Source organism: Carassius carassius, chromosome 19, assembly GCF_963082965.1.
Source record: "Carassius carassius chromosome 19, fCarCar2.1, whole genome shotgun sequence".
In the NCBI taxonomy this organism is placed as follows: Eukaryota; Metazoa; Chordata; class Actinopteri; order Cypriniformes; family Cyprinidae; genus Carassius; species Carassius carassius.
The window spans coordinates 21,202,446-21,346,624 of record NC_081773.1 but is presented as its reverse complement, the minus strand read 5'-3'; the positions used below and the strand labels follow the sequence as shown (position 1 = coordinate 21,346,624).

At 37.2% G+C, this 144,179-nt stretch overlaps 7 protein-coding genes across 13 annotated transcripts; 3 read left to right on the top strand and 4 right to left on the bottom strand.

Annotated features, from left to right (window-relative positions):
• Window positions 1–51,225: 51,225 nt before the first annotated feature.
• Window positions 51,226–80,688, top strand: ppp2r3b (protein phosphatase 2, regulatory subunit B'', beta). Of its 3 annotated transcripts, none has more exons than XM_059500285.1 (14): window positions 51,226–51,366; window positions 52,339–52,734; window positions 74,402–74,587; window positions 75,118–75,221; window positions 75,813–75,915; window positions 76,799–76,873; window positions 77,102–77,188; window positions 77,340–77,496; window positions 77,886–77,934; window positions 78,059–78,148; window positions 78,484–78,659; window positions 78,805–78,923; window positions 79,016–79,122; window positions 79,861–80,688. In XM_059500285.1, the coding sequence occupies exons 2-14, from the start codon at window positions 52,381–52,383 to the stop codon at window positions 79,994–79,996; spliced, it is 1,743 nt and encodes a 580-aa protein (XP_059356268.1). In that variant the 5' UTR covers window positions 51,226–51,366; window positions 52,339–52,380; the 3' UTR covers window positions 79,997–80,688. The 3 variants fall into 3 exon arrangements, with proteins under 3 accessions (XP_059356268.1, XP_059356267.1, XP_059356269.1); XM_059500284.1 differs by having other exon boundaries at window positions 74,399–74,587; XM_059500286.1 differs by lacking the exons at window positions 51,226–51,366; window positions 52,339–52,734 and adding an exon at window positions 71,528–71,847 and having other exon boundaries at window positions 74,399–74,587.
• Window positions 80,689–80,756: 68 nt separating this feature from the next.
• Window positions 80,757–105,072, bottom strand: si:ch211-269e2.1 (cohesin subunit SA-2). 2 transcript variants are annotated; one of them, XM_059500283.1, is made up of 32 exons: window positions 104,952–105,072; window positions 103,830–103,915; window positions 103,580–103,664; window positions 103,255–103,419; window positions 103,037–103,133; window positions 102,807–102,883; window positions 102,654–102,725; window positions 101,924–102,128; window positions 101,674–101,825; window positions 101,065–101,138; window positions 100,848–100,971; window positions 100,624–100,719; window positions 99,693–99,772; window positions 99,451–99,558; window positions 99,198–99,315; window positions 98,924–99,041; window positions 98,505–98,614; window positions 98,264–98,356; window positions 98,094–98,180; window positions 96,438–96,638; window positions 96,179–96,255; window positions 94,255–94,342; window positions 94,091–94,171; window positions 92,887–92,979; window positions 91,982–92,159; window positions 86,613–86,752; window positions 84,137–84,238; window positions 82,713–82,867; window positions 82,294–82,422; window positions 82,009–82,202; window positions 81,521–81,578; window positions 80,757–81,436 (listed from the first exon to the last, which is right to left on the bottom strand). In XM_059500283.1, the coding sequence occupies exons 2-32, from the start codon at window positions 103,868–103,870 to the stop codon at window positions 81,310–81,312; spliced, it is 3,525 nt and encodes a 1,174-aa protein (XP_059356266.1). In that variant the 5' UTR covers window positions 103,871–103,915; window positions 104,952–105,072; the 3' UTR covers window positions 80,757–81,309. The 2 variants fall into 2 exon arrangements, with proteins under 2 accessions (XP_059356266.1, XP_059356265.1); XM_059500282.1 differs by lacking the exons at window positions 103,037–103,133; window positions 103,255–103,419; window positions 103,580–103,664; window positions 103,830–103,915; window positions 104,952–105,072 and adding an exon at window positions 102,967–102,994.
• A 203-nt stretch (window positions 105,073–105,275) lies between these two features.
• si:ch211-218d20.15 (uncharacterized) lies at window positions 105,276–109,280 on the bottom strand. Of its 2 annotated transcripts, none has more exons than XM_059500287.1 (8): window positions 108,992–109,280; window positions 108,771–108,888; window positions 108,623–108,687; window positions 108,436–108,503; window positions 108,261–108,363; window positions 106,160–106,278; window positions 105,903–106,048; window positions 105,276–105,825 (listed from the first exon to the last, which is right to left on the bottom strand). In XM_059500287.1, the coding sequence occupies exons 1-8, from the start codon at window positions 109,053–109,055 to the stop codon at window positions 105,720–105,722; spliced, it is 789 nt and encodes a 262-aa protein (XP_059356270.1). In that variant the 5' UTR covers window positions 109,056–109,280; the 3' UTR covers window positions 105,276–105,719. The 2 variants fall into 2 exon arrangements, with proteins under 2 accessions (XP_059356270.1, XP_059356271.1); XM_059500288.1 differs by having other exon boundaries at window positions 108,623–108,683; window positions 108,770–108,888; window positions 108,992–109,279.
• Window positions 109,281–109,845: 565 nt separating this feature from the next.
• Window positions 109,846–123,844, bottom strand: LOC132095369 (mediator of RNA polymerase II transcription subunit 14-like). Of its 2 annotated transcripts, XM_059500278.1 has the most exons (30): window positions 123,666–123,844; window positions 123,191–123,217; window positions 122,647–122,752; window positions 122,385–122,558; window positions 122,172–122,301; window positions 121,923–122,051; window positions 120,934–121,041; window positions 120,551–120,683; window positions 120,314–120,464; window positions 119,756–119,867; window positions 119,072–119,197; window positions 118,912–118,990; window positions 118,677–118,836; window positions 118,398–118,592; window positions 118,022–118,156; window positions 117,851–117,927; window positions 116,748–116,908; window positions 116,515–116,661; window positions 116,024–116,115; window positions 115,766–115,918; window positions 115,319–115,588; window positions 114,870–115,083; window positions 114,368–114,493; window positions 113,115–113,297; window positions 112,050–112,276; window positions 111,759–111,938; window positions 111,402–111,509; window positions 111,076–111,201; window positions 110,655–110,850; window positions 109,846–110,512 (listed from the first exon to the last, which is right to left on the bottom strand). In XM_059500278.1, the coding sequence occupies exons 1-30, from the start codon at window positions 123,833–123,835 to the stop codon at window positions 110,442–110,444; spliced, it is 4,266 nt and encodes a 1,421-aa protein (XP_059356261.1). In that variant the 5' UTR covers window positions 123,836–123,844; the 3' UTR covers window positions 109,846–110,441. The 2 variants fall into 2 exon arrangements, with proteins under 2 accessions (XP_059356261.1, XP_059356262.1); XM_059500279.1 differs by lacking the exon at window positions 114,368–114,493.
• A 328-nt stretch (window positions 123,845–124,172) lies between these two features.
• On the top strand, window positions 124,173–128,127 carry LOC132095371 (growth hormone-regulated TBC protein 1-A-like). 2 transcript variants are annotated; one of them, XM_059500281.1, is made up of 8 exons: window positions 124,173–124,294; window positions 125,613–125,764; window positions 125,846–126,004; window positions 126,107–126,231; window positions 126,508–126,604; window positions 127,321–127,493; window positions 127,646–127,831; window positions 127,914–128,127. In XM_059500281.1, exons 2-8 carry the CDS (start codon window positions 125,674–125,676, stop codon window positions 127,998–128,000), a joined length of 918 nt encoding a protein of 305 aa, XP_059356264.1. In that variant the 5' UTR covers window positions 124,173–124,294; window positions 125,613–125,673; the 3' UTR covers window positions 128,001–128,127. The 2 variants fall into 2 exon arrangements, with proteins under 2 accessions (XP_059356264.1, XP_059356263.1); XM_059500280.1 differs by lacking the exon at window positions 124,173–124,294 and adding an exon at window positions 125,170–125,306.
• A 634-nt stretch (window positions 128,128–128,761) lies between these two features.
• On the bottom strand, window positions 128,762–132,392 carry LOC132095368 (lysosome-associated membrane glycoprotein 1-like). The gene is made up of 6 exons (XM_059500277.1): window positions 132,103–132,392; window positions 131,230–131,435; window positions 130,827–130,949; window positions 130,655–130,721; window positions 130,407–130,571; window positions 128,762–130,071 (listed from the first exon to the last, which is right to left on the bottom strand). Exons 1-6 carry the CDS (start codon window positions 132,161–132,163, stop codon window positions 129,932–129,934), a joined length of 762 nt encoding a protein of 253 aa, XP_059356260.1. The 5' UTR covers window positions 132,164–132,392; the 3' UTR covers window positions 128,762–129,931.
• A 1,942-nt stretch (window positions 132,393–134,334) lies between these two features.
• LOC132094766 (T-cell surface glycoprotein CD3 zeta chain-like) lies at window positions 134,335–143,651 on the top strand. Its single transcript, XM_059499410.1, has 8 exons — window positions 134,335–134,549; window positions 141,169–141,266; window positions 141,362–141,433; window positions 142,171–142,221; window positions 142,467–142,499; window positions 142,866–142,922; window positions 143,076–143,105; window positions 143,284–143,651. Exons 1-8 carry the CDS (start codon window positions 134,492–134,494, stop codon window positions 143,359–143,361), a joined length of 477 nt encoding a protein of 158 aa, XP_059355393.1. The 5' UTR covers window positions 134,335–134,491; the 3' UTR covers window positions 143,362–143,651.
• Window positions 143,652–144,179: the final 528 nt, after the last annotated feature.

The following is a 144,179-nucleotide window of genomic DNA, read 5'->3' as shown; positions in this document are numbered from 1 at the left end:
GCCACGACTTCCCCCTTATATTATATTACTTCATATTTAATAAATAATCTTTCATGGACCAGGGTGGAAAAACTTGTGTGGAAAAATTAGGCAACAAACATTGCAGGGATACCATGAACACTTTTTTATGAAAAAGTCAAATTTATTAATTCAGCTTTGAATATTGGCTTAGCCAAACCTTGTTTGAAGGTTTTCCAAAGGAATGGTTATGTATAAGTATACTTAGCATAAAATAAAGGCGCCTACATAAATTTGTATGTAGCTTATGTGTTCCATCATATTTAATAAAATAACTTGCATGGACCAGGGTGGATCAGCCATGTTCAGCCATGTGAAATTCAGAAAATTCCTTATCTTATGATTCCAATCAAAATTCCAATTCAGCTTCCTGTAGAATATGGCCAATTCATCCATGAAAGGGAGCCAATTCTTTAATTCAGAATTCTGCATAACCCTGTTATCACAGGCAGCCTAATGTAGAACTTCTGACTCATTTTGAAGTGCAAAGCATCTTAAAGGTTGACAGATGGGAAATTCGACTTTGTGTATAATGGCCCACCTGTCTGTCATAACAATAGTGAGGAAAAACAAGACAACAAACAGTGCAGGGAAACTGTGAAACAGCTACATTCACATAACAGCCATGTTAATTAACAAGCCTATCGTAGGTGCTAGATAAACAGAAACAGGTTTGTATCGGGCAATGGGTAGCTATAATGTGTACATGTTATTGCTGATCTCCAGTGCAATGTGTGCAAAAGATATGCCCTCTCCATAGCTCTGTTGCTCTGTTCTGCTGCGCGCACTTGTACCCATGTTCTGATGTGATGAAAATTCATGATGCGTGCATGTTAACTACATTACAGAGTCTCCCGAGTTCCTTGACATGAATAAAAAAAAAGGCTTCATCTTGATGCCTAATTATTTTTGGACTTGACAGCCTTGTAGCGGCCAACGCGTTGTAGGTCACAATGGTTTCATTGGTTTCGTGAAAAGATGCGCAGCGGTAAGCAAACCCATAATTGCCACCCATAATGAGGACTTTCCTGGTACACGATGGCCTATAGAACCTCTAGTGTACACATGCCTCTATGTTTTTCTAAATTCCTAACATTTCTGTGTTGCTTTGAGACGATCAAGCCCCAGCTGTTGTTTGTTGGATGTATCAAAGGGCCATAAAGCCAGAGTTTATATATAGGGCGTTACCAAAAAAAAAAAAAAAAATCCTATCACTTTTGATTATCTCTCTATGTGCGACTGCTCTCTTAGGTTTATGATAATGATGTATAAAAATATTCTCTACCACAGTACCTTCTGAATATAAGCACACGCTATTAACTGATCTGGCAGAGCACAGATTCATGATGAAAATAGATTCTACTGGTGAATGTGGTGGTTTTAATTGTGAATGTTTTTTTTGTTTTTGTTTTTTTTTGACAGAGGCGGAATGCAGAGTTAGGACTATGACGGACGCCTGTGGGCATTCAATCACAGAGGATGAGGTTTCCCAGCACAGCCAGCTCAGCAAGGCCCATGTCAGTCACATGGCTAATGACCGTTTCAGTGACGGCTTCCTATCAACGTAATAAGAAGCACCTGTTAGCGGTGGAACCCAAACTTGGAAATGGGTGTAATCAACCCCGGGGGACTGATTGAATCCTTCCTCCTGACGGTGGAGACGCGCTTCAGCGCAATGCTGCCTCCAACCAGAGCCACTGGAAAAGGATCTTCCCGGATTACTCGAGGACGGGCACGCCGGATGAGCCTTATTGGTTTGTGATTGTTCCACATTAACCCTCTGATTGTTCAAGAAGATATTATTAAAGGCTTCCTGAGAGAAAAATTGCAATGTTAATCATCTCTCTTTCAGCATGACGACTGTAAACGTGACGCAAGGGAAGCCTGCGGAAAGTCTCCGTGGATGCCTCCTGGTCGATTAAGGCCATTGTGTGATTTCATGTCTTCCTAAGCACAATGAGCAATGAGATTAGGTTCAATTTGGACCTGCACTTGGATTTCCCCACCTCCGTCAAGGCCCGAGCCCCCGCCGTGTCAGCCTGGGCCCACTGGGAAATCAGTGATCTCCAGACAGGTCACCACTGGCCCATGTATATATTCATGGGCTTAATCTCGCATCATTTCTATGGCATGAGGAAAAGAAATGCATTCAATTTACACTCTCTCCATTCGCCTCATACAGTACACACAGGGGAGGCATCCATATGTGTGTCTAACATGCTAAGGATTCATTCGGTTAGCGCAAAACGTTTTGCAAGGCAGAATCCAATTCGTGAAATTCAGCCTGTATGCTTTAACTCAGAGCGGAGCCTCAGTGGGAGACTGCTGGTTGGAGTGGAAGGCTTCAAGTTGTCTCCGGCAGATGCTGAGTGTGTATTAAACAGATTAATTATTAAAACATGCTTGACAGATGAAAAGTGGGACCTCGGGCTAAAGAAGGAATGTTTATTCTTCTGCCATATACTGTAGTCATTTGGCTCCCGCTCACAAGTTATTGGGCACCTTGTTGAGGATTTGAGGGCTCGGTGTCATATGTGCGACGCACAAACTGTTTGGGGTTGTCCCGACCGGCACGACTCTGATGGAAAGTATGAGGCCCTTTATGGACCTGATTTACTGATTCAAAGGGTCTGTCTGTGGGTATTGCATCTTGACGTGGTGACGGGATACTACAGTCCTCTTAGGAGCAATGTGTAGATTGTTTAAATTATTTCCACTATAAATCTGTAAATGATTTACATTTATGCATTTAGTAGATGCTTTTATGTGACTTACTTTGCATTTTGCATTGCACATGCATTTTAACTCTTATATTTACTTATATGCATTTTTTTTAATCTAGCCAAAATAGCTATAAGAAGATATTGTGAAGAATGATGAAGAGCAGTTTATGTCCATGGATGGATAGATAGAGACATTTTTCATGAAATAACATCTTTTGTGTTCCAGAGCTGAAAAAGTTATACAGATTTCTATTTTTGATGAACTCCCTTCAAGATGGAAGAGTGTAGTTTTTGAATGAAATATTTTTTTGTTGCTGGTGATCTGCCACACTACTGCAGGAAAATAAGCGGGAACCGGAGGGAAAACAACCTCTTTTGTTGGTCTTCATGATAAATTTTGCATGCATATTAACCAGCAGGGATGGCTGCCAACGTGCTAAACAGTGGTGATTGCGATTTCTGTTTTATAGAGAAAAAGGGGAGATGTGTTGCGAGTGGCTCTCTCTGTTGTGTTTCAAGGCCAAACCGAGCTGCATCTGGCAGCGGGTCTGAATGCCACCTGCTCCAACAAGTCCCTGAGCCTTTCCTCCAAAACATGTGACCATGTAAATTGGGAACAAATTATTCTGTCCGAGAACGGAGCATTTGCTGCAGCAAAAAACGATCAAGAAAGGGCCCTTCTCCTATTAGACAGCGAAGACATGCGGTGGCAGCCACCGGTTACCTGGCCTCCCTGTTGACAGGGCTGTTGCTGATAGCCCCCAGCCCCCCTGGACCCTGGGGAATGGGCCTCAGATGCAGATGATCACTATTAGGAGCCGGACAGGCCTCCCCTCAGAGCGATTAGCATTCCCCTGGCGTGACCTACAGGTGTAGCCCAGATTAAGTGAATAAATTCATCGCCCTGAGGATCACTGGGCCTGACCCCTGCTGCTGGCGCCTGAATAAGAATGTGTTTGGAGCTCGCGGGCACGGAGATGATTGCAAGCTAAACATGGACGGCGACAAAAGAGGGGGAAGGAATGATGTCGATGGTGAAGGTTTATTTGCAAAACAAACTAACTGTTCTATTAGATTTCTCACCCATCCAAGTAAGAATTGACTACATCTTTTATTTTGCCGGTGTGTTTGAGTCTGCATAGGGAAGGGGGGGTTTCGAGTAATTCAGGCTCATGTTTTGTTTCCTGTTATTTAATCTGAAACTAGCTTGTTTTTCTTTCTCCATTGGACTTGCCTGTTCTGTTGACATTTTCCTGTTATTTGTATACTGCAAAGTGGTCCATTTTTCCCCCATCAAAACCGCTTTTCTCAGTATGTGTCAGGATGTCTTTTGAATTTACCTTCAGCTCCTGACAGACTTTAGAACGGGGCGCGTGTACACAGACGAGGGGAAGATTCCTTTGTGCCCTGAGCATTTTCGTGAAGGCAGAGCCTGGCTCAAAGACTGTCAACACAAACACTGCTGGTTTGCTCTCAGTTGCACTCCCTGTAAAGGTTGAGCAGTTGAAACACACATGGGTTAACACCATGCTCATTATGTACTTTTTCATCTCAGTGTTGATCTTATTGAAAGGAAAATAGCCAAGGAAAAGAAACCATCACTGTGTTCCCAAAGCAGTGGTATAGGGTTGATGTGTATCACAATACAGCAGTTCATGGTTTATTAAAGATTTCAATAGCACAGCAAATAACTAATATGCTAACAATGTTCTATATAATTAATATATAATAACAAAAAAGGCTTCATTAATCAAACAGTCCTAAAGAAAAATGTCACTGTTTCCACAAATATATTAATAAATATTCAACATTGATAATATTATCATCTAATCCACATATAAGAATGATTCCTGAAGGATAATGTGGCACTGAAGCCTGGATAAATGGCTCCAATAAACTGTAATAATATTTCACAGTATGATTATTACTGTATTTTTGATAGACTAAATGCTGTCAAACATAAGAGACGACTTATAAGATATTAAACAATCTTACTGACCCCAAACTTTTGAACCACATTTCTCACAAAATACACTAATTTTCCTCTTGCTCTCAGATATTAGACAATCCACATTTTGGCTCTCAACATGCAATGTTGCCTTAATAGAGACCAGAACTGACCTTAGCTATTTACCAAAAGACTTGGTCTGAATTTTCATAGCAATTTGCCAGGGCATACTTTTATTTCTGTGGTCTGTTGAATGCTGTCACTATCAATTACAGTACCCCTGTATTCATTACACCAATAATGAACCCATTTATATAATCTTTTTCCTGCAGTGATTCATATTCTTACATGGACAAAGTGATTGTTAGTGGAAAAATTGTGTTAGGAACCCATATATCCCAAGTCCAGGATTGCCATAGGGGTCGGTTGATGGAACGAACATGGAAAAGAGATATTTAACTCAACAGATATCACTGTGAGTATGGTATACATTTTTTATTTATACTTATTTTTAATGGCAGTACTGACTCTTACTACTCTTTTGCATAGAGGACAGTGATTTGCCTTTGCATCTCAAAGACATCAAACCACTAACCATCTCTGGCACCCCATAGACAGTCTGTGTTTGCGGTTGTTGTTTTTAACTTGTGAGTTGATATCTGTGTGCTCTATGCAGAGCAGATGCAGTGGAGGGAGAGATCTTTCAAACCGCAGCTATGCTCTCGTTGTGTTGCATCATGTAACTGCATATTTTGGTGGAGCAGCTATAAATGAGGGTTAACTGCTGAGTTCACCCCGATCTCCTCTGCACTTTCTCTGGACACCACATGGTGACCACAATTGCAAACTGTGTTGTGAAGTCTATGAAAGGAAGTGGGTTATATTTCGTTCTGTTTTCTTCCTGAACTGTCATATTTTATAATTCAAAAGCCAGAGAGATATCTTTGGCCAGAAGGGTTCCAATTCATGAGTTGAAATTTGAATTGAATTGGCTCTGCCCCACAGGAAGTTGAAAAAGTTGATAGGAAGAGAAATTTGAGTTGTAATTCAGAGACATCCACCACAGGCAATGCATACTGGGAAGTTAAGTGTTCTTCCATCCCGATCCACAACAGTTAATCTATGAAATGTGATGAAATATATTTATCTATCTTGTTTTCATTCATTTTAAATAAATGTTTAAATCATTCCTTTCATCCCATAAGTAATTCCTTGCTTTTATTGTTGTGGTTATGATTATTTTAATTCCTGTTATGTAAAGTGGTTTGAAGTACCATTATGTATGAAATGTGCTATATAAATAAACCTGCCTATCTATCAGTCTGTCTGTAAGGCAACCTGTCAGTCTGTCTGTAAACCTTCATGCATGGCTTTTTACATTTGTGACCCTGGACCACAAAACCAGTCATAAATTAAATTGAGACATATATATCATCTGAAAGGTAAGCTTACCATTGATGTATAGGACAATATTTAGCTGAGATATTTGGCTTAATTTATATTTATATTTGAAAATCTGATGGTAAAAAAAATAATAATAATCTAAATATTGAGAAAACCGCCTTTAAAGTTGTTCAAATGAAGATCTTAGCAATGTATATTACTAATCAAAAATTAAGTTTTGATATATTTACCGTATTTACTAAATATCTTCATGGAACAGGATCTTTACTTAATGTCCTAATGATTTTTGGCATAATAGAAAAATTTATAATTTTGACCCATACAATGTCTTATTGGCTATTGCTAAAAATATTCCTGTGCTATTTATGACTGGTTTTGTGGTCTAGGGTCACATTTCATCTTAAAATTAGTTTTCTAGTTATATGAATTTCTTTGAATGTTTAATTCATCTTAATTCTTCTGTGCATTAATTCCATACATACATTTTCAATTCTAATTCTGCATCCCGTTTGCTACCTTAAGTTTTAAATTCAATTTAGTATTAGAATCATAAATTACTGAGCTTCCAATTCAAAGCCAGAATCTTCCATTTTGCTAGAGTCAGCCAATTCTTTTTACATGCTCTTATCATTAATTGCATTGAGCCTGAGAAATGAGACATTTAAAATATAATTTAACCCATATCATTCTATATTAGCCTGTATTAAGCACCCTCTTATTCCCTGTTGGTTTTTTGGTCTCCGAACAGTAAACTTTGGGTCTTAGACTCGTCTGGTCCGCCTCTTCATATGCAGTATTAATTAAGTAATGATATAGTGGTGTGCTGGATATTATGTCACCAGAGGTGCATTAATTTCAATAGAACGGGGTGGATTAGAGCAGGCCTTGCTGCACGAGGAGAAACTGTTGAGAGCTCAACTGGCCAAAGATGAACATAAGGTCCATTTGCATAAAGGTCAGACCATTTGTGTGTAGGTTTCCCATCCACATTTTACCAACCATCTTCACCAAGTTTTACACACAACTCAAATTACGCAACAAGAACAAACTAGTGGAAGATGAGATATTAAAAAAGATAGAGCCTTATCGTGAGACATATTCCGGACCCTTTATCTGTCTACTTCTTCAGCTCTTGTTGTTATCAAATGATACAGTTGCTCAAGCACAGCGTTTGAATCCTAAGGACCTTAGGGAGCGGATTTGTCTCTCGCAAACCCCCTTCCAAGGGGGATTAAGGGGATTAGACACCAGAAAATGACCAAGCGCAAACTCCCCGAGCAGCCTGGGCCTTCCCAGCACCCCCCGTCCAGGGATGGACCTGAGGCTGGTTTACAAAGTTGCTCTCAAAGGCCCTTCTTATCATGACAAAGGGCCCAACAATTCACCGATCCACCAGAATGGCAGACAATGAACTTGCTGCGGTCCACCCAGCTCATTTTCATCTGAACAAATGGCATTACACTTGGCAATGACATTGTTCTAAATACGAACATGGCGCTCCTCTTTCTTCGCGGAGCTCAAGGTGTCATATTAATTATTTAAATCTGCAGAAAATTTCCAGCTCTATTCCTCCAAGGCCTTACCCAGTGCCAGAAGGTCTGGAATCTGCATTAGTTTTGTTAATTAGAGCTGAAACAAGGCTTTGATCTCAATGAAAATCAGAAAAAAGGAAAACTTCCAGAATGAATTATTTTCTTTCTAACCTATTTTTCTGCAATGATTCTTTTTCCCATTCTCACACATGTTTATTCCTGCTGTGTCAAAGTTTGATTTAGCTGCAGATAATGGCAGACGTAAGGTCAAGGGTTTGCGCAGTTAACCAGCTTCACGAGGTCAGTGATGCATGCGATCACAATACTAGTTGTACTGATTCTGCTAATTGACAACAATAATTATTTTCACAGAAAAAAAACAGTACTTTTACTTCATTTTTAATTAATAGCAATTTTACTTTTTAATGTACACTTGAATCTTGATGTTAATTTAAACCAATTAGTTGAGTCTGTTTTTCCGTATTGCCTTCATACATGTTTTTTGAAGCATCTACGGCCTTGTCGAGCTTCGTTTTCTCAAAACCCCTTACTCCTTTTTCTCAACACAACATACTTTGTTGACTCTCCCTCAGCGAGGGTCAGTTTAATCAACGTGCTTGCTGAAATAAGTGTTTGTCCACTCAGACAGCGTGGCCAATTTGGTCCCGCTTTATCTGCAGCTTAGATGGAGATCAAACTCCATCATCTCCCGCTTTCCCCATTCTGTCTTTCAAATCTCTCTGTTTATGTATACCCCCTCCCTCAGCGGCCCACGTAAAGATTTAACGATGGAAAGTGAAATAATTACACTGGAGCGCAGCTAGCCCATGGCACCAGGGCTTGATGTTGACCCTCCGAGCCCCGGAGTCAGCCCTCTCCCAAAGCTCACGCGAACAGGCGTCAATGAATACAAAGGATTGAGGGGATTAGCCCATAAGACATTTGGTAGGCATTGTTCTCTAGCCGTAAATGAGTTTCGCCAGTCGCATGCAGCACGGGCCAAAGTCGGGAAATCTCGGTGAGGAATTCTTATAATTAACCCTCACTTTTTTTCTCAGAAAGAGAGGGGGAAAAAATGACAGCTTTGGCCTCTGGATCCTGAATCTTGGACATTAGCAATTGAATAGAGAGCTTTCATACTGTATATCATTTTAATCTTTCATGTTTAGATCCACCAGATGGCTTATTATTAGCAGAGCTGAGGAGAAAGAGAGACAAATGGTCTTGTCTTTTTTAGGTAGAGATCAGCAGGAAAATGGCATTCATATAGGCTGAGCATTGGATAATTGTATATGTGGCTGTTCAGAGCTGCATCCAGCCTCTGCCTATAAATCATAAAACTATTAATAACAGACAGATGCAGGTCCAAAGAAATGATGTGCCGTTTGATGAGTAGCAAGACATATGAGTTAGAAAATGGAAGATATATTATCGCCACATAATGTCATATATCTCATCCCAGTTTTGTGAAATCTCATGTAGAAATGGCTTTACTTTTTTCAAGCGTAATCCACGTATATATGAATGTGGAACACGACCATTCGTGCTGCACATTGCACAACGTTTACCTTAACATTAAGATGAAAATATATAACAAAAAAGAATATGCATAATGTACTTATGCATTTATATTTTAGTATTTAAAATGTTTTTCTTGTCATTTGTATTTATATGAATTAGGCCATCCGTAATTTATCATTTTAGTATATTCAGAAGCATTTTATTAAATCAATTTATTGCAAGATACACTGGTGAGCTCCAGATCACTTGGCCAGGTTTGATAATTGAATTTTTCTAAGATCTGGTAATGACATACTTTGGCAGACATGTAATGGTGTGATGTTATTCAGGGTGGTGTGTCTGGGTCTCTCCTCTGTTTTATTTCATCTCTGTGCACTTTGCATTTGGCTGTCCCACTCTCCACCTCTCTGTCGGCCCTCCAAAAGGAAACAATAAGGTTTAATCTCCTCCGCTGACAATGATGCATGGCGGGATGAAAAACACTTTTCAGGTGTTGTCATTAAAAAGCCATTTCTCCATAGCCCTGGTGAAAGAAACCCAAAGAAAGGCCCCAAAGTGTAATGCTTTAATACCCCTCAAGCTTTTCATTGGCATCTGCAGAGAACAAGCTGTCGGGATTGTCTTCTCTTTTTCAATTACCTGATCTTTTCAACTTTTTTCGAAATGAAAAACGCACCCACGGTGGAGCTGTGGTGCAGAATCCCCGTCCCTGTTTCCAACTGTTCTCATTCTGTGTCTGTGTGGTGTGTGTGTATGTTTCATTTAATCAAATTCTTATTGTTTATGAGCTGTTTAGCTAGTGGTTTTGAGCTGCTATAACAGTTTTGTGTTAATTCCGTACTGCTGACGGCAATTCGCTTTGACAATAAACTTGTTAACAGCATCCAAAATTCACACTCTTCAAGCACCAAATGCAAGTAAAAGTGGGTTTGCAAGAGGCCAATAACTTTATTAGGAGCCACAATGTTAATGGGGGAGATAGTGGATGGTTATAACATGGGAAAGAGTCAATTGTAACATGATTTGACCAGTCACAAACACGATAATCCTTATCAATACATGACTGACAGTGTAGTCTCTACACTCAAAAACAAATGGTACAAAAGCTATCACTGGGGCAGGACCCTTTCACAATATATGCAAAATGTACTAAAGGAGGCATATTAGTACCTAAATTACATATTTAAGTGCACCACCCCAATTACAGCTGAGACTATTTTTTTCAGAGTATGTACAGGCATATGAATGGTTTATAGAACCAAAAATATATACATTTTGAAGTAGAAAGCGTTATGTTTTTGTTTTTCTAACACCTCACCCCTTACAACTCATGCAGGTAAAGGTGTAGGTTTTATAAACAGCACTCTTTGGACTAGAAATTAATTTCCACAGGTCAGGGATAAGTTCAAAACAACTTTAATTTGTAGAAAGTAAATGTGAAAAATAACATCAAAATATGAGATACTGTAAATAACTCAGAAAATGTTACTCCCATCCTTATTTTCCCTTGAATAGTTGAAGTCAAACTGTGTTAAAATGATAGTGTGAACTTTGCTGATGTAAGAGACAATTTAAATCAAAAGGATATAAACCATATCTTGAAGAAAACATCTGCCACGTTCCTTGCTTGCACATGTATGCTTAATCATGAGTGATTCAGTTTATCGAAGCTGACTTTGGTCACTTTAATGTCTATTGGTATAGCTGCAATTTTTCAAACTTACTTACATACTTGTGTCATACTGAATTGTTAGAAATGCACTCCAGTGTATTGTATGAACACAAACTATGATGATGAAATATTTTGCAAAAACAAGTGGTTCTGAATGCAGCCCATAAATGGACTACAAACTCAAGAATTCAATGTAACCTGTCAAACCTTTCGAAACGTAAATGAGCTCCTGTGGGCTTCTCACTATTAATTTGTAATCCAATTTAAATCTGCCATTGATTTAATTCCTCGTGCATCGCTGTAAATTAGATGATCAAATCAAGGTTGAGACTTTTAACTCAAGCTGAAAAAGAATAGATATGTATGGTTTGAATTCAAGCTGTTGAAAACCCACTGGAGCCCTGTGCAGTCTTGCATGTCACTTAAGGTGAAACATATGCCTGAATATCTCCTTTAAGACATTTGACACCTGTATCATGGTGAGTGTTTTGATCTGAGGGGGCAGGTGGTTAAGTGCGCAAAACGTAATCCGTGTGAATGGGGCACGCGCTTTGGCAATGAGACGTCGTTTACGAGATCACAGCTCTGCAAATATTTATGTTACACGAGATGAGATTAAAGCAAGCTTCTGTGAGAGTGCATGAACTGCAGTATAGATCAGATGAAGAAATGCCTTGTTCTCTTTGAGCGCATCCATACAAGTTCTTTTATTCTACAAAAGATGCACAGCATTTTGCAAAACAAGTGTGGGTTTACACCCCTGCAGTCTTGCGCCAAAGCAGTTGCATGATGCTTTGGGGCAAACAGTGATACAGAAACCTTTTGATTTAAAAATGAAAAACAAAATGTGTATTAGTGTGTCTGTCTGTTTTTCCCCCTCCCCTTTGTGTGTTTGTTTTGTGTGTGTGTGTGTGTATGGGTAGGTTGACTGCTACTGATACTATATTCTCTCCATTCCTTTCAAAGACAAGAATTTCTTTATTTTTCAAAGCCAGATGCAACCACAAGGGTGCCATGTTTTAACAACTGGTTGAAGTTCAGACTTTCAGACTGATGCACATATCGAAACGCTGATGTGGGGGCGTACAGATGCACGAGACAGATAAGAGACGTGAGGAAGAAAGTACGAGAGCATCTCTCTTCATCTTCCATCTTCCCGGAGTCTTAAACCTTATATACGATCGTTTGAGCTTATTATAGGCGTAATCCTAACTAATGAACATGTGTTTTCATTTAAGCAAGCTTTGTGAGGAACACCTCGGCAAAGTAACGCCTCTGAGTGCGACATCAAATGGCAACACAAATCGCAACTGCACTACTTTCTTTGTAAAGATGATGTTTGTGTTGGTTTAACGCCCCCATGTTGTTGCGACTCCACTTAATTTCCCGCCAAACAAGTCACTTTATTTATAACAGCAAAAGTCTCCAGTGGCTAATTACAGCGTGGCTCCTACAATTAGAGGAGCTGCACCCAAAAAATGAAGTGACGTTTTTCCAGTGCAGTATTTGTATCTCGAAAAGGGCCTGTGTCAGAGTTCTGCTCGTTGCAAGTGTTTGGCCAACAAATCACTGTACACAGCTGCATGAAAGTGAGCAAGGTCGCTTCCTACTGTGCCGTATTAAGAGGATCTGAAGAGTCTGTGAGAGCAGGGCTGGATCATTGCCTCTGTACCAAGCTCCAGCACTTAGTAGATCATTAGCTGGAGTTTTATTGGAAAGTACACACACATGCACACACAACACTACACACACTCAAATGCTCGTTCCTGCTGGGCATTAGAGTAGTCGTGATGTCACCCGCCAGATAGTATAGGTGCAGTTGGGCAGTAACAAACATATATAGGGTATATAATGAAGAAAAGGCATTTGTTAGCATGGCCATTCATCTCAATAGGAAGTATGTGATTATGCTGTTTTGAGACAATAACCTAAACTTGGCATGTGACTAATCACTGTACAACTACAGAAGAAATAACATCATGACAATCCTGACTGGCTGATGGCACCACAACATCATGCACACATCCATACTTGTCACGCTTTCCAAGAACAGGTACTGCACTGATAAAACATCTTCAATCGTATCATGAAAAAAAAGTGAATTAATATTGTTTGCTAAAAAAAAAAGAATTTAGTCAAAATTCATATATTTTTAAATAGCTGTCATTGGCGGTGCTCCTTCCAGGCAGTTTGTGTAATGAAAACATCTACCAGCAGGGGGTATGGAGTGTACAGTAGTAGTTTGACTACATATAGGCCCTGTCCCAAATGGAACACTTCATATGCACTTTCGGTTTTGCGGACTTACAATGGCCTCCGTGCGTGTGTCCGTTAAGTGCATGAGACCGTAGTGTGTCTCATTCATCATTTTAGCATTCAGAAGGGTGCTCGCGAGCTTTGCGCCTTCGATACGCGCTTCTGCCGAGCCCACACTGGGGCGAGCTCCACAGCAGACTTCTACCCGACAGTCAAAGCGGCATTACGTCATGAAGGTGAGGACTCAGAGAAAGACTGTGCGGGTTTAGGGTACCATTTGGGACAGGGCTATTAGTAAGCTATTAGTTTAACTACTTTTCTCACCGACAATGTGGTAGCATTCCTACTTTTCAAATCATGTAGCTTATCAGCAGGGAAACTGTTTTATTGTGTTGATAAACATTACACTTCCCTAACAATATTTCAGCAAATATGTTTTTAAATGTATTCATATTAAAATTTAATCTGGTGAAGTCCAATTTGTTAATCAGTTCCTTTTCAATGAATTGGCCAAATGGCTTGAACTGAACAAAAAGGGTGCTTGACTAAATGCTTATATTTATATATCATCATATATCATATATGTCATCATATATCATCAAAGAATCCTGAAAAAAATATATTAGCAGTATCAACATTGATAATAATAAGAAATGTTTCTTGAGCACCAAATATTAGAACAATTTCAAGCTTTGAATATGTATCATAGTTGACCCTGTACATGAGTATGAACATGCGTGAGAAGTTTGGGGAAAAGTTAGCTCAGAGCCGGGCTATGTGCAGTATGTGTCATTAATGTGCTCCCAGGACGGCAGCCACTCCTAGTCTCTGCTTAATGTGTGACATCACTAACTGGCAGATTCCCACCTCGCTCAGAGTAGCCACCTGGCTGCAGAGAAGCCCAGTCATGTTCCTTCACCCAGAGCTAAACACACGTACACACACACACAGTCATTCGTCTGCCGCAAGAGGAGGGCAGGAAGATTTGGCAGGCCTGTCCGCCTAACGAGGAGGGGCTCTGGGATCAAACATCGGGCCGCTCTGTGTCCCGCCCTGGCCGGGCGTATGTGTCCGTGGCACCCAGACACCCTGCCAGCACAAGGCAATCCATCAGCTCCTCTTAAATTCCTTGCGTCCCGGCCCACAATCATACACCTGCCAAATTGCTCCTTGATATAGCTATTTTGAGAATAGAAATATGACGGCTGAGATATGTTTTCGCTGTCGCCGTGGTAACTGTGTCAGGGATGGTATTTAATTGGCCTGGGTTGTCCATTTCTTCTGCCTGAAAAAGACGAAACGGAATAGCTTGCAGAACCCAAAAGCTTTCCCTGCGGTGATTAAGACGCAGAGTTCGACACATGCGTGAGATGGGTGTTCAGGGTGTCCGAGGCCTTTAGCCCGGCTCCCACACGAGTAAAGCAGGTGCCGAAATCAGCAGCGCTAGATCAACTGACAACTGTTACTTTCCTACGACCCTTTTAGTCTCTGATGAAGACATTGTGTTTTCATCAGCGGCGCCATAAATACGACACCCCTGCACGTGCACAGCCATCAGACGTGAATCTGCCAATCCGTCTCTGTACTGGCCCTAAAACATCCTTTCAAAAACATCCCCGCTGTTGCACTGAATAACAAGCAGGGTGCCGGGGCACATGGGGTTAGACCCTGTGTTTAGGTTATGTCTCATGTGCAACAGAGCTCCTCCATAATTCAGCACTCTGCTCTCTGCCTAGCTTTCTGTTGACAGTGGCGTGATCAAGGCCCATAATCACATCTGACTTAACTGTGCAGAAAGTCCCGTTTGATAGCGCCCCGGATAGGGAGCTCTTGCACAGGAAGTGGGTCAGAGTTCAGCTCCAGTGGCAGGTGTGTGATTTCCCCCCTGAGCGGGACCAGGGGACGACAGCACGGCCCGGTGGGAGCGGCGAGCGCCGAGAGCCACACGGGGTCAGGGGGTGGCCGGCTCAGTGATTGATTGGACATATCAGCGGTAGGGTTATTTTCAGTGCTAATCCCTCCACTCACTACCTGCTGTGGCACCGCATGCCCGCGACTGACTTAAAACAAGTGTAGTGAGCCAGTTATGAGGGATGACATTGAGCTTAAATTAACTGCAGCTGAAGGCCTCCCTCCCACAGCTGAAACACTATCTCTTTCCTAAAGAATGAAAAGAGGTTTAATGCATTCAAAAGCAAATGTATCAGAATGTGCCATTAGAAACATGCTGCTGTTTTTAACGTGTATGGAACTGATGCAATATTCCTACTGTATGACTGTGGCACTATGGCTTTCCATTTAGTTCACTAAATTTACACAGATGCGGCCAGAGATATCCAACAGGAGTCACATTACTGATATGAAAAGGGTTAGATTTAGGTCCCACATATACTGTAAAAAGTGTACATCCAGTCATTTTTTAAAGCTATTAATAATCTATCAATCTTTATATATATCTATATTTTTTATTAATATTATTATTTGAAGATCAATTTACAATAATAATAATGATGATGATAATTCAAATATAATTTGTATGTAATATTACACCATTACAACATCATTTTGAAAATAATATAAGTTTATATATATATATAATATTAATATATAATATAATAATATAAGTATTTTTTTTTATAATTTGATTTACAATAATTTTTCATTCATAATCAATGCTTTTAATTATTTTAATATTTGATTAACATTAATGGGAATTAAATATGATTGTAATATTATAATTTATTCATTAATAATAATATTTATTTATATAGTTTTAGCATTTAAGATTATAAATAAATAAATAATAAACATTATGCCTTTGATTTGAAGAATACCAATACATTTCCATATAATCTTATTTTGATAACTGTTTTTTTTTTTCAGCAGACATATTTATTTAAATCATGGGGAATATCCTTTGGAGCATCAGATTGAGAATATTTTTTATGCTTTTTATACTGATTTGACAAAATAATTGAATAAGTGTTTGAATTTCATTCAGAGCTGTTGCTTTTCAGACTCTTGGTTCAGACACAGGTTCTGTGTAGACACTTCTACTCCAAGCTGTATGAATGTAAGGATGTCATGGCTTGTTGTCTCACTATATCACATGGTTTCATGTCTCGGGGAGAGGAAGGGTTTGACATCACACTTTATAGTGACAGTGCACTTTGTGTCAGCAGGGTTTACAAGGCCACCTCTGCTGACCCAATATGACAAATAAGAGATGATATCTCTGGCAGAGTAGCCATAAAGAGACAACCACACCACTTACTAAAACCGTAAACCCTGTTTCACCTCCAGCCAAGGTTAGCCAAACCAGAATGTCACGTGGCGTTCATATTACGTCTCTAACCCCAGGATCAAAACTCTGATTCTCTCCCTGTCTTTCTCCCGTCTCACCCTCACCCTTTTTCTTTTCTCTCCTCCTCCTCTCCTATTACCTTGTCAGTTGGATGTAAAGTCACCACTGCCTGTAGTTCATGTGTGCCTCAGCAATCGAGGACATATTTTTGCCAGCTGTAGTCACCTGTATCATCGGCCTGTGCCTGTGCCAAAGATATGAACATACTTAAACATGATATATTCCCTGACACAGGATCTAAGCTATTCAAAGTATTATCTCCTGACCAATTACAAAACTGCTGTTATGTCAGACATGATGATTTGATGCAGAAATAGATCATCCAATTTGGTCTCTGTTACATGAGTTAAGAGAAGATTGCTTGTACGATAGTCAAGATTGTAGATTGCATTTATTGACTTGATTAATGAATGCATTTACTGAATTTAAAAACAGCTTGATTAAAATTCAACCCATATCTTGACAAAACTAATTTGAATAGCAAAGTTCAAATATTTATTAATCAATAAACAATAAATTATTTTAAGTAACTTTAAGTAACTAATTTAGGCCCATTTTTGCCAGTTAATTTGCCTGTTTTTGCTCCACCAATGACAAAGAATTCAGAACAAAATAGTTTTTGAGAGAATCATGTGAGTTAATGACTCAATCATAAAAACACTGGGCCTATCCCAGTACTCACACTTCAAGTCTTGACCACATGAGAGAGCATACTGTAATGAGAAAGATATGAAAATGTTTGCACACTCAATCCACAATATATCTAATGCTGCTCTGGAGCTGTATTTGAGACTAAGCCTATCCTATCATTACGTTTAGGAATTCATGTGCCCCGAAATTGCAAGATTTCTATTAGAGCTGTCATGATATTAGATTTTTCATATTATGGTTATTGTGGCCATAAGAATTCACGATGTCGATATATCGTGATATCTGTAGAAACCTTGGGGGTGGAGGGATGGATATCAGTCAAATTATTTCTTACATTGTTTACTTACTTAGTTTTTCTTTTTCACCCAACGAACATAAGGATACTGATAAACACAGGGCATAAGACTCTGGCTTCCTCCATCTTCTTTGCAGCTCCTATGAAATAACAAGAGAGAAAATACTGTGAAGTTCAACAGTATGATGAATAAATATTAATGGTAACAATTTACAATAAGACGTCATTTATTAAATTTAATGTATTAACTAACATGAATGAACAATGAACAATACATTTATTACAGAATTTATTCATCTTTGTTAATGTTAATAAAAATAAAGTAATTCATTGTTCATGTTAGTTCATAGTGCATTCATGTTTACAAACACAACTTTTGATTTTAATAATGCATAAGTAAATGCTGAAATTAACAAGAACTAAGATTAATAAATGCTGTGGAAATATCGTTCATTAATATATGTTATTTATATGTTAACTAATGTAATTAACTAATGTTAACTAATGAACCTTGTTTAAGAATGACCTCAGATGAAGCATTAAGTGCATGGCACTGCGTCCAACTTAACATTTTACAGAGTTTAATGTAGCAATGTGGTCGCTCAGTTTTTCAAGATCGGTTTTAATCGTGTAACTGTTAATAGATTTGAACAAAAATAAAAAGTGTTGCTATACAAAGGTCGTATTTATTGCAAATACCAAGATAAGAAAACGTAAAGTAAAGAAAACATGGTACTTATTAAAATAATCACCCTTTACTTCAATATATGAACACAGAAAACCGCTGTTAACAGGTTAATATAACATTTCCCATTCTATGACTAGTAAAATAACAGCAACTTACTTTGATGAACATGGCTCTCCTCGGATTAGCTGCGAATGCTGCATCTTCTTCTTGTGTGATAGGTGTCAGGGTTAAAGAACAATACAGCCACCTGGGAGCTCAACCAGGTACTGGCGATGGAGTATTTGCATGTGCTGTCATCATAAGAGAACTTTTAATTTTAAATATTGCGGTTATTGCTAATACCAGTATATCTTCACACACTAAATGAACAAGATATCGATAATCGTTGCTTTGAATATCACGGTTATCGTCAATACCGGTATATCACGACACCCCTAATTTCTACAAACATGCCATGTCGTAATTACAGTAATTGCAAGACTCCAACGTCACAAATTCATTGAGGTTTTTATAATGTTGCCACAGAAATGCATATTACTGAGTCCAAGGATGTGAACAGCTCATGTGTAGAACTTCACATGTTGTCATCTTGAAATTAAGTAACTGACCCTTCGCAAAGACCCAGTATGTATTTGTTTGTAAATACATATAGCAGTATATAATTAATATACTGTAATTATAACAGCTGTTCAATGCCTGACATCAACAATGCCTGTTTGGCCAATTCAGTTGTGGTGTACTGTAGCTGGAGACATGGAAGATACTTTAATTGGTATTTAGAGTCAATTGTACCAGGTTTGACAGCAAACCCACAATCTATAAGCATTTACTCATTTTATATACTGGTAAAAATGGCTAGTATATGAAGCTAAATTAAAGTTGTTATTGGTGCAAGAAACCTGAAATAAAACCATAAAATGTGATATAAAGGGTATATGATATCCAATCCAAGCTATTTTTGATATCTATAAATGTTTCTTTCCTTGTTTATCTGTTCATCTGTTTCCATTCCTTAGGGTAGCTGAATGCTAAAATCGATCCTCTCCTGCAGTACTTTGCCATCAATAATACGAGACTGATAATGAAAAGGTCTGGAACCGTGTTCAGATTGCGTGGTATTAGCTGGCCTCTCTCTCATCCTCTCATGGACTCAGCAGCAGTGTCCAGAGAAAGTGAGATAGTGACCTGGCCGAGTGATAATCGATAGTTGCCCGCTCTGTCTGTATTGTGTTTCTGTTCTAGGGTTCTGTTTTAATGTTGCTTTTTTCCCTCTTTGGCCTCATTAAAAGATCTGGTTACTCTCAAACAGCTTTTTAATTTAGCCTAATGATTTTTTGCATAATATAAGAGACATGTAGTAAGCCCCGGGGAGCGGACCCCTATCTTCAAGGTGCCTTTAATCTAAGTGAGCTTTGTGTTTTCACAAATGAGACTTTTTTATTATTTTTATTTAGAACTAACATATGTCATGAAAACAATATGCCATGACATTAAAAGTGACATGAAAACAACACAACATATTAGTGTATATAATATTATGTCGCATTAGTAATTGCAGTTGGCTGCAAGACGTATTTCAACATTGATTATAATGCAATATCTTACACATTGCTTTCCCAATAACAATCAAAGGACAATGATTCCAGCTTAATTTGCAGTTTGGCCATAATAACAAACAATGGAAATTCAGTATTGACCTCATCAATTAGGAAAGAATGTGTGTTTTTCAATTTATTTATTAAGTTGTTTATTTTGTTATAAAGCAAGATATGACCAAAGGAGGTAAAACACTTATATAGCTTTTCTTTTTTTTCTTTTTTTGGTAAATGAATGTGCAATCTAGTGACCACCATGCACTTTTGTTTTCTAAAGAAAAAAAAAACAGCTTGACATGCTACTCTAGTGTTTCATGGGAAAAAGCCATATGAGAAGCAAATGATCTGCGGAAGATGCGTCTCAGTTGCGCTGGCCAAATCCAGGCATGTAAACCGATTGATTTTTCCTCAGACTTTTGAAATAATACTTCTTACAATCATAAAAAAGTATATATCTTTAAGATATCATTATTGTTTTATTTTTGTAAAGTTGGATTCAAAATCCACATTCCCCCTCGATACTGAATGACCATGACGTGTCTGTGTGTGATAGTGACTATTTTAAGCATTGAGTTGTAATGCTGAGACTTGGGGAAAGGATGGGCCTCGCGTGGTTGTGAGCATTAGTCAAACAGACGGGCCCAGTCCCTGATCATCGCTCATCCCTACTTCCTTTGCTCTACATGATCCCTCCCTGTCATTAGTGTGTTTGGCGTAAATAATTTAGCTGTGCACATGTTTGGCGAAGTCTAAACACAACCGACACTCAATGAGGCAAAGTGCTTTCAAGCCCCAGTTGAGAGCTGACACACTCCCAGAAATGGACTCCAAACAACAAATAAACACGCGCGCCACTTCAATCAGGCCCAAATTAAAGCAGGCTCTCGATATTCGCATGCAGACTCATTGATGCATTTCATGCTTATTTTGGCATGCTGTTATCTACATGCCTCGCAAACTCTGTATTCCCAGTCATGCCGCCCTGCCAATCAACATGAGTCCTGCTTCTCTCTGTCTGTGAGCGGCACGCTTAGAGGAAATGATGGCTCTCAGCGGACAAAAAGAAATCCATCAGCCCTTTTTCCGAGCTGCCAGAGCTGAAGATTTGTGTAATCACATGTCGAACGAGGCTATTCCCCGCTGAAGAGCATTGTACGGCGGCGGCATTGGTGCTACAAAAGATGACATCACACGCAAAGTGGGTAAACACTTCTTGACATGTTTTCAATATGATTACATTAGAACAAGCAGCGTTTGATTGAAAAGCTAATATTCAAGCCATGCAAATCATCAATCACAAGGAGCGCCATATTAATTATTCAATAAAACAGTCTAATTCAAGAATCAATGTTGGGACCGGGAGAGAGACGAGGGGGCTCCCAGCAGAGAGACAGAGGGGGGATAATAAAAAAGGAATAGGGAATTACCCCTCTCTCAGAGCTGTGGCCCCACTCATCCCTGGCTGTCAAAAACAACTGCCGCGCTTCGGTTTCATCTCGCCAAGTTTAAAGATGACTTTGGAAACACTTGATTTTCCCCACCAAACTCGTTAGGTCTTTGTACCTCATTAGTTGCACTTTTTCTTCGCCCCCCCCCCCCCCCTTCTCCTTTCTCCTTGCCTACCTGCCTATTTACATTTCCCAATTCCTTTTCTTTTCGTCAAAATCATCATAACGCCTCACACTTGCAGTTTGAAGTTCTGAATTGGGGACTGTGATCTCCAGCAATTACCGACCAGGCCACAATTAATCCCAGGGAATTCATTATTTACATTCTCTTAAACAAACTGATCAATCGGCCCTTCTGTATGGGACCACTATAACGAAGGGGGCCAGAGCTGGCAGGTCTAATCTCATCTAATACAAAGCCCTCTGACATATTCTACTGATGTACGACCTCAAAGCTCATATGGCTGATTTTTTTGGGGGTTGTAAGGGTCTCATCTAGTAGTTCTGAGACATGCAATATTGATGTCATAATTGAACCCAGAAGTCCATTCAAAGCTGAAGACCATTAAGGATCTTAGATTAGCTGCAGTCCCCTAACAACTATCTCCTGTCTTCATCTGTGATTGACTTGAGTTGAACACGTTGCAAAGCTGTCCTTGATCACACTTTTTTTTTAACTTTCCTACAAATCCAATGCTTATTTGTGCAGTTGTACGTATTTTTAATGACTGTACATTATATACAAGAACTGTTAACTGTCACCCGTCCCGTATATGGGACGCCTACATTTACTTCACTATATTACAATTAAATCTAATCTAATCTTGACAAACTATATATCGTTGGAAAGGTCTAAGACTCCCAAATATATATTTTACCATTATTTATAGTTAAAAATTATGTAGGAAAAGTAACAGATTAATTTATGACAAGAGTGCACCCTCAAAAATCTACATTATAACAGGAGTTCTGAATCTTTGTTTAAAAAAAAAGACTTCTTCATTTTCATCTTCAGCCTTTTTCTCTATCACATTTTAGAAATCCTCAGAAATGTATATCAACTGAAAACTAAAAATCTCAAAATTCATCCTTTAAAACCCATTTTAAAATCAGACATTGCATTACCATGTAAATGGTACATCAATATCATGTTACAAAATGTTGTTTTAATTCATGAATTATAAAAATTTAAGTTTGGATCATGCACTATAAAGTCTATGTTCAAAGATGTAAGTGACAGTTAAAGTACTATGAGCCTCTTAGTTTGTTAAATGTGAGAAAGTATTACTTTTATTCAGCAAGGATGTGTTGCAACAATGTGTTTGACTGATAAAAAAAGACTTATATTGTTTAAAAACGTTCTATTTTAAATAAATACTGTTCTTTTAGACAATTTATCTATTAAAAGAATCCTAAAGAAAAATTCAGCTTTGCGTCATGGAAATAAATTATGTTTTAAAGTATATTAAAAATAGAAAACCATTATTTTAAATTGTAATAATATTTCACAATAATTCTGTTTTTCTGTATTTTTGATCAAATAAATGCAGACCTGATGAGCATAAGAGACTTCTTTAAAAAAAACATTAAATGTCTTAGTGATTACGCACTTTTGAACAAAAGTGTGTGTGTGTGTGTGTGTGTGTGTGTGTGTGTGTGTGTGTGTGTGTGTGTGTGTGTGTGTGTGTGTGTGTGTGTGTGTGTGTAACGTAAACTGTAAACTAAATGGTCTTTCAGATCTGGGCAAACAGAGATTCACAGACTTTGTATATACTTGTTCATTATACTACAAGGTCAGAATCAGTTGCTAATTTGAAATGCAACTCATTATATAGACAAGATCCATGTCTATGGGATTGCAGAAAAACCAGGGGCAGGGGCATTAGTGCAATTCTTTGACTAGCCTGGAGCTTCGCACATAGAGTTGCATCTGAAAGGCTACACCACAGGCCCTCACCATGCATGTTAAACTATACTATTGACTGTCAACAATCGCACGGTTATTAACAGCTACAGCCTCCACTGTATTTATTTCTATAATTATATCCCTAGAGGGAATCTCCGTGGCATGTCAGACCTAGCCGTCTGTGGTATTCATGTAAAATTGTTTGTGTATATGAGCATACACTGTTAAACTTAGCAGTCTGACAAAATAAAATGGAATTGTACAGCTGGACCTACGCTGAATTAACATCAGATTTACAGATACGGTATTATGTCATATTTCACTGTCAAACCAAGATCCACTGAGGCTTGGAGAGGGCTGAGTTATTGGCTTACTTCAGACTGATGGATACATAGAACGTTCCAGTCCTTCACAAAGGGAAGTATTGATTGGTGTTGGCTTTGTATTCGCTCTCCATTTGTTGATCAGGCTTTGGGTCTGCACAGCATGACACATAACAGTCAGTGCTGGGATTCAGAGATTGGTCAGTAAGTTGTGCAGACTGTGTGAAGGAGAGTGAACACAAAAAATGGTGCTGATTGAATACTGGAAACTCATATGGACCAATGGAAATAGTGCTGATAACTTTGCAGCTCTTACAGAGTACCCATATTACTGTCTGAATGTGATATATATTTATTTAATACCACTCCAAACTGAGACTTATTTTATTTGTGTTTTACAAAACTTCTATTAAATATTTAATTATTCATTTATTTATAAAATGGTGACTTTCTTACAGGTCTTACATAATAATACCCATATTTTTTTGGTGTCAGAAAGTGATTGTACTCCAATTTGAATTTTTTTTTTACAAAAACCCTTATTTTTAATTCATTAATTAATTTGTTCATTCAGTCCAATGTTGTTTTAATATAACTGAGACAGGATTATAGTTAACATTAATATTTCAAATGTTTTTTTCTGATTTCATTTTAATTTAATTATTTTTAATGAGTCATTGAATTATTTAATATAATAATTAATAAAATAAATGATATTTTATTATATTATTAAAATATATTATAAGATATTAAAATATATTTTATTTTTATTAATTATTTATTTTGACTATATATTTTATTAATTTCATTTCAGTTTTAGTTTTTAGTAAATATTTTAGCACATTAAACAATTAAAATAATAAATCTTTGAAATAAAATGTTCTTGTATTATAATCTGTTAACTTTTTTTAATGGTTTTAATTTTTGTTATCTATAATAAGCCTGATTGATTAAGAGTACTTGGACTGAAGGGTTGAAATGAAAATAGTTTTTTTTTTTACTTTATTGCAATTTGAATCCTTGCCCACTCTTCTGCTGTTCTTTTTTCTTTCTTTTTTTCTTTTTTTTTATACAGTTTGTTTAATTTAAAATAATAATAATGATAACAATTGTAATAATTTTTTGTTTAAGAAAATGGCAAATCATTAGCCCAAACTCTAACCTGACAAAAAAAAAAAAACATATGAACTGTCAACAGTGTATCTGTGTTCCACCATTTATAAACAAAAAGAAAAAAATGTGGATTCTCCTTTTCATGTCTGTTCTTGGAAATAATTATAACGAGATGAAAGTGTTTAAATTCTTCGCCATTTTCTCTGCAGTTCAGAAATGTCCCCATTGTCAAAAATGGAGATTGTGTTTTATGTGGCTGTCATCTACTGTGCTCTCCCTGTCTCCTGTCTCCTCCTCATTCCCACACCAGAGAAAGGGAGCAGGGATAACAGCGGTAGCTAGAGACGGTGAATTTCCTGACAGCGTGGCATGACGGGAGAGGAACTGTATTGGCATGTTGATACCATGCTGAGTTCAATCTAAGTGCCAGGCTCTCCCTCCTATGCAACTGCATAGAAAACCGGCAGATGTTTGCAGGCTGGCACATTGGAGTACAATTCAAAAAAAAAAAAAAAAAGTAAATATACACTGTAGGAGGGGTCAAAAGACATGAACAATATCCTAACTGTATATCAATATCAATAAAAGTGTTCTGCAATATTTATTTAACTGTATTATTATTATTATCTGTATTATTAATTATCAACATAGTGACGCTTTTAGGTGGTGACAGGTGGCTGCTAAATTACTGATTTTATAAGAAATTCAATAATTTCTGACTCGAATTGATTGAATAAAAGAATCGTTGACTCAAAAAAATCACTGATTCATTCAGGAATGAAAAATTTGAGTAATTGAATCAATTATTTAGCATGTTGATTCAAAACACTGCTGCAGTCAGGAACACTTCGTACTCTGTGAAAATGCGACTTTGTTTTGAACTGTTTTTGTTGGTGAAGAAAAAATAGAAAAAAATGCTATAAAGTGTGAGTTACTCAATATAAACGTGTTGCTTATTATTGAACCTGTTGTATAAAAGCAATATCACATACTATTGTGCAATTGCGAATATCACCAGGATTTGTGATTACCTGTATTCTAGTGCCATATTGTGCTTAAAATATGTATTTTTTATTGTATCTATTTATTATACTTTTATTTTCCCTGTATTCCTTAAAGGGGTCATCGGATGCCCATTTTCCACAATTTGATATGATTCTTTAGGGTCTTAATGTAAAGTCTATAACATATTTTGGTTAAAATGTAGTGGTAGTGTAAAAAACACCCTTTTTACCTTGTCAAAAACAGCTCTGCAAAAAGCAAGCCATTTTATTGTTATCCCTTTAAATGCTAATTAGCTCTGCTCACCCCGCCCCTCTCTTCCTTGGGGTGATGAGCTGTTCTCATGAGACTGTAAACATTAGCCAAATTTAGCCATGGAACTTGCTAACTATAGGGTGACCATACTGTACGTCTTCTTTTCCCCAGATGTGTCCTCTTTTTGGACCTAAATAAATGCGTGCGGTCGGAGTTTCTAAATCACCCAAAATGTCTGGAATACGGCTTTTGCTTTCTACACTCACCATTCATTGTGTGCATTTTTGTATTAAACTGTTTTCTTGATCCCGCTAAATTCCTTACTATTAACACCCGTTTCCGCAAACATTCTAATATTGAATGTAGGTGCGGGAAAGCTTTGATGTCTCTTATTTTTTATTTTTTGTAGGTGTATACTTACTTGTTAGTTTTTGGTGTGGCAGGGAGGAAGTGGGTGAGTAGCTAGAGCGCTTAATTTCTTTTGACCGCTTGTTGCGTTTGTCTTATTAAATTTTTTGTTTATTTTCCTTTTTATACTTTACCGTCATCATTTATCTTTGTTGTTACTTCCATCATTGTAAAATAAAACCTCCTGTTTTTTGCATCGAAGTGTGTCATGGATTCATTCCACTCAGCCTCTCAGCGGATACTGGACACCGCTACATTGAATATAATTTCTGTGCATCAGGGAGCCGATATCAATATGCAGATTATTTAAAGCACTTTGGATGCAGCTCTTGTTGAATGCAGGGTTGCCAAATCCATATTTTTTTGCATGGAATTGGGCTGATTTTCTCCCCTGGGTTAAAAGTTTGTAATATTGCATAAATTAGATTTGACTGAAATGCTTGTAATGAAACATTTTGCATTCTACCTATGATAAATCTGTGGTAGATGTTAAGTGCTGTGTAGGACAGCCACTGGTAGGAAGCCTTTTAGTGTTTATGATCAATCTGCATAAAGTGACTGTAAAATATATATTTTAGGTATGGAAAAGACATATTTTGAGTTTTTATATTTGGTATATGGTCATTGTGTTAATTTGGGGGCTACGGTCGTTAACTCCCCTCAAACCCAACAATCCCCCACCCCCACCAAGAAGCAAAGAACACCTTGATTTGAGAAAGGGGATATTATATATAGGGATTTTAAAAAGAAAAATTAGATTTTTATAATTTTAGGGTATATATATACAAACATTGCTAACACACATTTATGTTCAAACAACATTTAAGAGTAAATTTAGCATCCGATGACCCCTTTAAATACCCTGTCCCAATCATTAATGTGTGTGTGGTTCAAATTGCCTATTTTGGAGTGCCTATGTTTGAAAGTTCAGAATAACCACAAAAAGATATTAGAGCCTGTCACGATTGGCTGTTTAAAGCTGTAAAAGTCATTTTCCTCTGTGCAGGGTCTGTGCGAGGTCCTTGTGTTAGCTTTAAGTGAATCCCTTGTTGCTGCTGGGTCTGAAGTGGAAAATGTACAGGTTCTTATTTAACAGGAAAATCAAGCAAACTGCTTATAAAATGGCCATTTATCATTCTCTGGCCCTAATTGGTTTCCTGTGTCCATGTGGTGCAGTAAATTGAATGTGTCCTTTCTTTTGCAGCCCAAGCGTTGCGAATGTGGAAATCAGCTGCGTTCAGCTCCAGTTCATATGGGTAGAGAAAATATCAAGCTAAACATGCACACCACATTCCACTGGCAATTAATGTTCATTACGACTTCAAGGAAGAAAAACAGTCAGGTTGCTTTGTGCAGAATTTTTAGTTTTATTTGAGAATTCATGCCTGACTGTGTCAAGGTATTTTGCATTATTAAATGTCCATGGATGGGCTCATACACCAAGAACTGACCCTATGATTAGTGACCTTGCAAAACTTCTACGGCATATGTGATTACAATGGAATTTGTATTCTTGTCGAATTGTCAAATATTGACTCAGCCCTAATTACTTTTTACAACACTCTGTGGGACGTATATTCCAGAATTTTCCACAGGTTGTACAAGTTCCTCTATGTGCCATATTTTTTTTCAGCAATGCATAACAGGTGGCACAAATCTTCCCATGCAAAGCTTTAGTGTTTATGTAGCAAAGTTATAATGAGGTCTGTAAGGGGACCTAGTAAGGTGGGCAAGATCATGGGGTGTCCCTTTGGATTTATTTGGCTATGTATTGCACGTGCACAACACAAAACTTGTGCCACTATAAGAGAGGTAATTGGTGGACTTGGTGCTGATAAAACAATACGGTTAAAACAGGCCCACGTCCTGCAAATTCCCAGGAATGCTGTGGAGTTAGTGAAACCACATGAAAACATAACAAAGCACACGTTCCACAAACTCATTAAGCAGCACCAGCAGAAGTCATTCATCATAGGCCCGCATGAGAAGGCTTCACACCCTTGGCGAAGACTCCGGAGGGAACCAGACGGGGCTCGTAGGTTAATGAAGGAAAGAGGGAGCTCCGGTAAGCCACAGGCTCGGCTCGCTGATGGCCATTCCAGATCAACCTGACCCCACTTGCAGTTCTGGAGAAGGGTATGTGTCAAGACGTACAGTACCTCTGCATTAGCTTCTACCACATGTTCGAGTCTGTCTTCTGTCCGGTGCAAGAACAAGTTGTCATTTTACAGGAATGTCCATATGGACTGTGTCTTGAATACATTACAGGTGTGTATGGAGTCACTGAGTACTTTTGCACTGCAGGCAATTATAATGTTTGGAGCTGTCAAATACATGTGGATATGTCTCTTTCCTGAGGATACACAGGATATTTTGAATTAGAGGAGACCGGGGCTAGTTGTCACCAGGGCTATATTTCATTAAGTATAAAGTTTTAAGAGTCAGATTATGCAATTCTATGTTTTCTTTGGCAGTGGTTTTGTATGTTGGTATCAAACATTAATTAAAATAATAAGGTCATTTAAAGACTTTAAGCTAAAATTATAACATTGTCATGTCTTTGCTGTAGCTATAACAAGTGAACATAATAAGCAAGCATTTAGGAATTTTTTAAATAATTAAAACATTAATGCTGTTTAATGGCAGGTTCCATTGTGATAACATGCCGCAATATCGATTAACATGGGATCTTAGGCTTTAAGAGTGGGTATATTCAACAGCTGTTTGTAATCAAGACTTTAAAGTATGTGCGTGAATCATGGGCGTAGGTTTAGGGGGGGACGCTAGGTACTAGTCCCTATCAATATTTTGAGATGACAAATTTGTCCCCACCAATATTTAGCAAGCTCATTTGAACTGCTATTTGTATCTTTGCACTGCTATTTGGATCGATTCTAACGGCCACGACGACAGTACAAGAAATGCTGTAATTTGATTGGCGGTGGGGTATCTGACAGGCTACACGCGCGGGCCGGGACTACAGTCGTGGCCAAAAGTTTTGAGAATTACATACTAAATATTAGTTTTCAAAAAGTTTGCTGCTAAACTGCTTTTAGATCTTTGTTTCAGTTGTTTCTGTGATGTACTGAAATATAATTACAAGCACTTCATACATTTCAAAGGCTTTTATCGACAATTACATGACATTTATGCAAAGAGTCAGTATTTGCAGTGTTGGCCCTTCTTTTTCAGGACCTCTGCAATTCGACTGGTCATGCTCTCAATCAACTTCTGGGCCAAATCCTGACTGATAGCAACCCATTCTTTCATAATCACTTCTTGGAGTTTGTCAGAATTAGTGGGTTTTTGTTTGTCCACCCGCCTCTTGAGGATTGACCACAAGTTCTCAATGGGATTAAGATCTAGGGAGTTTCCAGGCCATGGACCCAAAATTTCAACATTCTGGTCCCCGAGCCACTTAGTTATCACTTTTGCCTTATGGCACGGTGCTCCATCCTGCTGGAAAATGCATTGTTCTTCACCAAACTGTTGTTGGATTGTTGGAAGAAGTTGCTGTTGGAGGGTGTTTTGGTACCATTCTTTATTCATGGCTGTGTTTTTGGGCAGAATTGTGAGTGAGCCCACTCCCTTGGATGAGAAGCAACCCCACACATGAATGGTGTCAGGATGCTTTACTGTTGGCATGACACAGGACTGATGGTAGCGCTCACCTTTTCTTCTCCGGACAAGCCTTTTTCCAGATGCCCCAAACAATCGGAAACGGGCTTCATAGGAGAATATGACTTTGCCCCAGTCCTCAACAGTCCATTCACTATACTTTCTGCAGAAGATCAATCTGTCCCTGATGTTTTTTTTGGAGAGAAGTGGCTTCTTTGCTGCCCTTCTTGACACCAGGCCATCTTCCAAAAGTCTTCGCCTCACTGTGCGTGCAGATGCGCTCACACCTGCCTGCTGCCATTCCTGAGCAAGCTCTGCACTGGTGGCACTCCGATCCCGCAGCTGAATCCTCTTTAGGAGACGATCCTGGCGCTTGCTGGACTTTCTTGGACGCCCTGAAGCCTTCTTTACAAGAATTGAACCTCTTTCCTTGAAGTTCTTGATGATCCTATAAATTGTTGATTTAGGTGCAATCTTAGTAGCCACAATATCCTTGCCTGTGAAGCCATTTTTATGCAACACAATGATGGCTGCACGCATTTCTTTGCAGGTCACCATGGTTAACAATGGAAGAACAATGATTTCAAGCATCACCCTCCTTTTAACATGTCAAGTCTGCCATTCAAACCCAATCAGCCTGACATAATGATCTCCAGCCTTGTGCTCGTCAACATTCTCACCTGAGTTAACAAGACGATTACTGAAATGATCTCAACAGGTCCTTTAATGACAGCAATGAAATGCAGTGGAAAGGTTTTTTGGGGATTAAGTTAATTTTCATGGCAAAGAAGGACTATGCAATTCATCTGATCACTCTTCATAACATTCTGGAGTATATGCAAATTGGTATTATAAAAACTAAAGCAGCAACTTTTCCAATTTCCAATATTTATGTAATTCTCAAAACTTTGGCCACGACTGTACTTTTAAGCTTGCACTAGCAGCGAGCGGGTGGTGTGTGTGTGTGTGTGTGTGTGCGCATGTTGATGACGACAGACGGTAAGTTACCAGGGCTGTCTCTGTGCCACATACAAAGGCCAGTAAAAACATTTTAATATTCAGTTTTTTTGCCCCTTTTTGTACTTTGTAGATGCCACCCAAGAAGAAAAAAGGGGACATAAGAAGCTTTTTCATAAAGCAGAGTCAGAGTGTAACGTTAAGTAGGCAAAATAACTAGCTAGCCAGTAGCCACACAAATAAACTAGCAGTAGTGACTGACCAGGCTTTCAAATGCAGATTCTAATGTGGAAAATAGTATTAACTGGTGATAGTATGTGTTAAGGCCCTTTCACACCAAGCACGATAACTATAAAGATAACGATAAAGATATAGTTCTAAAAATCGTTCTCAGTATTAAAGAATAGCGGAGTCCACACCACAACTATAACGATAAAGGCAAAGAGAAACGATATCGTTGGAATCACTTCCAGAACGATTTTTTTTTTCTGATGAACGATAAAAACATTGCCAACCAATCAGAATCAATCCTGCTGTAATGAGCTCGATGAAGTAGATGCACTTCTGTATTGTGATATTCTGTATTGCCAACAGTCTGAAATAAAAAAGGAAATCACCATTAAATCACTTGTATCTTACAACAAAATAATTCCAGGGTGGGGGGGGGGTCACGGGGTGTCCCCACCAAAGCTGAGACAAAACCTACGCCCATGGCGTGAATTAAACTTTTGTAAATTAATGGGGAATTTCACTGGAGTAAGATGTGTGACAACTAGCCCTGCCTCCCTTAACACTAATTTCTACTTATACTATTATTTAGATTGCAGTTTTAGAATATTTCCAGCGTTTTTATTTTTGTCATGTGAAATACAATATTTGTTGGCTTAAACAATGGATTGATATTTTTGTATGTAACACTGTTCCTTTTTTATGTTGTCATGAATTGCTCTTCTTTTTTTTCCTTAGGCTTTAACAGTGGATATAATTGACAGCTTTTTGTAATCAAAACTTTAAGGTAAGTGCTTAAAATGAATTAAAAAATAAGTGAGAAATTTTCACTAGAGTAACAAACTCCAGGCTCTCCTACTATAACTCTCATTTTCTCATAGCAATATTTGTCTTTTTTTTCATTCCCTCACTCTTTGAGAGAATCTATCATTGGATATCATGGAACAAGTTAAGTCTATTCACAAAAGGCTTATGCAAATTCGGTTGTTGTTGCGACGTAACTAAGCAGGATGTAAACACTGCATAAACATTGTTTGGAAATTGGAAAGAACAAACATGGTAAGAGGCATGATGATGAACTGCTCATGGTCTGCTTGTTGCCCTGCTAGGTCACACAATTGTGTTTTTTTTACCCTTTTTTACCAGCCTTAATGCTAGTTTACAGCCAAAGGGTAATAACTTCAGAATAGGGCGTTCTTTCCATGCAAGTATGAATCTCAACTAGCCAGGGCCCAAGTCCATTGCACCATATACTGAATCCTAATGGTCGGCTAAGAAAGCCTGACAGCAATACTTGACATGGGCATTAAATCATTGCCCCAAGGAATCCTCCATCCTGCACCTCCTGACAGGAACACTGTCATCTCTGCCAGGGCATTTCCTATGCCTCTTGACAACACTGGATCTGAATTAGTCATTGCATTAGATGTAAATTGGTGCTGTTCAAGGATAATAATGAGCACCAAGATACATGTCGGTGTCACTGACATGACGCCATTTTGATACTGTCTCCCACCGGTTTATTATGTCTAATGGTATTCAGGCCGCGGCTGGCCAGAAAGTTTATTTTCAGTTTATGCACTTGTATTTTTGTGTTTGTTTGGACACTTCTCTGCACAAAGTGTCCATAGCGGAGCTCTTCTCAGAGGGTCAGTCTGGCAGTGTTTATCCAGCTGTCTGCATGATGGCTGACGGCTTCCCACTTGACATGGTTTGGCATTAAGGCTGACTAGCCAACAAGTCCGACTGCATGGGCAGCTCCATGCCACAAACTGGCATCACTTCCACTGTGAGGTGAGACCAGACTATAGCTGTTGGCATTGCATTATTCACCGCGCGCATATGATCGCAGTCATATCATTGCTGGCTTATGTTTAAATCTAGCCTATCAATCATGCACAAACATATGTATTTGTAAAAAAATGGCAGCTGTGACATTCTCCCATTGCCTTTTTTCTGCACCGAGCTGGTTTACAAGCTCCAGTGGTTTAATGTAGATGGCTGTGGGTTATTATTAATTAGGCTCAAATTAAAACTAAGTGCAGTGTAATTAAGATCTGATAAATATTTGATGCTATTTTTATTACGATAATCGCAGCCTCGTTAATATGTAAGCAATGCTCTCCCAAAATCATTATTTCAAATTGTTTTTTCCTTTTTTTCGTTGAGGGTTTGCTCCCCCCACCGAACGGCTGACAGACACACTTTTTCATTGAAAAGAATGAAGGGCATAAACCGATGGTTTGAGCGAGATGGACAACATGTGCTTTATATGGAGAGAGGGAGGTCTTCCTGCCAGACTCCTAATTGAGGCCATTTAGCAAACATACATTCAGGAGGCTGAATGCTGAAGTATGAGCCAGAGGCTCTGTTGAACCATTAGCATGTATTCCCTGTTGCTCAAGTTAGCGAAGAAAAAATAGAGGTCTACCACTGAAATAATGTCTGCCAATTACCACAGTACATAGTAGATAAGGATGTGTTTTACCGCTGAAAACTGACAAAATCTGCTGGTGTGAGAAACCGCCTTTGCAACCACGCTGGGAGTGGAGACTGTGATCAATATCGGTCAGCCTTGTCCTCTATCAGGCTTATCCAGTATTCAGCTAACCACTGTGTGCTGTTTTCGTGCACTGTAGCTCATAAACTTTATGAGTGCTTTCCCTAATAAAATACGTAGTGCAAGAAGCCGCTCTGCTCGTAAGGTGTAAAATCAGGGTGGCCTCGTAGACCTGCGCCGTGCTCGGGTAGAACTGAGGTAGAGCGCTGATGAGTTCCTGCGAGCAGTCAGAGGGCAGTACATGACTTTTGTCAGATTCCCAAATGGAAGGGAAAAATGTGTCCAACGGTGAACAAAGGCGATTCGTCTCTACGGAGTTTGCCCCCACATGATTTCAGGTTTAAGTTGTCCTATCACATGTCTGAGTTAATTTCGTGCAACAGTGCAAGACTATGGCAGTTCTGTCAGATTTATGTGGAAGTTGTAGGTTTCAATTCTGGAGATTCATTTCTGCAGGCTAGTACATGAGCACTTGAAAAGCTGTGAGATCTCCCCTTTCAAACATTATCATCCTCCTGTTGTATAGATTTTCCTCCCTGATGGCCGTCATTTGAAGAATTTATTTTTCTCGCTAATTACATGACAATATGATGGATTTTTCCCCCCAGTGTGAACGCAGAATCGAGTAGATGGTACGGAAAAAGGTACGCTCGCTCTGCCCTTTATGTGTGCTTTCCTGGTGAATGTGCTGATTGTGTTGCCTTGTTTTTTTTTCAAGATGTTGCTGAGCTTTGAAATCCCATCCTCTTGTGTCTCCTGCTGTTTCCCTGTGTTTTAAGTATCAGTCATACAGGTTAGGTAATGCGCAATAGTGACTTGGATGGCATTGCGTTTACGATAGAAAAACTTGTTCTCTTCCAACTCTAGCACTCTGTGTAAGTGAAATTGACATGTCTTTCAATACATGCTGAAAGTTTGTTATTGAAAGAGACGTCTTTTATTCTCTAGCCCTTGCATCACATTCACTTGGCCACATACTCTGATCATTGTTCTCCGTAGGGGAGGCAGGGCAAATTCAGCAGACTAGGTCTAATAAATAAAAAAACAAACAAACAAATTGATTGATAAAGTATGTGTTCTAAAGTTTACTTTTTTGGCAGAAAAGTTTACTGCTTTTTTCTGAGGCGTAATCAATAATCAGCCTCTGTTTTAATGTGAAATGGGGTCATCGCATAAGATAGACAATCATGCATACAGTATAAAATAAGAAGCCTGTACACTGCCTAGATTCACCTGCTCTTATTAATATTTAAGCATTTGTGAGAGCCAAAAGTTGACTTTGGTCTTTGAAGGTGCCCTTTTGAAACTAATCCTATTCAGAGGCAGTTTTTTAAAAACCTTTTTGTTTCATAGTTTGTGCTGTGCACATTCCAAACAACTCCTTTAGAGTTCAAATAATCTTCTGATGTCTACAACTCACAATAAAATATGTATAATGTACATACATATATAAGCTTGGGGTGATAAAATGTTTTAATGTTTTTGAAAGTCTGTGTTAATTTGATCAAAAATACAGTAGAACAATAATATTGTGAAAATGTTTCAATGTTTTTGAAAGTGTATTAATTTGATCAAAAATACAATAGAACAGTAATATTGTGAAATATTACTACAAAAAAAGTTTTCTGTTGTTAATATATTTTAAAATGTAATGTATTTCCGTAATTTTTGTATGATAGTTAATAATAGTTTTAGTCTTAAATAGTTTATAGGTTTTAAAAGCTTTTATTTAGTAATAAAATACATACTGCAAGAAGATGTGGCTCAAGAAACATTTCCCATTATTATCAGTGTTGGAAGCAGTTGTACTGCTTAGTTTATTTACCTTGATATATTTTCTTCATGTTTCTTTGATGAATAGAAAATTTAAAATAATAGCATTTATTTGAAAGAGAAACGTTTTTAATATTAATGTCTTTACTATTTGTTTTAACACTTTAATATGCCCTTCCTGCACAAAAATATAATTAAATAAATCTTACTGACCTGAATTCTTTGTGTTTATAAGATTGGAAGAATATTGTAATTAACATGCTATGTGTTATTTTCTCTGGGGATCTGCCTATACTTTTATGGTATCATTTTGCTGGTATTTGCACTGTTTCTGTGGGTGAAAGTTGTTGATTATTGGCATTAATCTTTAATTCTTTAATTTTTAGCTTATTTTTCTCTGTAGCTAACAATTGGATAACCTTTATATGTTTGACTTTCAACTGACCACTTAAAACAGCATTTTTCATGTTATTTTAAAATTGATATAGTTTGGTTTATGCTTTCAGCTTGGGTTAGTGTTAACCCCTGTTCACACTGACAGTGATGAAATCGCTGGAGCTCACCAATGCATTACGATGTCAACCGTAGGCAGCAGATCTGCACTTGGTAGTTGCTGTATAACATTTGCTGCTGCTCATCTGCATAAAGTTAAACTTTGCTCATGTCACCGGAAATGGCCAACTCTTGCTGAAAAAAAAATTGTATTGCTTGTTGCTGCAAACTGCTGTCATTGTGAACATTACTTCTGATGTGATTTTAAAAAAGCTTGATATATACTCTTTTTATTCTTGATGTGCTGTAGTTTGAACTACTTTCTTTTTTTCGTACAGACAGTATACGCAGAGAGAAGTTTCAGTACCATCTGAATGGTCCTTCTCAAGGCCTCGATGTGCAGGTGCGGAGGCAGCGCATGAGTGTGATGGATCTGGAACTGGGAGCAGTGAGGTGAGGGTAGGGCCTTGTCTTTCTCCCCGAGATGTGCCTGCGATGCTGATACAGGAAGAATCTGACACGTGTCTTCCTCACGCATTTTAATGAGTGTACTGCTTCTGTGAAGCTATTAAACGAAATGAACCATTTGAAAGTGAATTTTAGATTTCCGGTCAAAGCGCTCTCTTCCAAGAATGGGTGAGGGGATTGGCGATTGTCAAGTGCCCCTCTCCTACCCCCCAGTATCCACACTAGAACCTCTCGCACACAGCATGGATGATCAAAAGAGGCCAACGGCGGACGACCATTATGCCAATGACACTTTGAGTAAGAGTCTGGAGAACAAAATGACATGACAGCCATTAGGGTTTGAAAGTGGGACTTTAAAGGGAGGCTGAAGGATGAATGTCAGGAGGGAATCAAAGGGAGAAAGTTAAATCTTCATAACGTTCGCCGCTCTCTACGAAAAAATAAGTTCTTTGCAAACTAGCTCCCATTCAAGTCCAAAAACAAGAAGACGAGTGTGTCCATGTAGAATAAAGCAGACGAGGAAGTTGAGTCTGGAGGTTTAGACATGAAAGCTAATAGGGCAACGAAACTCCATTGTGCAGGTGGTTGATCATTAGCGGACAGGTTTTTTAGTCAGTGAGGAGATGCACAACGATATGCTGTGCACAAGTATCAGCAGCTCAAATGATGTGCTGGCTTTTAGACGTGAAGTTACGGAGAAAAGAAAACATTGCCAAACAAGATTGCCAAGTTGAAAATCAATTGGATAGAACAATGAATTCTGAGATGCTTCCCCAGGCCTTTTTCTACTTCTAAGCCTCCTTTTTAACTTAATTGCCAGCAAAATCATAGGCCTCTACGTTCCGTAATGCCGTTTGTGCAGTTTCTAATTCCCCTCCTCAGTCAAATGCCACATTGCGCCAACGAACGTGGCTGATCAGCTGGATTTTCTGGCGCTGTCCATGTGGCTCATCTCTCCCTGCCAGTGAAAGAGAAAATGCATCTAATGTGTCTCCATGTCACATAATCAAGGATTTTAGAGTGTAAATCTTTGATCTGGGAGAACATTTTCTGATAGGATCAACCCCCACCCCCTCTTGGCTGAAGTCTTCTGATCTCTCTCCAGTTACTGGTGTCAAATGAGTCTGTTTACAGGCTGATTGGATGAGTGCTGTACTGACAGTGCACCTCCCTCTCCCTGGAAAGCCTCATTCCATCCTCGGCCACCGTCGAACCAATGGCGAGGGCCCCAGCACACAGCTGGAGCTGTTTGGAGCCGCTTCAGAGCCAGTTGTAAGGCGGCCAAGTCGGGGTCTCGAGGGCCTTCTATCTGGTGTGACAGGGCAGGCTCTAGGGCTTGGCTGACGGAGTGTGAGAGCGAGAGAGCCCACAAACCTTACAGAGCCTCACAAATCTTTTATTTATCAGCCTGCTCAGCTCACATTTGCAGTAGTTAGTTAATATGCAGACTGGGCTCCAGGACTTCAAATGGCACTGTGGAGTGAAGCTGGCTGGATATTAGGGGAGGGGAGGTGGGGGCTCAGCCAGGCATCACACTGAGAACTAAAGGGGGGAGGAGGTCACTGTCCAGCTGCAGGGGAGATCTGGGGCTCTCGTCTCATTTCAGCCGTCTTCGTATTCATAGCTCCCATCATCATCCTCATCATCATCATCATAATGAGAATCCCAGCTTGCTTGCGATGCAAAGGAGATCTTAAGAACCATATGACTTGCATCATCACTGATTTCTATGCTGTTTGCCGTGCCCTTAAGGGCAATTCGTGAGGAATTTGTTTTTACATGCAGCAAACGAAGCCTGCAATTAATATTTCTTAATTATTTCAGAATGGCATAAATGTAATGCTTGCTTTAAAGGGATAGCTCACGCAAAAATGAAAATTGTGTCATTTACTTCAAACCTGTATGGCTTTCTGTTTTCTGCAGAACACAAAATATTTTGAAAGATGGTAGAAATATGTTTTGTATAGATACAATTAAAGTCAGCAGAGTCCAAAACAACACTAAACCCCATAGACTTTTATTGAATAAAAGTTATTTATAAGATAAATAAATAAAAAATATTTTATTTTTTGTTCCACAGAAAAAGAAGGTGGGCAAATAATGACAGAATTTTCATTATTGGATTCATTATCCAACCCACACTCATCGAAAATATGTGACCCTGGCTACATTTCTGTAAAACCTGAAATATGTTGCTTCAGGTATCTTGCAATGGACTTTTCAAGCGACATGACCACAAGAGGCACTATAAGCAATATAATTTTTCTCCATTGCAGATGTGGCCTGGTGGTAAATAGTTTGTTCAATTTTCTCAGAAAGTTAAATGTGATTGTGGCAACATTTTGTTATGTATCACAAACATTTTATTGCAACATTACTACTTATTTTTTATTTTTATTTTTTTTGGAGTTTCATGACTCGTGTTTCACGTGTACCTAAGGACTCTGCGGTGCTGTACCAGGTGCACTACTGAACAATTTTACAAAAAAAAAGTTTTACATATGGAACTGGTTATGTGATCCAAATGTTAAAATGTATTAGTTGACAAATGATGCACTTTGATTAAAGTGTTTTGATAGCATAAAAACTGTGCAAAGAAATTGCTTTATATTAATCAATCTGTAGTCCTATTCAACCCCTGAAATCATAATTTGTTGATGTTTTGCTGCCAAAGCGTATTTTTGCAGTGCTTTGCAGAAATGTAGCCAGATTCAAAAATGTTCATTGAGAAGGGGTTGGAACAATTCCTTTAAAAGTAGTAGGAAAGCATGTGCAGTCCTCATTTGCATAGTCAATGTCAAGCATTAGCATGAATTCTGGGATATTCCATGCTGCCATCTAACGTTTTGATATGTGAGTGCATTTGGGCTGACGTTAAGTATAAGTAATCACTGCTGGGGAAATATGTGTAAGATGTCTGGATTAGAGGGGAAAAAAGCAATGCTAATAATAGTTTTTTCACTCAGTAAGAAAAAGCCTTGACTTGAGTCAAAATATTAACACTTTATTCTTTTACTTACTAGAAAGTCCTGTAGAGAAAAAAATTCTGTTTCAGGGAGACAGTTTCATGCTAAAGGAAGGTCAAAACAGAGCTCCGCATGAAATTTTTTTCAAATTTATGGAGTAACAGCATGTCACACTGAATTGTCATGCGATGACACCAATTTGACTTGATGGCTCTTTACGGCTGTCCCTTTCCTGTCATATAGTGCACGCACAGCAGATACAAGAGTTCAACAAGCGCTCCAAAGGGGCTGTCTCATCGCTCACAACGCCACATAAACAGACATTGACGCAAGCGAAAGCCTTCACCAGCCCACCATTGTTGAGAAAACAAACTTGACAACAAATTTATAAGATGTAAAATCTCCAGCGCGCACAAGAACGCACTTTTTATTCAGTAGATATATGGTACAAACGCTACACCCATTAAGACCGACCACTCATCGGGCCACTGGGAATTTAGAAAGAGGTGAAACTGTGCAGCCTTTCTATAGCGTTCATGGGAACACAGATGCCAGTAGCACGTCTGTGCTCAGAGCAGCCAATCTCAGCAATTATTAACTAGGTGGCATCGGGAGCGCTGCTTAGGCTGTTCAACAGCTCCCTGAGCTCTTTAAGGAGCTCAAGACATATTTTCCAGCAGGCCCTCTGGAGCATCACTCTTCACACATACGCACTCTCCCTCTCTCGCCTTGTCACTCGTCCCTCTCCTCCTTATTTCTCCAGTTGTGTCCTCTTGGATCCAATTTGCAACTTAGCATCACCCCTGTTTGCTGGTTTTCTTCTGGTCTTATCTTATCTTGTTACACACTCTTCAGGCTTTGTGGTTAAATTATGTATTAAGGTCAATGTCAAAACATGGAAGATATGTAATCTACAGGGAGTTTCCTTTTATTCATTATTACAGTGAAGGCTGAGCACAACTGTCAGAGAGCCGAGGATGTGCGCAGTATGGAAGCTTGCTGCACAGCGGGGCTCTTCATAGCCCCCTCTCCCGCCTCTCTCCCAGGACAGAACCCTTGATAGATTTACCCAGCTAACCCATCTCACTTGAAAAGTTCTCTCTTCTCTGCTCCAATCTGAAAGCTGTCAAGCGCACCTATATAGCGGTGTCATTTATCTAAAGGAAGACGAGTGCGTAAGATGTCATCCGTTCAGTTGCGTTTTGGGATCTTCTAACGGGGGACTCGCAGTTGGCTTGCGGGTGGGAGGTGCTTTCTTTTTGGGAGGATCACGAGGAACGTGACACCTTTGTATGTATATATGTCTCAAATTAAATTAAGTGACGTTGGGAATGGGACGTCTCCGCTGCGTTTTGTACAGCTCGTGCAAACGTGACCCCCTGGCGGCTCGTGTCCACTGTAGGATCCGGGACCCGGACTGATGGGTAAATCCCATCTCCGCGGCATGCTTAGCAAAAAAAAAAAAAGCTTGATAAATTTGAGCCAATTCTCTCTGGGGCAAGTATAATTATTTTCTGATTAGATTCGTTCAGTTATACTTTGGTCCTTTCCAGAGCCACCGGCATGCCTGGAAGAAGCGCACTCAGTCATGCTAACAATTACACAATTAGCTGTGCAGTGCAAATCATGCAGGGAAATTCAGCTCCAGCTAACAATCCACCCTCCTACATGCATCGACCATAACAATTATCATTTGTGGGGTTTTATGGTTCTCTGATGCTGATGGGGGTTGGAATAATGTGAGTTCGCCCTGATGTTTAACCCACCCACTCCTCTCTCATTATTTCTGCTCCATTGTGAATACCATAAACGTCTCGATAACTGCATTGATAAACAGTTGAGACCGAGAAACAATTGTTCCCATTATGGGGAGAGTAATTGAGAATATACCTTTCTCAGTGCTTTGTAGATGCTCTTCAGGGACACATTGTCCAAACGGTCAACAGCAGCGATATTTTTTCATTTAGATTCACTTGAGAATGTGATTACTTACAGAAGGATCCTTACTGGCTCTCATTATGCCTGTAATATAAAATCAAGCTCTTTATTTTCTGTTGTACAGACACTTTCAAACACAATTACGTCAATGTAGAATCTAATAATAGCTGTCAATTACAGATTTTCATTATATCTTCTTTTGTTTTCCTCACTAACAAATCCTCCAGGTTTGGAACAATGTGAGAGTGGGCAAATGATGACAGAATTTTCATTTTTGGGTGAACTATCTCTTTAAAGTGCAACGTAGCAGTGTAGCGTCTGACCGCCACCCTGCGAGATTCATTTGGCGACACCATAAAAACGTTTTAGAAGTTTATGTATGTGTTGACTTGAAAACAGCCATGATGCAATTATAATGATGCAATATTTACAGTCGCTAAAATGCGCTCAATCCACCACCCAGACTCAGTGAGCCGAACTTGCTATGTTGTTCTTGCTCAACATGGCGACGCAATGCAGCACCTCTCAAGTGACACAAATTTGTTTAAAAATACCAAGTTTCTGGCACGGAGGCCAGGGAGAAGTCTGACGTTTCTTTGCAGACGGTGGACCTCCTCCTATACATACTTGATCTCATGTCTCTCTGGAGCATTAGCATCTCTTTGTTTTGCTGAGTAGTTTGATGATAAACCCTCTGTAGCCGAGCCAGAATTCTCAGCAAGCTCACGACCCATCCTGAGGTTTTTTCACAGACCGGACGTCCGCAATGAGCATGCATTTTAAATTAAAGTTAGATGGAAAAAATTAAAAAAAACCTTCTCATCTGGCCAAATGCATAATGAACGCAGCCTGCTGAACTAATCACGCTCATCCAATGCAACAAGACAGGCGATAGATGCCAGAGATAGAAGCCACGTTTTTTTTTTATCCTTGCTTTCTCTCCTCTCGTCCTAGTGGAGTGATAGCACCGTTGCGTTCTTAACCTCGCGTGTAGAGCGTGGAAAATAACTTGTGACTTGTAAGCCTAATTAAGGAATCCTCCCTGACCTGCACACCCAGGCCTCGTCAGAAATCTAACACCAGAGCTGATTCAACATGAGCAACACACCGGGCAGGACCCAGCACTAATGAATACTAATGAATAATAATTACAGGCTCTTTGGCACCCAGACGCACTGCAGGGACAAATGCTAATACGCTTTAAATGTACACCGCTAGGAATGACTAGCGGGTTCAGCATGCGGCAGATTAGCCGAAGGGCCAATGCAAACTCAAGGTGAAGGATGAAACATTTCTCGCGGACGAAATTATGAGCATATTGGTTTGTTTTTCAGTGATGCGGGCGAAGCCATTGATCTAGAGAATTTAGGCCACATGAGAGAAGACGAATCTCGGGATGTGGCGCTCCTAGCGTGTCTGTTTGTGACACCTTTTAATTGGCAGCATTAGAGCTCATCAGCGAGCAGACTGTTGTTTGTGAGAGCTCTCTTCTCCTAGCACTTTTGTACTCGTTCTCGCATGGCAGGGAAATTAAACTTTGTGGTGTTATTTTTTTCCCCACTGTTTATTCTTTTGATCTGTGTGTACATTATTCGCAGCTCTTTGAATTTAAATTTCACTGTCATGTTTCTCTTTTCATCACACTGATGGTTGCAGCTCTAATAATATTCAGCTTTTAAGTCACTGCAGAATGTTAATTAGATTCTCTCTTTTTTTAATTAATACGTCCCTGCAGGTTTCCTTATCAAATCATTTTTACCACCGTAAAATCGCGCACTTTGTGTCAATAAATTACTTTAAGATCTTAAAAATAAAATGACACTGAAAAGCATAAGGGGGCTATGTTTATATGTGCAGCATATTGCTTAATGTACTGCATATGGGCTTCAGAAATGTTCCCTTTCAAATCTAACCCGAGAAGTCATAATGCTTAGCATGCTCTGCGAGGTAAGTGCAATGCGGTTACCTTACACTTGTATTGCTGGGTATTAGTGCTAATGTGTGTTGCTCCGCCTCCCTAAATGCTAGTGTTGTCCAGCAGCTTCTACCGTCCCATCTGTCATCTTCAGCGGTGAGCCAAGGATTCTGGGATAGAGGAGCCATGTACTGGGCTGTGATAATGAAAGGTCACAAAGGGGGTGGAGTGTTGAAATTGCTTTACTTTACAATGAAACATGTTCAGCCCAAGCAGTGCCATACCCGAGGAACACGGTCTGAAGCAGAGGTAGAATTTCAAATGGTCTCATAGCCGCTGAGGCGATAGATTTGTTTTCAGCACTGTGCTGAATGGAAGACGCCGAAGCCCATTAAGCATTCACGTGGGTTTTGGGTAGTCACATTTTGTATATTTTTCATAAGTAAAAATTAGTTGTTCTTGTAGTTTGGTTGATTGGCTTAATTTTTCCAAAATCTTGAATTTTCATTGTTTATGGCAAATATCATCTATTTGCAGTTTATTTGTATATATTTTAATTTGATTATAACTATTTGAATTCGGAATTAACATTTTATGTTTTTGACATTTAGCACCATTTTCTGTTTTTATCCTAACACAGTAAACACTGTCAGCAAAATTCACTTTGTGTGTCAGTTTAAGGTAATGGGCTTCCACAAATTTATTATCAAAATTAGCTTATATGCATTTATATAAATAAAACTGCCTTCAGTGCGAAGTATCAACAAAATTAATTTGAGAAGTTTCTCCCAAAAATATGTGGCAGGGAAAAAAAGAGCGGAAACATTTCTCTGTGCTCACTGCAGAAAACTGATATTCACAGACCAGAAAAAATATATATTTGGCGTTTATTATACTTTATAATGAACTGATTCACATCTTGCTGAGAGGTAATTAATACGGGGAAATCTTGAATTAAAGATGTAAATCTTGACACTTTGGCAGGGGGGCCGGTAAGGGACAGTAGTCTCCAAGGCCTGAATTATTCTTAGCATAGACCAATTAAAACCATGTATCTTCTTTTATGTTCAGTTCAATTAAGAGCCTTTACGGTTTTTAAGTTCTTTTCTTCTTTATAGTTGGAGAGTGTCAGAAACACAGATCAAAGGCAAACGCAGCAGTCCGTGCACCATAGGTAAATCTGCTTTGCATAAGAATCTGCATGTTGCTACCAAGGTTTTCATTCCAATTTTGCATGAATTAAAAAACAGGAAGGGAGCAGAAATGAGGGAGAGAACCCACAAAGCAGTCTATTAATCTGCTCTCAAATCTCCCTATATCTACTACTCTGACAGCTGAGTACCTCGATAGCTCAAACCCCAGTAGACCATCACCGGCTGTAGAGAACAATTGTACTTTTTGTCATTCCACGACTGTTCCTTGTGTTTTATTTTGATTTGCAACCAGGGTTGAAAGTAAATGAACGGCCCTAAATAACTGGATTGTGTCATTTTTTTAAACACTCGAGTTAAAGATAATGATTTGTGGTTTATTTCTTAATAGTGATAAGGGATCAACAAGCTGATATCTGTGTTATTTTTGGAGTCAACCAATAAAAGATTGTTTGCCTCTGTCCTCTTCATTCTTTTGTGTTTTATTTTGCTTTTTTATTGGGCTGACAGTTGTGTTTTTCTCACCACGGGAGCTTCACACTTGATGTTGAAATTCAAACTCAAAACCTGATACCTCATTTACTTATTTTCCTGCTCGGGAAGAGTGTCATGACTGCTTTATGCTTATATTTATTTTACATAGGCCACTGTAGATTTCATTCTTAATTGTGCTTATCTGGCAGATGGACGGTTTCTTGAAAAGATCTCTGCTGCTTGCTGTGTTAGAATCATCCAGTGATATGGTTAACATATATCATAATCATATTGAGAGATGACGTCCAGGGAGGGGCACAGCCTCAGGGTGGATAGAGGCTTTCACGGCAACATAATAACACCAACAACCTGTTTTTCAGCACCCCTAATTGCTGCACTTTAATTGTATTAAGCAGTGGAATATCAATAAGTCAATGGGCAAATGAACTGGGCAACTATGAGCAATGACTGTTTAGTGTTGCTCTGTATTATTCTATTGATGTTCCACTAACGGCCGTCCTTGAGATATTGAATGCTGTTCAACCCAGGCGCTGACATCATAATAGAAGGCAGCGTTGAGCAGTCTGGCCGTGTGGACAGTCGCTCTCTGCGGCATGTTTTTCTCACTTGTAGACTTGCTTTTGGAAGCCTAGTTTTTAGAAAACACTGGTTTTATGAAGTGTACTTTTTTATGTGAATAATAAAAGTTATTTTATCTAAAAAAAAAATCATATAATATACTGTCCTTCCTTCATTGTGCAGTTGATCTGTCCCAGATTGTCTCTTAGCTGTGAGATCTGGTTGTATGGAAACGTTTAATGACACAAAAAGACAAGAAATTGTAAATATATAAATGTGTAATCAAGACCATTATGTAAGCTGAATTATTCGAGAATCAAATTTTTCAGCTTTCTGGACTTATATAAATAATATAGAGGAGACCAGGACATACAAATGTTGTCACAACTAGTTTTAGGCAGAATTAGACAAATATTTGTTTGAATTCTATCTTTCATATTCTACACTTTCTAAATTGAATTCTAAATTTAGTTAATGCAGTCCTCCAAACTACAATTAGGCCTACAAGTACAATTTTTAAGCTGTGTTGTGACAACTTAAATCAACTAATATATAGAAATACAAGGCTCAGCTATATAACGAAGCTAGATTGTGTCAGAATATAATCTGACCTGTGTTCTAAAAAATAAATTAAAAAAATGCTGGGAAAAGTGTTTCAAAATAATTTTTCAAAATAAGTTTTTCTTTCCATTTCTTTCATTTTTGTGTGCTCCATTGTTTATCATTTCAAGTTTGCTGAAAAGTCATTAAATAGAATATTTAATGCTAGGCTCACATTGTGAAAACTAGCACTAACTACAGTCTCATCATTAAATGTCGCAATTAAATGTATCTTTTTTTTGGCCAGTAATACTGGAAATGTTCAATACCCATTTGTAGTCAAAACTTCAATATTTGTTCACATAAATACCCTAAGAAATAGTGTATATAAAATATATATAAAAAAGCATGGACAACTAGACCAGAGTGCCCTAAATATAGCATATATTTTAATGTCAGGACAGAGAAGCAGTGACCCTGTCTCACTGGTAATAAGTTTGACAGAAAGGCTTTTAATGTTTGCTATCTAGAGATATGTAAAAAGTCATGTGAAAAAAAAAATGTTGTCAGTTTGTTCTTGACCCACTATTTTTTAAGAATTTGTATGATGTGTGATGTAATAGCTTTGATGTTTTTTATTTTTTTTCTATGGCAAGTTTATTTTAAGCCTATTTTAGTGCTCTTTCACCTTCATGTGAGTGTTTCTGACTGTTGACAATTGCCATTTTAATCTAATGTTCAAAGATTTTTTTATAAGATAGCGGGCAAATTCAAATATCAAAATACTTTGGCAGGTGTGATTTCTTTGTTGGTTTGCTTTCCTAACCTCGGAGTCTCTAAGTATTATTAAGTCAAAAAATGTTGCTCTGTTGTCTGTTTGAAGATATAAATAGCGTGTACTGCCATCTAGTGGAGTAATCACACAACAGCGTTTTTTATTGAACTTCAGACAATGTAGGCTACGTGCTCGTCATTCAACTTCTGACAAGATGTTCCCGTGACAGTACACACATTTTTACTATAATATTCAATCAGGAAACAAACAGGTTTAGCCTGTGAAAAGTTGGCAAATATTTCTAGCACTTGTGTAATCAAATTATATATAATGGTGCTGTGGCTGAAAACAATTTTAAGAAAGCCGACGTTGATCTGTATCAAAATGCGTGTCCTTTAATTGTCTCGCAATTTGAGTAAACAAGAACAAAGAACAGCGAAAACGAGCAAAACATGTTGCAAATCAAGCATGCAAATAAGAGGATTTATTCGCACATCCTGCGTGCACTAGCACAGTGGGAATCAGTCAGGATTGTTCTCGATGGCCCTCTTTTTCCCAGCTGTGAACAACGTGCTATTGTCAGTGATTACCAATAACACAGACAATGAATGTAATTTCTGTAGGAGGGCACAAGTGCAGTATCAGACCATGAATAAGCACACATATGCACACACATTTCTGTTGTTTGTGCCTCCTATACACAGGTACAGACAGTTTAAGACATGTTTTTGATATTTCATGTTTTATACAGTCTTCTGCAGAAGCAGATTTTGCGCAGATACTTGAGAAGAGCAAAGCAGGCCATCACTGCAGTCTCAACTGTCTACATGCTGCACAGGTATACATGCTGCCTGCTCCTGGGGTTGCTAATGTAATTGCTTTGCATTGATTCTGTCCGACTAGCCGGCTTGTTTTCATCCTTTTTCAGGGAGCAGTGCCAAGGCTTTAGCCTCTTGTGATGTGAAAAGTATGTGTACTTTTCAGCACATATCAAACAGATACTTCCTCACATGATACAATGACTGAGAAGGGTATACTATCCTCAAAAATATATTTTTTTTACCATACCTTATTTTACCATACAGTCAGCCATATCTGTTTCTATGGTACCGTACATTTGTAACTGAAGCACTTTGAGTGGATTGACGCACGGCCTAATTATAAGAACCAGATCTTTATATCCCAGATGTCATGACAAACGTCTCTGAGAAGGTGAGGTGGAATAATGTTTTAGGAATAAGACAGAACACGTTTCCATGAGATCATGTGATCTGACAGACACATATATACATATATAGACATATATTTCCATAAAGCGGTAAAATTTTGAAAGAAGAAAAACACTAGTACATTTAAGAATGAATTACAAAGAAATTTATTTTCATGTATATACGTATTTCATCCTAATTCATATAATATAGGCTATATACATATATACACACTCAATCTTTATACACAGAAATCCATACCGTATTTTATGTATGTAATGTAAAATTCAACATGTGTATGTATGTGTGTGTGTGTGTGTGTGTGTTTGTGTGTGCGTGCGTGTGTGTGTGTGTGTGTGTGTGTGTGTGTGTGTGTGTGTGTGTGTGTGTATGTGTGTGTGTGTGTATATATATGAACCAGATGGAAACACTTGTTCGGGTGTATTTTTGTGAACTTTTTGAATTTTTATCACACGTAGTGAAGATGCTCACAAATTAGATCCTGCTGTGGTCAAAGGAGACATTCTTTGGCAGAGATAAAGAGAATTTGCCTCTATTGAAAGATCACAGTTTGCTGCCTTTGATAAGAATTTTCATGCTCATTAAAAAAATTACATTTCAGTGTGTGATTAATTTCATGACAAATTGTGGCCCGTTTAAAATAATAATAACATAATTTCTCACATTAAATGGTTATTATTAATACTTAGGCAGAAAAAGTAATTCAACGCAGTATTACTGGTGACAATTTGCCTCATGTTCGATTCAAGCTCTAATTCTGTGGGCCATTAACGGATGTTAATTGCAGTCTCTTTCATTTTATTGCAAGTTACTTATTTTTCTGTGCATATCGGTGAATATAATTTTTCTTTTTTACCTACACAAAAAGCGAGATCAACAGTTTAATGTTTAACTTTAATTCCAGTTGGATTGAGTGAAAAACAAATATTTAAAGACTAATAGCAGACCCCTCCTCTTTATTTCTGTTGTAAATGTGACTACATAAACTATTGCCTTTTAGTTTGTCCTTTGTAAAGATCATACATATTCTAAAAATCTGTACGTGAGCTGTGCTGAGCTCAGACTGTAGCCCTGAATAACAGCGTTCATGACATTTAAAGTGTATTTATACTTCCATTGATTTTCGTGATGCAGAGCTGAGTTAAATTCTCAATCTACACCTTGTCACTCACATCAATGAGATATTACACCACTGTAAATACATCTGAACCACATCTACTGCAGTCTGCCTAAGCATGGATCCCCTGAAAACTATGATGGGAGTTGTTGGACTGATTCTTCACGCAGTCAAATCCAATGCCTTCTAATCTTCTCCTGCTTTTTCTGAATTATTCAAAGAGATCTTGAAGCAACAGAGGCGTCTCGACAGCGAGCAAAGCTCCCTATGAGAGAGCTTCAGATAATGTGAAATGAATGATGAAATTCTGGGAGCTGAAATGAAAGAGTGATGTGATGCCTGTTCAAAGGTGGGGCCTGGGTCCCTAGGCCCCTGGGGGCTCAACCAGCCTCTTTTTACCTTTTTTTAACCAGGGATGAATATGCTGTAACTTCTTTGGCAAAATTAACCTAAACCTATTTCCACATTCACGTGGCACGTCAAGGAAAGAAACAACTCTTTGTCCAGCATTATGGGGGGAATCGCATGACTTTTCTTCTCATGTTTGAGGAAAAAAACCTAGATTGAAATCTCAAGTCAATTAATAGATGAAACACATTTTTCTAAAATAGGTTACTCATTTTTGTAGGAAGCATTTAGGGGGCAATTTAGTTAATGCATGAAATAATTTATGCCATGATGTAATGTCCATTCCTTTTTATCTTGAAAGAAACTGGCTTATCTGCCTTTAAATACAGTTAATAGCACATCAGCAAACAAATAGCTTTAAATACCACAATGTTCTTCGATTAATATTGATGACATGCTACTTGACCTTGGTACTTGAGTGTGATTAAATAAAACAATAAAAGGAATATGTGCATAATTATGTTTCCCAGTTCAGTACCTTGCTGTAAAACAAATACAAAACTTCTCTGTGAACTCAGATTGGAAATGTATTTTTGGTATAGTTCTCATGGAACATGCTTGTAAATCACAGCATTCAAGTTAGACCTGAAAGGTTTTCCAAAGTTTAGAGCAAAAAATTGATGTTTTGGTCCTGTCTGGTGACTGAGAAAAATGTGTTTCAGAAATCTACCCAGTCATCTGATATATTGATAATGTGTTTTAGGCATAAATTTAGGCATAACTGATATTTTGTATTTGTATTTTATGTATTTTCTGAAAAGCAAAAATAAAAAAGACAGGTGCAATTAGAACATAACTAAACGACTGTATTTGTCTACTATCAAAAACATTTTCTTTTTTGAGCAATACAAGTTCCCTCCATACTGTACCGTTAACATCAATATAGCATGAGAAAATCTCCATGGATTTTCAAAGGAATAAGCGTCGTTCCCTTTTCTCATTGTGATCTCAAATAAAGAATCCAAACATCTGAGAGCAATTGAAGTGTCTTGTGAAATCCATTATTCCCACCAAGCATTGATTTATTATGTGAATTACAAATCTAAATGTTTTTTTGAATAAAGAGGGTGTGCTTTTGTGCTTTTATTAAAAATCAAGCGGTATGGGGTGGAATAGCTTAAGGATTTCAGACTGTGCTGTAGATCATATGGTTTTTTTGTGTTTCCTTTAGCACGATGTTTTTACAGCAGTCTAGTTTAAACAATTTATACACAGCAATGGTTGCAAGAAAATCATTACATGAACAAAAACATTTCTTTCTGTTAGGTACAATGCCTAATGTGGTATTATTGTAAGTTTCAGGGACATTGCAGGTGGCTCCATATTACTATTTTTTCATCAGTCTAACATTGTGATCATTAGAATTAGTACTTTAGTTGTCTAAACCAATTCCCACTGCACTTCAAGACCTTTCTGTTCAACATCTCATTTAAATAATATTCTTAAGCAGAATATGTCTACATTTTAAATGAAATAAGTAAAGCAAGTGAGAGTAAATATAATACGTCTGGGGTAGTACATCAGATGAAAAAAAATTTAAGAAAATAAAGAAACACATTTTTAGTTGTGGTTATTTTTTTAGCAAAATCTTAATGCTGTCCAAGAACGTAGATTAAGTCATTTTGTTTGGACAAGAATATTTTTCCTTCATATAAAAATCTTTCACTTGCAGATGATGGTAATGATGGGAAAACATTGCATTGGAATGCTGAGTAATATTCCTCCAGTAACTTTTTCACCTTACGACAGAAATCTTTCCTTTTAAACGGTGATTCTTTTGGAGTCGAGCAAGATCAGAAAACGCTCGCTTCATTCAGTGACTCTCATTATTCAACTCAACGTTAACTCGAACAGTCCGAACGCGTTCTTACTGCGAATCGACTCGATTGATTCCTTTTAACGAACAGCTTCCAACGAACGAGTCGTTCGCGCATGAACTCTCCACTCTGCTCTCGCGATATAAACTTTCCCGGTTACCTGAGGAAACGAGAGTTTGATTCAAAGTGTACCCATTTGAATGAACGAAAACAGCCAAAACTCATCCTAATAACTGAAGGTAGAGTAATGCCAACCAGTTACCTTTCATTCTGTGGACTTTAGCGATTAAAAATGCGTTTCTTTGTCTATGTTATGGAATACTGGCGGTGTTTATGTAATTATTTACCCGTAGTCCGTTAGCTGTGGTGTATGCTGCGTGTAATGTTGTCAGCTAGCAACACCAACAAACCATCTTGTTTCTGTCACAGTTTAGCTAACGTTATTGGTTTTATTTAAACGCGTTCCTATGGTTTATGTGTGGAATTGTGAGAAAAAATAAGGTGAATTTAAATAAGCAGATATTCTCGCTGTTCTCTAGTTTCGTCCTCCGAGGTGGGATGTTTAGAAACGAGTTAACGTCGCAATACCATAGTTACCGCAGTTAACTTTGTTGTAAAATGCAAAATCCGTGAAACCTTTCTGCCATCGTGTTAAATTTCTGTTATTTATGACAGAAGAAGCAAATACCAAATTACCACCGTTTTCAGCATTAACAATGAAAGGGACTATAATGTTTTGGTAAGACCTAACGTTACATTTCTAATATTTAGTTACTTTTGTAAAGAATAAGTTAGTTCAAGAAGCTTGGTTGAGAGTGAAGATAAGCGAGCTTATGTTCTGGTAGGCCTGTGTTTAAGCAGGAAAAACAAATCATTATATTAATTTAAGTAGATAAGATGTTCTGTTAAAACTTGTGCCATTATAAAAAGTTTCAGTTTTGTATGATATGTGGCAAATATTTCCATGTGTTTTACCACATTTTATATATGTATATTTTTTATTAACATGTGCCTTATGTATTTTATATTTTCGTATGCATTAATAAAAAAAAATTGACACATTGGCATACAGTTATTGTTTAGCACATTACAAACATAATGCTGCCTGCAAATATATATAAATAATGATCAGTAATTTGTGAATTGCTTAGTCTGTGTTACAGACATCTAAATTTGAGAATTTTGACTGTCCTTTCAGTCTTATACTTTAGGTTATATTTTTGGAAGGATTGGCTGTGTGAAGCAAACTGAGAATGGCATCACCACAAACACTTCAGCCTGTCCTGAAGATGAAGGTCGACGAACTCTTCCTCTTTTGGTTGAGTGAGCCAAGTACTCAGGCAATGCTAAAAGTCTACCTCAACAAAATCAAGAATGGAGAAGAAATAGAGCTAAGCCATGCTGATTTCAAGGGCACAAGCACTTTGGTATTAGCAGAAAACAACAACAACAACGTTGCCTCAAAGATTAATGCGACCGAGAGAATGACTGCGGCCCTTGGTGCCCCATGCAGCCCTCCTTCAGCCACCCTGCCATCTGCGAGTGGCAGCAATAACAGAGCAGGAGTGAATGCGAGGGCCCTGCGACGCTCTGTCAGCACTAAGAAGGTAAAGTGTCTGTGCTTAGCACTCTCTTTACAATGCTGTATGACCCCAGTTCTGTCACCTTGCAGAGTTTTATATCCAGGCCTTTTATTATCAGAGTTTGATGCTTGCTTTTCACCTATGCTTCTATGTTAAAAAAATGTGGGAGCACAATCAAAATTGATCAAATAATAAATTTTTCCTTTAATAAAGCTATACAAGAAGACTTTTACAAGCAAAATTAAGTATAAAAAGTAAAATTGTAAAATACTTCCTCAAACTGTATTTAATAATTATGTAAACAACATAATTACTTTAAGGTTGGCCAATAAATAATTACATTATCATGTTTTGTTTGTCTCATATGTACTATATGTTTTGCGATTCCTGTTTTTTCATCTCCAAATTTAAGACCTTAAAATAAGTACGTATATTATGTAATTTAAAACAATTAAGACTTTTTAGAATCTTAAATTTAATAAGGGATAATTCTCTGCTTTTTAATGACCTGCAGGTTTTTTTTTTTATTCATACACATGCTTCTAAATACATTTTCACATTTAGCAGAAATCTATTTTGAGTTGCAAATGCATGTGAAATGCTAACGCTGTCAAGTCCTGGTTAGTCTAAAGAAATGTTATGTTAATTGTCATAGAAGGCAATCTCAAATCTAATAATCCCTCATATTACACTAAAACAACCATTTTTTTCCTCAACTAGTTCATATCTCATGTGGTAAAAAGCTTTTGCCAAATGTGTTTCTGCATGTTATTAAAGAAACCGTTCATTTTAAAGTGGTTTTCTAGTACAATTTGAAAGGAAATTAAGGAATGTTAACAGCCATTTTACCACTAAGAGAAAAAAATGTAAACTAATTTTCCCCAGTTTAGCCACAAGAGGATGCTGAATGGCTTTTGCAGCTCCTGGTTAGTGCATGTAGGGCTCCTGCTCTGGTCATATGAGCTCTGTAAACCCTGCATGTCTTTTGTGTAAAGAAATCCTGTTCATGTGTGGCTAGAGGTTGGTGAATCTCTTATGCTGTCAATCCCTGGAATGGTAATGACTCTGTCATCATGCACTGTCCAGCGATGCTGGTGGACTTTACTGCTGAGGTTTCAGGGCCTACAAATTGGATTATGCAGGATATCTGTAATTAAAGCAGTGACTCCATGATACTTCCTGCTGTCAGTGTCAGATCAATGTGTCATTAAATTCACACATGTTATTGGCCCAATAGGAGGATGCTGATATCAAGAAGACTTCTTCATAAGTAACATTGATGCAGTGGAAATTAAAAAATCTTAGATAAAATCGGGTTTTTATGTGAAACATAAGAAGTCCCTGTAATTTGGACACAGCACAACAAAGGACATTTTCTCTGTCTTTGAAAAGTCTTATTTCAGTCACATGCAAAAATTTGCTCAACTTGAGGAAAGATAATATAGCAAAATGTGACAAGCAGAAAATGCAAACTTTTTCTTTAAGGATGACAAACAAAGGTGCATTTTAAGGAAAGACATCTGTTTGCAGTGAATGTAAATCATGAGTAGGGACATTATCTGACCAGTGTGATACTTTATTGTGAAATGCTAAGCAGATGTGTCTAGGCTTTGATTTCTATGTCCAATTACTCACAAATGCTTTGGTGATCCTACGTGCTGATGGAACAACTGTTGGGTATTTTATGTTTTTTGGCATGATACAATCAACGTGCCCACAACTTGTCACAATGTATTACAGAGATTGTGATCCCATATGTTCTATTTTAAGAGGCTAAAGGAATTCCAGAATACAAATACATTCTTCAAAGTATTAGTTAAAAATTCAATTAACGTCATGCTGATGCTGTCGGAACAACTGTTCCAACTCTGACACAGGACACCGGTAAAGATAGCCTTGGTTCCACTGTGCAGGAATTAACTACTGGGAATTTGACTTACACTTCATAGGCAGTTTACATATTTGTCCATGGTGTAATACAGTATGCATAAATTCAGTCAGATGCTGTTAATGGTCAGAATAATTGGGTGTCCGTCATCCCTGACTCTTGGTTGCAAGGTGAGAGGTCATTAAGGCATGTTGCTTGGAAAAATAAAATATTCTTATTGAAGAAATAACTTATGTATGTTATGTACATTAATGTCTAAGGTGGAGAACTTGCTTGCATGGTGAAACTTTTTTCCTCACATTTCATTTTTCCTGCTTTTCTTTCATTTCTAAGTTTTAATATTCAACATTTAATATACATAAAAAGCCCGTTTAGTCAAAGTAAAAACACAAAATGCTTTCTTTACGTACCATCCCTACGGTTTAGTATCTTCCCTTAAAAGTATGGGTAATTAAAAGGATCCATTTTGTCAGAAGTGTTAGTTCTAATCAAGTTTTGTGCTTTCTGAAGCACATTTCTGCCTCGTTTTGGTTCTTCCCACTTTCATTATGTTCAAATGATATGCAGTTACAAGGGGATTTTGACTTCTAGCTTTTATTTGAAAGTTTGGTTTGACTTTTGATAGGAGTTTATAACTCTTACAGCCTCCTATTGGAACGGTTATCACATAGTGTTTATATTTTTCTCCCCTCCAGCACTTGAATTGTAGCATGTTTGTTAGTGCTCCTCACTTTTGCCTTGCTGGTCATCCTCTCTTCAACCACTTGGCTTTACTGACTGGACACAGAGCTTTGTTTGGAAATTGGCACAGTCTGCGCGGACAGCTGCCACCTCTTGTTCAGGCAGATCTTTTTCTCGTTCTGTTAGTACCAGCTTACTCTGACAGTGGAGAGTTGTTTTCCGTATAGCACAAACACAGAGACAAATGGAAAGGAAAGTGCAGGAGAAAACTTTCCAATAGATCCAAATGAAAAACAAAAATATTACCAGCAAGTTTACTTTGGCCCTTTTGTTGTTTTTTCCTTGTTTATTAATGGACTGATGAGCAAGGACTTCAAAAGCAGTTAGTGAGAAAATTAGGCTTATCAAATGTGTGCAGTATCCTGCCATTGGACAACAACAGGAACTGTTTCTACAGGAATGAGTGGAAGAATGTGGACTTGATGATCTGACATCTAAAAATACTTATTTAAGCCAGGCAGGGCTTTATTTTTGCACCACTTTGTTTGTTAGATGCTCTGGCTCCAAGCCTTCGGCGTGCATATTCACTCACTTTTATGGCAGATCAGTTGTCACTAAAGTCTGCTTTTATTAATCCAATTAGTTTTCAAAGCAATAATGGGCATAAGGAAGGGATTTTCAGATGCACAACACCCAGCCTCAGAGGTTGAGTTTCTTTGGATCAACACAGTTATAAAGAATTGATGTAATTGCAGTCGGTCTCGGAGCGGATGTTTGTTAAAGGACTGAAGACTCATTTGTTTCTTGGGGTTGCCTAAACAGAGCATGTTGGGTCTTTTAATAGTCCTCAACTGCTTCAGCCATCATTCTTTGAATTCAGTACTTCTACGCTGTGCTACTAACTAAGACTTGTCATCTATAATAAGCCCCGGAATGGCTGGAAGCTGTAGCCGTGGAAAGTAAAATAAACAAAACATAGGCAGTAATACATGTTTTTGTTTTTTCTCTCCCAACAATGCTTTGTGTAGTTTTGCTATAAAGAAATTAAGTCTACCATGGGTATATAGATGATTAAAAGATTCATTAATTTATTCAACCATTTTTTTAAATATTGTTTTGCATTAAACAGCAATTTAGAGCTTATGTATGACAAGTTACGACTTGAGGATGCTGTAACGTAAACTGGTGTCTTCCCCTTTGTGTTAAGTGCCGTGTGAGACTGGTGCAAATTCCATAATAGAAATTAAACTACATTTAAGCTCAGTAATAGCGTTTATCCTGGAAAATATTGTTGTCAGTAGTTGGTAGGGGTTGGGGAAAAAGTCGATAAAGCATAGCATCGCAATATTTTCCGCGGCAATACTGTATCAATACACGGATGCAAAGTATCGATCTTTTATTATACTATTTGGTAGAATAATAAAATCCATTTCTTTACAGCCCACTAGATGGTGGTGTTGAGGTTTTTTTTCTGGTGATGTCAGCTGAGTCGCCTTCAGCATGCAGGTTAGTAAATAAAGTTGGTGGCATCATGGAAAATAATCAGGAAAGTCTTGTCCACATTGAAATCAGATGTAAAAGTGCTTTACTTATTTTAAATTGAATCGTAATTTACTTTCAAATTCCCAAATCGCTGAAGGGTCTGCACAAGGGCTGCATGATTAATCGAGTGCGATTCTCATGAATGTGATTCTTAGTGAACTATTCTCTGTGTAGTAAATGCTGTTCCATCTGAAAGCACATGTTATTGAAAAGCTTCACATTTAATAACATCAGTTGAGTTTTTTAAATGAATTCTTCTGTGAGATGATGTGGCTTCTTACACAGAATAAGGCACGCATCATATTTCATAGTATTCTAAGCAGTGATAAAGGCCATGTCGATTAGCATCCCATTAATGTATACTTTATTATAAGAATTATAATGAGAACTCGGATAAACCTTATATTGGCAAAGTTGTGTTTATTAGTCTCTTTGAATCAGTGAAAGCAGTTTAATTTTCTGTTTATTAAATGCAGCGATTTCTTCTTCGGGGCATATTTGCAGTTTCAGCGCAAGAGCATCCTCTGGCCGTTTTACTACTGATCACAGAACCGTGCAGCAATAAAACTAAAGTGAGATAATCAAACTGAGAAAGGTTTCTTTTTAGTTAAAACAGATGTTGCCAAAGTTTTCCTTTGGGGACATTATTTGAAGTTGGAAAAAGGTCATAATTACTAGGGATGCACCTAATCCAGGATCCGGATTCGGCCGAATACTGGGCTTTTTGATGGAATTTGGTTTCGGCCGAACTTTAGATTTTTTTTCCACCGAACCCTAGGCTTGCGCTACGCTGGTCGACGTCACACGGCCGTTGATTACGTGATGGTGTTTACATGAGGACCGTTCTGTAGCAATACAGAGCCAGTCACATTGGGCGCTGACGTGGAGATAAGCGTTTTTCTCGGTGAGCCTTTGATTCGTCTTAGAGAGGACCCTCTTCAGTGGGCAAGACAAACCGGCAGCGATTTCCACTGGTGGCAAAAATGGCAAAGATCTACCTCTGTGTGCCACCAACATCTGTGCCAAGTGAAAGACTTTTCAGTACTGCTGGGGACATTCGTTCCCACACTCGCAACCGGCTGTCATCTGTTAATGCAGAGCATCTTGTTTTTTTAAAGGAAACTCTCATTTCATGTGAAAGGTTAGAGGTTTTACATTAATTTAATTATGACGCAGGAGATGTGTGTGTGATCTTCCGTAATATTTTCCGTAATATTTGTCTACTGTTCTAATCGTAGCCTAGCCTACTGTTATAAATGAAAACTGCCTACTATTCTGGTAAAAAAAAAAAAAAGAATAACACTTTTCTTCGCATTGTTGCACATTTATTGAAAGGTTTTGGTTTGTACTTGGGTAAGCATAGACTTATGGTAATTGTCAAAATAGTTTTTTCCCACTGGTCATCCTGGCATAATGTTGGCTAATCTTATTTAATTTGTATTTTTTACAGTTAAAATAAAATGAAAAATACACTTCTGTGGACGTTGTTTACTTCATTAATGTGTTTTACTGTGTTAATGGAATGAGGATGCGAGTAGGATTCGGTATTAGGATTCGGCCGAATCTTAAACAGTGGATTCGGTATTCGGCCGAACCCATAAAATCTGGATTCGGTGCATCCCTAATAATTACAATATATTACAGAATATCACAATTAGACATGTGCCGGTATTCGGTAATGCGATATATCACGGTAATTAAAATGCACGATATTGTTATCGTGGGCACTTCTAAATACCGTGAATAATTATAGACGGTTTCAACGGTAACAACATAAACAAACGTTACTGCGCATGCGCGCTTTTGCGGACCTAACTTAACTTCCGGTAGACTTCCAAATAGAACCAATAACAACAGCCAAGTCCCTCTAGAGTAGATATTTTTTGATAACAAACAAAATATGTTTGCCGCGTGGGTCAGGTGGACTTCATGAAAATGCAGATTAATTCTTTGCCAGCAGGAGATGTTTTAAAGCATAGACATAAAGCGTGAGAAATAGAGGTTTCCCCAGTAACCGCTGTAAACAAAGCAGGGCTGGTACGCTTACACGCTGCTTTATCAGGCACATGCAAGTCTTCCTTCAGAAATACAGCGATATAAAAACACCTGTGCCTCGTTTTGATATTTAAACATATAAATGTATGGAGTTATTATTATTAAACGTGCATTACGTAACGTTACTCATGTTTATTCAACGAAGCCTTTTTGAAAATCGATCAGTTTTAAAATTGTGGCGAGTCTCCAAAAATAAATAAATGTATGGGAAACACATCCCGCAGCACAACCACCTGACCCCAACTTCATTCTACTCATCACCTTGACTTTAACTTCGTTTGTAGAAGGCACTGCAGCCAGACTGATATACACAACACAGACCGGAAGTTAACTTAGGTCCAGGCGCGTGCGTCCGATGAAACCGTCTATATGTTACAAATTATTCAGAATTTGGAATGCATTTTAAGAATCCTATTCCCATCAGCTTGTCAAAATGCACAACACCGCTGTATGCTGCTTGAAAGACAATGTAAACAAGCACGCATGAGAAGCACACGGCGGAGCTCGTGAGAGACGTGCTAAATGAAAGCACATTCACTCTCTGACAGCAGATGGCACTAAACTGCAGAAAAAAAAGCAGCCTTTACTTTGGAAAATATAATAAATAATCAGCTGCACTACTTTCTAAAATGTATTTAAATAGCCATTCAAGTTTGTGGAATTGCTATGGTGTTCATCACAGCACCAATACTTAAATATTTTGACTTAATAGGCTATTTATTTTCAACCTTTTTTTGTTCTTTCGTTTTAATCTGGTTTACAACATGCCCTAGAGTTTTGATTCTTTATTGTTCATTCACACTTTCCATTAGTGCTTCATAAGTTAACATTAATTTACTAGTTAACATTAACTGCCACTGAAAAATAATTCTGAACATTCATTAATCATAGGTATTCCAATATTTAATAACACATTGTTAAAATCTAAAGTTGCGGCTGTGTTATTTAATGAGCTAACATGAACTATTTTTTTTTAATCGATGAATTACTTCTGTAGCAAATGTAGCTATTGCTCAATGTGAATGTTAATGGTTAACAAATGAGGTCTTATTGTAAAGTGATACCTATTGGTCGTTATAGTTCTTTTAAACTTTAATCTGTGTAAAACTTAACATTATATATTTTTCTGTATTGCTTTGTTGTATTTAAAAGGAAAATTTGATACCGGCATGTCCCTAATCACAATATATTTAAAATCACAATTATATTGTATTGTAGGGGTGCACCGAAATTTCGGCCGCCGAAAATTTTCGATAATATAATGCGATATATCACGGTAATTAAAATGCACGATATTGTTATCGTGGGCACTTCTAAATACCGTGAATAATTATAGACGGTTTCAACGGTAACAACATAAACAAACGTTACTGCGCATGCGCGCTTTTGCGGACCTAACTTAACTTCCGGTAGACTTCCAAATAGAACCAATAACAACAGCCAAGTCCCTCTAGAGTAGATATTTTTTGATAACAAACAAAATATGTTTGCCGCGTGGGTCAAACATATTTTACTCATCACCTTGACTTTAACTTCGTTTGTAGAAGGCACTGCAGCCAGACTGATATACACAACACAGACCGGAAGTTAACTTAGGTCCAGGCGCGTGCGTCCGATGAAACCGTCTATATGTTACAAATTATTCAGAATTTGGAATGCATTTTAAGAATCCTATTCCCATCAGCTTGTCAAAATGCACAACACCGCTGTATGCTGCTTGAAAGACAATGTAAACAGACAATTTTCGGCCGAAATGGCATTATCGGTTTCGGGCCGAAATAAAAAAAACAGCCGAAAACGTAAACCCGAAAATGAATGTCACCCGCCCCTCCCATCCGTGCACAAGCGCTTAGGTTTCACTCACGGTCGAGCTGTTATCACGCGTCTGCCTATCAAAGATTAAGCATGTCAAAGGGCTGTCACAATCAAAAAAAGCTTGTCACAAAAGCTTGTCACACAATCGATCGGGCCAACCAACACAAGTTTCGAAAACGAAAATAGGGAATCGATTTTAACGGCCTTCTCTCGGAGCGCGTCCAGCTCGTCACTATATGCTCGCAGCGAACGCGCGTCACACAGCAACTGCAGGTTCTGACACACACACACACACACACACACACACAGAGCCTATTAGTGCATAATATCAATGTAGCCTTCAGTAATGTTTTTCATTGATGTTATGGCAGTCCACATTGCTGACTTGTGCGCGTCTCAAGCGCCCTCTTTACGTTCGCCCTAATGCCTGTTTAGTTGTCGGTGGATTTGCCTATATTTGCCGTTGAAAAACGGATCAACGCCAAATATAGGCAATTTACTAACGATTCAATGAACACTTTGCCTATGTCTCAAAAATCGAACAGGATTTTTTTTTCACAAAAATGACAGCCCTATACGAGAGGACAACAAAGTTGCAATATGTAGCATTTGTTCTGCAAAAATCTCCAAAATTGTGGATTTTTTTTGCACAATTTTTAAAAAACTTTTATTTGATGGAACATAAAACTTGAAGAATAATTATTATTTATATTTATTGTAAAAAATATTTTGTTTTATGTAACTGTTAATTAAAGTTTGATTATTATATTGTGATTTTTCAATTCAGATCCATTAAATCCAAGCAATATATATATACGTTTTTAAAATAAGCCATTTTCGGCTTCAGTTTCGGTTTTCGGCCAAGTGCATCCTAAATTTTCGGTTTCGGCGCAGAATTTTCATTTCGGTGCATCACTATTGTATTGTGACACATATATCGTGATATCTTATTGTGAGGCCTCTGGTGATTCCCATCCATAGTAGTAGGCAAGGGCCAGTATGAGATTTTGACAGTATGACAACCTTAAGCAAAAATATCACTGTTGTTGTTACTAGAGGTCGACCGATATTAGATTTTGCCAATACTGATAGCTAGGTTGGACCACACTGGCCGATAACAATTAATTAACTGATAGTTTTTAAAATGCATACTGAACAAAAACTAAAATTTTTCCTTTATTTACAAAAAAAAAACTGTACTAAACCATACTAGTAATAGTAATAATAAAAGTAATAATAATAATAACAGTAACCACGCTCTATTAGGGCCCTATGAAATCAGTCATTTTTTTTCCTAAATTCCATTTTATTTATTTCCAAATTCCGTTATTTCATTTTTCTGGATTCAGTTTTTTCCATTTAAATTTTCTCCACTCCTTTTTAATAATTAAATTAAAATGTATTAATCACAAAGCAAGTCTAATTAAAATTATGAAACTTATAAATTTTCAAATCAATTTAATAAAAGTTTAACAAAATTAATGATTAGGGCCCTATGAAATGTTTTATTTTTCTCACCATTTTTTTTTTTATTGTTACCAAATTCTATTGTAGCATGTCTAATTGTTTGAACGCATGAAACAACTTTTTTATTTTTTTCTTAAAGAAGCCTAATGATTTTTTTCGCCTCAAAAATTCTGTGTATTTAATCTCGGGAAACATAGGGCTCTACAATTATACCAGCACAATGTATACTCTCGCACTTGAACTGCTTCTGTTTAGGGATGCACCGATCACGATTTTTCATGCCTGATTCCGTTAACGATTTTTTTGCAAGCAAACTGGCTGATTCCAATACAGTAGTTTTGTGTCTGAACTTTTACACTTTCATAAATTCACCCCGTCTGTGTTTGCAAAGCGACATGGATGGAATCACGGAATACAGTCAAAAATGGAACTGGCAGAATGTCACGGAATTTGGCTATTTTTGAATTAATACATCTACAGTAGAGCTGTACAATGAATCAAATATCGATATGGACTAGTGTATGTGAGTATTAAAGTTAAAAGAGACTACAATTGTTCTACGCGTCTCTGGGAATGAGCGCTCAATATGTGCATTTTTGTCATTCAAATACACGATGTTCGCTGTGTTTTCCCCCACGCCGACTCTGCCCTCACCACGCCCCCAACTATGACTAGATGCCGACTGTATGTATTCAAAATTTACAGCAGGGCATGCAAATTCGGTCCTTTTTTGGCCTGACAGAGGCTGCACACAGACTGAATGTAAATATAAGTCTTGGTAAATCCACTCTCTGACAGCAGGTGGCGCTTATGGAAAAGCTGAATTACAGCTGTTTCTCGTAACCTCCGTGGACAAAACAGCATTGCAATTTGGGGGGGGGGGGGGTACAATGGTGTTTCATGTGTTCAGAGTTGTTCGTGGTGTTAAAGAGATGGATTCTCATGCTAAACATGGCCAAAGTTGTAAAAAATAATTTAGAAGAATGACTAAAAAATTCTGTGCCGAAAATCTTACTTCCGGGTTGGTACAAGTTTCGGCTGGGTTTTTTTTTCGATGGTGGATGTAATGACGTAGATGAGAGCGGAACTCCTTATATGAGCATTTCTCTCGGAAAAGCACACCCGCGCACACGTTGACCAGAGCCGTCCCTGTGATAAAAAACCATATTCATGTAAGTACAATTGCATCAGATTTCTGTATTTTGTTGTAAATCCGCACATAAGTGAATATGTTAATGGAAACAACACGAAACATCAGTATTATAGCTCCGCTCATGGCACGCCTCCAGGAGCTCGACTTTTTCCTGAAATAATCGGAAAGCTGTATTTTTATGTTATAAATATGATAAAACTAGAGATCGACCGATATGGGTTTTTCTATAGCCGATGTTTAGAGGTCAGGGTCAGCCGATGGCCGATATGTGCTGCCGATTTTTAGGGCCGATATCTTGAAGTTTTCCCTTCATTTGCATGCAAAAATGTCACACTAATAATAAGTGGATGCACAACATTTCTAAACTTATCATCATTTATTGAGCACTGACTTGAACCATCTCTCGAATCTTTATTTTGTGCACTGCACGGTATTAAAATAAAAAATGTATCCAAAGTTAACCAAACAAAATCAATAAACTGACCAAGTATTAAATATATAAAACAGGTTATATATATATATATATATATATATATATAAATATAAATATAAATAATAAAAATCAATCATAATAGTTACATAAAAGTTTTAGAGCATTTATCAAGTAGAATTTTTCAAGTTTGTTGGAACATAAATGTAAACTTAAATATACATTTAAATAAATACAATTTTAAAAATAAAAATCTGAAAAATATAAAAAAATAAATATATAAAAAATAAATAACAGTAGTGCTGCAAACAAACTAGCAACCAGCAACATTTGTGTTTGGTATAAATGACACAGAACATCTAAAGTGCATTCTAATTTCAAACTTACATCGCAGTCTGTTCATTATTAAAATAAAGTACAGTCCACCAAACATTTAAAAGGTTACACTGGTCAGTTTAAATAGACCGTATACCGGTCCACTCTGCTGTGATGCCAAGGACGTTTTTGCTCATGTGAAGAGGATGATCTTTATCGTCTAGTTTACACTAAATAAATAAAAAATATTATAGTTTAACATTCAGATACATTGCGAATATGGAAACATTTGGATATGTGCAGAACGAGACGTGAGCAATAACCTCCAAATACATCTAGTCAAACCCGCGCTCGCTCGTCCTCGTATGGATCGGATCATTTTTCGGATCAGCAAAAAAAAAAAAAAAGGCCAAGACAAATAAACATACGTTTTGTCTTTTTTTATTAACATTAAATTATTAAATTAAAATATATGAAATCAACTTAAAGTGCACATATCTTCTTTTTAACATAATAGCCCGACTTCTCATTTTCCAGTGTGCTGTGATGAAGTGAGCAGTTATCATCCGTCCCCCTGGACGTCCACCCGTCTGTCGTGAGTGCAACAGAGGATGCTCGGGATAGTTCATCCACAACTGTTTTCTTCTCCTGTCCATAAAGATCTGGCACAATATTTTCACTCTAACCTCTTTCCTCATCATTATATCTGACAGGGAATCCAAAATGCGCGGGCCGTTCAAGCTCCTCGTTCCTCCGCTAGCCATGACCACTGAGTGTGGACTAAACATGCGCAATTTTTTTTTTTCATAAATCAATCCGTGGGTCACGTGTGTGCCGAACCGAAGATATTGATCAATGATGATCCGTTGCACCACTACTATAGTGTCATTTGAAAACATTGCAGTTGCGTTTTAAAATACAACAACGAGCACCACGAAACCATTTAATGAAGCGCATTCAGCGGTCTCCTTGACGAGAAACAGTCAACAAAGTAAAATGATCTCCAATGTATGGCGCGCTCTCTTCATTTTATCAAATGATCATAATCACATCTATTCATTTTACAGTCCTGCTACTAGCATTTTATTCAGACTAAAACCCCTTTAATTCGGGTGAGAAAGCTTTTTTCCCAAGTGGCTTTTGCACATAATAATAATACCGCTGCAGACGCATTTTGCAGCATTAAAGTAATTAATTGATCATTAATTTAAACAATTGATCATGGAAATTATCGAATATTGACATCCCTAAATACAAATGAGTTGGATGGAAAACTGGTTATTGTCTGCATCAAACCATGCTTCCGAACAAATGTGATTCACGGTTCTGGGCAGCTCCAGGACAGCTGTCTCTCGGAGCACGCTGCTGTCTGTGAGCGGGGCGGAGTAACGTCACGCTGCAGTGTTTGTTAGAGCTGCCAACTTCTCCACCCCATTTACAGAGTGAAATTCTCTGACTACCTTTATCTCCCAGGACTGCTGTTGAATCTTCCAAAAGTTTTGGCTTGGGGTGCTTCACATGCTGTGGCAGCAGCAGCACTTTCCACCGCACCAATAACACGGGGCTGCCCGCCGACGTGCCTGACTTTAAATCGGCGCTACTAAACACGGATATCGGCCGATGCCGATATATTAAAAAATGACAAATATCGGCCCGATATATCGGTCGACCTCTAGATAAAACTAAAGACTTTTTGGATATATGAAGGATGCAGTACTACTTTATAGGTACTCAAGATTAACATGAGATTAGGTGAAACTGTGTATATGTTCTGTACCCTTTAAGAACACTTCCTTTAGGTCAGCGGTTCTCAATTCCAGTCCTTGCGACCCCCTGCTCTGCACATTTTGTCTCTCTTTAACACACCTAATAAAGATAATCAGCTCATTAGAAGTGAGCTCTGTGCTTGAACAGTGTTCCCATTGACATGGTCCCTACACGGTGTTTATTGCTCCCTACTCATGGTGGAATATCCTGTGATGTCCACTTCACAGGGCACTTACATTTGAATAGAACAAACGTCTGACAAATTGGGAACTGTGCTTTAGGTTTTACATGAAGCAAAGATGAAAACAAAATGCCATCAAATCATTTCTGAAGACAGTGAGAACTTTGTGAGGTACATTCATATAATTAATTAATATATTTATTTGAATAATTCCCTTAGCACTCTCTTAAATCCTCTCAGCTTTTCCGCCCTGTTTTGACTCAAAACTAAACTACTCTGCGTGCTGTGCACCTGAGACTAGGGCTGTCGCGATAACCGCAAAATTGTAATACCGCGCTATTGACAAGCAAACCGCAGAGGAAAGATAGCAACCGCAGAAACCGCGGCAACCGCAGTGTTCAGGTTTTTTTTTTTTTTATGAGGCTGTGGCCTTGTTTTTTTTTTTTTCTATTTGTCACTGTGCATTCAATGTTAAATAAATTATATTAATGATACAATATGGTCACGACTGTAATTTTCTCTGAGCCGTTGTAGCTTTATGGTGCTTCGTTAGTTTTGAATAGGCCGGCTGAAACGATGGGAGGCGCTCGATCTCGTCCCAAAACCTAATGTCACGTTGCCAGTTTGGGAACATTTTGGCTTTCAACCCAATGAAAAGGACGAGCCACCGAATATAGATGAGCCGATATGCAAAATGTGCTGCAAAAAGGTTCCTGTGACACTGCAATACATCTAATTTGAGGTCATCGGGACATTCTAAAACGCTTAACGGGACAAACGCTTAATGTGGTTTAATGTACCAATACAGTGATATTAACAGACCAAACTCACTAAACATCATATTAATAAAGTATATTATCTACAAAAAATCAGATTATCCCTGAATATGAATTCAACGCGTTTAATAACACGTTAAGCCTTTTCCTCTCATAGAAAACCATCATAAGGCTTAACGTGTTATTAAACGACTTGCATTCATATTCAGGGATCATCTGATTTTTTATAGATAGTATACTTTATTAGTATGATTTTTAGTGAGTTTGGTCTGTTAATATCACTGTCTTAGTACATTAAGCCATGTTAAGCGTTTTAGAGTGTCCCCTGTTATCCAGCGCAGCTGCCCCCTCAAGCATCAGATCGCGGAGCAACATCAAACAGAACAGCTGAGACCGGCCGACAGTTAGGAGTAGCTGAAGCCTTTGCGAAATCTGTAAAATACAGCCGTGAAAGTAACAGGCATACCTGCTGAAGTCACGGACAACCTCAGCATCAGTGCCCATACCCAAGAGAGCGTGAGCAGATAACAAGCTCACACACGCTATCTGCATGAGGAGTGCATCGACTCCAGCGCGAATCCACTGTCCTGGTGGGCCGGTGGTGACGCTATAATCAGTCTAGATTTCCGCTGCTGTCCAGTCGCGCGCACATACATGTAATACATGTTAGAACTTGATTTCTTAAAAAAAAAAAAAAAATATTGGAAAACGCATGTTCTTGTTGCTGTTTGGCATTTAACAATAAATAAAAATGTTTTAAAACGTCTCTGTCAGTTAAAAAAAGCAACAATATATGCTACATAACTCAACGATAGAGCTTTGTATGCAGCAAAATCAGGATAAATTATGTATGTAAAAAAAAAAAAAAAAAACGGCGGTAATACCGCATATCGCGCTATTGAGCCACCCATAATAACCGCAGGGGAAATTTCTTAACCGCGACAGCCCTACCTGAGACTTACTGAAAACTGTGCTATATGCTGGACAGTATTTATTGATTTATTTATGATAATTAAGTTAAAAAGGTAATACTAATTGTGAGGAGCTTTATCATGATTTATTTTCAAACCGGTAATCGTTACATCACTAATCTCCATAACTGAGCCTGATAAAAAATAGGCATCTTGATGCATAGCCAACAATACAGTGTATAAAAAAATACATGTTAGGCAGCTACTGAATGCAGTATGATTGACCCCTATTACTCTGCAGTGCGATCCGGTTTTGATTCGATTTAACACAATGCAGTTCAATGCCATGTGATGCAATTGAAAAAGTATGATGTTATGCAATACAATATGGTACAGATTAGTGCTGGGTGGTAAACCGGTTCATACCGAAAACCGGTGTAAATTTTTGTTACAATATTAATTTTTAATATACCGCCATACCAATACATTTAATTACTCAACGTTCGAAACTAGCGTTATGCTGCGCGACACTGTTTCTGACAGACCCTTTGCAATGTTGCACTTCTAAGCAGCGACTGCGAGGCGTGGTGAGGGTAAGCACAGCAGTGGTCTTGTTACGTTATAACGCCTGTTTCACACGTACTCCGTCTGCAGTGCTTATATTATATATCATTGCATATATTTTTTATGCACCCATGTTAACGGATTCCAGCGTTCATACTGCACGAGGTTGCGGTCCGTCAGTGCTCTCGAGGAGCGGTGCATCTACAGAAGTGCAGCGATCGTTTACGTAGTCTATTTTTGCTGTGCTGCAGGCGCTGAAGTATAGTGAAAGTGCATTGTTCGCGGGAAAAATGAACATTGATCAGTAGCGGACTGCAAACGCGTCCTGTGTGAAAGCACAAGGAGTCCATGTTGTGGACTGCATATGCACTGCAGATGGAGTATGGGAAGATGGATGCTGCAGAACTAGTAGAACAAAAAGAGGAGCTGGGTCTGTATTTTGGTTTTTTGGTTTCCAAAAATCCAACGTCGACCAAACAACCATTTTATGCTAGTGCTGTTGGGCTAAAAGCACGTCTTGGAATATCAACCAGCAGAAAATGCATTGTGCACCTGATTATGCATGGAAAAAAACCATCATAAACCGGCATAATTTAGAAAAAAAACATAATATAAATTTTTGTTCAAACCGCCCAGCACTAGTACAGATAGATTGCTTTTATTTCTTTGGTTTAGACAGCCATGTTAATCTATATTCATTGTGGCTCTCAGGACATGCCTTGGTAGGTGTAGCGTTGTTATAGAGGTTTGTGATATGACGATTTTTGATCGTGGGCGATAAAAATATCTCCACGATCTGCTTTTGATGAAAAATTTTAGTATCGTGCTACAGCGCACATTCTATCAGTTCTGGCGCCTCCTTCATATACGTGACAGTAATCCTATTAAACATGCAGCCTCCTGTCATTACTGTCAAGAGATAGATTTTAGAAATTTAGATTTGTCACTATTTACTCAGTCACGTTGTCCCAAACCTGTATTAATTTCTTTCTTGTTCTGAACACAAAAGGAAGATATTTTGAAGAATGTGGGTAACCACATTGGTCCACATTAAACTTGATATTAGCAAAAAATACTATGGAAGTCACTGTGGACCAGCAACTGTTTGGTTTTCCACGTTCCTCAAAATAGCATTTATGTTCCGAAGAAAGAAACTCATTTAGGTTTAACCCTCTGGTTTAACCCTTTTCTCCTGATAACAAATTACACTTTAAGTTTTGATCGTACAGATAAGAGAACAATACATCAATCAACTCTGTAAAGGGTCTACTTTTATTTGTATACAGCCATAACAAAACTTTGTGCATTTATAAAATAAAGATAACAAACAAGGTGTGCTGTCTGCAGCCTTGGTCTGCGGTGATCTTCATTTAGAAACGCGTCATTAAAATTAACTGTAACTCAGTGAATACTCAACGAAGAGACATGAGAGATATATCTATAGAAAGCTTGACATGTCTATTTTAAACTAAACAAGCTACTGAAAACAGATATTCTGTGATAAAGTAATCCATATGAAAACAACGTGATCTCCAGTCTTTCACGTCTCCCTTCATTATCTCTAATGTGACCATGCCCACGCGCTGAATGCGCTATTGAGATTATAATGTTTCACTTGAAGCTCGCAGCTTGTAAATGCCCATACAGAAAACAAGAGAACGCGAAAGCGAGACTGTTGTTCAAGTTTTTTTTATTTTACTGTTTGCTTCGCGATGAGAGGAATAAGACCTAATTCAAGAAGATGTGATGAGGATTACCTCAGGATTTGAGTTTTGAATTTATTTTCTTAATTGTATTATTACTAGGAAAATATGAAATCATTTCTTTAATGAAATGATACTCTAAATAATAAACTAAAACTGCCAGTAAGTGGTGGTAAATGTCTTAAGTCATCGAGTCATTTCATTTGATTTGTTCAAATGGTTGATTCATTCAGTAGTGAAGTAAATGGTTCTTTATGAATGGTTCATTGAATCATTAGGCTTGTTCGACTTGAAGCCGACCAGTGTGTGACATCAAAGTACCGCAAGACGATTCCTTGTGCTTTTGAATTGCTCTCGTGGTACTTTGATGTCATACACCGATCGGTCTGTACAGCGCCACTTCAAAGCCACGGCATTTGCCAATAGTTCAATGCGCCAAATGGTTCACAAAATTTGTTCAAAACATGAACTTTAAGAAATGAAATGAAATGAAGAAATGAAATGCCGCTGTGGGTTGCTCGGAGATTAACAGTTATGCTTTGTCATTATCTTCTGGTTGGCAAAATTGAGCAAAACAGACAACATTGTGTCTAAAATAACACAATATCAACTTCTTAATGAACTGTTGTATAAGATGTGTATCACATTTGCACTAGTGTGATATTGCACTTAGTCTACTTCTCGTGTGATATTTCTTAACTTTGTGATGTAAATATGAGACACAATCTCAGCCCCATATCTTTAATTTTAGGGATATTTTCTAGGCTCCATCATGCAGTAAGTTGTTGCCCTGCCTCTTATTAGTCATCAATCGACTGTATGAAATGGCAGATGATCCACATAGGTCTGGGGTGGAGCAAATGCATCAAATGCGTTAATTTTAACACATTATTTTTCTCCATAATTAATATAATGCGTTAAATTATCAGCCCTAATCTAAACATATTGTGCATTTGAATTTGGCAAAATAGGTATAAAGTAAATTATTGTTTGAGATGTTTTAATTCCCCTATAGCAACTCTGATTTCGAACAGGCCCATGTTTAGTGATCTGAGCTCTGTACTGTTCCTCTAAAATCATGCATATCTCAGTCACCCCATGCAGATGATTGGTTAATACTGCATGTTTCAGATGCAAAATGCATTCAGCTCCAATCATATCAAATAAAAAAACAACTTGAGGGAAACTAAATGATGATTTTCATTTTGGGGGGCGGTGGTCTGTTTTTTAATAGCTGATTAATCTTCAGATACTTGTGTATATTTGAAGAATACTGATCTATCAGAACATTGCATCCTATTGCAGTTAATCTGTGTTGTTTTTAGCTGCTGTATCTCCTGGATACAGAATCACAGGCTTCCAAGTGAGCAGGTTTGTCTCTTTACATAACCTCTGTGAGAGCAGTGGAATGCACACTGAAAAGGGCAGATCCACACCCCCTCCGATTGTCACCAAACCCCCCCCCCCCCCCCACACACACACACACAAAAACACTTGCCTTATCTCCCCAGTGACTTTTTTCAGGAAAGGACTGTCTGACCTCTGCCAGCCACTATTGGATGTATGGAGCAACAGGCTGGGCTGTGATTCAGGCTACTACACGGCTGAAGCGAGCAGCTGCCATTCGTTTAAGAGAGCTGGTGCTCTGATAAAGACAGGCAGAGGAGTGTTCTGTGGTGGGACAGTCACTGAGCGAGATTATCCTGACCCTGGAGTGCGTACTGTCTGCCACACTGGCTCCATTAGCTGACAGCAGCATGAGAATGAAGGAGATCTCTTTACGGCAGGACCCTGACCTAAGAAAGGAGCTAGCACTGCTGGCGCGGGGCTGCGACTTTGTGCTACCCTCTCGCTTTAAGAAGAGGCTCAAAGCCTTCCAGCAAGGACAGGCAGGTTTTCTTGTATGTTCTGTGTGAAGCCATCAGACCAATCTTGTTTGCTTAATGCTATTGCTGTCAGTCAGAGTGGGGATGTGATGTTAGTGTCCATTAGCTGTGTGGTTATAGTTGTGCAATTGTAGGTTTTTATTTATTTATTTTTTAAATGAGCGGCTAGAGAGGATTATTGGCAGTTTAAAGAGCATCCAAATGTTTAGGGTTGAGCAGGAGGCTCTGTCTGCCCTGTGCTGGAGTTGATGATGGTCATTCCCTTTTATAGACATGGCTGACACTGACTGGAGAAGGCAAGATTAAACGCATTCATCTCTCACAGTGGGTTAGACTGAGTAGAATCCCCTGCATACCACTTCAGAGAAAGACTCTCCAAGTGTGTTAGGCTTCCAAACTTCCATGCAGGGTCCTAAAAATGAGTGTATTTGAAAGCAAATTTTTATCTGCTTTTTGTGCTGTTATTGATGAGTAGCAGTGGACTACTGCTAAACATACGTTATGGATGTCTCTAGAGATGAGGTAGTAAAATAGCTAATCTATCACAAGAGACTGAAGCAATAAGTAAATTATCAAAATTACCACAATTTTTTTTTTTTTTTTTTTTGGGACATGTAAACCATTTCTGAAGCTGGTGTTTACTGAGAGGGGATACAGATGCACAGTTAATGACCATTTAATTTTCAGTATGGCCTTGTGTGATTCATTAAACTACAAAAAGCATTATTCTTTTTATAAACTTAATGATTCTTAATGACACTTTTCAGTAACGTCATTGTGTAGTTGAAAATAATTTATTTAAATGGTCTTGTAATGTTGGAATGATTTTTGTTTTAATTTGACCAAATTGCTATTAGCTATTTTTGCTTTCTTTAAAATGTTATGAAAAAAATCTTGGAGCTGGTTTGTTTTGTTCATGATTTTGTTCATGATATTTACTGAAGAAGTTTTTTTAAATCCCATTTTGAGTAAATAGTTGTGAAATATGTTGGGAACCAAGGCTGCTTAATAATTGGCCATTCACTGTTGCTTTCTATAATATGAAATGTTTATGCATTTCATGTAATGTTTTGCAATGCTGAGTTAATCAAATAAATTCAGTGTAATGTGAAGGTAGTCTTAGAGTTTTGTTAATAATGAATTTGCAATAAATTACATATTAAAACTGGGATCACAAATGTGATCCTTTTCTCTTTTTTTTTATGTCTAAATGAAGCATGACAGTGAAGGTTATGAATATCTGCTTCCATATCACAGTAACCAAATATTTGCCACCTAAAATATTTACATCTCTCAGGATAAAACGGCAGCACAGAAGGTCAGGTTGGCTGGAGCCTACATGTCCATGTGTCTAATACAGAAAAGTCAAATGGATCTTGTTCAGTGTAATGTTGCCTATTCTAGAGAGTGTGCTTTGATGGAGTTTTTTTCCCTGTGTGGAAGTTCTAGGGGGTCAAGATCTTCACAGCTGCAGCCTGACACTCAAATAGTTGAGGTTTTAAGTTACTGTGGGAAGCTGAGCCTTTGTAAAATCAGTAATAAGAGGAATTTAACCACAAGTGTTCACAAAACATTTGGGCATGAAGGACTTTTTGTCATTTAATAATGCCATTCTACTGTTGTTGTGCACACTTGTCACGTTTTCTCAAAATCCCCAACAATATTTTTAAATGTTGCTCTTCATAGAGCTTTCATCCACCCAACTCTGGGTAATAAAACCTGATCTGCAAATTTAAAAAAAAAAAATTTTAATTCTTGAACATTTCAGGCAATGCTTTGTCAACATCCACGTTTGCCTCCTATTGTTGTTCTTTTCATAAACTCTTTAGAAATGCTTTAAATTTATAGTTTTTTTTAGTCAGTGTTACTAAATACCTGATTGTCAAATGTATAACCAGTCCAATAGTTTATTTCTGATGTTGTTTACCATTCCAAGTTAATCCGTTTCCAACAGTAATGTTTGCAGGTCTGAACCTGCAGTCCATCACAAGTTGTTATCTGTTTTGTAACTGTTTAAAACTGTTCTTTTCATAACATGAGAGCAAATAGATTTGACATGGACAAAAGCTTAGCACTGGTTATCACACTGTAGAGAGATTCCTGTTTAACTTCATCCAGACTCAGCCAAAAGTCATAGTTGTTTATGTACTAGACTTAAAAACAAAATCAATTATAAATCTCTTGAGAGATTAAGGAAGTGTAACAAAGCTCAAGGAAAACCAGTTTAAAATGCTAAATGAAAAGGGCTTACCCTATTTTGTATTTAGTTGTCATGAATGAGTCACAGCTCATGTTTCAAACCATTATCCACGTTACATTTTCTTATCCTTCATGTCATCACATGGAACAAAAATCCTAAAAATATTGCAAGATTTCTCCTTAAAGTCACCCCCAAGAGTGTCAAAGTTGTTTTAAACTGTGTTTTACGCACTCTGTGGCGACTTAATTAAGCCATCACTGTGAAATGCTGATTGAGGTGAAATTTTCAGAGCAACCTTACATCTCTCCCACGATGAGTCCTGTGGCTAATGGTTATTATTTCTGTCTTTTGCAGCAGGCGCAGGCTAAGAAAGAGGAGCCCGTTACACCAGCTTTAAGTGAAAGCATTCCAAAGTTCTACTTCCCTCGAGGACAGCCCCAGGCCAATATCAACATAGACAATCTTATTTCCAAGATAGAAAAAATATTTTCTCAATTTCCTGATGAAAGAGTCACTTTAAAAGACATGGGTCTAGTCGCCAAGGTAAGTGTGGTTTGTAACGTGCCACCTTTATCCATTTGGCAAATTGTTCATTTTGTGTAACTAACGTATAACTGTTTACAAGTTTGAAGGTTTTACTTTTCCTGTAGCCAGTGGAAAAATATCACCACTGTTTATATGTTAAATTACTTATCCTGAATAGAACCTGTCTAGGTAAACGATGGGATTTAGAAATTTAAACAAAATGATGTATAAACATAATCATTGCTAATTAGCCCCATTTATAGTTTCTACAGCACATGTGAAAGATGTAGTCATAATGTCCAAGCACTTAACAGAAACCTCTGATTGAGCTCAATTGCCCGTTTAAGAGAGAAAGGTTATAGTGTTGCTTTTTATTTTTGAATTGAACTGTAACATTCAGATCTCAAAACTTTGTGGTCTGTTTGGCACTTATTTGTTTAGATTAGAAATATAACAGTCATTTTGAAATCATTACGTCTTGATCTATTTTGTCATCCTGACGTTGCAGTAACAATCTATTTCTGTGTGACACTTTTGTCTCCCTGCAGGCCTGCGAGTGCCCACTCTATTGGAAAGCTCCATTGTTCCATGCTGCCGGAGGAGACAGGAGGGGATATGTGTCCGTTCACAAGTTTGTGGCAATGTGGCGAAAGTAAGACAATAGTTCTCTTCACAGTGCCCTCTCATATTATTATCGATAAGAGGTCAGTGGCTGCAAGTGTGTGAATATCCTTAGAGCTGAAGTGCAGTGAGCTCTGTGTACAATTTTGGGATATTCTTATTTTCTACAATGATACTGTGTCCCTGCATTTTTGTGTGTGGCTGTTTTGTATATACTCATTCAAGTTTTTAATTGAGGGAGTGTGAAAATTCTGCAGAGAGCAAATGATATATACTAGAATGTCCTTGAAATATAATTTAATGAAAAAAACACATACCTATAAACATACCTTCTATATCATTAATGTACCACGTCTAGAAATACATTTTCGTAAATATAATGAGATTAATTTCTGGCTGAGCATCTGGGTGGGCTGTCTATGAATCTGTAAAGGTTGAAAACTCTTGTTTTAAATCATTATTCCATCTATGCATGTCAGAACTGGCTGAGCGTGAACTCTGGAGCTTCATTTGTAGATTGCAATAATCCGAAGACATATATTTGAAGTGAAGGGTTTTGGAGACCATATTGCTCTTTGAAAGGGTGAGAGGGAGCCTGAAACCATCTGTTCCCTCCCCACAGAGTGCTTCAGACCTGTCATGATGACGCATCCAAATTTCTTCACCTTCTGGCCAAGCCTGGCTGCAATTATTTGGAACAAGAGGACTTTATTCCATTCCTGCAGGTACAGAGTTCTGGAATAGAGACCTACCACTGAGAACACAGACACACACAGGTCAAAATGCACCGAGCATTGATGATTTTAACAATATTATTTCCTCTCATTCCTTTTTTTTATGTACTTTAAAAATTCTAAACGTGAAGCTTAACGTTATGAAATAATTGTGTGCAGAAGTGTATTCTTTGAGTTCAGTGATGGACATGTCATTTATATTCACTGGCAGGATTGGCCGTTCACACTGGAGGAGATGTATTCTGGCGTCCGCACTTTAATTTGTATTGTGTAGCTTTAACAATTGCTTTGACCGTTTTGATGAATGAAAAAAGTATTGTTATGGAGTAGATTGGCCTGTTCCCGTCTGCTCCTTTACAGCAGTGATTTATGTGTTTTTCTATTGTTTAATTTCACATGGGAAAGGGTCAAAGAGTGCCACACCTCCCCCAAAATAAGATATCGTAATTTATCGCCTTTTACGCATATATACCAGTATTTGACAATGAAATATGCATGAGTAAAATCTTTGTTTCTCTGCTGTAGAATGCACTAGATGGAAAAGCCAGCAGGCCATATGTATGCAGAGAGTGAGACTGGCTGAAACTGATGCACAAGCTGAAAACTGGACTTGGCCTTAAAATCACCCCTTTTGTTCTTAGAAGTTTAATACCTTTAACATTTCCACACATCTTGTACCAACGCATTAGCCTGTGCAAGTGGACAGACTAAAATGATTCGCCTTTTCTCTGTAATCTAATCCAGAGCCTCTTTGCACACAAATTGTTAACTGCTGGGGTTTTTTTCTTCTCTTGTAAGCCATGTCAGTTATTATATGCTGACTTTGATGTTATATTGGTGTGTGAATCATTTTTATACCTTTTTTTTTTTTAAGGATGTAGTGGATTCACATACAGGTCTGGCATTTCTAAAGGAGGCTTCAGACTTTCACTCACGCTACATTACCACTGTAAGGAATACTTCCAATTGTGTATTTTTCTAGTAATTCAAATGCTTTTTGTATATTAAGCATGGATTTGCACCATTAACTAAAACCTCAAATAACCTGAACAGACTGTGTATATATACACTTTTATTATTTTGGTGCACCATAAGTCTGGACAGTTCAAATCAGCAAAGCCTTGTTGAATTGCTTCAATCAACCTGATGTTCAACAAGGTGCTTTTTCTGCCAACAGGTAGTCCAAAGGATATTTTATAATGTAAACCGCTCATGGACTGGAAAAATAACATGTTCAGAACTCAGAAGAAGTAGTTTTCTACAGGTAAATTAAATAAAAAGATTATTATTGTTTTAAGTAATATGATTTTGTTTTGGAATTTCTACTGCTGATTTTTCTAAAGTCAGGCTGGCCAATCTACAATTTAGGTGACTACACTTTTCCGTTGTGTAATGGTGAAAATGTTTCCCAACAGAATGTGGCACTTCTTGAAGAAGAGGAAGAGATTAACCAGTTGACAGAGTTCTTCTCTTATGAACATTTCTATGTGATCTACTGTAAGTTCTGGGAGCTGGACACGGATCATGACTTGTACATAGACCAGAGAGACCTGATGCGACATAATGATCAAGGTACCCATCCACCCGCTGCGCCCTTAAGACCATCACACTCTTCTGACATGCTGTCTATCGATTGGCTGCTTATTGCTAGAGGTGACGTTAAATATCCCCTCCAGCAGCACTTGACTGTAGAATAGAAATTGAATGAAGTGCGGTGAAGTTTTAACATCAGTTTCCTCTAGCATGACGGCATGTCTGGCACTCTAATCATTTTATCTCCTTTCAGGCAGGGTCAATTATCATTGTGTCTTTAAAATGATAAAATAGGGATATTAAATCACTATGTCTTGTGCTTGCAATTTACAATATTTACAACCTTTGACTGCAAATTATTACCAAGTTTAAGAATTTTCTATGAATAAAGGAGAAGACTGTGATGTGATCTTTGTTCACTTTGACAGCCATATCCCACCGAATGACTGAGAGATTATTCTCAGGAGCTGTAACCAGGTACCAACTCTCATTTTTCAGACATTCTTTTGTTTCTCTCCAATTTTTGAAAGCTTGCATGTCATGTTGCATTATAGATTTTATGAGTGCTTTTATGAGTGGTTAATTATACTCTGATGCCCAGGGACAGAAAAGTTCACAAAGAGGGCAGACTGAGCTACGCCGACTTCGTGTGGTTCCTCATATCTGAGGAAGACAAAAAGACAGAGACCAGGTAACTGAAATCATCTTCCTTCATCTGTTTATTTTTTTCTTTATTATTATTGCTTATAGATGTTCTAAAATGTTTTTTTAAATTATTATTATTATTATTATTAATGATAGGACCGCAACTATCAACTTTCTTGATAATGAATCTATCAATTCTTTTTGATTTGATCTGATAAAACAATTTCCCAAAAAAAAGTGCACATTAACATGAAAAAGCTGAAGGCTATAAAAACAGTTAAACCAACTTTGAATGAATATCTTGTTTCATATTTTAACAGTGTTGTTTACATAATCGGTTTTATTTATATAATCTGATTTTTATTCTTGTTGATTGTGTAGCATCGAGTACTGGTTTCGCTGTATGGATCTGGATGGGGATGGAGTTCTGTCCATGTATGAGCTGGAGTACTTCTACCAGGAGCAGTCTCAGAAGCTTGAGGCCTTGGCCATTGAGCCACTGCCTTTCGAGGACTGCCTGTGCCAAATGTTAGATATGGTTAAGCCAGAAATCCCAGGTATTGTTTGAAATGATGAATAACTTGGATTGAATTTCCTAGACTATGCATGCTCGTCTGCTATCATTCTGAAGTAGTCACACATCCTACAAAACTGTTGCAAAACTGTAAAAAGGCTTGCAATGTGTTTGCTTTTTTTTGTCAGGAAAAATCTCTCTCAGGGACTTGAAGAGATGTAAACTTTCCCATATTTTCTTTGACACCTTCTTCAACGTTGAGAAGTACCTAGACCACGAACAGAGGGACCCCTTACTGGCTGCAAGGGTAAAGAATAACATGATTTATATCATTTTATGCTTATTTTGGTCACTTTGATGATTTGATACTATTGCTGTTCTGCATTTGTCATTTTATAGGATGCTGAGACGGTGGGACAGGAGATTTCTGACTGGGAGAGATATGCTGCAGAGGAATATGATAACTTGGTAGCTGAGGAAACTGCGAACGAGCCGTACAACAATTGGTAAGACTGTACTTCTCAGTTGTACTTCCCACAGACCACAGTATTATCACTGTGCAGCATCATAGATGAACTAACAACACTGAACTTCAGCTGCGAGCAGCCTCTCTAAAACATAACAGGACTTAACCTCATGCAGCAGTTTTAATAACATCAAACATAATTTGCTCCAGTGTCACTGCACTAAATCAGTGATCAGAGGGCTGATGAGGTATTATGTGATGCGTTTAGGATCAGCATAGACTTCTAATGGCAGGATTGAGTAGAGTTGAAATGGGTAAGACACTGTAGATACAGGATTGAAGTTCCTTCTGTTCTGTTCTCCCCCAATTCTTTGCCTCGTGGCTTCACCTGGTCACTGTGTAGATCCATCACGTAATGTATTAAATTACGTTTTACAGTTTCAGCAAACTGTGTCTTTTCAATGGCATACATTTACATGTCAGTGGCATACATTTACATGTCAACTCTTTTGCCCTCCAGTTGGTACTAGAAGTTTTTTTTTTTCCTACGTGTAGGAAACGCGTCTCTCCAATTTTCATTACGTTTTTAAGCATCCAATCAAAGTACAGTACTGTGTATGTTATAAATTCCATTATAAAGGTATGAACTGCTCTTCCCAAGTATTATGAATGATATTATTGGATTAGACTGTCGCAAAACATTCAGACTGAAAGGGCTGGGCAAAGTACATTTGGTCATTTTAATTCAATGTACAATTTATTTTTGGTTTCTTTTCAGCTATGACAATGTTCTACACCCAATTGATCACATTACATGTGCTTTTGACCTGGGGAATGAGAAGAGACATCTCTTTGAGATCCCCAACCCTCACTGTGACCTGGATGAATACGAATACGTGGATGATTTTGAATGACAGCCACCACCACACAACACAAGTAAGGCTACCATCTGCTAGTGTGTAGAACAGGACGTGGACCAATCCTGCTCTCCTGGGTCAGCTAACCAAGGCTTGAGAGTGTACAGCCGCTGGATACCAGACAGTAAGCCAGCAGGACAAGGATCTGTTTAGCAAGACAGATTGTGCTGGTCCAGTCTATTGTTCAGTCTGACATCAATGCACAACCAGCTTTCTGAAACCTATGTAGCTGCACTGTAGGTTTTAAGCAACTACACTACTCTGGAACCAAACCGGTACACTTGAGATATTGAATATGCACTAAGTTGATAAATATTTAAATATTTTTATGCACAGAATTGGCCAATAAGACATTCCAGAGATTCACCAAAGTGATTTCAGCTTGACTTCATGTATGGCTTATTTCTCATGGAGCTCTGTCAACTTGCCTTATGTGTTTGATGGTCACATTGATATGAAATAATGCAGTTATTAGACTCTGACATTTTACTGTCTGTGTGAGAAGTGTTTCTTAATTATTATGTATTTATATGTATTTGTAAATATTTGTTTGCCTCGTTTGTTCTAAACCTTTAGGCTTTAGTCCAGCTAAATGTTTTCAACAAATCATGCTTGTATTATTTCTATAGAAGTGCTTCTTAACAATGTGCTTTTATTATTGTAAAGAGTTCAATAAAGTATTAAGACAAGTCACACATTCTCTGCAGGATATTAAAGTTAATGTTTACATTTCTGCAAGTCAAATTCATTCGACATATTTATGGAGCAACTGGTTTTACTTTTACTAGTAGAAGGCATAAACATAATAGCTGTGATCAAAAATATTAAATAAAATAAAAAACCGCTGCTGCTCCTCAACTTACAACAAAGGTGAAGATTATTTGAATACCCGAATAAACCACATTATGATTCAATGCAAAATTTAGCAATGCACAACAAAATATGTTCCAAAAGTACACAGGGCAAAATATTAAAAAAGATTGGTCCAAATTGCGATATTATTCTTTTTGCGCTACAGTTAGCAATAAATGGGTGTTTTACACATCAAGATTTGAAAGTGCATCATTCTGTCTTTTTAAGCCTACATAGACTGTGCAAAAATTTCATCAATAGCAATGCACCATAAATTTACATTCTTTACAAATATTTCAGCACCGCCTTATTAGATCTGAATCTGATCATAATTATTATCATTTTAAATGGCACAATTTTCATATACAGGCCATTATGCAAAATGTTGACCTTTTAACAGTAAATACAAAACAAACAAAAAACAGATCAATGATGACCGATTAGCCATGATTACAACATCAGCCATCAATATCTACAGTATCCACGTCCACTTCATCACTGCTCCGTTGAACTTTATCAGACACCAGACTGCTGGTCAGCTGCTCTCTGCTCAGTGGGGCTTGTTGGACTTTTGAGTCTTCAGAACTTCACATGGAAGAAAAATTCAATAGTATGTTACTCAACTGACTGACTTTCCACACAGTCAATAAAAGTGTTCATTGACCTCACCTTTTCAGAAGCTCGTTTCCCTTTGGTTCTGAAGAGAGCGAAAGAAACCTTTGGTCCCCTGTTGAAAACAGAAATAGGTCAATTATTATATTAAACTTCACATTATGAAATTCATAATTCTTAGTAACACTACTAGATATACCCTAAATTGTTTGTGGATATATTACTAGTGACATCAGCTGACTTGAAAATTAAAGCATGCTTTGCTTTCCCAATTGTTTTAATTATTTTGTTATAATTATATATGTATAATTAAATTTTGTTCGTTTTTTAATTAATTTATACGCTTATGAATAAATCTAAATATACACACACACAAAATAATTTATACAATTTTAGTATAAATCAAAACATTTTAATTATAAAATCAACTTAAAATATAAGTATTAACCTAAAGTCTAGATGTTGAAAAGGTCTTGCCCATGTTATTTGTCAGTTGTCACCAATCCTTTTATATACTTTTATATAGACCGGCTGAGAGTTCATACCCTCAGAGTTGACTTGTGATCTGGAGCGGTTGCTGAGGGAGGGCTGTTTGTTGGTGTCCGAGCTGATGAAGGAGATGGCATCTTCTCCCTCAGCCGTGCCCATCAGAGACGCTCTGTAGTAAATCAGCGGCATCCAGCTCTCCTCTCTGTTGTTGATGACCTGCTCACCAGCAAACTTCTGCAAATAGCTGTAGCTGGGAAAGAGACGACCAGTTTAAAGATGTTAAGATCCAAAGTGCAAAATGTCAAGCTCGCAGAATTCGTTTTGTTTTTACTTTAACTTACATAGTCTTCTTGTCCGGTTTGAGCAGTTTGCTGGAGAATTCGCTGAGGATGGTGAGGTATGAGATGTACGGTGGCGAGTGTTTCTCAGACTGCTGAACGAAGCCTTTGAAAACAAACTCAATGCCGTCCCTGCACAGAGAAACCAGTAAGAGAACTTTTCCTTTTAAGACCTGAATATTCCTTCTATCTAAATTTGAATCCTAATATAAGACCAAAACTACAGCTTTCTCAGGCCTGAAATAACCAAAGACCGGACTACTCTGTACTGGCTAAATGAAGCCATGCGGTGCAGCATCTTGACAAAACTATTTCTATTTGCGGTCAAACATAGCAATCAGTCCGTTTTAGCTGTGCCACTTTGCCAGACATGAGACGTGAACTCGCTGACACGGAGTCAGCAGCAGAGAGGACTGTGCTACCTGTGGATCATGGCCAGGGACTCGCGGGATTTGATCTGGTCCCATCCGAAGGTGAGTGAGAAGCGTCTGGCCAACTCCTTGATGCTGCTGTACGTCTGGACCCTGGAGCTGCAGGTGTTTCCTCTGTCCTGCTCCTGTTTCAGCCTCAGATACAGCTGAACTCACACAGAACATGTATGTAAGTCCATGCACATGACAGATTAGAGAAAATCTGTCCTTATTTCTATTCCATTATAAATGATTATCTGTGATCGCAAATATAATGCAGCTTAATTTTTCTGTCTAAAAGAGGAAACCTATAAAGAAACGGTGGTGTTGTATATATTAGCATATATACAAAAATACATTGATTATATTTTTGTGGGGAGTATGATGGACATTTGCACTCAAACATAAGATATCTGATAAATAATTAAATAAACATGCTTTAATAGTGCATATGGATAATTACATTAGTGTAAGATAAACATATGACTTGTCATGATAAAATAATGAAAAAAATATTTGATAAGTTTAAAATTCTGAAGTCTTTTTTTTTTTTTACATTGTAATATTTAATAATCTTTAATCATGGAACAGCTTACATTTCACTATAGATAAATTATATAATTAGATTAACATGTATCTGTTTAATATGGATACTATGGTTATGGTACTATACATTTCTAAAGTGAATAGAAAGAATTGTACATTGTAACAAAAAAAAAAATCTAAATAAATACTGTTCTTTTGAACTTTCTATTCATTCGATAATCTAGGTTTCCATATATGACACTGAAGACTCAAGTAATGACTGCTGACAATTCAGCTATACCGTGAGTGGAATAAATGACATTTTATTTATAAAAATTAAATTAAAATTGTATGTTAAAATGGATAATATACTAAATCGAAAAGTTATTTTAAATTCTAAAAATGTTCATAATATTTAATATTACTATTTCCTTTTTTTATCAAATAAATGCAGCCTTGATAAGATATATCATAAGAGATTACTTTTAAAAACAGAACAGTAGTGTACATAATATAATTTAAATATATTAAATGGAAGCATTAATTGCATACACAGCTCTAGACTTTGGTTTATTCTAATAATAAATATATATTACTTTCTTCTTTTTAAAAAAAAAAAAAGCATAGTCTAAAGAGCTGTGTATGTGTGTGTGAGCAGCAATGCTTCCATGTCGTTCCTAAGCACAGGATCTACCATTAAGCTATTCAAGGAGTGAAAGAGCTGCTAGAACGTTCTTCCACTGAGCATGATGGGATGGCGAGAGGGTGGATTCATTGTGTCTCTAAGGCGTCGACATCTGCAGGGGCCGAGCAGAGAGCACAGGGGCCTGGGACAACCGGCTGAGCAGATGTGCCACGCAGAGGCGCGTCACATGAGAGAGAGCGCCGGTGAAGGACTGCAGCCTCCATACCTGCTGAAGGCACTGCACCAGCGTGCGCGCGCTTTCCATCTTGTCCATCTGCCGTGTCCTGTTCAGGGTCTCTTTGATGATGTCGCCGAAGTCATTGTAGAACTGCAGGGGAGATATGACAGCAGTGAGCGATACAGGCTCCATGTCTGCCATATGGCTTCACGCCTAGGAATGCAAGCCTGTGGCATACTGAAAGCACATTACCCATAAGGCTGTCTGGCCCTCAGGATAAGACTCTGGAAGTGTAGCCTATTAGTCATGAGAGGTTTAAGGCTTTTATTTTTATTTTTACTTTGTTTTACTTCTAATATGGTGACAATTATGCTCATACATACCAAAATACCACACATAAATCATACAATGTATCATACTTCACTTCATTATTAAAGGAATAATATTAAAGGGTCGAAAACTATTTTGTGATGTCATTTATCACAGATAAGTGACTAATTGAATTCTGGGGGAATCTTTGGGGAAAGCAGCATCACCCTTGTATTTTTGTTAAAGAAATTCAATGAATTCTTCTTTAAAAGAACAGCTAATATAAAGCTGTATAAAGAGTTAAGACATTTAGTTGTCCAAATGATCCTGCTGAGGATCTTTCCCTCACTGATTTTAGGGTTTTAGTTTAATATATACACTTACCATTCATAACTTTGGAGTAAGTAAGATTATTAAATGTTTGTATACTCGCACACCAATGCTGCATTTATTTTTATCAAAAATACAGTAAAAAAAAAAAAAAACTGATATACAATATATAGATCAGTGGTAAAAAAAAATACTAATATTGTACAATATTATTACAATTTTTAAAAAATCTATTTTTTATATATTTACAATGTATTTTTTTTCCTGTAATGCAAAAGCAGAATTTTTTAAAGCTTGAAATTTCACACATTTTTCATGATTCTTTGATGAAAGCACAATATTTAATATATAGAGTTGTAACATTATAAATGTCAATACTGTCACTTCTAATTAATGTGTTCCTTTTTCCAAAAAAATCTTAATCACCCCCAAACTTTTGAAAAGTAGTGTATGACATGACACACAGATTACACAGTTTCTATGTTTTGGCTTCTGGAACATATTTACCTTACATTATTAATGAAATATTTAAACATATTAAAATCAAATCATATTAAATGAACAGTAAACGTATGTTTTAAATATGAAAAAAAAGATACGTGACCCATACTCAGAATTTGTGCTCTGCATTTAACCCATCCAAAGTGCACACACACACACACACAGCAGTTTATGCTGGGGGTTCGGTGCCTTGCTCAAGGACACCTCAGTCGTGGTATTGTCGGCCCGAGACTCAAACCCACAACCTTAGGGTTAGGAGTCATACTCTCTAAGCATTAGGCCATGACTTCCCAAATATGCTTTAAACTGTCAGTTACTATTACAATTTTTTGGTGATGAAAGTATGGACTTTGTACATATAAATAGTGCTTTAATGATAGTTAAATATTACATCTAATGATAATGCTTGAGCTTCATATTTTACACAGTTTTAATATATATGTGCCGGCTCTGATGGTGGGGGTTTCTCTTTTAGAAAGTAAGATTTCCGACATATCTCTGTTGCTGGTTCTCACACTGAGTGGCTTTGATACTTCTGCCAGTTAATGCAGTATGCTGTTTATTAAACCCAAATTAATAACCCTCAGCCACTGACCCACCTACTGCCAGACAACAACCTTCATTTATTACCATTTATTTGCTTCTAATACATACTCGCTCTAAGCGGTCAAGAAATGTGCCACTGTCGTACAGAGAAGTGACCACTTGCTACCAAGAGGAAGCTGTTCAAGTGGGGTTTGTGGTGCTTGCCAACTTTACATCATTTGCCTCAACTTTGAAAGCTGTCGTTCAAAATGATGGCATTCAGAGTGAACGTACGTGTGTGTGTGTGTGTGTGTGTGTGTGTGTGTGTGTGTGTGTGTGTGTGTGTGTGTAGTTTTCTCTTCGAAGGCCTCATCAGAGAATGTTGGCGGCTCTGTGCTGGCCGAGCTAAACAGGCATTCCAAACATATCAGCATGTCAAACACACACACACACACACAGTACTGTAAATCCCACCTATCGTAAACTCAAAACCTAAGAGCTCCAGTTATGAAAAGATGAGCCAAATGAACAGACCGCCTCCATCTAATACTAATATTAAACTGTATGCTAAATAGCTATTTATTTAAAAAAAAAAAAAATAATAATTTAACACTACTTATAAATGTAATACTATTTCATGTGTGTATATTTATTTTTTTAATTAGAACATTAGAAGTTTGGAAAAAAGTAATATTTACTGTGAACACTGCTATTTCCTGTTGAATGCATGTTGTGGTGCTAATCCACCAAACTGTGGTGCTTCTCTGTAGAACCCATATTGAGAAACAAACTACAGACTAAGTATAAAATGATCTCTGAACAGATCTGAGTGAGAGAGACGATGAGTGAAGTGTCATACCTTCACATACTGCTTGAAAAGCTCAGCAGCCATGCTCATCTCTAGCACACTGTGCACGATCAGCTTGCAGTACGCCGCCAGAAGATTTCTCCGCCGGTGCAAGTCTTCCAGCCGTCCGTCTCCACACTCACTCTCACTGACTGCGCAGACAGACACAGAGAGAGAGACAGGTTGAAACAGAGAGGTTGAGATTCAATAAGAGAGCGGTATAATTATTATACTCAAATCTTATAAATGAAATGCTTTCCTGGGGTGAGCTAAAGTTAACAACATTTTCTGCTCTGGAAACAGAATGTGTCTGTCGTCGTCCTGCCTGGTCCTGAAGCCATCACTTAATAGAGAGGTTTCATAACAGCATTAGTGACGTGAAGAAAATCCAATAACTAAATTGCTTTTTATTACATGTTACCAGCAAAAGCTTATATTGCATTTTTCAAGAGGTAAGGAATTTGTGGCAGCATGAATCGACGGCTCTCTGAAATATTTATAGAATTGATACGATTTGTTTCAGTCACACTTGATTTCTAATCAAATACCCAAAAATCTGATGCTATCTCATGCGCTGCTTGTGTGTGTCTTAAAGCAACACAAGGCCAAAAACAACACAAAAACTAGTTTAGGAAAGCTAATTTTGATTTACCAGCATATGTAGTCATTTCGGATATGCTTACCAAAGCTTCTTGGCTTTCGTGTGGACTTCTATATATAATTCCACAGGGCTCTGTGTTGATCTAATTACTTGTTCGTTTACAAGTGCAACTTCTGTTAGACCTCACCTAATGACATCATGAGGGATTATTATCATAATGCATTATCTGTAAGACTTAGAAACACTGATTCAATGGCATGTTTGATAGGTCAGTGAGAAGGTGTGCAATTAGATTAACGAACCACAAACAAATACTGTGTTCTGCTACAGTGCTTTTCACTAATAGAAGGAGAATGAGGCTGATTGTGCTTCTTTATGTGATTATTTTGTTCCTAACATAGGCAGGTGTAGAGGCAGACTGCCATCTGCTGGTGAAATTGAGACTATTCTTATCCATCAAGACACCTTAGTATTGTACAGTCGTGGCCAAAAGGTTTGAGAATTACATAAATATTGGAAATTGGAAAAGTTGCTGCTTAAGTTTTTATAATAGCAATTTGCATATACTCCAGAATGTTATGAAGAGTGATCAGATGAATTGCATAGTCCTTCTTTGCCATGAAAATGAACTTAATCCCAAAAAAAGCTTTCCACTGCATTTCATTGCTGTCATTAAAGGACCTGCTGAGATTATTTCAGTAATCGTCTTGTTAACTCACGAGCATAAGGCTGGAGATCATTATGTCAGGCTGATTGGGTTAGAATGGCAGACTTGACATGTTAAAAGGAGGGTGATGCTTGAAATCATTGTTCTTCCATTGTTAACCATGGTGACCTGCAAAGAAATGCGTGCAGCCATCATTGTGTTGCATAAAAATGGCTTCACAGGCAAGGATATTGTGGCTACTAAGATTGCACCTAAATCAACAATTTATAGGATCATCAAGAACTTCAAGGAAAGAGGTTCAATTCTTGTAAAGAAGGCTTCAGGGCGTCCAAGAAAGTCCAGCAAGCGCCAGGATCATCTCCTAAAGAGGATTCAGCTGCGGGATCGGAGTGCCACCAGTGCAGAGCTTGCTCAGGAATGGCAGCAGGCAGGTGTGAGCGCATCTGCACGCACAGTGAGGCCAAGACTTTTGGAAGATGGCCTGGTGTCAAAAAGGGCAGCAAAGAAGCCACTTCTCTCAAAAAAAAAACATCAGGGACAGATTGATCTTCTGCAGAAAGTATAGAGAATGGACTGCTGAGGACTGGGGCAAAGTCATATTCTCCGATGAAGCCCGTTTCCGATTGTTTGGGGCATCTGGAAAAAGGCTTGTCCGGAGAAGAAAAGGTGAGCGCTACCATCAGTCCTGTGTCATGCCAACAGTAAAGCATCCTGACACCATTCATGTGTGGGGTTGCTTCTCATCCAAGGGAGTGGGCTCACTCACAATTCTGCCCAAAAACGCAGCCATGAATAAAGAATGGTACCAAAGCACCCTCCAACAGCAACTTCTTCCAACAATCCAACAACAGTTTGGTGAAGAACAATGCATTTTCCAGCAGGATGGAGCACCGTGCCATAAGGCAAAAGTGATAACTAAGTGGCTCGGGGACCAGAATGTTGAAATTTTGGGTCCATGGCCTGGAAACTCCCCAGATCTTAATCCCATTGAGAACTTGTGGTCAATCCTCAAGAGGCGGGTGGACAAACCAAAACCCACTAATTCTGACAAACTCCAAGAAGTGATTATGAAAGAATGGGTTGCTATCAGTCAGGATTTGGCCCAGAAGTTGATTGAGAGCATGACCAGTCGAATTGCATAGGTCCTGAAAAAGAAGGACCAACACTGCAAATACTGACTCTTTGCATAAATGTCATGTAATTGTCGATAAAAGCCTTTGAAACGTATGAAGTGCTTGTAATTATATTTCAGTACATCACAGAAACAACTGAAACAAAGATCTAAAAGCAGTTTAGCAGCAAACTTTTTGAAAACTAATATTTATGTAATTCTCAAAACTTTTGGCCACGACTGTATAAACTACAAAGGTGTTAAAAGTATTGCATGTGTGTGTTTGTGTGGAAAGATTTTTTGAAAAAAGTTCTTATGCTCATGTATTTGTCTGCATGCATGTGCATCAAAAATGCAGTTTAAAAAATACTGCATAAGTAAATTAATTATATTATATTATTATTTGTCAAATAACTTGTAAATAAAAATCTCATGCATTGCGGTCATGGAAAAGCTGAATTTTCATCAGCCATTACTCCAGTCTTCAGTGTTGCATGATTCTTGAGAAATCATTTTAATATGCTGATTTGGTTCTCAAAAATCATTTATCATAATGTTAGAAACATTATATGTGTGTATATGCACACACAGAATGGATAGACACTCGTATATAGATGGATTTTGCTTTTTTATTATTATTATTATTTTAAAAAAAAAACTATTTACCTCTATGAGATAGGAATTATGTAGCTGTTTTTCCTTGTGCATTTCTGACAAACAGCACATGTCACTCACAGCATCACAGATAGAATGAGACAACCTCAGTCTCTCAGGGAAACTGCGTCTGTCACAAAAGCATCAAGAGCTGTTGTGATTTTGTTCCTCGTGTTTTTGTCTCTGTGGTTTAATTGGGCCCAGGGGAGGGGGAGCCCACACCCACACATAAAAAGTTTGTCCCAGGCCCTGTGAATTTTAGTGGCAGAATTTGATGATACCCTTAGGTATTCCAGATAATCTAGTAATTGTAAATTTTCCACACACAAAAAAAATTGCATCAGATGTTTTCTTTAGTAGACAGTTTGATTTGAACTGCAAACTGCTCATCCAGTTATCAGCCAACTGGGAAGAACTTCATCGATTTCATTAACCCTCTGGAGTCTAAGGGTATTTTTGGGGCCTGGAGAAGTTTTGTCACGCCCAGACATTTGTGCTTTTTCAGTTTCTTATAAATATCTAAATGGGTAAAGTCTAATCTCACTGTAATCAGTACAAACTGGGCTATAATAATCTGTGAAATGCATGCATGTACATGATTGTGTTTTTGAGAAAAAAAATGTTATGCGTGGTTAGTGAAAACTAAAAATGTTAAATCACTTGAATAAGGCCATAAAACTCATACAGAACAATGGTTCCCGGGACTTTTGAGAACTGGAGCTTGTAGCCTAGAATTTTTCTTTGTAAATTATGTGAAAATTATCTTGTTTACTCACTTACAGAAAACAATATATTGATTTATATTGACACTTTTTGTTGGTAAAAGTCATATGCGAGTAGGCGTCAACTATCTTGAATATCATTGTGATTTACACCTGAGAAGACAAAGGCCTGCATAATGAGCTGCATAATGAGCTGCATAATGAGCCATTCAGTCATCTGTGCCACTGAGAGGAAGGAGTTACAAGAAAGAATGTGAGAACAAAATAAATCTATATAATTTTATGTTTGTAGTTTATTTAGAATATATTTAATTATCCCACAACATAATTTAATATCATTTTGGGGGAGCAGTGAAACAGTTTATTAGGAACAATCAAAGCTGACTTTCAAACTAATTTTTTTGCATCATTACTCCAGTCACACAATCCTTCAGAAATCCTTTTAACAATCTTATTTTCTACAAAAAAAATAAAATATTGTTATTATTATTGTCATTATTATTATTAATGTTGAAAAGAGCTGAGAATATTTTTCAGGTTTTTTAGGGGGAATAAATTGAAAGAACAGCATTGTTTTTACATTTGTTACAGTTATCTTTATTTGTTACATTTATATTATTTATTGAATGGTATAGTATTGTATATTGTTATTGAAACTTCATAATATTTCACTTGATTATACATTTAGTCAGGAATTATAGTTTGGAAAAAGTCTTTGGAAAAAGTCTAACTAGTAAAATGTTTAAACGTTATGTGAAAACTAGTACAAGTATATAAATAAATAAAAAGAGACTTACTCATGTTTATGATCTCTGCTGAATAAAGTGCTTCATTCTTTTTTTCTGAGGAAATCCATTTCTCAAATCCTCAAACACATCACATCTTTTTGGGGTGAATTATGTCTTATTCCTCTCATCGCGAAGCAAACAGAGACGTGAAAAACGGACATTGTGTTGTTTTCATATGGATTACTTTATCACAGAATATTTGTTTTCAGCGGCACTTGTTTAGTTTAAAGGTAGACATGTCAGGCTTTCTATAGATATCTCTCTCATGTCTCTTCGTTGAGTATTCACGGAGTTACAGTTCATTTTAATGAAGTGTTTGTAAATGAAGATCAGCGCAGACAAAGGCTGCAGACAGCACACCTTGTTTGTTATCTTTATTTTATAAATGCACAAAGTTTTGTTGTTATTATGTCTGTATCCAAAAAAAAGTAGACCCTTTACAGATTCGATAGGTATTGCTCTTATCTGTACGATTAAAACTGAAAGTGTAATTTAAGTTCTTTTTTGGGTTATCAGGAGAAAATGACTCCTGATATCCGAGTTAATCGACTCCAGAGGGTTTTAAAACACCACAGCTACTTTTTATCCTCATTTTGGGCCCTCCCTTAAAAGCATCCTGTGTGCACATCCAGTGCATCGAGTTTCACCAACATTAAAGTTCCTCAGAGATAGCTCAGTTAAATCTCAAGAACATATAAAACAGATTGATCTAAAGGGCAACAACTCTCTAAACACTTAGCTAACACTGGATCTGTTGAAGCCGTCCAGTCGCCCACATGGCAGAGCACAGGCCAAACAAAACCCTTAAGATTTTCTGAAATGTAAAGAGAGAAAAAACCTTTACTACTGTGGGTGTCCTGCTCGGGGCTGGTGAAGACATGCTCCACGACGAAGGAAAGAAGAGCTTTCTGGAGTTTGGGATCAGGGGTGTACAGTAACGGAGTGCCTGCAGACGAGTCCCACATCTGAAGCTGGTAATTATGAGCTATGAGAACATCACTCAGACACATGAAGGCCTTTGTGAAAACAACATAAAACAGACAGCGCCTGATCAACAGATGTGATAGAAGGTAGACAATAATGCACAATAAATTCTTTTCTAAAATCTAATATTATTCAAAACAATCAAATGGTATCTTTCTCCGAAAGAGTGTATCAATGTACTAAATTATTTTGTTTCCATTACATTACAAATAAAATAAAATAGAAATTACAATATAAGCAATTATTCAAACACTCGTGGCTGAAGATGCTAAAAGAAAAAGTTGCAATGCAACAGCTGAAGCTCTCAGTTTTTTTTATTAAAACTTAGCGCTTTATTTATCTGCTACAATTAATTTGATTGATTCATTGGCATAATTCATTGATTGAAATTAGAGCTCTAAAAATATTTCAAATCAATTCACTGAGAACATGGACAATTCAAAGCGGACTTGAAATAAACAAATATTGTCCGGAACTTCCATTTGTTTTAGTTTCAATTAGTGTGTTTTTCTCCTGTCAGCGTGCCTTGGCATGGAGTGAGGATTCATTACTAAAAACCCAACACGGGTGCCAAGGGCACTCCGCAAGAAATTAAAGTGGAAACAAACAGGATTCAGACAATAACAGCGCATCGGCCCACTGGCACACATGCTACAGCTTAACGCACAGACAATACGCTCTGATGTGCCTGGAATAATCCACTTTGAAAAAAGGACTGAATCAAGTGGTATGCTGTGAACAAAGAGAAGTGATGCTCACTTGCTCTCGTACAAGCTGCTCAGCGTGCGAGAGACAGCGGTGACATTTCTCACAGAAGGCACGTAGCTGGCTTCTCTGCTGGAGGGCGGACTCCTAAAACCACACACACAAACAAACACATCCATAACGATGACAATTCTTTCCTATGCAGCTTTTGATTTTTACCACATTTGGAGTTGTACTGAGCATTTCGCTCAATTTATTTAATTATTACACATGCATATGACCATGCAGATTGAGAAAGTACACAAAGCTTTGACACTTCAGGGAAAAGTCATATGAGGAATAGACAGAGTACAAGAGCAAAATAACAGCAACAGAAAGATGACTGCAGCAGGGCTCTTAATGATGTAGACTGATGAAAGTGGACGTTGTGAACAGTGCCGCCAGTCTCTTGTGTGATAAAAAATTATTTAATAATGACGTGCATGTGGAGCTCCGGGGTGGACGTGCAAGATCGGTTCCTCCATCCCATGTAGTCGCAATGTAGATTCAGCTAAATGACTCTTGAATCGGACATACATCCCAATTTTATTCTGAACACGTTCTTCTTTTCCCTCTCACCTCGGGTCACCATTGACATTAGAATTGCAGATTGAGCCGAGCTGCCGCCTGAGCCAAAAACTGCCCCCTGCGCTGTCAGTTATTGATGACGATGCCAGAGGAGAAAGCAGCCATTTCTGAGCCAGCACTGAGCAAATCTTACCTACAGCAGTCTTAATGGCCGCCAATATTTCACCGCATAAAGGTTAGAGGTGGGGAGATATGATTACCCCGTGCACTGCATGGAAACATAGACCTAATAAGAAGCCCAGCTATTAGTGGTGAAACGTTCACACGAGAGTGCAACCATTACGCCCCCTATAATCCATCACCAGCACCGACTTTTCCTTAAGACTCACGATCAATCGCTTTCTATCACTTATTAATTAAAATCCGCTGGACATAACCCTAGAGCCTCTGTGTTGATATTTGAAATCCAATGTGGCAGGTTTAAAGGACACGGCTCTTTGTGATGGATCATATGGCAACTCTGTAGACAGAGAGTCTTGCATGCCTAAAAACTCTTGTTTAATTAATCACCCAAGGGAAAACTCTGGCCTTGCGTCTGTGCTTGAAGATATTACCATTCTAAGCATGATCTCAGCCGTTTATGAAAGCAGTCACAATTCAGTCGGAGCGGAAGAGAATTTAGATGGCTCACCCTGGAGGTCAATCCTTCTCCAAAGGTGTTGAGCTTCCAAAGGATGCAGCTACACATGCAGCGCAGAGCTTTGATTGTCACCTACAAGAAATACATATTAGAGAGACAAACCCTGTTAAGGGAATAAAAGAGTAGAGGATTTGGTACAAGGCTAATAATGTTACCTCCATGGGAAGACCACTATGTTTTATCTCCACATCCAGGAGTCTGGTCCCCAGCTCATACAGGCTCCATTTAGACAGATCCTGAGCACTAGACAGATTTGATAAAGCACAAATAAAATAAGAATACATACATTTGAATGGCATCAAACAAAATTATGGCACAGATTTTCCAAACTGAACAAACAGTTGTTAAAGGGTTAGTTCGCCCAATTTGCAAAATTATGTCATTAATAACTTACCCTCATGTTGTTCCAAACCAAAAACATCATCAAAGTAGTCCATGTGACATCAGAGGGTGAGTTAGAATTTTTTGAAGCAGCGAAAATACATTTTGGTCCAAAAATAGCAAAAACTACGATTTTATTCAGCATTGTCTTCTCTTCCGTGTCTGTTGTGAGACAGTTCAAAACAAAGCAGTTTGTCATATCCGGTTCGCGCACGAATCATTCGATGTAACCAGATCTTTTTGAACCAGTTCACCAAATCGAACTGAATCGTTTGAAACGGTTCGCGTCTCCAATACGCATTCATCCACAAATGACTTAAGCTGTTAACTTGTTTAATGTGGCTGACACTCCCTCTGAGTTAAAACAAACCAATATCCCGGATTAATTCATGTACTCAAACAGTACACTGACTGAACTGCTGTGAAGAGAGAACTGAAGATGAACACCGAGCCGAGCCAGATAATGACTCGTTCATGAGTCAAGAACCGTTTCTGTCAGACGCGTCCAATTCGAGAACCGAGGAGCTGATGATACTGAGCATGTGTGATTCAGCGTGAAACAGACCGACACAAGGAGCATCTGAACCGAACTGATTCTTTTGGTGATTGATTCTGAACTGATTCTGTGCTAATGTTATGAGCCCAGATAAACCGAAGGCTTGCAATCATCGCCAACGACGCCATTACATCGAGCGCAAAAGAACCGGTGAACCGTTTTCTTCAACCGGTTTATTGAATCGAACTGTCAGAAAGAACTACTGGTGATCCGAAAACCGATGCAACCGGTTCTTGATTCGTGAACGATTCATTATCTGGCTCGACTCAGTGTTCATCTTCAGTTCTCTCTTCACAGCAGTTCAGTCAGTGTACTGTTTGAATAAAATGAATTAATCCGGGATATTGGTTTGTTTTAACTCAGAGGGAGTGTCAGCCACATTAAACAAGTTAACAGTTTAAGTCATTTGTGGATTAATGCGTATTGGAGACGTGAACCGTTTCAAACGATTCAGTTCAATTTGGTGAACCGGTTCAAAAAGATCCGGTTACATCGAATGATTCGTTCACGAACCGGATATGACAAAACTGCTTTGTTTTGAACTCTCTCACAACAGACACGGAAGAGAAGACAATGCTGAATAAAATCGTAGTTTTTGCTATTTTTGGACCAAAATGTGTTTTCGATGCTTCAAAAAATTCTAACTGACCCTATGATGTCACATGGACTACTTTGATGATGTTTTTCTTACCTTTCTGGACATGGACAGTATACCGTACACACAGCTTCAATGGAGGGACTGAGAGCTCTCGGACTAAATCTAAAATATCTTAAACTGTGTTCCGAAGATAAATGGAGGTCTTACTGGTTTGGAATGACATGAGGGTGAGTTATTAATTACATAATTTTCATTTTTGGGTGAAATATCCCTTTAATAATTTAATTAATAGCACCTGTGCATCTCAGTATCTTTGTAACATTTCCAGAATGTTCATATAACCAAAGTAAAATGTTCTTAAAGTATAAAAATAATAACTTTTTGAATGTTTGCATAACTGTAATGAGAATGTAAAAAAAACAAACAAACATTTTTAATAGCTTTGTCAGTAGGGATGTAAACCACAGGTTGATAATTAAATTAGTCAAAGAAATGTGCTTATCAGAATGTGGTATGTGGATGGAATAAACTAGAAACTGCTTACACATTGAATGCATTAAGTTTCTTCAGTGTGGACAGAATTTCCAAAGTGCTGTCCTCGTTTCCAGTGAAACAACCGTCCTGTACATGAAAGGAAGCACCTTTAATCTGCTGTGTAAGATACAGTCATAAATCTGTCATGAATCAACTTATCCTTTATTGATGTCTGGAATCGGATCCATTTAAAATGCATGTATGTATCTGGTACAAGCTAGTAAAAGAACATCTTTTCAGAGTTTTTAGTGGTCCATTAGTGTACTCACACTCAATGATTCTCTTAACCGTGTTCCCAGTGTGTCTGTCCAGTGCTGGATGAGCCGGTCAAAGCTGGGCCGGGCCAGAGAGTGCCAGGGTAAGTCCTGAGCACAGAGGCTCTGGTAAGAACGAGCAGCCGCCTCCAGCAGTCCAACATCTGTGTGTCTGTCCACGGCAGCCTCCAGCTGAGCCAGCAATGCCAGCACACACTACACCAAAATACAAATATAGGCTATATAAAAACCAGACACAAATTTCACAAATTTTAATTAATATTTGTGTTAAAGGTCCCATGACATGGATTATTTCCTTTTCTTTAAATGCTTTTTAATGTTTCCTTAGGTGTACTTATATTGTTAGTATGATTTTTACATTTAAAATTTAGAAATAAAAAGCATTTTTTATATCCTGATATTAGCCGTCTGGCTTGAATGCTCTGTTTGAAGGGGCGTGTCTGCTGTGAGACTCCGAGGAAACGACAACTGTTGTGATTGGCTGACATCTTTGCATTCTAAACGCGTATTACATATGGAACCCCTCTCAAATAAATAAATAAATAAATAAATAAATATATATATATATATATATATATATATATACTACAGCTGTCGAGATTAACGAATCGTGGATTTGTTGATTATATAATTATTTTTTCGATCTTTTCCCATCACATGAAAGGCTGCAGTGATGAGTATTGAATAGAAAGAGTCTGTTTATCGTGTGAATGCAGTCATCTCGTCATTATTGCAACACGTTTTCTCTCACAAAATGCTTTCACCACAACTAACAGCCAACACATGAATACAGTAAGAGCTCCGTTGTGCAGCATAACAGCGTCATTCATTGTAATGGCAGTTTAGGCAGGTGTGCAGATATACTCGCGATGTGTGAGAGCTCCGAAAAAAGGGAGCGTTCTTTGATCGCTCTCTGTAGTTAAATCACAATTTAAATAACAGATTTCTTTCATGCTACTAAGAGAAACAACGTGAAGTTGATCGTTTAGTCACTGGCTTGATTCACTGATGCATAAACAGTATTAAACGATTTAGAAAGAAAGTCTGTGTGAACTTGAATGATTAACTACACATCAGAAATCACTGATCACAGATCAGGCATTAATGAACACTGTTACTCACTCTTTGTGCCGGTGCTGTCGAATCCATATCATAAAAGTCTGTTTGTAACGCCTCTGCTGACATTGCGACTGAATTATATGTAAATATTTGGGCGGGCAAAGCAGAGAAAGGGGAGGTAACATTTCTCTTTACAACGTCACAAAGAGGAGATTCCAGATCAGCCCGTTTGAGCTTCCATTTTCTCAAAGGCAGAGAAAGATAGCAAAATCTCGATTTACACCGATTAAAATTTTTTGAAACTTGGGGACCACATACATGCTAGGGGAAGTCATATTAATGTTAAAAAACCTCAGAAAGTGAAATTTTCATGTCATAGGACCTTTAAGCAAGGATACATTAAATTGGGTGACAGTAGAGACAGTAAAGGCATTTATAATGTTACAAAATATTTCTATTTCAAATACATGTTCTACTGAAATTTCTATTCATCAAAGAATCCTGAAAAACGTTAAATTTTTCTTGAGCACCAAATCATACACATATAGATCAATAACACAGTGAAGTCAGTGCATCAGATGACACACAAACCTGTGAGTTTTCATGATCCCATGCGTCCGTTTGGAAATACTGAGGTATTTTTAGAAGGGAGCTGAGTTTTTCCGCATCCTCTGAGTACTAGAGGATGAGATTAGACATCAAGTTAATTTATGAAGAAGCGGTTATGAAAAAAATGAACAGTTCAGTGATTTTTCTTTTACCTTGGATAACAGCTCAGGCAGCACTTGAACGAAGTGTTCAGTGAGTTTTGTGCAGTCATCAATTTGAATCTTTTTCTCTTTAGTATATATCACCTAAATAAACAGATATGTAACTAGCAACATTACCACAATGTGTTGGATGTATCTGTGAACAGCTGGAGTATGAACATAAAGGTGACATATCTGACAACCCTGTTAGATCAGAGCACCATCTAATAAAAGATGCAACAGGAAGTCTTACCTTTTTACCTGCTCCTCTCCCTGACAACGGAGGCCCCTCTGCAGCCTGTTTCACTGACGCCGATATGAGCTCAATTACGAAGGCCTCCTCAGCACTGCTCAGAGCTGTAGCTAAAGCACGTCGCACAACACAAATAAGATGTCAGTTTGCTCTCTCACAGTGGACTTTAAAATAGAGGAGATAATGTTGGATAGAAATCAATACTTTTCGTTTATATTTCTAGTAATCATTAAAACAGTCAAAACTAGAATTATTTGAATAGTTAACCTTTTGTAGTTGTGTATATACTTGTAAATATTTGTTAAAGGATGGAAATCTCTTATTGTCTGTAATAAAAGCCACTGATAATGCAGAATTACAATAACGAAGCATACTGGAGTGTATACTGTAGTGTGTACTAAAGCAGTAGTAGTACTAGCCTTGTTCCTGACAGGACGTGTGAGGTAAGAGCAGTGAGGTAAGACCGGTCCAGTCCTTCAGCAGAGCCCCTGCACTGTCCCACAGACTATCCACGAGGTACAACACATGCTGGTGCAGCTATGACAGAGGGGAGAGAATATTTGGTTATTTAACTCTAATTTTAAATTTAAAATGTAAAATTGAAATGCAGATTTGCGTGCACAACCACCAGATCTCAGAGCACACGTACTTATAATCTTATTTTTAAGCATGGCACACTTTGAGTTAACATACCTCATTCTCAGTGTGGAAGTTGATCAGGGCTTGGACTCTAGCTAAGAGTAACTCTCTGTGCCTCTCCTGATCAGAGGCTCCATCTCTGGGCTTTGATAATTCATGGTTACTGAGCAGCCTAAGAGCAGAGAAATGACACCATGACGGCAAATCAATTAAAGTAAGCTAATAACTTACAGCTATCATGTACATTTATGTGCATGAATGTGTCACACAAAAGGGTAGGTTTTGTAGAATGGCAACGAACACAGACCTGTTATAGAGGAATTCACCCGCAGTGGTAGCTAGAGGTCTGTGGGAGCAGTACACAAACTGGAAGACATTCTTGTGGTCATCAGGACTCAGAACATCCTCACAGGATCTGACCCAAAAGGGAACAATTTCAACAATTACATGAGGATCAGCACAGCGTACGCTTCACAGAGGAGAAGTCAAAGTATGGTTCAACAAACTCTATGAGAAATAGTCAGCATGAGGAGCAAGGGAGATACTTACTGAGAGATGACCATGAGCAATCTCATAGCCTGTATGGCCACTTCATGGTCTTTATCCAGAGTCATGGAGATCATCCTCTCCTTCAACAGAAACAGCATTAAATCGTTCATGTAAACACTTTAACTACCCGCTATGAGAGCAATCTTATCTCGAAAACCTACAATAGGACTTGAGTTAAAGACCCAGATGCATTTAAACAGCTCTTTAAATCACGGTTGTGCTAATGTGCTTGCTGCCGTTAGTGAGGGTACGGTGAGGGTGGGGTCCTGTGGGAAGCCATCAGGCCAGTGAGCCCAAGGCAAAACCTGAGGGGCTTTCCAGCCTGTCAATCAGCAATCATGCCCTTTACCGGACCTTAACTTAAAAACTGCCAAAGACGTTTACTGACCGCGTCCATTTGAGAAGTTTGGCCAAAACAGCAAGACCGTAAGAGCTGGAGGACAAACTTACAGCCAAGGTTTTATTCTAATCACCTGTGATGGCAACAAGTGGAACTTTTGTAGGGTGCTTGGTTTCTGTAGCTTCATGTTAAGTAGCTTCACCCATTTTTAATATCACACATCAAATATGTTCTGATTGGATGTGAATGTGGCATGGTTTACAGCATTTTTGTGTAGAGTTTACAGACAGATTTTGCAGAAACTTGGCGTGTTGTGCCTGACTAGGAACATGACGAGTATCCCAGTTCACGCAGCCATTTTGAGGTAAAAATAGTGTGTTCACAATGAAAATTACAACATGACACAAGTGCACTTCAAATACACAGATGATGCACGGAATTGTGGAAAACTTTGTCCAATCAGCAGACACAGCTTTCCTAACATAGTGGTAGGGGATAGGCTAAAATAACCTTCTAAAATTCATACACTACACGGTACATAGTACATAGTGTATAGTGTGTCATTTGGGACAATGTGGAAGCAATCGTTACCTTAAACCGTATTGTGAAAAGGTCCATTTTAGAACTACTTTGATCCTGATAAAGGGCCTGTAGACCCAGCACACATTTCAGACGCACATCAGGTTGCTGTAGAAGATTATTAAAAAAATAAAACAGGCAGTCAAATATTAATTCAACAACAACTGACATGGGTAAACGTCTAAACATTTAAAAATGAATTGTCCCTTAAAGTACCTGGCTGCTGGTTAACCCACCTTGTCATGCATCATCCATCCCACGTACTTCAGATAGCTGTCGTTTAGAAACACTGAACTATACAGCTTCATCCACACTGTCAGTTCCTCCATGCAGATGGCCCGGATTTCAGGAATCACGTCTCTGGAAGTCACATCGCCGTTATTATGGCACATAGTTGTTGTTTGATTTTATTTTCAAGGAAGTGAAGGCTAGTGTGGTTAATATAAAGATCACCTGTATCTCTTCAGGAAGACTCCTTTGAATATGGCATCCATCATGTTCTCAATTTCACATTTCCTGTCCTGTAACTGAAGAATGAAAGTAATTTAGACTTTACAGTTTCCAGTACATCAACGCCATCATTAAAAAGTTTTGTGGTCAATAATATTATTTTTTTTTAGCAAGGATGAACTAAACTGATCAAAAGTGACATTTATAACAAAAATCATTATGGTTTCTAGTTTAAAATATCAAGCAGTACTGTTTTCAACAGTAGTACTTGATAATAATAAGAAATGTTTCTTGACCACAAAAAAGTCAGCATATTAGAATGATTTCTGAAGGATCATGTGATAAAGAAATGACTGTTAAAATTTTAACTCAAATATTTCCTTTAGCAGACATTTCTAAGTCTGTTTGAATTATGCAAGTCACATCAGTGAGTGTTCAGAGTTTTATTTTTACAATGTGATATAGATCATGTATTAAATTATTTTAGTTATATTACTCACCAAATTTTTAATCACTCTTGCCGAGTTACCTTTAGACCCTGACTATACTCCAGAAAGATCTGTGTATAGAAATGTTGAACTCTGTAATCAGACATGCTGTCAATCATCTAACCTCACTGATCTTCCTCTGGATTCTGTCCAGCCTCGGAGAAGCCCGTTTGCTGGCCATCTTGGCCAGCTCGACCTCGTACAGCCGCTGACTGTTATCGACACTGATACTGAGGTTGAGAGCCACATTTACCAAAGCACTGAGCAGCTTCACTGCTGCAGAGACACACACAACAGAGGCAAAACATCAGCTTTCTGGATGTCTGTGTGTGTGTGGTTCAGGTCAAGTGGAATTGGTCATCGGAGCAACTTACCTGCTAGTGTACAGGTGTGCCTGAATGCGCGAACTCTGGAATCGGAGAGCTCTGTCAGTAGTGAAATGAGTGTGTTCAAGAGGTAGCCATCGAAGATTACACAGTTCTGACACTGGGCCACTAGCACCGATACAAATTCACAGAAGTGTGAACGAAACCTCTTCCAGTACAGGCCTGACATGATGAGAGGATACTCGCCACTGTCCTGAGGAGGATGGAAAGATTGACAAATAGTTCCGATTTTATATTGTGTTATACACTGTTGTTCAAAGGATTGATGTCAGTAAAGTTTTTTTCAAATAAATTAATACTTTTATTTAGCAAGGACACATTAAATTTGTCAAAAGTGAAGTGACATTCAGCCAAGTATGGTGACCCATACTCAGAATTTGTGCTCTGCATTTAACCCATCCGAAATGCACACACACAGAGCAGTGAACACACACACTGTGAGCACACACCCAGAGCAGTGGGCAGCCATTTATGCTGCGGCGCCCGGGGAGCAGTTGGGGGTTCGATGCCTTGCTCAAGGGCACCTAAGTCATGGTATTGAAGGTGGAGAGAGAACTGTACATGCACTTCCCCCACCCACAATTCCTGCCGGCCCGGGACTCGAACTCACAACCTTTCGATTGGGAGTCCGACTCTCTAACCATTAGGCCACAACTTCCCCGTAATGGTTAAGATGTTTGATGTTTGACAACATGACGTGAAGTGCTCTGAACCGTACCATGTCAAGAGGCCACGTGACAGTTAAAATCCATGGAAATGCAAGGAACTTCTTATATTGTAAACCTGTGTCCTGTGATTAAAAAAGAACACTCATAAGTAAGAGCAAGAAACATGGGAAAGTAATCAATGATGAGCACGCTGGATGTCTAACCTCATCCAAATCCTCCACCATTTTGCTCATGACATCAGCACCCTTTTTGCTCTGAAACATCTCTGCTGTAACCATCCCTACAAAAGCACAGACAGAATTCACATCCTGAACTACAATACACAAGCCACAAAACAAAAACAAAGCACTAAAAATTACCTACTTCTATTAGTCATCACTGTTGTGAAATGATATTCTATTATGAAAGACAGAACAGACATTACGAAACATGCCTTTGCATCCCGAACACTGGATAAAGAAGCTGATGAGATCGAGCAGTGCTGAGTCTCTGTCGCCAGTATAAGCATCGATCCAGTCATCCACCACAACCTTTCACAAAACAAACCAAACATCCATATAACAAAGGTTTGTTTAAATCAGTGTGACCTAAGAAGAAGTTTGTGACCTTCCAAGTGGTTATCTGTAGCAGGCCTGATCATGCTGGATGTACCTGCATTGCATTCCTGCCCATGCTGACCACCTCAAACAGTGTGACGGCTTCCACGTCTCCATTTTTGAGCTGTTCGTTCTCTGCTCGGCCCAGGCTGCCATTACTGCTCTTTGAATGCTTTCTTTTGGCATTCTCAGAGCATTCCCTGGCTTTCCTCTTTCCTCTCTGCACATGACAAAATATAGTTCTAAATTAGATTAAATGTTCTTACAGTAAATCTCACAAGAAGTCAGTTGTACTATGATAAAAGTATATGAGATGCAAAACCCTATTGTTAGGGTGTTTTTTTTTTTTTTACAAACATTGTGGTTTTAGCAGCTCTTACCACAGTCTTTTGTCTGTTTTCATTTCTCTCACTTGAAACGTGATGCACCGATGCACAGGAAGAGACGTCAACTGCTGAGTTCTCTCTGAAAACAGGATGAACAGGCAGTTGTTTAGCTGTACACACAGAACACCTTGAATAATAAAATGTAATTAAATTGGGATATTTCAGAAAAAGACGGCTTAAAATCGAAAACTGTATTGAGTCTGTTTTATGATGAAAATGCAGAGGTAGTTTTCAGGTGTCTCACTTTTGCACCGATCTGGACGGTAAAGTTGGCTCCGCTATCATCTCCTCTCAGATCATAGCTGGACTAGAAACTGATGCTCTTCTGAACTGCAACAAAAGAAAAACAATTGAGAAATGTTAATATTAATCGAGTATCATGTAAGTACATCAATGTTCCTATATCACTGACAATAATATTGTAAATATTTGTTAGACACCAAATATCAAATATAAATACAAATACATTATATGCAATTTACCATAGAAATGCCACACTATGCATCTAGAAAGAGATCACACACCTTTGCATTTTATTTACAAAGTTGAACAACAAAAAATCTAAAATATTGGTTTTGGCATCTTGCTACTTACTATGCAGGATATATTGTGTTCACACCATGCACACCTAGTGGCTCTCAAACTTTTGACTCTTATTATCAATTTATTGTAAGACAATATTTCAAAGCAATACTTCATTGGGTACTGTTGTAATGTTGGAAAAGCTGTTTGTTTTCAAATATATTATATTCACAGAAACTAGATCCATACATTTAAGAGCTCCTGTTGCAGCGGTTTTCCGTGATTTTTACAATATGCAGAAAATCATGGTATAATGTTACTATAGCAAATGCAAGCGCGCAAAATGTTTGTCAAAATATTTTTCTCAAAAACATTTCCCTTATATTTTGAAAAGAAAACCACGTCTTTTAATGTACAGTTTGGATGCAGACAGTAAAATAAACTCGGGTAACGCATACAAAAACATAAGGGGACAAGTGACCTGATCTTGGATGCCATTGGCTGAGATGCACGTCAACAAATCAAAACCAGAATCCTGATTAGCTAGTTCGAGTGTCAATCAGAATTCCTCCATTTCTCTGTTACTGTGCCATATTGAAACAAAAGCATCTTGTGAGAACCTGCCGTTTCATTCATATGAATGTGTAAACCGGCTCGAAACGTTAACAAAACTGTCAGATCAAGAACAAGGCTCGCATGCTACCGAGTTTATTATTTAAACTAATAAGCACAGAAAGGACAATCGGGATGTATGCTGACCTATCGGCTTTATTATAGACTTGCTGTTCTATATAAATATAAAGATAACTATGCAAAAACGCGAATGTAGTTTAATAAATCTTACCAGAGACAGTCGTCATCTTGATTGGAGGATTAATGTAAACTGCACGTATAGATTTAGCTACTCCCACTTCAACATAGCCGCGTGCACGTCAACGAGAGCGCGCTGTACGTCTGACGTAAGCCCACGAGAACTACATTACGTAATTTGAGCAAATCGGTTTAACAGCAATACTGCTATCACGAATAATAAGGTTAATTTATACAATATTTTACATGTATACAAAATAGTTTAATGTGACAACTTTATAAAATTATAATGAATATAATCAGTGATTATAATAAATTATAATAAATAATAAAAATAAATCCACACATTTAGAGGGTATACGATTCTGATTACCTTGTTTGAGTTTATTTTGGATATATAATCACATGTGTGATGCTGATGAACAATGCTAGCACCATCATGTACAGAATGTAAAAGAACATGTGCAACAGTCACTTCAAGTATACAGATGCATTATAAAATACATTATTGCACAAGGTTTTTTTTTTTTTTTTTTAAATGATCGTCTACATTTATTGAAAATCATGAGCCAACAATGCAAAATAATATCTTAAATGTTTAAAATAAATTATTAATAAGTGGTAGTACTTATAATGTAAACATTTTAATTTTTCAAGGTCTTGAAATATATCTGGATCACATTATCACAGTCTTATATGTGGTGTGTACAGATGAATAAATAAAATACAAAAAAAGTAATAATTATCACTTCATTCTGTGACTATTTCTCTCCATCCACTTCAGGCACTGTAGATCTAACTGTTACGAGAGGTTAGAGACAAATTCCATGACTGGATTGAGGTCTTCTGTGAGCTCTTCTGAGAGTGACAGTACCGTTGATATCACGTTTTGTGTTAATTCTGACACCCTGTGAAGAGTACTTTCATTAATTATGCTGGATTACTTTTAGCTGATTCTAACAAATGGAACTAAAACCCCTCTTACCAGCTCACGCGATCTGCTGGCAACTGAGGATCCAGCTTAGACCCCTCCTCTATCGTAAGAGACATCTTCAGCTGCTTGAAATTAGCCTCAATATCCTTTCTTATGATGGACAATGGCAAAATATCTTTGAGAGAGTTTAGGACTTGCTGTACCAGAAACAAACAACTTTGAGTGATACACAGAATCAAACTTTTTTATGGACGGATCAGATCACGTAGATATATAATTTAAATGAAGATCAAGTCAAACAAACTCACATAAATTGCTGATAGCTGATGTGCGATGTACTTATGACTGCCCAGATGCTTCACATCTTCATCTAACTGCTGACTGAGAACCAGCAGCTGATTCAGCCTCCCAACATGAGGAAAATAATCTGGAATGATAAAACATTCCTCAATCCAACTGATTAATCAGCTCTGCTGTTTAGGTGCAAATAAGTGAGATTCTAGGACTTTTTGTTTCTAATCATTTGTTCATTTTAATATAATGTATATACAGGTGCTGGTCATATAATTAGAATATCATCAAAAAGCTGATTTATTTCACTAATTCCATTCAAAAAGTGAAACGTGTATATTATATTTATTCATTACACACAGACTGATATATTTCAAATGTTTATTTCTTTTATTTTGATGATTATAACTGACAACTAAGGAAAATACCAAATTCAGTATCTCCAAAAATTAGAATATAACTTAAGACCAATACAAAGAAAGGATTTTTAGAAATCTTGGCCAACTAAAAAGTATGAGCATGTACAGCACTCAGTACTTAGTTGGGGCTCCTTTTGCCTGAATTACTGCAGCAATGTGGCGTGGCATGGAGTCGATCAGTCTGTGGCACTGCTCAGGTATTATGAAAGCCCAGTTTGCTCTAATAGTGACCTTCAGCTCTTCTGCATTGTTGGGTCCTGTTTTGCCAAGTCCTGTTGGAAAATTAAATCTGCATCTCCATAAAGTTGGTCAGCAGCAGGAAGCATTAAGTGCTCTAAAACTTCCTGATATATGGCTGTGTTGACCTTGGACCTCAGAAAACACAGTGGACCAACACCAGCAGATGACATGGCACTCCAAACCATCACTGACTGTGGAAACTTTACACTGGACCTCAAGCAACATGGACTGTGTGCCTCTCCTCTCTTCCTCCAGACTCTGGGACCCTGATATCCAAAGGAAATGCAAAATGTACTTTCATCAGAGAACATAACTTTGGACCACTCAGCAGCAGTCCAGTCCTTTTTGAAGAGAGGCGCTTCTGATGCTGTCTGTTGTTCAAGAGTGGACTGACACAAGGAATGTGACAGCTGAAACCCATGTCTTTCATACGTCTGTGAGTAGTGGATCATGAAGCACTGACTCCAGCTGCAGTCCACTCTTTGTGAATCTTCCCCACATTTTTGAATGGCTTTTGTTTCACAATCCTCTCCAGGGTCCGATTATCCCTATTGCTTGTACACTTTTTTTCTACCACATCTTTTCCTTCCCTTCACCTCTCTATTAATGTGCTTGGACACATAGCTCTGTGAACAGCCAGCCACTTCTGCAATGACCTTTTGTGTCTTGCCCTCCTTGTGTAAAGTGTCAATGGTCGTCTTTTGGACAGCTGTTAAGTCAGCAGTCTTCCCCATGTTTGTGTAGCCTACAGAACTAGACTGAGAGACCATTTTAAGGCCATTACAGGTGTTTTTAGTTAATTAGCTGATTAGAGTGTGGTACCAGGTGTCTTCAATATTGAACCTTTTCACAATATTCAAATTCTCTGAGATACTAAATTTTGGATTTTCCTTAGTTGTCAGTTATAAACATCAAAATTAAAAGAAATAAACATCTGAAATATATCAGTCTGTGTATAATGAATGAATATAATATACAAGTTTCACATTTTGAATGGAATTAGTGAAATAAATCAACTTTTTGATGATATTCTAATTATATGACTAGCACCTGTACTATACTCTTATAGAATAAATTTATTAAGAATGCACGCTAGCTAAATATTTTTAATGCATTTTTTTTTTACTTTTAACTAGCAAAATACTTTTCTTAAGCTTTCTATGTTGTCTTTTACTATTACTATCATTATTCCAATTTCTGTTATGCAGTTTGTTTAATAATTAATTTCTTATTAACAAAGTGAATTTGTAATAATATTAATTTTGACATTTTTAAATGTAGTTGGTGTTTTTATAATGCTTTTTCTTGTAAAGCACCTTGAGCTACATATCTTGTTTGAAATGTGCTATACAAATAAAGTTTATTATTATTATTCATTATAAACCACATCGAGTCAACCACTGGCCAATAAATGTAACTGTATCCCATTATCATTCTCCCATTCATTCTGTGGTCTCACCATCTGAAGGTGTTCTTTCCAACATGTCAATAGGGCTGCCGTGTATCATATAAACTTCCACTCGAGGGAACAGAGCAGATAATCCTACAACATCCAAATACTCCTAAAAAGGGGAATAAATGGAAACACGTCATCTAACTGGTTTAAGAGGAATGGTTAATTGGTGATTAGTTACCTCAAGCTGAAGCACAGGTTCATTGAGATGTTCAAGGCACTGGTTCATCTGATATATTATCTCTGCCCCTACACACAAATTCAGAGGTTGTACATACATTTTGATTTCCAGTATTATATATATATATATATATATATATATATATATATATATATATATATATATATATATATAGTCCTAAGCTTACCTTGTTTTTGAAAACACTTAGACTCTTCAGGACTTGTGTCCTGTTTGAGCTGCTCCTGAAACTGCCGATTCAGATTAGATACTTGAATGAGACAAACACACCAGTATTTTCAGTGTTCAAAGATCTGAGCATCAGTAAGTGTCTCACCTGATGGACCTGAGCTCTGATCAGTAGGTCCAACTGGCTGCAGAGACATAGCATCTCCAGAGCCACCTGCTCACTGCTCAGGTGGACGGGCATCAAGGGCTTCCTCACGCACACCTCAACTGCAAATATTATATAATCGAGAAATAAAACATGAATGTGTTCATATTCAGTCAGATAAGCATTTCATAAAAATGCAACTAATATTAAAGAGATCAGCATTACCTTTGAAATGTGGGCTGTAAGAGCCAGGCTTGCAAAGCGGATCCGTCAGACTCACAGCTGCCATTATCACCCTAAATTAATAATTCCAGCGGTTAACGGATGCATATGATTAATACTGCATTTATTGGTTTATTCATCCATTAATGGCGTTTGTCACTATCATTGCAGTGGTCCTCCTCTCCATGGTGTTCATCCACACAGCCCCATGCGATGTAAATAAAAGGCGTGGTCAAATCTGACAATCGACGAGAAACCACGAAACGTATCGATGTTTTGCGAATCTGTATTGAGCTACCTGCCATAGAAATTGAATAAAGTGGGTAGAATGGACATTTTTACGACTTGTGTGTCTGAAAGGGCGGATCTTGTGTATTTTCAATTAGTTTGCCTTTAACGTTTCATATTTATATTTAGCTGGGTTTACAAATTTCTACAGACCGATAGTGAAGCAGCAAATTCATAGAAAGTTCACGAGGTGCTCGTTACTTTTCTCTGCGCTGTTAAGGATGGGCCAATCACATTCGTTTAGATGAGGATTTCCGTTATAGATCAGGGTCATACATTCAAAAAATGTGTTATGGCTTGTAAAATTCTCCACTCAGTAGGTGGACCTTTGTGTGTTTGACCAACATTGTCTTCAGATACAAAACAATTTATAAATATATTTTAAATATGGTCCCTAAAAAAAAGTCCCCATACTAACTTATAATATACAATAACTAGTCTTTAAACGCCAGACATAGAGAAGTATGGAATGATATTGCGGACTTTATTCAAAAGGAATTGCAAATTGTGGGTAACTGTTCTCATTTTGTTCTTTAAATATATTTAATTTCACTTAATCAAACAAGGAGTTATTAATGAAAGGATGAAGCCACTTTCAATGTTTATTAAATAGTAATAAACAGAGACACGAAAAATCTTAGACCTTTTCCATGATTCCAATGAATGACAATAAAACACTGCTAATTTAGAAGGTTTGTCACGCATATTTAAAGAGACAGGTATACTAAGAAATCAAAGTAATGCAATCAAAGAAAAAAAACATTTAAATAGTGTGCTGATAAAGAAAACACCAAAACGTACACAGTATTGATATCTTGTATTACAAAAAAGACAAAAAAAATTCTGCAAAGTTTCAAATAAAAAAATACAGCTGTAGTTAAACATTTTTTCTATCACAATCATTTCCTTAGGAAGTGCATCTGAAAAAAAAAAAATCTGTTAGCAGAATTTTGCAGAGCAATTTTTAAAAAAGAAATCCTGCTTTTGTCACAATTATTAATTTACATGCTTCATAATACAATAAAAAAAAGTTCCATCATATTTCTGCTCCCTTTTATGACAATATGATACACCAGCAGAAGAGTCCATTGGCTGCAGCAGAAAACCTGAATTTCCCTTGAGTTATTTACTAATCGTCTGGAGAAGTTAACTATGAGACAACAAGTTATGGCCTTCCAGGGTTCATAGTGAGATTAGCCATGAGCTCATGAACCGCTGCAAATATTGTGCACTCTCCTGTACAAAACAAACAAGAAAAAGGCTAGCATTAATATTGAAATGCAAATACAGAAACAAAATGTTAAATATCTGACTAATATTATATACTGATTTCCATATCAATTTAAAAATTCACATTAAACAAAAGAGATGTGTGAACCTTGTCGTGGTGGATGGTGCTCATTGAACCTCCTGAGGATGGAGCTGACCATCAGGGCCGCGGCTCCCGAGGAGCTGTGCTGGCGGGGGATATCAGCCTGCTGGGTCAGTCCAGTAGCCATGTCATACACAATAGGCACTATGATGCTGGTGGGCTCCTGGGGTACGGGTACCGGTAGCCTCTGGGTCAGCTGGAGCTGTAAAAGAGTATCACTTTAAGTTATTACACGATAGGAATCCATTGTAAACTTAAACCACGGATCAAATACAAGTTGCTATGTGTACAATGGACGGAATATTAGTGCAATAATGAGAATTCAGGACACGGTTATGTATGGTGAAATAGTATTTTATCTACTGGGAATTGGTTGTATGGTAAAAGGGGACATTGGAAACCAGAAAGGAGTGGTTGAAGCACTTACAAAGAAGAGCATCTTGGTCTTAAGCACCACAGCAATGGTTCCTGGTGGGGCAATGGGAGGAGCACTGGGTGGGATGGTCAGACAGAACTGCACATTCCAATTCAGCTGGGCAGCTTGGTCTGGGAACTGGAGGAAAAATGATGGGCCAGTGAGTCAAAAGAACAGCATTTATTTGAAATCTTTACTGTCCCTTTTGACCATATTAACATATCCTTATAAAAGAAATATATCAATTTAAAATCTAATTGGCCCCAAACTTTTGAAACATGGTGTATGCTTGCACAAGGGCAAAAAAAGTCAAATTAAATAAACATGAATGTGCTTACCAACTCCAGTTTCATGATGCGAACACAGTCTCTGAGTATGTTGGTTGGAGCCCCCAACAGCTTTGTAAAGGCATTTAGTGTGTTGTATTTAAAGGGTGGTCCTGCAACCTAAGGTTTAAGTAAAAGAAAATGATTTGCACTTGCATAACTGCACAATACCGGACTTGATGGCATTGCCAAAGAACGCCACTGAGTGAACTGATTTGCTTTAAAAAAAAAAAATGCACAGCTAATTGCACTAAGCAGAATAGCAAAGATAAGCATTTTGAAAAGTTTTAAGTTTTAAACAGGTAGTCCCTAATCAAGACATTAGCCCAGTGTTGTTAAATCAGGACCATTCTAAAGTTCATTTCTTACCCTGGTCTCAAAGAACTTCTCCAGGACCTGCAGCTCCTCCTGCGACCAGGGTCCAGTGTTTTCTGGTGTGACTTTCAGCTGCAGAGTCTGGTAGGTTTTGGGGTTGAGAGCCACTCTACATTTAAGCACTTCTGTCTTAAACATGATAACGCCTGGCTCGTTGGAGTTCACAATAGAGAGCTGTGAAGAGAAGGTAATCGAGAGTGATGCAAATACAGTGTGCAAGCAGAATCATATCAATCTGACGGGTTAAATGATGTGGTTGTAACTTGTTAACAGTTTCTGACTAACATTGGGCTCTAACTGTATGATCCTCTGTAGGTGGCGTCTCATGATGACAGAGCCCAGGAAGCGCTCCAGAGGTGAGCACAGGTAGCTGCCCGCCAGCCCTGGCACCGGGCATGGCATGGGTGATGGCAGAAGCAGAACATGTAGTTTGCTGTGGGTGAGGATGGTGGGAATAGAAGCGGCCCAGGACCGCTGTGGCAGTTTACGGGGCGGGGGCATTGCCTGTGAACCTACACACACAAACACACACAGTGACCGACTGAACAAATTCAATTACTGCTTAATGTAGTAATGTGAAATGTAAATAAGGTAAATTCTCTCATTTACACTACTTTTTCTTCAAGAAATGTGTAGTTTTACTAAACAAGGATACATTAAACTGATCAAATGTGACAAAGACAATATTACAAAAGATTTCAGTTAAAAAAAAAATCGTGTTTTTTTTTCACTAATTTTCTATTAATCTCTAATCCTAAACATGTATCATGGTTTACACAAATATATTAAGCAGCACAACTCCTTTCAATATGATTAGAAAAAATGTTTATTGATCACCAGATCAGTTTATTAGAAAGATTTCTAAAGGATGTGACACTGATGAAGTAATGGCTGCTGAAAATTCTGCCTTGCCTTATCAGGTATAAACAACATTTCGTTTAATTATTAATTTATTAAAATAAGCTAATTTGAATAGCAATATTGTGCGATATTACTGTTTTACCCTGGTGAGTATTACAGACTTCTTTTTAGAAACATTAAAAAAAAACAAAAATTGACCAGAAGTGTACATCAAAGCTAGGACAAACTACGTAATTATCAGGTTAATCGCACAGAAATGGTCAAAAAAAAAGTCCAGGTACTATTTAACCCCAAATTCAATGCAATGCAATGCAAAACCCCATCAAGGTATTTTGCACTGCGATAGACAATCAAAAACAACAACTAACTGACTGCAATTTAATAATTATAAATAAAGTTGGAAAATATGTATATTTAAAAAATATCATAAGCAAATGATTTTAATATGTTCTGATAACATGGATCTGTCTTTAGACTCTCTGGACTTACTGGTACCAGCTCGTGGGGAGTGGGATGGATCTGGAATGGGTGAGTGCAAAGAAGGGTTGCCTGGTGACATGCCAGGGATTCGGGCCCCTGGGGAGGGTCCAGAGACCTGTGGAGAACCTGGCCATGGACCGACCCTTGGGCTGGCGGACACCATCGTGTATGGTGAACTGGGGTCAAGAGTTCCTGCAATACAAAAGACATTTGGATGGTAACTCACCCTCTGGAGGAGTGCCAGTTTCCATCGATGTACACCGTTTTTAGCCATGGCAGTAACAGTATTCGATACAACCCACCAAAAACACACATATCCTTACTGCAAAGTCTGAGCTGCTTCAACAACAACCAACAATAATGATTTTGTATGATTAAAACAAGGCAAAGAGATTTAAACCAATGACGCTGATTCACTTTCACATGATTTCAACTGCACACCAATTAAGATATTTTGAAGCAAACAAATATTCTGAATCATGACATACTGTGACTTATGTGAGATAACTGACAATGCTGTACAATAATTCAAAAGTTTGGGGTCAGTAAGATTATAAAAAAAAAAAATTATATATATAATTATATATATATATATATATATATATATATATATATATATATATATATATATATATATATATATATATATATATATATATAATTATATATAATTATATATATATATATATATATATATATATATATATATATATATATATATATATATATTAGTTGTAAAGACAATTATGTTACGAAAACATTTCAACTTAATGCTCTCTTCATCAGAGAATCCTATAAAAAAATAAAATAAATAAATAAATGAAATATTTTACAATATCACTGTTTTTACTTTATTTTTGACCAAATAAATGCAACCTTTGTGAGCATAAGAGACCTCTTACAGACCCCAAAATTGTCAAATATAATTTTACAAATACAAAAATACCATAAATCCCAGGATAAATCCCAGTATTATGTTTTACTTTGTTTTTATCTTGCATATAATCATGCATATGATTCTGAAATTTTGATTTCCCAGTCCCACCAGTCAAAGAAACACAAAGAATCAAAAAATAATACATGAAGTATCAAGCAAGTGCTCATTTAGGCTTTAAGATTACATCCACCACGTGCAAAGTCGATCGTGAGCAGCAAATCAGATGTCTTTCACTAGTCCATCAGAGACTGAAAGCCCTGCACCGCAGAGGTAAAAAAGAAAACCAATCAACAAAGCCCTGGATCCAGGCCTCCCTTGCACTTACCATGTGGGCTGGCAAAGTTGGAGGTCTGCCCCATAGAAATGCCCAGAGAGGAAGGAGAAGGGGTGGGCCCAAAGGGAGAAGGGGCCCGCAGAGCTCCGCTAGGGGAATTGGCTGCGTGGATGTTCCCTGCACACAATTAACCAATCAGTGGCCTCATCAACATCTGACAAGAGCATGTCGCTCCCGTTCCTTTCACTTTCACACACGCTGCAGCCAAAGCGGGAAAAGAGCTGCAGACCCCAAATGGAGATGAGTGGACGACTGTGGCCATGCTTCTTCATGAAGATGCACGGTGATGGTGTCATCAAACACAGACTGACCGATAAAAGCATGCATACCAACAGACAGGAAGAGCTGGTGGGACGCTTTTGCAATAAGTGGGACACCAATGAGAATGTTTCCTTTCGTTTGGTTTCCCTGACTACTCCACGGTGGCATGATCAGGACGGCACAGGCAGCAAAATGACAGCATTTGACATGATAGAGACACATATTTATATACCTGGAGACTGTGTTATCATGGACGGTGAGGGAGGCACATGGTACGGGTTGGGTGGCGATGTGAGGGGTGGATAAACCCCTCTGCCTGGAGGCTGCGTCTGGGTGAGGGACATGAAGGTGTCTTCCATGCTTATCGGGGAGGGAGGGTTGTCATCTTCATTGACCGAGCGTCTGCGGGCGTCTTGGTTACTATCCACAAACATGTTCAAGAACGTCTGGGGAAAATCATTGAAAAGTGACAATTGAACCCATGCACAACAACAGTTAAAGGGACAGTCCAAACAAAATTAAATTTCTGTCACCATTTACGAACCTTACATTCTTCTGTGGAACATTAAAGAAGATATTTTAAAGTATGTTGGTAACCCAACTTTTATGTTTGAAATGACAAGGGAGTGAGTAAATGATTTAGACAGAATAATACAAAATTCATTTTTTTGCTCCACCCACCTTTAGTCCTGGGGCGGGGTAGAAACCCTCAACTATCTTGGTGTTGTCAAAAAGACTATAGGCCCCGTCACGGATGGCCACCACACCTCTGCTACGGCAGTAGATGTCAATGCAGTACATGTTGCGGAAGGCCAGACGGATGTGAGTGGATGACTGAGGCAGGATGGAGAAGCACTGGTACGCTGTATTGGTCCTTTGGGTGAGGCCCAGCATAGGCACTGTGGGTAGCTTGTTGATGGCATTTAGAGGAGCTTGAGTGTCTGAGAGGACCTGAGAGCAGACAAGTATGTGAGAATACTTCCAGCATCTACTTATGATCTATCAATATCTATGCTGATAGATATTAATTCAAGTACTAATAATAAAACTACAGATTACAGTTCATACACCAGTAACCGCTTGAATTCTAGTAAGTAAATGAGGTATGATGATCAAGGCTGTAGATACCTGTAGAAGTTGTACTACATTGGGTGTCTTGTTGAACATCTCTTGAAGTTGGTGGAGAATTATGTTGTGACAGTTGCTACAGCCTGAATTGGACCCCACAGTCCCCAGGGCCAGATGATAACGCTGAGATGCAGAGTTCCACTGTATCGTCACCTGAAAGAAACAGGATTCAACTTGTAGTAAATGAAGCTAAATCACTAAATAAAGGGATTAAGGGCCTTTAACATCTGCATTTTAACAAGGTGAGAAGGTTTGTACCGAGCTGCCTTTGGTGCTGCCATAACATAGAACCAGCTTCCGATAATTGTACAGCCGTATCTCTGAGAAAAGGCTCAAATAGGAGGGCATTTCTGGAAAACAGAGATCATTAATTAATTACAAGAAATTCAAGTTCTGCAAACCATTCATAAGCCAAGTATTTTCTCATAATAACATTGGGGTTGGTAAAAAAATATATATTTTTTTATGAAAGAAGTCTTGTAAGCTCACAAGTCTGCATTTATTTGATAAAAAACACAGTAAAACAACAATATTGTGAAATATTATTACAATTAAAATAATACAAATTCTATTTAAATATATTGTAAAACAGAATGTATTCCTGTGAAGGAATTGAAAACTGATGCAATAATTTATTAGTTTTAACGTACTATGGCATCAAAGGAATACAAATCATGGCTGGTCAACAATTAAAACTCAAATTAAAATGGAAGAGATGTGATTTACCTAGTTAGAACAGAGGTACCTACCAGGTAAAGTGCGTGAGAACTCCAGCACACATTCATAAAGCTGACTAATGCTGTTCCAGTCGTTCAAGAACATCTCCACCACCTTCCTGCCACCCACCGGCTCCGAAAGGGGATTCTCATAGGTCAGGTAGACATGCCGTGTGAAAGCTGAATTGAAACAGACAGAAAATATTTGTGAAGACACACACATTATTGTTTTGAAAGCTGTTAAGAGGATAATCAACAGTCTTTACCTCGTTCTTTGTTGGCTGTGCTGTTGAGTGGACAACTGGAGAAAACCAATTCTGCCACCCAGGTGCGATTATTCCGGCCCTGCAGTCTGAACGTACAGTCCAGCAGGGAGCGCTCTAGAGCTTTTCTCGTTTCCTCACTCACTCCCTTACAAGGTGGAACTCTGAGAGAGACAGAGAAGAAAAACATTTAGTAAACTATTGCCAGAAGTTTAAGTCCGGAAGATGTTTTTAATGATTTTGAAAGAGGTCTCTTATCCTCCCCACGGTTGCATTAATTTGATAAAACATTTACAATTCAGCGATTTGTAAAATATTTTGTATATTAATATTATGTTTTAACATTTTAAAATACAATTTATCCCTTTGATGTCAAAGCTGAATTTTCGGTGTCACAAGATCCTTCAGAAAGCATTCTAATAGTCATATTCTAATATTTGATGCTCAAAAAACATTTCTTATTTTTTTCAACATTTAAAACAGACGGATTCTTTAATGAATAGAAAGTTTAAAAGAACAAGCATTTATTTGAATTAGAGATCTTTTGTAACATCATAAACATCGTTCTTTATCAAAAAAAGGGATAGTTCACCCAAAATTTGTTGCCATTTTAGAGAGTATCACATACAAAAACAACATATATTGATCTGAATATAAACAACATATCCACGTACATATGGTGCATACGGTGTGTACATATGTAATACTCTCCAAAACGGCACTATAGGATGAAGCGGAGGAGATGAATTTGAATGAAAAGTTATTATCTTTGCTTTCTTTGCACACAAAAAGTATTCTCATAGCTTGGTAAAAGCCTGACCCTTTCTGAGCCTCGATTGTGTATGAATACTTGCTGTCTATGGGAGGGACAGAAATATCTTGGATTTCATCAAAAATATCTTAATTTGTGTTCCAAAGGTCTTACAAGTTTGGGACGACATGAGGGGGGAGTAATTAATGACAGAATTTTCATTTTTGGGTGAACTATCCCTTTAAATGTGTCCTTGCTGAATAAAAGTATTAAGTAGATATGCACCTATCATATGTGCCAGTCTGGTTTATAAACTTCAGAGACGCTTGTATTGGAAACCAGAGATAAATCTTACTTCAGAATACGTATGGCGTGGCTACAGCCGTCTCCTTCGACCTGAACCCCCTGGTGAGGAATCTCCATATTGGACAACTGAGAACACAATAACACAAAATGTGACTTTTACAACTAATAGCTTAAAAAAATCTAATGTTTAAGCTTTAATCATCTAATGAATATGCAGTACCTCACAGCGTAATCCAATGAGGGGCATGTTGGTGTCACACATGGCTACCAAGTGGGCCAGCTCCTTATTGAAGGCACACATCTCTCCTGACCTCTTGGGCTTCTTCGGTTCAATGGCACTTTGCTCTCCTGACAACTATGGCGTGACCAAAACAAGAGGTCATTATATACAATAAAAAAAGCTTAAAGCCACAAAAGAAAATATGTTTTCATCAGAAAATGTTTCAAAACGTTTCAAATTTTCGGAGAAAAAATAATTAAAAATGAATCGTTCACAATAATATCAAAAACAGGCATTTAGAAACCCTTTTAAATACAACACAAAGTGGTAACAAATGTTAAACATTAACTTCAGTATATTCCATTGAGTATCCCACCTTTCTCTTGGACCCAGGACGAACAATTCGTCCAGATGAAATGTCCTGCACAAGCTCCTCCAGGCTGGGCTTAAACTGCTGCAGCAGCAGAGCAGAAGGAAGCCCATCCTCACTCTCAGTCTGACTCACAGACAGGAAGTAGTACTTATACTGGAGCTCTGTCAGATTGTTGGACACATCGAACATCTCCACCACCTGAGAAAGACGAGAGAGTTCATTAAATGTTTAATGTGTACACAAAAGCCTTTATCTGTGAGATAAATACATTAAAGGATTTACAATGTAGTATTGTGGGAGGCGAGTGAGTTTGATGAAGAGGCGATGTTTTGACAGGTTGCCCACAGGATGCGTGGTTAAGTTAGATAGGTGGAGAGTGTCTGTGCACAGTGTGGGAAGATGTTTCACAGACTGTCGACATCTCTGCTCGCCCAACCAGAATCTGTTAAAAACATAATCTATTATCATCACTGTCACAACATGAAACGCACTAAGAACAGGCAGCTTGACTGCTTACTTTAGCTGCTGGATCCATGTGACGATGCGCTTCATATCATCGTTAATATTCTTCTCAATGTCGTCTAACATTGACTGATCTGGAATTGGATAAGCAAGGCAAGTTAAGTAGTTGATTTGTTCAAGTATTCTGATCTGCATCCAGTGGATATGTGACTTACCAACTCCATAAAGCATTGGCTGAAACATTCCCGAATGCAAATCGACAAATATGTGGAGGCACTCGGATCGGCCGCAGGGCTCCAGGATTGGTATGACTAGTGTGGGCAGTGCAGTCTCTATGAAGGCTGCAGAATAAACACACATAATCAATCTCTTTATGCATATGTAATAAATATATACACACACACACACACACACATATATACATATATATATATATATATATATATATATATATATATATATATATATATATAGGATATGTTATACTGTGTAGGGAAACAAATTAAAAAATGAAAAAAATAAATAAATTATATGTATATGTATGTATATATATATATATATGTATGTATGTATGTATGTATGTATATGTATGTATGTATGTATGTATGTATGTATATGTATGTATGTATGTATGTATATATATATATATATATATATATATATATATATATATATATATATATATATATATTTATATATATATATATATATTTATTTATATACATATAATTTTTTTTTTTTGCTTCCCTACACAATAAAACACATCCTTTCATAATTTATTGCTTAATTATTGTAAATCAATTTAGTAACCAAGAACAGCAAATCACTATATCCCCTCCATTAAAAAAACACACACAGCACAAGAATGGTCAAGATCACTTGCGGTGTAAAATACTCACAGTTATCACTAGTGTTGCTACTTTTTAGGATAGCTTTGAGTTCTTGCAGTTTCTGATGCGAGCGGGCATGTACACTATCGATCAAAAGCTTTTCAACTGAGAGATGATCGATCTGAAAGAACAGCCCACAAACTGACATGATTAACTTTCATCTTCAGTAATTACACACTACCGCTCAAAATTTGGGGTTGGCCAGATTTTTTTATTATTTTGTTGAAAGAAGCTTTACTTATTGAGAAGCCATTACTCCAGTCTTCAGTGCTGATTCTGTGCTCAAGAAACATTTCTTATTACCATCAGTGTTGATACAGTTGTGCTGCTTAATGTTTTGGTAGAAACTGTGATACATTTGAAATAAATAAGAATGAAAAGGTAAAAAGAACAGCATTTATTAAAATTTTCTATAACATTAGAAATGTCTTTACTGTAACTTTTGATTAAATTAATACATCCCCAAATTTTGAATGGTTGTGTATATTATCATCAAAGAAAAGCCCATACATTGATCATCATTATGGGACTATTAATGCAGAGAGTATATTAACCAATGATACTCACCCTCATGGCTCTTTCCATTAATCTGGAATCACAGGCAGGGAGTGGAGGCTCATGGGAGATCTGTAGTGGCTTGGATCCATCCGTCTCATCAATTCTGATGGTGACCTTGTGCACAGGTGCAGTGCCAGTCTTTCTGCCCAGGACCTGTTGACTGCAAGGCAAGAATCATGAGATGCAAAACCAAAAGAGAAAAATTCAATAAATCTCATTAGCAAATTGGCCAATTTTGAATCCTACTTCCAGACAGACAACGTGAGGCACTTGGCAGGGAGGTAGCGCTCGACCTGCACTAGATCACCCCAGCGCTCTCTGATCAACATCAGAGTCTGGGAGTGTAACACCTCCAGCTGTAGTGAAAGACAAAACGAGTCTGATACCAATCATTAAGGAACATGTTTTGACTGAACACTCTTTGTCACTGTATCTTTTTGGAAAACTAAATTTTTACTTCATAGTAATGTTGACTTTTTTGTTATGTTAGTTATGTGTATTGCAAAATATATGGCCTGGTAAAACAAAAGCTATGCATTTAACCCCAAGCCGGGGCTGTTAACTGAGCAACCTATAAAATCTTCTACTAAAACAAAGAAACCAAACTTAGTCTTGATCTGAAAGGATACGGAGGCAGTTGTACATGTCCTGAAGAGGCTTGTCATCTCCAAACAGTCGGGACTGCACTAACTCATGGATATAATTCACCTGCATGCTGTGTACCAATGCCCGTCCATCTGCATAAATTATATAGATATATTTATTATAGTAATTTAAAACATCCATTTATGAATAACTATTGAATATATTTTTATGCATATAAATTAAAAACATACACTCCGATTCAAAAGTTAAGTTCAGTTATTTTTTAAAGAAATAATATTATTTAGAAAGGGTGCATTAAACGGATCAAAAGTGACGCTAAAAGGCTTTTACATTGTTACAAAAGATTTGTCAAATAAATGCTGCTCTTTTTTTCTATTCATCAAAGCACCCAGGAAAAAAAAAATTATCACAGTTTCCACAACAATATTAAGCAGCACAACCAATAATAATTATAAAACATTTTTTAAGCACCAAATTAGCATATTAGAATGATTTCTGAAGGATCATGTGACCCTGATGACTGAAGTATTTGGCTGCTAAAAATTATTAAAAATATTTTTTTCAACAAAGAAATAAAATTACAAATATATTAACACAAATCAGATATTTCAAATTGAAATATTTCATAATGGTGGTTTTGTAGAAACTTTTTAAAAATCTTATCGTCCCCAAACTTTTGAACAGTAAATAAAATATGTAAAAATATATTTTTATTTTTTTATAGTAGTAGTATATATTTATTTAATGCTATCTCAGCATCTTAGGCTATTTTCATGGCAAAAACAATTAAAAAAACAAGTTATAAAACACAATACAAGTATAACAAATAGAATTAAAAAACAGCAAACAAACAAACACAACATGTTTTTTTACATTAACTTATGATAAACTTTTTACAACTTTTTCTTTTTTTTTTTTATATAAATTTAAATCAAATGTATGGAAAACAAGGGAACACACACAGGGGTTCCATCATATCTTATTTCTTCTGTCTTATTAATACCCATCTTACCTCCAGTTCCCTTGTCTTCGACGAGAATCTCTAGTTTAAGAAGTCTCCAAGGGATGTCAGGATCATCCCCCATCACTGTCAGTGTGGCTTCAAATTCCCCCTCAACTCGAAACTTCACTCGCCCATTGGCTTCACACAAGTAAGATCATTCATAATTAAAAGAAAAATACAGAATGAAATGTTTAGAAACATACTTATTACAGGGCAGAATACGTCTTTGCCGGTAGATGTGTGGAGCTTGGGACTTACCCACAGTTAAGTTGGCCAGCTGTGGTGGCAAGTCAGTGGTGACTAGTCTGTGTCGCAGGATTTGATTGAGCTGATTTAGCGTTGTCTGCTTTTCTGCTTTGGTTATAGGGTCAGGAGGAATAATTTTGTCCTGTAAAAAAAAACAACACCACCATTGCTGTCCATTTCTCATTTATAATATCCACTTTAAGGTCGCTGTGTTTGACTACTCACTCGGATACAGGTGGGCAGACGCGGATAAGACCCTGTGGTCAACACATCAATGGCGAAAGGGATGGCAAAACTAGGCAAACGTGCATGCACCAGGGCGTCCCTGGCCAGTGATGCCAGTCTGTCAGCCGTGTCAACAAATAAATATGCTTGTTGATCCAGAAACGATGAGATCATCTGCAATCAGAACGAAGAATGAGTACTACCTCAACAAGAATGAAAATGACTAGAAGACTGGAAGTGCGAAACACCATAAATCACGTACCGCACATTTCTCCACCTTCCCAGCATTACTTGCCCATTTCACAAGAGCAAGCAGACGCACGAAGAGCTGCCGTGTCCGACTGGCAAACTGAACAATTTCAATTTTCCTGTAAGAGAGGACATGACCAGTCACATTCATACTCAAGCAAAATCTATCTCACGTTATCTGTCTTTTAGAAGCCAAGGACCCTCAAATACTACGAGGGACCCCCAACCTAAAATTTGAAAAGCCATTTATACTAGACCTAATTTGTATTTTAAAAAATTAATGTTATAAATACGTCTAAAATATTACTTGGAAAATAAATAACATTATTGCAATTTTATATATATATATATATATATATATATATATATATATATATATATATATATATATATGTATGTATTTATTCACACATTTATTCATTTACTCATTTATTCATTTACTAATTTATCTAGGTAAATAAATAGAAAAAATAAAAAAGGTAAACATTTATTTGCTGTAACAAATATAACACTCATGTTTTTGAGAATCTGAGTGAAGCTCCATGGCAGTTTCTTACCTTTCCATGTCTGTTTTTCGAGGAAGTCTGTGAAAATCATAAAGATACGGTTAAATAATATCAAATGACAGCACAAACATTTTACATCTTACATCTAGAAAACTTAAAATAACATATCCATAAAAGCAACAGAACAAGAAAATGTGCACATCTTTATTTATGCTTGTATTGATAATAACAACACTATATCCATAATAAATTCACCTAGGCTGCTATAAGCAGACCATTCAAATACACTAGCTTTAAGTTAAAATATTACTTCACCCTGATAAATTTTACACGGTTAACCAAATAAACATTTACATAGCCAGGTAAGAAGTCATACAAGGCTCAGGGAGAGTTACATCAACATAACAAAATCAAGCTGTATAAATGAGCTGACAAGATCTGTAAAGTAAAACATCTGTCAAGGAAACATATGGCCAGTGCTGAACTAAATCTTCTTGATTACAGCATGCTTGAGCACCGAACTCACAGCTCAGCCAGGAGAGTGATCTCATGGTAGGTTCTCTGCAGCAGGAACTCGATCAGGAGGCTCAGTCGGACCCCTTGAGTGGCCGGGGCTCCCGGAGGAGGCTGCGGGGCTGAGCTCGGACCCCCGGCGGGGACCAGCTGCCCGTCCGAACCGATCTGAACTGGAGCCATCTTCAAATACAGCCGGAGCGATGCACGGCCACGGGTCCGACCCTTACCACTCGCGTTTACTGCAAACGAGTTTATAGAGAGACTATTATCACACGTTCGTCCTAATGTTTATAGACGGCGGAAACCATTTCAACCCATGGAGAAAAGAGGAAATGAGTGTGAGATGTAAAATGTGGAGAGATGGAGCCCCGCCATCAGCGAAGCTGAAGCAGGAAACAAAACTCTTCTTTCCCTAAATGGCGCCGGATAAATTATTTAAAATAAAAGTCTGAAAGCCAAAAACGTGATTTAAACGGATTACATTAGTTTTGTTCACGTTTTATTTCTTCTATCACAGTACATAAACACGTAAGACTTCATTTAAAAAAATACATTTTGTCTGTACGTGGAGTAAAATAACAGTTTAAGCGACAGTAGTTGCTGGAAAAGGAAAGACTAGGAGACCTTTATTTTGCCAAGGTAACGTAAACGACCGGACAGAGAATATCCGGTTTGGAATTTCTTTTAATACATCAAGCATGACAAAGTAAAACTAGTTTTAAAAAACTGGCTCATTTTATGAAATGTATGCTAATAATTTTTCACAAACAAATCAAACAACGACAGTTCTAGTCCCTTATTATTATTATTATTATTATTATTATTATTGTTGTTGTTGTTATTATTATTATTATTATTATTATTATTATTATTATTGTTATTATTATTATTATTTTTATGAACAGGACTTCTGAAAAAAAAATATCATATCGAGAACAAAAATAAAATAAAAATTGATTAAATACTTTGCCAAAATAATAATGATATGTACCAAACCCACGTTTATTAAAATGTTTAAATGCTATTTTTGCATGCAGTTATATGTATGTATCTAATCAGTATTAGTTGGTTAATGTAGTCAAAAGCGAAACAAAGTGATAAATACTGGTGTAATTCAACAGTAAATAAATAATAAATTATTTGTAATAAATATATAATATGAGTCTAAATATTTATTTTAATTGTTATAACATAAGTTATTTAAAAACGAATATAATCATAGCCTGTAATATAATTATAATATAATCATATAATTTAATTAATAATATGATATCCCTAACAGGGTTGGCCTTTGCCCAGTATTTTCGTTGCTTTCCAACCATCCAATCAGCTGCTGGGAAGTTTACAGTAGATCAAGTAAACTGCATAAATTATTTGAACCAGACCTAAGTTTCCATATTAATATTCAAAACAAATATTTAAAATGCCTAAAACGTCGAGTTAAAATAATAGACATAAGATAACTACACACTATAAAATCAATCAGGTAATACGCAAGGTAAAATGAAAAAGCTGTGCATATGCCAGGTTTGAGTGTAGGGGAGGAGTTTATATAAACAGCTCAGCTCAGTTAGACACCGATGGAAGAGACGCAGAACATGGAGAATCACTTTAATGATTCCGCCAGTTCAGACAGCAACGACTGCCAGAGGTATGAACCTGACTTTATATTACTAAGATGAAGTGACATTACTTATAAAATACAAATCACTATTATGGATAGTGGAAGGGTCGCCACGAGATGGTCCAAAACACCTGCGCGTCAGGTGATGTTTGCGTCAGTGTCAATATGAACACTTAAACGAGTAGAAGACATTTCAGAAAATGTCATGTAAAAATATAATAATAAACCCGTCTTTGCTTCATAATGTTATGGTGTTTCTAATAAAGTTACTGTTATTATTCTTGAACAGTATTCCCACAAGTCTTTAAAACGAGTCTTTAAATATGTTTCTAGGGTAGACCAATATGGATTTGAGAGAGCGGAAGATTTCAACTATGAATCCTATGAGGACTTTATGTCCAGGCATTTAGCTGTTGTCACTAGAAGGTCAAAGAAGTGGACGAAACTTTTAAAGGGCACTGTAAAAGTTGAGAAAAACATAAAAGGTAGGCATTATTTATATTGAATCGACACATGAAAGATAAAGAACGTTTTTCACTTTTTAAAGCTGCCATTTCTGTTTGCAGTGAAGCGATATGTGAGGAAAGGGGTTCCATGGGAACATCGCACTCAGACCTGGATGGCAGCTAGTGGAGCCCAGGACCAGCTGGACAGAAATCCTGGCTACTATCATTCTCTACTAAAGGCTGAGCATGACCCTAAAATAGAAGAGGTTATACGTGCTGGTAAGTTATTTCTCAAGTCATGAAATGTTTTATTTAAAATTTGGATTGGATAAGACATATGGGAAACAAAATATTTCTGATAATTTTATTTTATTTTTTCAGATATGCACAGAACCTTTCCTGACAACATTCAGTTCCGTGCCTCCTCCCAGCCATGTTTACAGAAAGCCCTGTTTAATGTACTCCTGGCCTATGGATACCACAATAAGGATGTTGGTTACTGTCAGGTACTACTGTCATGTACACATGCCCTTTTACATACATGGCTACTAAAGTGTCACATGAATCCAGGATGTGTTGAAGTTCCTACTGTAGATGAGAATCTAAAACTATTGTTGTGTATATACTAGAGAATAGCCAATTATAACAAGTGAGGAAGTACGACACTCTAAACTGCTGTAATTTTGTGTTGTTTACCCTGTCAATATAATGAGTGAACCTGTTGTACCCGTCTGCATTCAAATCAGTTGGCTGCTGAAACGTATCCCTTGTTGCCTTTTTAGGGAATGAACTTTATTGCTGGATACCTCCTCATCATCACCAAAGATGAAGAGAAGTCTTTCTGGTTAATGGATGCTTTACTTGGCAAGATCTTACCAGGTCGGTCACGTTTTCCCACTGATGTATATAATCAGAACTGCACAGGTTAATCATTCTGTTACTCAAAATGTAATTAATTGTTCCACAACCTAAAACAACTTTTTGTTTCAGATGACATCATCTAGACCTTGTGGGCAGGGAAAATAATGTTAACCAATAGCCAACTAGCCCTTGTTTTAAGCTAGTGATGTAGATAATTTAAGCTTAAATCTTGCTATTTGTTAAAGAGGTAGCCCCCCCACCCCCACAAAAAAAAAAAAAAATATATATATATATATATATATATATATATATATATATAGAGAGAGAGAGAGAGAGAGAGAGAGAGAGAGAGAGAGAGATACATAATAGATATATATATATATATATATATATATATATATATATATATATATATATATATATATATAGATCTATAGATTTATATACAGTATATTTAGGGAGAGAGATAGGTTTACAGGTTTAAAAAGGACTTGAGGGGTAGTATATGAAGACAAAATATTTATTTTTGGGTAAACCCTTCTTTTAGCACAGCAATTTCATATTTGTTAACCGTAATTTTAATGTAATAAATGCTCTGCAAAGTTAATGATAGTTTTGAAGTGCTCAAATCACCCCATCACAGACATCTGAATAAGTTCTAATATTTAGAAATTATGAATTTATAATAATTCCATTCTGTATCATGTTCCACAAATGTTTATGTTTTTATCTAGACTATTACACACCAACAATGCTGGGGCTTCAAATGGATCAAGAGGTGCTTGGAGAGCTTGTCAGAATGAAGGTTCCTGCTGTCTGGCAGGTCATGAATAGACACAATGTAATGTGGACCCTGGTGATTTCACGCTGGTTCATCTGCCTGTATGTGGACATACTTCCTGTAGAGGTGAGGAATTCAGAATTCAGCGGTAAGCTTTGCAGCCACTGAATTCGTACAATTTTAAAATCTTATGAAATTACTAGTCGTTTTACGTAGCATAAGTAGAGTTTGTAATGCCAATATTGAATGTAAAGATTGGTAGCCGTGTGTTTTCTCAGACAGTGCTGAGAATATGGGACTGCCTGTTTTACGAGGGATCCAAGATCCTGTTCAGAGTGGCTTTGACGATGATTCGTCACAATCAGAACCTCATCTTACAGGCACAGAGTCTCTCAGAAATCTGCGAACGCTTCAAACAGATCACTCATGGGGAGTACGTAGAGGACTGCCATACATTCATGCAGGTAAATTCTGTGTGTGCTGTTTATTCACTAACTAAACTAATACTTACAGACCTCTTTATAATGATGTGTCATCTCCCTTCAGAAAATCTTTATGGAGCCCGGAGGTCTCTCTACAGCAACAATTACTAAACTCAGGAAGATGTGCAGGAATCGCATTACTTCTGCCTGAACATGACATACAGTTCTGCATTTTCAGCATGTGAGATGAGAATCTATTACTTAATGTGTGGAAAAACTTTAAGGTATGTTAAGATTTTATATGAATATTTTAAACATAATGAAAGGGATACACTACCTTTCAAGTTTGGGGTCAGTAAGATTTTTTTTTCTTTTTTCTTTTTAAAACGTCTCTAATGATCAAAATAAAAAAATAACAGTAACATTGTAAAATATAATATACAATTTAAAATAATGTTTTCTATTTTTATAGAAAAGTTTAAAGATGCAATTTATCCATGTGTTGGCAAAAGCTTCAGTGTCACACGAGCCTTTAGAAATCATTTTAATTTGCTGATGTGGTGTTTTCATGGATCGTAATCTTTCATGGATACCATGCTAAATGTTGTTTTATTGATGGAAAATCAAGAAAGCATTTATTGAATGCTTTTGTAACATATTAAATGTGACTTTTGATCAATTTAATGTGTCCTTGCTTAATAAAAGTATTCATTTTCCAAAAGATTTTAATGACCCCAACCCTTTGAACAGTAGTTCACCCCCAAAAAAATGTTATCAAGCATTTCTGTTCCAAACCTGTATGATCTGTAACCTACTGATATTTACTGGTAGATATTTTGAATTTTCATTGAGTAAACAATCTAAGAGGTATTCACTTTTTTTCCTTTCTTTTTTTTTTTTTTTTTACTAATAGCAATCAGTTTTGTGTTATAACTAAATGTTTTAACTAAATAAAGATAATGAACAAGCAAACTCTTTTTCTTGTCTTTTATTTTTCTCTTTATTTAGAAACTTAGAATGGCATTCCTTTAAAACATGAAGTTCATAGCAATCAAGGCAACACTTCAGTATCCACAATTCCACTTATGCAGTTATTCCATATGAAGATGCATTATAAAGGAGAGATTCAAGCAAGTTTTAGTGCACACCTTTTGTAACAGTTAACCATTTACCTGGGTCTATAATAGTCTAAACCTACTTCAAGTTATTCAGAACTTCCTGTTGTGTTAGTGTGAATCATACCCTTTGACCATCCAGTAGTGCAAAACCATAATATTTCCTCACTCTAGCAGAATTTACCTTTTAACATTTTTGAGTGTGAATACAGTGCTAAATGGAAGCAAGCAGGCTATAGTTTTGATACGTAGCATGAGAGGGAAACAAAGCTTTTTAGTGTTTTTCAAGGGTATTCTATTCTAGAAAGTGGATTTTCCATTTGTACAAGTTAGCAGAGTATCTTCTGTACACACTGCCTCAGCAGATCTGGAAAGATCCAGTCTAGATGTGGAATTTCTTTTCATTAAAACTCAGTACCAAATTGACTTCTGACTCAACACTATTATGCAAGGCTTTGTAACAGTATTAAATTAATTATTTTTCTCCCAAAATGTTGAATCCCAAAAGCTGAGTCTTGTATAGTGTTCAACTCCAAATGAGAACTTTGAGATCAGGAAGTAGTGTTAAATATCTAGTCCCTTTTAGACTGAGCAGTAACGGCATCATCAGTTTTCTCTAAATCCTTGTATTTATATAAATAAATGCATGAGGTTAAATTTAAGAATATGAGGTACCAAACAGATCATGCTTTCTAACCCAGATTAAGCCTAAATAACAACAAACACCAGGCATTCCTCTAGATAAGCATAATCTGGTTCCTGGAAACAATACCTTAGCATGACCTAGAGCCTCAAACACTCCTTTGATTTTGCCCTGCACCCTTAAGTATGCATTAATTATACTATGTTTAACATAATACAACAAAAAGTCCAGGAAGCACAGGTCCACCTGAGTGGTGGCAGGGTAAGACACCAGCAGAGGGCAGGGCGGGTTGAAAACTAGGCAGCTGCAGTTGTCGTAGTGTTGTTGAATCCAGATGAGAGCAGACATCAGTGGTACATATCCTGGCTTGAAGATTACATGAGGTTAGATGGTCTGGTAGCCCGCATGACTTCTTTTCCTGCCAATAAGGTAAGCCAGGATCACGATGAGCACTAGAAGAGCCAACGCAGCACCCACAATAATGGGAATCAACATGTCGTCCTCATCTAGATCACACTCCTCAGCTAGAACAGAGATGGAGCAAGAGGAAAGAAAGGGAGATGGTGGTGAAAAAAATAAAAAAAAAAATTTGGAGAAAACATCATTTCTGGAAAAAATGTGTTTGTGTGGTTGTGTAAATATACTATATATATAGTAATATTGTTGTGTGTCATTTTTATTGGAGTGGATGAATGACACAGTAATCTTATGTAAAAGTTATGGAGTTTATAAGCTTCACATTGTTATGACAACTAAGCATTTATGCCATGGATTAATCTTGAGTTGAACCCAGAACATTCCTTGAAGAATTAAAGGACAAAACTAAGACATGTTAAAAGAGAGAAAAGAAAAAAAAAACCTGCTCCAAAATCTCCATTGACGCTAAAAGGCTGCACTTGAAGCTGGAAGCTGTTGAGAGAGAAATCCTGTGTAACGCTCAAGGTCTTCTCCTTCTGACACATGTAAGAGTGGCCCAGGGTTCCCACCATGTAGTTCAGAGAAGTGTTCCTGAAAACAAGGCGCTCTGGGCAAAAAATTACAAATAATAATTTGCTCAGATTTAAAAACTAAACATATTAAAACATGGAATATTTAATACTGACTTACTAGCCACATCAGGCAATGCAGCTGACAACTCCAACCCACTAAGATGATACTTGTTCGATGTGGAATTCTGAAAAGGAAACAAGCATATTACATACGTTATGATAATACCAACATGGACTGAATAATTTAAGAGGCCATTAGGGTAAATAATTGGAGGAGATGCGAAATTTACCAAAGAAAAGCTGAAAGTCAGAGTAATGTTGTCCTCAGTGAGCATGAGAGTTGCACTGTCCGGATCACAGGATCCAGAGGATTTAACCAGGTTTGGATGCACGTTCAAGACTTCCTGGACAGTCTGGAAAGAAAGGTATGTTTACATTTAGATTACATTTACAAATAAGGACTAAACCTTCATTACTCTGAATTATAATCATAAAATGATCGTGTCATAGAAATTAAGCATGCATGTCCTTCCCTTGTGTCATCTCAGGTGCACAACAAGCTAAGAATGGAAAATTAAATTGTCATTTTAAAAAAAGTTTGTTTGTTTACCCACTGAACAGAAAAGGAGATATTTAGCAGAATGTTTCAAGCTACTCCTGTCCAATGAAAGTGAAAGTTGCATGTGCAAGTACCTTGTCATGAGGGCTCGAAATAAAGCTAATGTTGAGTTGCAGTCCCATCCGTGCCAAGAGACAGACAGCATCAGAGGCATTGGTGACATTGTAGCTGCCTCGCTCGGGGGGTCCGGGGGTTGCAGGAGAAGCTGGAGGAGAGCTGGTTTCAGGGGCGACCCCAGTGGGTGGAACATCAGCAGTCAAAGTATGATGTATAGTTAGAGCTGGAATGGAAATGTCATTATATTTTAAAAGGCTTTAGATGAGTTGTGGCACTGGTTAGGGTTAATGCTGCACTAATATTAGACTTTATACTAACAGCTGTTGACATGGATGCATTGTATTTGTGTACTAAATGCTGCTGATTCACCAAGCAAGCAATGTATTTTTTTGTTACTATCATAATTATTATATGAAGTAAATTGTATGACAGGTTGTACAGTTTCATTTTTATATATAGCTACTGAGCCTTACTAAAAGTACATAATCATCTAATTTCTTAATTTTATAAAGGTTTTTAATTTAAAAAATATATATTCAATATGTGCACATTTAAAAATGTTATTACTGCTTGTCAAAAAACAGCACGGATATGGTAGTTTTACAAGTTATATCTGTAAATATGTACAGATATTTCACTCCAAAAGAGAAATATTCAGCTTTTCTTACACAGCAGGCATACGTACGCCGTTTTTTTCAGGAATAACAATTATCATTAAAAAAAAAAAAAAAACATAAGAAAGAAACATTAAATTAAGAAAGAAAAACACTCTAGCGTCCCCCATAAATACGTTATATGGACTGGACCGTTTCTTATTATTAATTAACCAAAATATAACCATACAAAATAGTCCTGTAGCTCAAAATACACAATATTTCAATCAAACTTACCTAACAGCAGGCTAAAAATCGTCGCGGAGAGCATGTTTTGTTCGCGTATGACGGGGATCATGTTTCTCGCCAAAGTAAATCAAAACAGATGATGGCAGACTGTGCAGTATGCGCCTTCAAACGGACTCTTCCGATAACTGTGTTATGGTGCAGACGTATACGCTTTGAACTGACGCTGTGCCAAATCTACATCTGATAAACGCACTAGCTCAGATTTGTTTAGTTTCTCGTAACCGCAGCAGAAACACTGGCGTCATGTGAGCGACTGCTAGCATCCATAGACAGTAAAAGAAGTGCGCATGCGCATCCTGTTGTTGTTTTTGTCTTTTAAATGCATTTTTTTGTTGTTGTTTTAGAAATTATAGAACACAGCGTACCATGGAGTGCTGCTATCCATACCGATAACAAATTAAATAATAATAAATGATTCATGACGTATCACATTTCAGTCATATAAATTAATATTTCTGTAAGCTGTTGTGATAAATTATTAGTTCCTGGATAATCAGTGACTTATAAAATAATTCAAATAATCGTAAAAATACACATCCTTGCATAACATTTCATGTAGTGTAGTATCTCATCGTGTGATTGGATAATAACGGGCCACATTATCAGCTGTTTGTGTGTGTGTTTTGCATTTTGATTAATCGTGATTAATATTTGGACAATTATAAACAAGTTATTGCCTAGGCCTATGTTCCCGGTCGTTAAGTGGTAGCTAATGAATGGTGAAATATCATAAAAATGTAGGCTAGATAGATTTAAAAGTAGCTACACATAAATGATCTACAATAATTGATGAAAAGAGCAATGGAATGAGGATGCATGTGACTTAAGATACTCCTAAGTGTCACACCACAGAGACAATTTACAAGGAGGTGAAAGATTTTAGGAACATTCCGCAAAGCCATCACAGAAGTGTGATACCTGTCCTTTTACCCTTTTATGTTGCTTGCAATGTATTATTTAAAGAGCCATAGTGATCTTATGAAATTTATCTAAAACTTGCAGCAATTATGAGGGAGACTGGGGCTAGTGTTTTAACTCCAGTGAATATTTCTAAAGGAAGATTTATTGTGAAAAATCAGTGTCTGCACAGACAAGTGATAGAAACTTTAAATACTTTAAAGCTATTGAACATTTCCAACATTATTACCCAGGAAAAAAGATACAGTAAATCATGTAGATTGTTGTCACTCTATATGAAGTCACAGTGGAACATGCCTTATGAATACAAATCAGTTAAAAATGATGTACCGCAAATATTGTGATTAATAAATATACAAAATATAGATCTGACATTTATGAAATGAGAAAATATTAAAAACTTTTGGTTAAAATCGACCATTATATATTTGACCCCCAGCTAACAAAAATAATGTTTTGCTAAAGTTCTCATTATAAGAACGTTATTTCTGGATTTTCTTTGAAAATTCAAAATGTCTAGTTTTTATGTTTTTAAACCCTTTTCTTGATGGTCTCTACACATTCTGAAACACATAATTTATAGACGAACATAAAAAAGAAAACAGTTCAGGGGGAAAAAATGCTATGAACAATGAATAAATAATGTTTTTGTGCTAACATTTTGAAAACATTATCAAAGACCACATGACTTAGAATGAAAGTTCATTTAATGTTACTTTAAGAATGTTTGTTCATAACTTTTAGGGAACTGTGCCAAAATGTTAGACAAAGTTCTGGCAATGTTCTCTGTTCGCTGTGCCCTTGCTAAAGAAACATTATACTAATTTAAGCTAGTATTGTACTGGTGTTTAAAAAAAAATACAGAACCACACCAATGGCAATTGCAGAACAGCAGGGGGCACAAAATGTACAAACTAGCTTGTGAAATGAAAGTTGCAAAATATTTTCAATTAAAAAGTAGAAGTTGATACATTTTTTATAAGAGTTACAGGTGAAGTTTTTGATCTCTGCTTTGAAGATATTGCCTGATTTTATTTTTGTCTTAACTGTTAGAACAAATATTTCTAGTGTGCATGATTTCCTGCAGGGGAAAAATAAGTTTTCAAATACATCAAACCAATGGCGCTAAAATGGAAAAAACAAACTCAGCAGACAGTGTAACTTTCGTAACCTGCAATACTGATGAAAGACAATGTTAGTGTGAAGATGGTCTAAAAATAAACAGGAAATGATGGTGAGACTTTTTTGAGATGATAGGACAAGAAACTCTTTGGTGGAGGCAGAGGTTGTCATTCACTAGAACAGAAAACCCAGGGCTAGGGCCATTTCCTGTTAGGTAAAAGACTAACACAGTAGAAGCAATCAATACAGAAAGGTTAAAAACTGTTGCACGACACTTACAGGTCAAGCAACAGGACGATACGGCATCCAAAGAAACTCAGTCATTTTAAGGAATGTAATGGAAATGAGCAGGACAATCTCTCTTTTGTTCTTGGCCTCACATGTGTCCTCCACAGGTAAAATCATTTCTCTTGCTCTCTACATACGTATTGCATACATACATCTAGCACATTCAGCACACAGTTTTGATGGTTCATTTATAGGTTGTGAAATCTGTATTCTTCGCTGCTGTATGGGTTGTGAAATCTGTATTTGTCGCTGGAGTGAATGTTTAGAAATTCTTTTGTGTGTTTTCTCCTGTAAAGAACATTGAGGTCAAACACTAGGACATCGTCATGTGGCCATTTTAGTTTCCCTGTACACTCAGCAAGACTCTTGTAGCATAAAATTTAACAGCTGTGACGACTGTGCAATACACTACTGTGTTTTCAAAATAATGTATAAAAAGTTGAAAGGTTCAGCATTAGTATGATGGTTTGTAACTGTCATCTTCATTCTTAAATGTTGTTTCCTGAGATTCAAAAAGTAGGATCCATCTCTGAAACCCACACTATCTTTTTACGAAACTCGAGGTCAAAATTGACAGGGTCAGCAAATAGCAGCTTTTTAAAAGTCAACAACATTATTGGCCGCGTAGACACACCTATTGTAGCTTACTTTGATTATTATTCGTATTTACCAAATTTAATTTGAAACAAACAAGTAATTATATATATTTTTTTTATTATCATTTATAATATTATTTAATTGAAGTGGTTGTTTTAAGTGTTATTTAAAAAGTTATAGTAAAACAAATACAGCAACAAATCATGCAGAAGGTGATGATATATTCAGTATAAATACTTAATTATGGAATAATTGTTTTGATATCTATTTGCCAGGTCAATTCATTGGATGCAAAAGCTTTAGTACAACAAGCAAATTCAAACACAGTTGATTTAGTAAAAACGCTGAAAGCAAACTTTTTTTTTTTAAGGAAAAAAATATTAGTATTAGTTAAAGGAATGTTTAGTAATATTTTAGAAACATGCCTGAACTTTTGCATTTGCACAAATACACAAAACGTTTGTCTTGCAAATTAATAACAAAAAATGCCAAAAGGACAACAAACTAATTTCTCGATATCTATTAAATATGTCCCACCGTAACTGAAGGAATTTACGTGCAAGTTTCAGCCAACAGTGAAAAAATAGATAACTGACAGCATAGCCCTTTTACATATACATTTTAAATGTACAATGATTTTAGCCCAAATTCAAATACACATACTAGATATTTCTGACATTTGGAACAAAGTGCAAAATCGTTGAATCTGTTGTATATAATAATGCTATCTTAATCAGTCAATGTTGCCTAATTAAAAAAATATAAATATATTAAAAATAATATATATAAATATATTTCTGTTTTCTTAATTCATTGTGATTCTGTGTTGCTGTAATACTGTATATTGAATAGAATCACACTAGGTAAATAACTTAATTTTAGTATTAATAGCTTCTTCAAGGTAATTGGGGCCTAAAATAATAAAACCTACAACCTTTCCATCATCACTAACGATTTTAAATTTGCAATGTATCTGAATAGTAAATTTGTAATGAATCATTGTTTTATATTAAACAAAATTCAGCTAAGTAATGCATTAGTGATAAATGCAAACTGAAAAATAATCTGCTGGGACATTATCTGTCAATTTTATGCAACGCGTTAACACAAAAACACAACAACAACAAAAAATCACTTTAATACAATAACAGTACATTGTTTTGTTTAGTTTAGTTTTTTTTTTTTTTTTTGAGTGTATAAAGATTTTATTTGTTTAACTTTATATGCTGTATAGTCCTTGTTTCTGTATGCAATGATCCTGCAGAAGAAAAGGGCTTTTTACCCCTATGATATGTGAAAGGTGTGTGGTCAGTTTGCTAACCTTCATTCACCAGCCCCCATAAACACCTACTTGATCTGCAGTACTGCAGTGGGGACTTCATTGTTTTGTGCTCATTCTTGCACTTGACTAGAGCCATGCAGAGAAACCACCAAACTAGATGACACACACACACACACACACATTTACACAGAGATCACAGAGAGATATATAGAGGAGCTTGGGCCCCTTCTGCCTCAAAAAGGAAGGCACGAGTGCAGTTTTTTTATAAAGATTTGTTTTGTGAACCAATAAATGTTCTTAATGTAGAAACAAATTATGGATGAGAGTGAGGAATGATAATTCAATTCAATTCAATTCAATTCAAGTTTATTTGTATAGCGCTTTTTACAATACAAATCATTACAAAGCAACTTTACAGAAAATTATGTTTCTACAATATTTAGTAGTAGCTAGTAGTTTGTGCACGTTTGACAGGATTTTAGAAAAATAAAAATAATAATAATAATACAAGACGTAGTCAGCTAGATGATGAACTATCAATATTATTAATTAATAGTAATTATAGGATGCAGTCACACATGTAGCAATAATTGTTAGTTCTGTTTGTTGATTCAAGGTTAGCATCATCTGGGGTCCTCTGAGGGTCAGCATCATCTCTTCTCGGGTGTTCTGGATCCAGACTGGAGCTTGTGTAAATCCTAGTTACCACGGGATGTAAATCCCGTGGCAAAACATAGAAACAAAATAGAGACATCATTAGCATAGCTGCTGATCCAACAAAGTAAAATTAGTTTAACCCAAGCTAAAGAATAAAAATGCAGATGCAACTACACTCACAATTTAAGAGATACATTATTCGAATGCTTGGCGAAAGAGATGCGTTTTTAATCTAGATTTAAACAGAGAGAGTGTGTCTGAACCCCGAACATTATCAGGAAGGCTATTCCAGAGTTTGGGAGCCAAATGTGAAAAAGCTCTACCTCCTTTAGTGGACTTTGCTATCCTAGGAACTACCAAAAGTCCAGCGTTTTGTGACCTTAGGGTGCGTGATGGGTTGTAGCGTGGTAGAAGGCTAGTTAGGTACGCAGGAGCTAAACCATTTAGGGCCTTATAGGTAAGTAATGATAATTTGTAACAGATACGGAACTTAATAGGTAGCCAGTGCAGAGACTGTAAAATTGGGGTAATATGATCATATTTTCTTGACCTGGTAAGGACTCTAGCTGCTGCATTTTGGACTACCTGTAGCTTGTTTATTGACGAAGCAGGACAACCACCTAGAAGTCCATTACAATAGTCCAGTCTAGAGGTCATAAATGCATGAACTAGCTTTTCTGCATCAGAAACAGATAACATGTTTCGTAGCTTGGCAATGTTTCTAAGATGGAAGAATGCGGTTTTTGTAACATTGGAAATATGATTTTCAAAAGACAAATTGCTGTCTAATATAACACCCAGATTTCTGACTGTAGAGGAAGTAACAGTACATCCGTCTAGTTGCAGATTGTAATCTACAAGATTCTGTGTGGTGTTTTTTGGTCCAATAATTAATATCTCTGTCTTATCCGAATTTAATTGGAGAAAATTATTTGTCATCCAATCTTTTACATTTTTAACACACTCTGTTAGCTTAGATAATTTAGAGGTTTCATCTGGTCTCGTTGAGATATATAGCTGAGTATCATCAGCATAACAGTGGAAGCTAATTCCGTATTTTCTAATAATATTACCAAGGGGAAACATGTATATTGAAAATAGAAGGGGACCTAGGACGGATCCTTGTGGCACTCCATATTTTACTGATGATAAATGAGATGACACCCCATTTAAGTAAACAAAATGGTAGCGATCGGACAGGTAGGATCTAAACCATCTTAGAGCCTGCCCTTGAATACCTGTATAGTTTTGTAATCGATCTAGGAGTATGTCATGATCTATGGTGTCGAACGCAGCACTAAGATCAAGTAAGACTAGAAATGAGATGCAGCCTTGATCTGACGCAAGAAGCAGGTCATTTGTAATTTTAACAAGTGCAGTTTCTGTGCTATGGTGGGGCCTAAAACCTGACTGAAATTCTTCATACAGATCATTTTTATGCAGGAAGGTGCTCAATTGAGCAGACACAACTTTTTCTAAAATTTTAGACATAAATGGAAGATTTGAAATAGGCCTATAATTTGCCAGTACACTAGGATCTAGTTTTGGTTTCTTAATAAGAGGCTTGATAACCGCCAGCTTGAATGGTTTTGGGACGTGACCTAAAGATAACGACGAGTTAATAATATTGAGCAGCGGTTCTTCGGCTACAGGTAACAACTCTTTCAGTAATTTAGTGGGTACAGGATCTAATAAACATGTTGTTGGTTTAGATACAGTGATAAGTTTATTTAGCTCTTCCTGTCCTATATTTGTAAAGCACTGCAGTTTATTTTTGGGTGCGATGGATGAAACTGAAGTGTTAGACGCTGTAGAATCTACATTCGCTATTGTATTTCTAATGTTATCTATTTTATCAGTGAAGAAATTCATAAAGTCATTACTATTTAACGTTGGTGGAATATTTGAATCAGGTGGCGTCTGGTAATTTGTTAATTTAGCCACTGTGCTAAATAAAAACCTTGGATTGTTTTGGTTATTTTCAATGAGTTTGTGGATATGCTCTGCCCTAGCAGTTTTTAGAGCCTGTCTATAGCTGGACATACTGTTTTTCCATGCAATTTTAAAAACTTCCAAGTTAGTTTTTCTCCATTTGCGTTCAAGACTACGAGTTACTTTCTTGAGAGAGTGAGTATTACTGTTATACCATGGTACAGTACGTTTTTCTCTAACCTTTTTCAATTTGATGGGGGCAACAGCTTCTAATGTATTAGAGAAAATAGTGCCCATGTTGTCAGTAATTTCGTCTAATTCATGTGTATTTTTGGGTACAAATAGCAGTTGAGATAGATCAGGCAGGTTATTTGCGAATCTGTCTTTGGTGGCTGGAACAATAGTTCTGCCCAGACGGTAACGCTGAGACATATAGTTAATATCAGTTATACGCAGCATGCACGATACAAGGAAATGGTCTGTAATATCATCACATTGGGGTACAATATCTATAGCAGTAAGATCGATTCCATGCGATATAATTAGATCTAGCGTATGATTAAAACGATGAGTGGGCCCGGTGACATTTTGCTTGACTCCAAAGGAGTTTATTAGGTCAGTAAACGCAAGTCCTAATGTATCATTTGCATTATCAACGTGAATATTAAAATCTCCCATGATAATCATCCCTTTGATGTTTAATTATGCAAGAATTGTCTAAAATAATATTTCAATAGGCTACCAAACAATTGCAATAGTTTAAGATCATAGTAAATGCCGAATTAAGTCTGTTGACAAAGCATACACTGTAAATAAAATTATGTAAATTTAATGGTAAAAGACGGTAAATTCCCCTACTATACACGGTGAAAAACGGTATTGGACATTACATGTAATTTTATGGTAGTATACCATATGACAGTATTTTTGGAAGTGAAAAAGTAAAGTAAATTAACATTCCCAAAATTCCCAGTGTTACATTTCAAATTTGATGTGTTTTTTTGGTTGAAATACCTATGTTTCTTCTTATTTTTTTTCTTATAGGTTTTGCACATTAGAGTTGTAAGTTACAACTAATGTTGTTAAATTAATGTTTAATGTTTGCATTATTTCAGTTTCATGTGTGTTACTATTATGATGTTAAGTGTTTGTGTAAATGACACTGTGCACCTTCTATATATGTTAATATTTCAAAGACATCATGTGACTCTCATCACAACCTGCTTTTAGTGTCATCAGTGTATTACAAAGGTACAAAACAGATTTCAGTACTACAATAGGTTGGTAACATCAATTTTCGAAAAAAAAAATTCTTTGAATGCATTTATCTAATCATTGTCTGTTTATATAAACATTATATATATATATAAACACCTCCTATGGTAAATGTAAATGTAATGTAAATGTACTTATAAAGTACTTGGATATGGCCCAGCTTCCTCTGTTTAAGAGGAACAATTATGAATGCAATATATAGTGCATGCAAAACTCTATATATCGCAGAGCAATGTTACTCCATTTTTGTCTGTTTGTTTGAATTTCTGTTGTGTACTAATGACAAACCATGGTGCAAATAGTAGCATTTGAAAGATTTTCATGTAACACTCGTTAATAATCATGTTTTTATTAGAAAACGCATTTAGACTTGTTTTGTTCACAATCAATTTACGGTCTTCAAGAAACATCAAGTAAAAAGTAGTTTTGATTATTATGTTAAATAAGAGAGTCCGTGGAGCAGTCTGATTAAATGTTCCAATCATTACATTTATTCAGAAAGGGACAGTGTACTATTCTTAATAAATTCTTTCATTCTATTAATTGTACCGGATTTAGCCATAGGTACATTTTTATCCGCAGCCCATAGTCAGGTCATCACTAAACCTCCTTTAAAAAATATAATATAAGGGATATAAAACTTTTCAAATGTTTTCCAACTTCTTATGTGCCTTAAAACTAATCTAACATCATCTAATCTAAATACTGATGTTTTTCTTTCTCTGTTTGTATGATGGTTTAGGTACTCGAGGTACTTATTTTCTCTCATTTTTCCATTCTCTTATGTATTCTTTTTTGTTTTCTTGCTTTTCAACATCACAAAACCAACTAAGCAGAGAAAGAGAAAGAAAGAAAGAAAGAAGACAAACATTACAAAACATCCATAGATAACCAGAATTATTATTATTATTACCACCTCGAAACACCATGTTTTAGTAGAGTACTTTACGGAAGTTAAAAAAAAATGTTTGTTCTATTTGCAGAGGCCTTGTCCATGTTTGACCCAACGTATTGCTATATTTTTGATGTTTTTCTGCTGCTGTATTCTGTTATTTTCACTGCTCTCTACTTCAGAGAGAAGGTAAGTTGAGCTCTAGCATGCACCATTTGCTCCAAGTGAAGAAATGTACCTCACGGTTTTAACCACTTATCTGTGTTCTGCCTTGTATCGCTTAGTTTACAAGGGAAGGGCCTGTTCCTCCAGATCCTGCGCCCCCAGCCCGTAACCCCAATGAGCCTGTCTATACAGTGAGTTCTCTTTAATATATAACTCTCCCAAATAAAGGTTCATGTTCAAGGTTCGGAAATACTTCATATGTTGATGTGTATTATATTGAATGTGTCATTCCTATTATGAAGTGCATTTTCATCTCCTTATCATGGGTGTAATATCTAATAAAATAATATACCCCAAATTTGTATAGATGAAGTTAAAGCTTTCTTTTAGTTTGCAGTAGCCATATTTTTGATGAGCATGGTTGCTATTTTATAAAGTCCCCTTTTTTTCCCTTTAAAAATAGGCTTAGAAAAAACAAGTATTATTTTCTGTCATGTGTTATATCTCGAACAACTCAGAAGGTCTTTTGGCGACAACTTTAAATATCAAAGAAAACGCTAACATTCTGCGTTCTGGTTGCATATGGTTACAACACTTTATCTGTTTGCAAGAGTATGTTTACCGCCATGTCCTCTTGCTAATTTTTTAATCTAATATTTTGTGATTACTGAAATGGTTGGGAAAACTCAAATTAAACATTAATACTTAAAGTTAAAATCAAATATATGTAGGATACGTTTTTACTTCATTTAAGTCTCAATAATTTCCACCCTGAGTCAGGCCAGAGCTTCTAAAAATTAGGGTTTAACTTTATTAAAATGCCTCCTTAAATTTCAAAAGAAGCATTTTTTTTTATCATGACAAAATTCAAAAGCACTGCCTAATTGGAATGACACTAAAAAGACAACGTGCGTTCTGTATTTCTTAGGACTTGGATCTGCCTCAGATGAGCTCCGATTATCAGCAACTGGATAGACCGGTGAGATTATTTTATGTTTTAAATGACTAAATAAGTATATTTACATTAGCCACAATAGCAGAGAGAGCATAGAAGTGCATTAACAGCAAATTAAGGATATGAAGTGTGTGTGTTGTAGGCCTACACCTAACTTACTTCCTGCCTTGATCTCCAATATTGTTTGAAATCTATGATACAGTGTGATAAACGTTAATTGCTAATTTTAAGATGCCTACAAACATCTACCCCATATCTACATATTTCAGATAAGAAGACGGGAGCCAGAGACACATTATCAGGTCTGTAACACTTACTTGTCTTGTAGAATATTTTAAAAACACCTAAAGACTTTTTGGAAGAGCTTTTAACTAACAATATGGTCTGGAAGCTAATTTTTGTGATATTTGGTGGTATTTGCACAGCTGGGATTTAACTGTTTTTGCACTTTGTGACTCCTTGTCTGTGAAATGTGCTATAGAAATAAATATTACTTACTTACATGTCAAAAATGATGTGAGAGATGAGATGACCCAGATAAAAGTTTCTTACCTTTCAGTGCGACATCTCTGATCCCTGCTGCCCTCCTGTGGTTGTTTACAGTTGAGCACTTATATTAGTAATGCAATGGTGTAAGGTGGATTTGCTTTGATTTGTTTATTTTATAGGAATTGAGAGCACACACAAGTGATGAATACCAGGAAATAAGAACTAAAGGAACCAAAGTAAGTGGATCAAGCCAACGAATATGAGAAAAGTGTGTGGGTTGTGGGTTGAGGAGGTGTTTTTGATGTGAGGTTTACCCAGCAGTGATGCACAATAAACTCACTGTGCTCATTTGGCAAATCAATCTAAATATCAACATTCTATTTCTGCAGCCTCGCAAAAGCAAGAGAAAATCTAATGAGGTAATGTACCAATGACTTATTTGAAACACTTGGTTTTATATGTATCTTAATGACATTTAAGTTAAGTGTCTTGTACGTGTTCTAGCTAATCACAACATGGTAGGTTTAAAATAGACTACAGTGTTTAAAATAAAGGCCAAAATTCATCAGTTTAAGTCATTGGTTTAATCCTTTAAAGGGTCGAACGAGGAGAAACAGGGATGCAGCCGAGGCTATGGAGATGGAAACTTATCCCACTGATATGTTGCACTATTAGCACACAGCACCCGAGCGACCTGTATATCTAACAGATCAATTGTGTATCTTTGTTGAATGCATTTATGCGTCTTTTTTGGTATTTGTTACTTTCCCCAACCTGTATTTTGTAGTCTTGCATACTACAATGATTCAATGGTTTGGTGTCACCAAGAAGAAAAAAAAAAAAAGAATACGATTTAGCAAGGATGCATGAATTTGATCAAATGTCTGTAAAGACATGTTTATGATGAATGATAAAGATTTCAATTTCAAACAACTGATGTTCTTTTAAACTTTCTATACAAAGAATCCAGAAAAAGCTTATCATGGTTTTTATTAAAAAATATATATATTATATATTAAGCAGCACAACTGCTTTAAACATAAGAAGCTTTTTTGGGCACCAAATCAACATAAGATGAATTCTGAAGAATCGTGAGACTAAATTCTGGAGTAATGATTGCTGAAAATTCATTTTTAACAGAGAGACGCGTTTAAATATACTAAAATAGACATTTTAAAATGTGATTGTTTTACAGTACTACCATTTTGCTGTTTACTATTAAATACATCTTTAGCGAGACTTTTCAAAAACAAAAATCTTGCAGACACCAAACTTTCTAACAGTATAGTGCGTGTTATGTATGTATGTATAGACTGTTTTATTATTATTATTTCAATACAGGATATTGAATGTTGATGCAAGGCATGAACAGTTCATTTTTGTACTTTAATTTAAAGTACTCAACCTCTGTCTGGAGAGGTAATACGGTTTTTCTATTCATATTTTGTGTGTAAAATACCAAATTTTGTGTGTACTACTGTAAAGTATAAGTC

Excerpts from the sequence above, each read along its gene's own strand:
- ppp2r3b (XM_059500284.1), top strand. The coding sequence starts at position 52,381 with ATGGCATCACCACAAACACTTCAGCCTGTCCTGAAGATGAAGGTCGAC. Across the intron at positions 75,222-75,812 it reads TTTGTGGCAATGTGGCGAAA|AGTGCTTCAGACCTGTCATG; the intron begins GTAAGACAATAG and ends CCCTCCCCACAG. Across the intron at positions 76,874-77,101 it reads ACTCACGCTACATTACCACT|GTAGTCCAAAGGATATTTTA; the intron begins GTAAGGAATACT and ends TTCTGCCAACAG.
- si:ch211-269e2.1 (XM_059500283.1), bottom strand. The coding sequence starts at position 103,870 with ATGATAGCGGAGCCAACTTTACCGTCCAGATCGGTGCAAAA. Across the intron at positions 102,884-103,036 it reads CCAGTGTTCGGGATGCAAAG|GGATGGTTACAGCAGAGATG; the intron begins GCATGTTTCGTA and ends GTGCTTTTGTAG. Across the intron at positions 101,826-101,923 it reads GCACACCTGTACACTAGCAG|CAGTGAAGCTGCTCAGTGCT; the intron begins GTAAGTTGCTCC and ends GTGTCTCTGCAG.
- si:ch211-218d20.15 (XM_059500287.1), bottom strand. The coding sequence starts at position 109,055 with ATGGCAGCTGTGAGTCTGACGGATCCGCTTTGCAAGCCTGGCTCTTAC. Across the intron at positions 108,504-108,622 it reads TAAGTGTTTTCAAAAACAAG|GGGCAGAGATAATATATCAG; the intron begins GTAAGCTTAGGA and ends ATTTGTGTGTAG. Across the intron at positions 108,364-108,435 it reads AACCTGTGCTTCAGCTTGAG|GAGTATTTGGATGTTGTAGG; the intron begins GTAACTAATCAC and ends TCCCCTTTTTAG.
- LOC132095369 (XM_059500278.1), bottom strand. The coding sequence starts at position 123,835 with ATGGCTCCAGTTCAGATCGGTTCGGACGGGCAGCTGGTCCCCGCCGGG. Across the intron at positions 116,116-116,514 it reads GTTCTCACGCACTTTACCTG|AAATGCCCTCCTATTTGAGC; the intron begins GTAGGTACCTCT and ends TCTGTTTTCCAG. Across the intron at positions 111,939-112,049 it reads TCATACAGTTAGAGCCCAAT|CTCTCTATTGTGAACTCCAA; the intron begins GTTAGTCAGAAA and ends TTCTCTTCACAG.
- LOC132095371 (XM_059500280.1), top strand. The coding sequence starts at position 125,236 with ATGGAAGAGACGCAGAACATGGAGAATCACTTTAATGATTCCGCCAGT. Across the intron at positions 126,005-126,106 it reads AGAAGAGGTTATACGTGCTG|ATATGCACAGAACCTTTCCT; the intron begins GTAAGTTATTTC and ends TTATTTTTTCAG. Across the intron at positions 127,494-127,645 it reads TGGACATACTTCCTGTAGAG|ACAGTGCTGAGAATATGGGA; the intron begins GTGAGGAATTCA and ends GTGTTTTCTCAG.
- LOC132095368 (XM_059500277.1), bottom strand. The coding sequence starts at position 132,163 with ATGATCCCCGTCATACGCGAACAAAACATGCTCTCCGCGACGATTTTT. Across the intron at positions 130,950-131,229 it reads TTTCGAGCCCTCATGACAAG|ACTGTCCAGGAAGTCTTGAA; the intron begins GTACTTGCACAT and ends CTTTCTTTCCAG. Across the intron at positions 130,572-130,654 it reads TGCATTGCCTGATGTGGCTA|AGCGCCTTGTTTTCAGGAAC; the intron begins GTAAGTCAGTAT and ends TTTTTTGCCCAG.
- LOC132094766 (XM_059499410.1), top strand. The coding sequence starts at position 134,492 with ATGGAAATGAGCAGGACAATCTCTCTTTTGTTCTTGGCCTCACATGTG. Across the intron at positions 141,267-141,361 it reads CTCTCTACTTCAGAGAGAAG|TTTACAAGGGAAGGGCCTGT; the intron begins GTAAGTTGAGCT and ends TGTATCGCTTAG. Across the intron at positions 142,222-142,466 it reads ATCAGCAACTGGATAGACCG|ATAAGAAGACGGGAGCCAGA; the intron begins GTGAGATTATTT and ends TACATATTTCAG.